General features: G+C 39.1%; 5 protein-coding genes across 20 annotated transcripts in view; 1 reads left to right on the top strand and 4 right to left on the bottom strand.

Annotated features, from left to right (window-relative positions):
• Nucleotides 1-9,077: 9,077 nt before the first annotated feature.
• SLC19A3 (solute carrier family 19 member 3) lies at nt 9,078-18,589 on the top strand. The gene is made up of 5 exons (XM_044432992.1): nt 9,078-9,227; nt 10,467-11,286; nt 11,894-12,086; nt 13,060-13,201; nt 18,196-18,589. The coding sequence occupies exons 1-5, from the start codon at nt 9,078-9,080 to the stop codon at nt 18,358-18,360; spliced, it is 1,470 nt and encodes a 489-aa protein (XP_044288927.1). The 3' UTR covers nt 18,361-18,589.
• Nucleotides 18,590-25,375: 6,786 nt separating this feature from the next.
• AGFG1 (ArfGAP with FG repeats 1) lies at nt 25,376-58,016 on the bottom strand. Of its 9 annotated transcripts, none has more exons than XM_044432862.1 (14): nt 57,417-57,930; nt 51,294-51,387; nt 44,161-44,276; nt 41,728-41,890; nt 41,034-41,187; nt 36,628-36,747; nt 35,959-36,033; nt 34,626-34,829; nt 31,854-32,034; nt 30,997-31,076; nt 30,348-30,440; nt 28,010-28,162; nt 27,117-27,208; nt 25,376-26,245 (listed from the first exon to the last, which is right to left on the bottom strand). In XM_044432862.1, the coding sequence occupies exons 1-14, from the start codon at nt 57,581-57,583 to the stop codon at nt 26,186-26,188; spliced, it is 1,752 nt and encodes a 583-aa protein (XP_044288797.1). In that variant the 5' UTR covers nt 57,584-57,930; the 3' UTR covers nt 25,376-26,185. The 9 variants fall into 9 exon arrangements, with proteins under 9 accessions (XP_044288797.1, XP_044288796.1, XP_044288802.1 ...); XM_044432861.1 differs by having other exon boundaries at nt 28,010-28,165; nt 57,417-57,913; XM_044432867.1 differs by having other exon boundaries at nt 28,010-28,165; nt 57,455-57,587.
• Nucleotides 58,017-62,521: 4,505 nt separating this feature from the next.
• Nucleotides 62,522-70,824, bottom strand: MRPL44 (mitochondrial ribosomal protein L44). 2 transcript variants are annotated; one of them, XM_044432711.1, is made up of 4 exons: nt 70,631-70,824; nt 66,115-66,583; nt 64,159-64,337; nt 62,522-62,826 (listed from the first exon to the last, which is right to left on the bottom strand). In XM_044432711.1, exons 1-4 carry the CDS (start codon nt 70,792-70,794, stop codon nt 62,655-62,657), a joined length of 984 nt encoding a protein of 327 aa, XP_044288646.1. In that variant the 5' UTR covers nt 70,795-70,824; the 3' UTR covers nt 62,522-62,654. The 2 variants fall into 2 exon arrangements, with proteins under 2 accessions (XP_044288646.1, XP_044288647.1); XM_044432712.1 differs by lacking the exon at nt 70,631-70,824 and adding an exon at nt 70,178-70,586.
• Nucleotides 70,825-75,547: 4,723 nt separating this feature from the next.
• Nucleotides 75,548-118,730, bottom strand: MFF (mitochondrial fission factor). 7 transcript variants are annotated; one of them, XM_044432713.1, is made up of 10 exons: nt 118,533-118,727; nt 117,363-117,458; nt 115,794-115,951; nt 110,130-110,350; nt 107,973-108,136; nt 104,237-104,325; nt 99,096-99,254; nt 83,908-83,967; nt 79,805-79,889; nt 75,548-76,713 (listed from the first exon to the last, which is right to left on the bottom strand). In XM_044432713.1, the coding sequence occupies exons 3-10, from the start codon at nt 115,829-115,831 to the stop codon at nt 76,582-76,584; spliced, it is 948 nt and encodes a 315-aa protein (XP_044288648.1). In that variant the 5' UTR covers nt 115,832-115,951; nt 117,363-117,458; nt 118,533-118,727; the 3' UTR covers nt 75,548-76,581. The 7 variants fall into 7 exon arrangements, with proteins under 7 accessions (XP_044288648.1, XP_044288649.1, XP_044288652.1 ...); XM_044432714.1 differs by lacking the exon at nt 117,363-117,458; XM_044432717.1 differs by lacking the exon at nt 83,908-83,967 and having other exon boundaries at nt 118,533-118,726.
• A 5,866-nt stretch (nt 118,731-124,596) lies between these two features.
• Nucleotides 124,597-144,179, bottom strand: part of COL4A3 (collagen type IV alpha 3 chain) — a 62,620-nt gene continuing 43,037 nt past the window's right edge. Inside the window, exons 36-51 of the mRNA XM_044432744.1 lie at nt 139,359-139,498; nt 139,135-139,261; nt 138,377-138,457; nt 136,475-136,573; nt 135,179-135,229; nt 134,086-134,271; nt 133,093-133,223; nt 131,916-131,988; nt 130,947-131,018; nt 130,743-130,862; nt 128,967-129,065; nt 128,176-128,388; nt 127,169-127,346; nt 126,073-126,187; nt 125,405-125,577; nt 124,597-124,681 (exon numbers count right to left, since the gene is read on the bottom strand). Coding sequence (XP_044288679.1) covers nt 124,597-124,681; nt 125,405-125,577; nt 126,073-126,187; nt 127,169-127,346; nt 128,176-128,388; nt 128,967-129,065; nt 130,743-130,862; nt 130,947-131,018; nt 131,916-131,988; nt 133,093-133,223; nt 134,086-134,271; nt 135,179-135,229; nt 136,475-136,573; nt 138,377-138,457; nt 139,135-139,261; nt 139,359-139,498 — 1,943 coding nt within the window. The remainder of the gene's footprint in view (nt 124,682-125,404; nt 125,578-126,072; nt 126,188-127,168; nt 127,347-128,175; nt 128,389-128,966; nt 129,066-130,742; nt 130,863-130,946; nt 131,019-131,915; nt 131,989-133,092; nt 133,224-134,085; nt 134,272-135,178; nt 135,230-136,474; nt 136,574-138,376; nt 138,458-139,134; nt 139,262-139,358; nt 139,499-144,179) is intronic.

The raw sequence follows: 144,179 nt of genomic DNA, 5'->3' as shown, positions 1-144,179 counted from the left end.
TCCTGCCTTTGCACGGTTGGTGAGAAATGGACTTTGACCTACAGAAACTGAATGTCTCAATGATATATTTATTTAATTTGGCAGTTTCACATCCTTTGTGTTGCTATCAGTGAATTTGTACAATTGATTACACAGGATTGCAAAACACCCGCAGGTATAGACAATCAATATAACAATGGTGTAAATTTGTGACCAGCCTTAACTGTGTGAGTTATCCAAAACTTATTAATATAGCAAACCTTAGATTGTATGTTCCCTGGAAATTTTTAAAAATCCCAGTTTAAAGATGATAAGCTCATAATACTTAGCTAGTTCTTCTTCTAATTGGCTTTCAAAACAACTGATTCAGTATGGTAGAACTAGATGATGACAGTTTTAATATCAAATCAGTGCATTTTTAAAACAGAGAGAGTCTGGGACAAATACTTAATTCTCTCAGTTGTCTGTCTGGTCCAAGGTAGACCTCATATTCATTTGGACTGATTGTATTAATTACATAAATAAATTATATTGCACGTTTGCTGAGGACTTTCCCCTTCCAGGAATTTCTAAGAAGACAAAGTGCATTTGTCACCCACAAGGCTACCTTGAAGCTTACTGATTTACTTTCTTTGTCATTTGCAAGGCAGCTTTGTGGATCCACTTGAGCCCTTGAGAGCTGGAAATCTGCTTAGACATGCATCATCCTCCTGTGGCGATACAAGCTGCACACAAATGAAGGTGGGTAAAATGGTATGGCTGGATTTTCACCGTTGGAGTGGGGAGGGCAGCCAGGAAGCCAAATGCACTGAATCTGACAATGATCCAGAAACAGAGAAGTTTAAAATTGCATAATACAAGCATGCAAAATCACTGTTACCCTTCCATTGTATCCGGACATCCAAGAATCTTTGCCTAAACAAGGCCTGCTTTGTATTAAAGCCTCTAAATTCTAGAAACATTATTTTTAAGTGAGAAAAATCTGAATCAGAAAAATCTGATTAGTGTGCTTCATGCTGGTTAGAAAATATCAATTGCTTTGTGAAGTAAACAAATTAACTAAGAAATATTGGGCAAACCCAAGCAAAATACTGAACCAGAATATTTGATACGCACTATGACATGGCTGGTTTTCAGGTGGATTCCTTCTAGCATTCTATAGTCAGAAAACCTGAAAAAATAAACACCTAATATTTTACACAGGGCTGGAAAACCCTTGGGCGAACCCATGCTGTTGGACTCCAGCTTCCATCAGCCCCAGTGAGCATGAGCAATGATGAGAAATGATTTAGAGGGCAATCTAATGCATGTCTACTCAGAATAAACTCGCTGACTTGAGTTGGAAGTCACCCCCATGCAAGTTACAGGAGGTTGGCTAGGTTTTCTTTATATATTGAGAAGAGGGGCTGTCTTGAACTCCTCCAGGAGCAAAGTGTCTCAGGTGAGCCTTGCTTCTTTGAAGGTGGAATTGCATGCCATACTGGCTCCAAACCTGAAGGTTGCATTTAGCCCTCAGGAACTGCACTCATGGACAATTCATCCTCTTAAAGCAATCTAACTAGCAGCCGTCATCACCGTCTCTAGTCTGGGGTTCTGTAAATCAATTAAGCACTCCATGAAGAAGTTACCCCTTCTGTCTGAATCACCTGTCAAACAGAGCCCCAGAGTCTGACTGTCAAGAAGTGCTGGCTTCAGATTTTGGAAGGGCCACGCACTCAGGTGTCTGCTGTAGCATCTGGCCCCTTAGACACTGTTGAAGCACCAGAGAGTCAGTGCTGTTTTCAGGGCCCTGGGGCAAGACACCCAGTGAGCCCGGTCCCTCAGGAGGTTGGTGCTCTCCTTGCCATGGTCACCAGCTGCTGCTGCTCCTCTTCGTTCTCTGCACTGCTACCCGTTGCTTGCTTGAGAGGCGGTGGCCTCCGCTGCTCTTCCTTCTCACCACCACTGTTGTCTGGGCCAGAGTGCAAGGAAGGTGTAGAAGCAGCTAGAAATTGTGAGACGAGGAGCAAGACGAGTGGTTTGCCAAACACCACAGCAAGGTCCCGGCCATGTGTGCCCTTCACACCAGCTGGACACGAGGGAGAAAAACACCACCATCCATTTTCTAACTACATATGTATATTTTTATTAACCTTTATCACGCCCCCACCCCCACGCACAGAGTTGCCTTTTCCTGAACCAAGCAGCCCCAAACTTTGTAGTCTTTTTTCATGGGAAGGTACACTACTCCTTTCTGCAACTTTGTCATTCAGCCTTTTCATCTTGCCATTGTCACAGGGGGCTATATTTGCAGTTCTATTTTTTAAGTAAAAAATGTTTACAGCTTACCTTCTTTAGGACCAGATGGACAAAGATCACTTACATTTAAATTTGTATCTTTTATCTGCACTGACTATCTGGTGAGCAATGGGAAAAGGGATATTTGGAAACAAAATTACATGCATTGCCTGTTTATAATACTAGGTAAGTGGGGTGTGGAAGCAACCTGGATTGGACATTCTCTCCACTGAATCTTGCTATGTTGCCTTTCAAATACTGTGAGGGTATGGACCATCTCAAGCTAAGGATCCACTCAAATAAAAAGAAACTGTTCATAGTTACTGTTTATAGTTATCTGCTATTAGTTGTTAATAGGGTACCTGTAAACATCCACAAGATTAGGCTGCAAAGGACTGTTTTCAAAACTGCCTAATATGCTAATTGATATTTAATATGGATCTTCCAAAGGTATTGGAGTTGCTTCAGAGAAAGACTTGAAAGAGCTACCTGGAACAAGACTGTGAATAGTTCTCCATTTAAACCTCTTTCTCCCAAAATAAATGATTATTTTGTTAAATTACTGCATTGATGGTACCTTACTTCAGTGAAATTAAGCAATCACTTCAACATCTCCAAAATACTATAGAGATTGTAATGATTTGTTTTTTGGTTGAGTAGTTCTGGAATAACATCTTTGAAAAGGCTAAAACAATTACTCAACAAAAATGACTAATAGAGTTCTCAATTAGCTCAGCCATTTTTGAAGAGAAAAACCCAAAAGCCTTGCACATAAGGAACTTCCTACTTTCATGTGGGTGACTGGTAGAACATTAGCATCTTCATGGAAAAAGAGCAATCAGCATTCTTTATTGAACTGCAAAATATAATCTAGTCTGTTGCACTGATGGAAAAGACAAGCAGTTATAGATTGATATTTTTATGTAGAAAGGGTGGCATTTATTAACTATGTTAATCACAATAAAGACATGACTGCATCTCCATCAATTCAAGAAGTTTGCTGGAGGGACTGTTAGAATTAGACTTCAGGAAAAATGTTTTAAAACATTTTCTCAACTTTGGATATACAATTACAACCAGCCTACTGAATTTCTTTATTAATTTGGACTGATATTGCTTACTTGTATCAAGTGTATGCCACGTTTAGTTATTGTGTTGTGTTTGACATGATTGAATGTCACATCCCTTTGTTATTAATGTAAAAATCAATAACATATTTCTAATATTTTCAGTCCAATGCAGATAGTAAATCCGCTATAGCAGTTCTGTCATCAGCAATACTACCATACATGCCTTCTGTGGTTGAAGGTATGGCGTGATCTTTCAAAAGAAAGAAGTAAGATCTTTTCCTTAATGCCATATTTTGAATCTGGAAGGAAGGACCTGCAGCAGTGCTGCCTGGCCATCAACACTACCACTTTCAGTAGGTCGATTCTCATTGGCTTACTATTTTGATCGCTTGTCATCACAGTCAGCATCCTCCATGATGTTTACAGGCATTTTAGATGCAGTAAAATAATTTTGTCTAACTGTTTTCAATTAGTTCTCCATCTGCCTTAAAAAGTTCTGAAATTTTACTTTCACTACTTCACTGGAAATGCTTTGCAGAAAGTTACTCTTCCTGAAGAGCTGGTCTGATCTATTGAAACAGACATCCTTTCCATAGTTTGAGTCAATCACATGTTGTGATTGGTCTGTTGGGGTTCTTTGGGTTTCTTCAGAAACTAGAGTCTTTAATTATCTCTCTGAATTACAACAGCAATCCCCAGCCTTGTAACCTCCAGATGTGTTGGACTACAACTCATATCATCCCTGGATTGATGGGATCTATAGTCCAAGACATTCAGATGATACCAGGCTTGGAAAGGCTGCTTTATAATCTAGTTCCCCTTCAGCTACACAATCTTACTGGTGGAAAACCTTGTATTTCCATAGTCCCAGTTTAATGAGCCAAATTAGATCACACAATATAAATAACTAGCTTTTAAAAATGGCCAACAGTCCTATTGTAGGAAAAGATATACAATCTCTCCTGTGCAAGCTATTTTATTGCCTAGCCAGCTAACGGAGGAAGTAATTTGTAAACAGTGTGACCAATTTTTTAAAAAAATCCTTTACAGATTTTTTGCTTCACTTAAGAGGAGAATGCTGAAACAGAGCCAGTCTCATAAGAAGGTGGCATCTTTAGAAGTTGAAATTCTGGAATAACAGGAATGACACCAAGATCACACAGCAAACTTAGCTGAAGAAAATGATCGACAAGATTTAAACTACAAGATTTCTCTTGAAAAGGCATCCTTTCACATGAAAAACAACAGGTGGAGAGCTAGTGCAAGGTGGGCATGGGATTTGAAGAGATTTGCCTCTAACTAGAATTTTAAAATCCTGAAACCCAGCATGTGCCCTGACCGGAAGCAAGAAGAAGAAAAGGAGAAGCGAGTTGCATATCATCTGAAGAAAGAGGAGGCAGCCAGAGCTGTGTGGTCAGCCAAGGAACTTAAGATGACAGATGAGTAACTAGATGAGAAAAGGTGTTGCAGTCTGTAGAATCTTTGAAAGGGATCCAGATCTTAAGAGGCAATAAAATAACTGGTGCTACTAATGTCCAAATGAGCTCTAGAGTAACGTGGAGGGAGTTGGTTTTCTACCTAAGGAAAAGCCTCCAGGCATTTCGAGGAAAGTCAAAGGAATTTAGAGATGTTTGTTATAGTTTGGTCTGTATTTACAGGAGGAATATGACCTCGCGTGCCTAATAAGCACGATACCTCATCCAGATGAACGCGTCCTGGACAAAAAGCAAACAAGCCAGAGTCAAGTGGCTTTTTACGCAGAGAGAGGGGGTGGGAAGGAGGGAGGAGGCAAGTGCAAGCACAGAACAGTCCTTTTCGCCTCAACTCAGAAGTAAAGGAATCCAAACTTAGTTTGCTTTAAGCAATGCCAGGTGTCCTTTGGTTTTCCTTGGTGTGGGTGGCATACACATCTGCCATGGTTTGCTTTTGTGTCAGGGCTTCCTTTTTATTCTGATGGTGTGCCAAGTTAAACGATGGAGGGAGCTACCAGCAAGAACACTTTGCAATTTTCTTTTTGCAATTTTCCTGACTTTGTACTGCTGTCACTTCTAGACAATTTATCGCTGTTTATTTCTTGAAAATAATCCATTTTTGGTTGCTAAAATACGTGTAAATTATTCACCTTGTTAACAGTGCAGCCTGGTAGTGGCATGTATTCTTCTTTAATTGCAGGTCAAAGTTTAGAGTGCCATACAATGAAAGGGTGTTGAAGTGTTTAGCTGGACAGAAGCCAGGTAGAACAGTGGCGGGTGCTAGCATTCATTACTGTGAGTCCTGTAGTGGTGCCTTAGTTTGTAGTCAGCAGGCTTTGTTTTCATTTCCATTTGTAAGGAAATAGGGCAGAGGCTCCGCATTTTTTTCAAACATTTAAGAAAAACTTGGAGAAACTGGATTTTAAAAAATCACTAGAGGTTTCAGAAGGGCAGAGAAAGTCAAATTGGCTAACAAATAAGAGGAATTTCATCCAAGTTTCTTTGAAAGGTCATGCAGGCTTCTACCTTTGCATCACCAGCAAGAACTGTGATTTTAGAAATGACATTTATGAGTACATGTCTAGAAAGGTACAATTATTTCAGCACCCATTAGGTTGTTTTTTGTTGTCTTTTGACTCTTGACTCTGTCAGGCCCCACATGATGATAACTACCAGGGCTTTTTTTGTCATCGAACCAGAAAGGCTTCGGGCACCTTTTTTTCCATTGAATCGTAGGAGATTAGCAGCAACATCCTTAACATAGTGCCTGCAGGCTGCTTTTGTGTCTGCTATCTGACAGTACTTTTTTTTTTTTTTTTACAAAAAAAGCACTGATAACTCCTATACAAGGCTGCTAGAAGGATTATATACACCTCCCTGGGAAGACTCTAAACCAGGCATAGGCAAACATCTGGTGGCCCCCAGATGTTTTTGCCTACAACTCCCATCAGCCCTAGCCAACATGGCTAATGATGAAGGAATCAGGCCAGAAAAGCTGGAGTTTTGCCAAAGAGAAAGTTCAGGCCAGGCTTCTCAACCTGACACATGGGTTGGGCTATAATTCCCATAACTCCTAACTAGGAACTATAGCAATTGTAGTTCATTGTACTGGAAGGCACCAGATTGGGGAAGGTTGCTCTGGGCTCTACACACTGGACAATATGGAAATAACTCATTGTGCCTGGATGCAAAACTGTGGATAGGCTCCTGCCCATTCCCAACAGATGTATTTTTCCAGATCTTCAGACATGATTTCCGATTCAGGCAGCTCAGGAAAAAAAAAGGCTGTGTGTGTGTGTTGACAGGCACATGCCGTGCATACAAACTTGATGGAGACTGTAGTTCTTGGCATGCCTGTACACACAGGTTAAAAAACCCTTGCTTATTAACTTGCTCTTGGCGGTAGTGCGCTAATTTAATTGGGAACCAGTGCTGGGGGTGGGTGGGACAGATGGTCAATGTGTCCTGTTACAGAAGGCAGCCCTCTCTTTGCAGGCATCCTGTATCTGAAGGATTGTCTGGTCCAAGTCTAGAGGAAAAGCTACAGAATTTCCAGAAGGGTAAGTAGCCAGGGCCTCAACATTGCTCTTCAGTGGTAGTAAGCCGCCCCGAGGCTTTGGCGAATGGGGCGGCATAAAAATGTTTTAATAAATAAATAATAAATAATAGTACCTAGGTAGCAGACTGAGCCAGCGTACAAGTGACCTGGTCACAGGCTTCCACATTGTGAGGACCTGTACCAGAATCCCATCTAAATTCTGGCAATCATGTCTACTTCTGCAGCTCATGCATGTTTTATACAAGTCAATATCCAATTTTGTCTTTTTTAGCAATGCATAATGGGCACCCTGTAAGGTGTCACTTCCCTTCTGCCACGCTACTCTAGTTCCATTGAGGAAAAGCCGCACGGGCAGCTACAGTGTTATTCATTGCTGTCTGGCAGCTTGTTCTGAAGGCATGGAGGCTGGCTTGCAGCAGTGAAATTCAGGTTGTGTAACATAAATCTTCAGGATCTTATTTCCAAAACTGGGAGCTATGGTAGAAAAACCATTGCGACTTGAGCAAATACATGATACTTTTGTGGGCCCATTATTTTGTTCAGTTCTTTCAATAATAAGTTCTATGAATATCTTCCCTGGTAGGTCATTTGCTTCCTAGTTTGAGGATAAACAAATTGGCCACCAAAATTAAAAGTTAATATGTGGAATGACAAGTCTAGAGTCCTTTAGCCTGAAATGTCTTTCAATATATTTACAGATACACCTCCTGCTGCATAATTTACTGCCCAGTTCTAAATACTGAGGGGAAGTTGTGCTGATTTTTTTCTAAAACACAGAACATTTTTCTCAAGGTAATTTACAGTTCTTTGTTAGACACAACATTGCATGGCATTGTGCACCACTGAGATTGTTTTGATTGCAGTGTATCAAGGCAGGCTAGATAAGCGCTACAATGTAGTCTGCTTTGGATCCGAGCTAAAAAGCCGAGAACCAATGATGTGGAGTGTGTGCAGAACTTTATCTGAAATCCAGACTTTATTGAAGTTCTAAATGTGGACTCGGGAGTGCAGTAACATTGTAAATGTAGGCTAAGAGCCTGAGTTACTGTGGCCCAACGCATCTGGATATTACTCCATTTGGCACCGTCGTTACTGGTTTTTCGGCACCAGGTAAAGACCTTTTTATTTAAACATCATTTGAATGGTTAAAACATATGATCTGGCCAGGGCAACTTCTTCTTCCTTCTCTTTCTCCTCCTATATTTTTATTTACTTAAGTTATACTGATAATTTTAATCTTATATTTGTAAACCAATGTATTTTTTGTATTTTGTATTTAATGGTAATTTATTATGTGCCATTGTATTTCATTGTATTTTATCGTGTTGTAAGCCGCCCCGAGGTTTCGGCAAGGGGCGGCATAGAAATGTTTAATAATAATAATAATAATAATAATAATAATAATAATAATAATACAAAAGCACAAGGAAAAGAGTTAGCTGCTGTAAGGAGTAATCCACACACTCATGCTTGATAAAGGCCCAATTATGTCTCCATCATCCAGTTGTCCTGCCTCCTTTATGGGACTGTACAGGGACTCCAGATGACAACTTCCACTGAGACTCCCCCTTTCCACATATTGCGTGCAAGTGCCTCGTTCCACACACAACTTCTTGCCATCCTCATTGATACCCAAGCATTAAACATGGATGGCTGCATTGCAGTGGCTATGCATGAGCACATGTTCACCTACAACTTCACCCGCATGACTGCAGCTGCTGGAGAAGCCATTGTTCAGTTGTGACTGGATATGGTGGAAAAATTCCTGCTTTTCCAAAGGTTGCAGAGGAATGTTCCAATACAAAAATATTATTATTAATGATTTCATTTCTATCTGCCCATAGCCCAAATGCTCTGGGTAGTTTACAACATAGAAAAATGTATTCATAAGGAGGAGCTGTTTATTGTAAGCTATCCTGAGATGTTTGTAGGGGACGTGCTAGAAAGGCTTTTAATGAATGAATGAATGAAAATAAGCTCCACACAAAAATGAATGTATTAGCAAAAATAGAATTGAAATATGAATTGCATTGGGAAAATTGCTTATATATAATGCATATGTTAATCAAACTTGCAATTAAAATTCATGTATTATGAGAAATGTACACAAAAATTGTCACAAGTTTTCATGCAAACTACAAAGTTCAGGACAAGCCAAACTTAAAACTGGGTTCTTCCATTTTTGTACACTTTTTACTTTACTCACTTTTAGCTGCAGCCATGGATTGTTGGGGGAAAATGAAAAGCAGTGGATGGATTTTTCCTACCTTCCTCCTTTGCATATATGGCTTCTTCTCCATGATGAGACCATCTGAGCCTTTCCTCACACCTTACCTCACAGGACCTGATAAAAACCTGACCATTGACGAGGTACCATAAAACATACTTCAATAATACAATGTCTGCTCTGGGACATAAATAACAGGCACCTTTGAATGGAGCACCCAGATCAGGGATACTGGAGATAGATGGAGATCTTGTCAAGATCCAGTAGAAGCTGAGGCAAAGAGCAGAGTCAAGAACAGAAGAGGGCCAGATAACTACAAGGAGTGGAAGAACCAAAGGTGAAGGCAAGCTCAGGAGCAGGCAGGATCAGATACTTGATAAGGCAAGATAGGATCAGAGACAGAAGTGAAGTCAAGGAGAAGAGTCAAGGAAGAGAGGCATGCACTGCAAAACTGGAACTAAACACCAAATTGAGAATAGGAAGACTCATGTTGTTGTGATGAAGCCAGGCAGGGCTGAGCAGCTTTTTATAGCCCTTCCTGTGGCTTCCACCTGTTTTCTGTGATTGCAGAAGCTTTAAACCCTGCAAGCACCCACAGGCCTGACACCAGTTCTGCAAGTACTTTCAAGGTGAACCAGGTTGCCTGCTCTAGCAAGCCACCAGGGGGAGCAGCAGTGCAAATCCTGATGTACCATGAAATAAAAGGCTGGATGTGAAGAAGCTGTTATTGTAGTTTTCCACACCCTACACTTTTTCCAGCTGGATTGAACTGCCAGTCCAGCAAACAGTGTTGTAGCTACATATTTTTCAACTCTAGGCTCAAGGCTGGTGCCAAAGCTAGGGGAGGTTGAGCACCTGCCAAGGGCTCACACCCCATTGCCAGCCCCCTAGCAGTAGCCCTCTGGATGTGTTCTTCTTCATGCCAATTTGTGTTCAGTGTTCTCGCTTTGTACAATGGTAATTGTCAGGAGGTAATTGTCAAGCACTGCCTACATGCTCAGTGGCTCCCTGTCTCAAGCTTGCAAGTTATAGCAATGATCTTGGGAGGTGCAGTAGAAGAATGTCTGGAGGGCTACAATCTCCTAACCCTGAATTATAAATGTTGCTGGCCAGTGCGGTGTAGCAGTTAGAGTGCTGGACTGGGGGTCTGGGAGCTCTGGGTTGTAGTCCCTCCTTGGCCATAGGCCATAGTCTCAGCCTAACGTACCTCATAGGGGAAGAGGTTGTAAGGATAACATGGAAAGGAGAACCTTGTAAGCTGTCTTGGCTTCTTTGTGAGAGGAAGAAAGGCAGGGCAGGGCGTGCTTTTAATATAACAACGATGAGGACACTTCCTAATTTCATTCTCTTGGGGTTACGGAACTCCATCTTGTTTCTTCCAGGTAACACAGCATGTGTTCCCAGTTTGGACATACTCCTATCTTGCTCTGCTGTTCCCTGTGTTCCTCATTACAGACTACGTCCGCTATAAGCCTGTTATTATTCTCCAGGGAATTAGCTTTATTGTTACCTGGCTGTTGCTGCTGTTTGCCCATGGGCTGCTGTCCATGCAACTGGTGGAGTTTTTCTACGGACTCGTGACAGCCACAGAGGTTGCCTATTATGCCTACATATACAGTGTGGTCACTGCTGACCATTACCAGAAGGCGACAGGTTACTGCAGAAGCATCACGCTAGTGGCATCCACCATGGGTTCCCTCCTGGGGCAACTCTTAGTTTCTTTAGCTCACGTGTCTTATTTTTATCTCAATGCCATATCTTTGGCTTCTGTCTCGGTGGCATTTCTATCTTCATTTTTTCTGCCCATGCCTCAAAAAAGCATGTTCTTTCATAGAAAGCCTTCCCCCGAAGCCTCCACTGGGCCAGCAAATAAGGATGCACCAAATGCATCACAGCAGTCACACTACCAAGAGGACAAAGACGTTAGGATGTCAACAGCCTGCTCCCAGAACTTACCTGAACACGTGGGACCCAGAATTCAAAGCCAGCACCACTTTTTGGCGGTGCTCTGGCAACTGTGTAAGGACTTGAAGGAATGCTACACCACAAAGAAGCTTCTTTATTGGTCAATATGGTGGGCATTAGCCACTGCAGGCTTTAACCAGATTTTGAATTATGTCCAAGTACTGTGGGATAACAAAGCTCCTTCCCATAGTTCTGATGTTTACAATGGAGCTGTTGAAGCCATAGCAACATTTTTGAGTAAGTATGAGATTTAAACTTAGTCTTCCCCACCAGGGTGAGATGTACTCTATTTCTAAAGTGCAGTAATTTGTAAATGTGCCTGGATATATGTGCCTTATATTAATGCATTTTTATGCAACTCTATGCCTTTTTTTAGTGATTGGGGGTTTTTTTGGGAGGGGAGCATTAGTGACCACCCTACTTATCAGGGATGCTATGGTGGAAGATTACCTGTTGTACTAGCAATCAGGGAGTTGTACCTGTTGTACCTGTCTAGTACCTGTTGTACCAGAAAGCAGGGAGTTGTACTAGAAATCACCAAGACTTTTTCCAAATCTAGCTATATATAAAACCTCTGTTCATGAGTTAGAGCATGGACAGTCAGGAGTGGACCCTTTTCTGTTATGGCACCTAGGCTTTGGTTTGAATTGTGTCTGCATGCTGTAAGAGTTGCATGGCATCTGCTTAGTATTTTTATCCTGTATTTTCACTGGAAGATATACAGTCATACTGTATATTTCCGTATCTATATTTTTAAAGGAATATTGTGCATGTGTTTGTAAAAGTGTTAGTGGAGCTTGTGGTTCTGCACTGTATAACACATCTTATGCATCTTTATTTCCAGGCTCACTGGCATCATTAGTGGTGGGATATCTGAAAGTGAACTGGGATCTAACAGGAGAGCTGGCACTGGGGGTTTTCTCTGCACTGGATGCTGGTTCACTCTTTCTGATGTGTTTCACCAAGAGCATCTGGGTCTGTTATGCTGGCTATCTAGTTTTCAAAGCCTGTTACATGTTCCTTATAACTATAGCCACGTAAGTATATGCATTCCATCTGTGCCAATCTGCTGTGGAATCTTTCGGAGCAGGGGAGTGGGAAAGGCTAGAACACCAGCAAAGTTGGAAGAGGGGATCATGGGAAAGCAGGCTCAGGCCATGGCACAACTCCCTCCCTCGATGAACCTACCTCCTCGCCCCACAAGAACCAACTGCTCTGGTTCCTCCTCCTCCTCGCTGCTTCCTTTTACCATGGTGCCTGTTGCCCTTCCTTCTCAAATACCCCCTCTAGCTAGAACATGAGAAGGGGAGCAAGCAGGCTGCCCTGGTAAAGTGGGGGAGTGAGTCCAGGGTCTCTTTTCAACAGGCCCTTCCTGGGATGGAGGTCTCAGCAGGTGCTCCACCATGCCTATCCTTGACAGCAGCATGGACAGAAAACCAGTTTGTTCATTTGGCAACTGCCATTCCAGCCAGAGCCACACAACAGTGCTGCCAAAGAGGCTTCTTCCTTTCCTCCAAAGTCCTATTATAATTCACCCAAAGGCAATTAAAAAACCCTAGTACTTATCTGCAAATTTAAGTGAAATATAGAACTCCCCTACATCCTAATAAGCTTTGCACATCCCTTTCTAGTCATTCACTAATGACCCTCCTATCCTTAAATTTCATTGTAAGAATCTTGTGAACAAACTGTGTGTGCATGTGAAACTTTCTCACCCTGAAGTTCTACCTCCATTTCACCCAAGTGGGCTTGGAAAAAAAATATCTGGGGCACCAGCTGAATAGTTTGCAAGCACCAGGTTGGAGAGGGCTGAACTATGCCATCCTAATGAGAAGATTAAGGCTACAGAGTTAGGCTGACATAATGAAGCCATTTCGTTCCTGTCAAAAATAGCCTTTTACAACTCTTTGGCAAAGCACTTTCTTCTATGAATCCCCAGTAAGTTAGGTAGTTTTGTTTCTTCAGCTGTAGCATGCAACTGTCAATACTTTAACAAAGGTTTTCCTTTAGTTTCCAGATTGCTGTCAGCCTCAGCATGGAACGTTATGCCTTGATGTTTGGATTCAACAACTTTGTTGCGCTGCTAATTCAAACTATTGTGACCTTTATAGTGGTGGATTCCAAAGGGCTGGGACTGAATATTGGGACTCAGGTAAACTGGATTATTTATCTCACATCAGGTTACTTAGTAAATGTGTCAGCACCCTGACTTTTCAAAGGTCAAATTCCTATGAAATCAGTGTGCTTATGGATGCCAAGCCTCAAGATAAGCATCTCCACCAGACATGTCCACCAGCATGGGGACAAGGGTTATAGTCTAATACATCTGTGGGACAACAGATTGGGGAAGGCTGGGCTCAATTATTTACTATAGTTCTACTCTGCCTATGAGGCAGCTTACAATAGAAATGTTAAAAGAAAACTGATCATGGATGTTGCTTTCAAACTACATTTCTGATATTCAAGAAGTCATTGACTGCCAATTAATTATCAGTACTGATTTAAACACTTCAAAGGACACACCCAAAAATGCTGTAGATTGGGCTCAATTTTGGTTTTGTAGTAACTATAATGAATAAGGAAGACATCTTTAGCTTCATTTGCAGTTTTATTAAATCATCTAATATTTCTAAGAAAACATCAAATTTCAACCATGTAGGCTAAAACCTGCACTATGAAAAATAAAAAAACATGCACCAGTTTCCCAGATCTGAATAGTTTAAACAAGGAAGCATTTTTTTAAACATTTCTAGGTATGCAAGATGTCAGTTTAAAAGAGTTCTATAAAACTCAGGTTCTTACCTAGTTCTGAATAAGCTGTCCTGCTGACAGGCAAACTGGATTCAGATTAAGTCTGAGCAGAAGCAAAACACTTTTCTTCTTTGGTTCTCTTGGGCATGGGATGAAGCAGCCTCTCCCAAACAGAACTGAAGCCGTTCTGGAACAAGGCCTCATTCATGACTTGTGTTTTGGACGGAATACACACATAAATACCTTTTGTTGAGAAATAACCTCTTTTGACTTTCTCTGCATGCTGCAGAGCAAGGGAAGAAAAAGTGCGAGTGATGGACAAGTCCATTCTAACCCTAGGGCATGTTTGACCAGGAACTACAATCACAGTGCTTTGGGAAGGGCAAAGGAGGACATTCCTCCAATGCCAGCAGGTTTCCTGATTTTTTTTAAAGTCTTCATTTTTTCAAAGCATTGTAATGTATTGAACCTATCCTTTTATATCTTTGTAGGTTTCTTGCTAGGGAACACCTCTAGGATGTGTGCCATTTTCATACAAATTGACTTAACCACCCACAGAAGTGAGGATGAAGGAAAGCAAAAGAAAAGTACAGAACTTAGGGCATCATCCATGACTGCCTGTAACTCTCTGAATTTGAGAATTATAGGTATTGAGTCAAGTGCATGAGTGTGGTGGGAAGGTCGCCCTCCATGCTTCTCAGCAGAAAGCCAATGTCTTTTGCCCCTGCTCATGAAGAGCAGGGACTGAGGCACCGCTGCAGTTCTTTGTAACCTGGTGGAGACTGACTCCCTTTCACCCCCACCTGACCCTGGCTTTGAAGTCACCCTTGTGACTCTGGAGCCACTCCCAGCACAGAAAGAACTGGTCTGCCTGCAAGAGCAGAGGGAGGGCACTCAGCAGTTGGAATCCCAGCTCTGACCCAAGAACACATGTCCAAGGCTGGAGGTGGGATTCTCACTTATCCTGTGACTGTCTAGGCAGCATCAAGGAGGCAAAGGATAGCACCCTTATTTTACTTTCCCCAAAAAGCATGAATGGCTATGCTTCTCCTTCTGAAATGTTGCAGGTTTATTTTCTGATCTGTTAGAACACTGATGCATGAAGACTATCAGCGGATCAATACATCCTTTTTCGGAGTTCCTCAAATGTCTAGGTTTCTCTTGCACTGGAATTTGGTGGGCTTGTTCCCCTCTGCAGGGACAATCATCTGCAGTTTTTGGGTTACTTGCATGAGGAGAAAAGGTAGCAATAGATGGAAAAAGAAATGTAACCAATGACTAAGTCAGCCTTTCCCAATGTAATGTCCTCCAAATGTTTTTAGACTACAACTCCCATTAAGCACACAAAAAGAGGCTTATGCTTTCATATTTCTGGCCAGACAAAACTGTTAATAAAAACTATCTTTGAGGGAAAAATTCCTCCAACCTCAAAATTCAGTACTTAAAATTCACTAATTTTATGTAATTTGCATGTGCACTGTATGCAAATTTACTAATTGCATAAACTTTCTTGGACATCTGTATATCAGATTTATAATACTTATAATCTATAAAATATATATTGTTCATTAATTATTGACCAACTCCTAAGCAAAATTCTTAGTTTGCCTTTGACCACAAGTAATAAAGTAATACTTTTGGCAATTCTTCAGATATACACAGATACCAAACACTGTATTGTAAGTGTTCATAATGAAATGACCTTTAACCCTGAGTGATGGAATTAACATCCTTTCTTCAGTATTATTCATTATTCTTCAGTATTATTACCTCTTCATCAAACTGCTGGTATCAGTTATCCAAAATTCATTTTGCACTTGCTCGTTTGTACTATTTTTAGATATCTGCATTTCCAAATTCTTTATTAGGTATCATTAAGAATATTTGGTCACTCTTTGCTTGGCATTTTATAAAAGACATATTATATTGCTTTGCGGTGTGTTGACAATTTCTCAGCACACTTCCCAGCATTTCCAATCCACCTAAAATATGCATTTATATAAGGGCCCAGAATCTGATCAATAAAAAAGCTTGGTGGGATAAACATAAAAGCAACATTTTTCAGGGAGAGCTTGAAGGCTCTGGGCAAGGGTTGCACATAGTTCTTGGGAGAATATTTCAGTGTTCTTGATACATGTGGCTTTGCTGGATTTTGGCTTCTGTTTACAGATAGCAATGTCTAATTGAAGGAATAAAAATAATTTCATTATTTAACTAATTAAAAGAGGAATCCCGAGATCCTCTGGATTCCCAGATCCGAGAAGGAAACAGAGCTTTGACCATGGAGCTTCCCGCCCCTGCTCCCAGTGTGAAAAGAATAGTGCTGCTTGCTGCTCTGAGGTCACCTTTGTGAGGGGATAAGGGGAGTGTTCCAGTGGGCAGGGAAGGAAGGGTACTGCAGAGCCCAGGATGTATCCTCTGGAGCCACCTTCTTTCCTCCTCTGAACTGACCTGGCTAGATGGCCCAAAGCAGCTGTCTAGCAAAAAAAAAGCAGCGCAAGAAGAGCAGTTCCACTCAGATTCTCCCTAATCCTCAAAATTTGCAGGCTTATGGGTATCCCCGTTGGATTGGACTGTGTTGTGCCATACCAAGTAAGCCTTACTTCTGAGTAAACGTGCATAGGATTGTGCAGTCTTGTAGAACAAAGTTGTTTCACAATCTCCTCCTTTCTTTTAACTCCATATTATTGATTCTCCAACAGTCCACCTGCCTCCCTAGCTGGTTTATAAAAGGAATTCTTTATGGTCAGCTTTGAGGTTACCAATGTGCTCCTCAAAATGCTTTTTTGCATCTTGTATTGTCTGTTTGCATCTCCTTTGTATAAGCTTGTGCAGCCTTTGTTTTCCTCCTCTGGTGTTTTTCTAAAGGAGGCCTCTTTTCTGTAATAGCTTCCTTGACATGCTAATTAACCAGGAAAGTAACCTCTTGAACTTGGTACTACTTTTCCTAACCTGTGGTATACATTCTAACTCAGATTCTATTATTGTGGTTTTGAGAAACCTCCAAACATTTTGAGGGACTTTGCCATCTTGGCTTCCCATTTCACCTTCTTTTATGGATTCCCTCATTTTAAAGGTTTCTTGTTCTCCTTCTCATTTTAGATAAAGTCAAACAGAGTCACATTTAACTTATCTGTTTTCTGCTTAAGAGCATATTAAATATCTGTGGTTACCTTTTCCAACTAGTTCAACAACACTGACATCTTGTACTAGATCCCAGGCAGCACGGTTTAGCATCCAATCCAGGGGCCCATGTTAAAGAGGGCATAGAGTCCAGCAGACTTGATAATCTAAAGTGTGAAGACTCCTCCACAGAAGCACTAGGGGTTAAAATTTAGGCATAGGAGTATGCTATCATCCTTCAGACCAGAATGCTGTGGGTGATCTTGAGATGGGAAAGGAAATCAGGGAGGCTTCCAACATAAGAAGTACAGTAATAACGGTGGACTTACTACCCATGCACTGACTGGACAAATGTATGTTCCAGTTCTGACAGAGAGGTTAAATAACTTGATGTAATAAATGACTAGTTGGTCATGGAATCAACCAGAGTGGAGGCAATTCTGGATTTATTCCTAGGTGGGGCTGCCCAGGATGTAAATTTTGTTGAGCCAATAAGAAACAATGACCACAACAGCATCAGATTTAATATAAAGTTAAGCAGAAGATTGCCAAAGAGAAAGCTTCTCAAAAATGAGGAAACTGGTAAAGACGCAGCTGAAGAGTGAAATCAAGAGGTTTAAATCATTCCAAAATACTTGAAGATTATTCAAAGAGGCATTTGAACATACTACAAATGAGGAAAGGTAGCACAAAGTTCAGGAAATCACTAGCACAGTTGACACGTAGAGTCCATAAGGTATTAGGGAGAAGAAAGTTTCCTTCAAAAAACAGAAGTCTTGCCCAAATTGGGGGTGGGTGGATGGAACAGATGGATCCGCAAGCGACATGAAAGGAAATGTAAATTTAAAATGAGCTTTGGTTCAAAGCTACAGAATTAGGTAAACCTGCCTTTACAGGATGAACCGAACTAATTCCTTCTGCATCACTAGCTAGAAGTTGTATTGCCAATATCTGGAATGCTATAGAATGTCATGAATGATGCAAGGTGATTGCACACTTGTAACTTATTTAGAAGTACATAGAGAGCAAGAAAGGGAAAAATGTTGGACTCCCCATTTCTAGAAGTATAAAATCCATTGAAACACTTCTAAGTAACAGATGGATTTTATGTTTTTAAATGGAAGATGAAACATTTTCCTCCTTTCTCCTCCCAGCCATATTGTCCATGAGAACATTAGATGTGAAACTGATGCACAACAGGGTGAACACCATTAAGTATAAAGCCAAATGCTTAGAAAATATGTTTTACTACCTCTGTCTGTTTTCTTACAGTTCCTAATATATGGCAGTTACTTTGCAGTGATAGCTGGAGTTTTCCTAAGCAGAAGCATTTACATTATAATCTCAATCAAGTGCCAAAAGAACCACGTTCTTGAAAATCCTCAGAAGACTGGGGCAAAAGAGCTGGGAACAGAAAGCTGTGGCACGAGACTGTGAAACTTAATGTTAACTAATGCCAACTCAGCCATTTATTTGAGAACTTGCACAAAAGTAGGGCTGAGTTATACCAATATAAATGTATCAAGTCACAACTTAAAATGTGAAGCCAACTTATAATTTATGTGAAGTTATTTTCATCTGACTAAAAACCATAGCATTATGTGGTTTGAAAAAGAGTATGACATTTTTAGCCATATTTATTTCAGAATCAATCTTCCTAGTAGCTCTGAGGAGGTATAGAAATGTATGTTATCTACTTTGCTGTAAATGCAAATTGACTGATGGAAAACAATGCTATTATTTGTACAGATTACTAATATATTTGTATTTTGATTCATTGAAAGCATTTTCTAAAACCAAAGTGAACTTGGAGTCTTAGATGGTTTGAGTGACAATACCAGAACTAGGAAGCAGTTATGAGAAATGTTCATGAAAAAGAAGTTTTCAAAGTTTTCAAAAAATGTGAATTTTTAGTTAATGAAATAGTTAAAATTCAGTGACTTTCAATATTAACATGTTAATAGTTAACTGTTCATACTTTCTACTAGTTAAAAGATGTTGAAAACAGTTGCCCTTATTTAGTATGATTGACTCCACAACTAACATAATCTCTTCAATGGAGCTGTCCAGAACCCAGTTTGGTCCAGTTTTGTTGGATGATTTTCAGTGACTGGAATTTGAATACTTGGTTTTACACAAGACTGTTACCCTTTGTGGCTTCTTAAATCAAGCAGGAAGAGATGTCAATCTGGGCCCAGTGGGTTGCAAATGTAGCATGGTTTATTACTGTCTTTTAGTTTGATCACTAAAGACGCCCTTTAAAACAGGGGTTTCCTACCTGTTTTGAACCTCTGGAACATTTGGGAATATAAGAAATTGGGCACCATCACTAAATTCCTACTCTGTAGATCACTGTATTTGCATCTACCTGTTGTATCCAGGGATCTTAGATTGTGTCTCACTCAGCAAAAAACTCTTGTTTAGAGTCTATTGGATAGCACATCATTCACCTGATTTCAATATTTAAACCCATGGTATATAGATGCCATTTTCGGATGGATAATAGATGTCCGGTCTGTTTTTGTTAAAGCATATGTATAACTGTTGGAAATGTGTATGCATTTCATAGAAATCCATGTCTAAATATATGTAAAAGGTGAAAGGAGCATCAAGTTGGGAAGGTTCCCCATGGAGATTGGTTTTAACTGGGATGGTTTAGCTTAGATAAAAGGCAATTAAAGGAACACATGATAGAGCTTTTTAAAATTAAGCATAGGGTGCAGAAAGTGGACATTTTTCTCCCTCTCTGTTAGAACCTAGGGCCATTCTATGAAACTGATTGGTGGGAGATTCAGAACAGATTAAGAGGAAGTACTTTTTCATCCAAGGCTTAGATACTCTGGAGTTCACTGCCACAGGAAGTATGATGGCCACCAGTTTGGATGGCTTTAAAAATTAATGGAGAGGACTGTCAATGGCCACTAACTTTGTTGGATATGTGTTACCTCCATTATCACAGGTGGTACACCTGCATACACCAGTTGCTGAAGAGTTTGGTGAGGTGGGAGTTTTGCACCCATCCTGATCGAGGAATCCTGTGGACAGCTGGTTTGCCACCATGTGAAGAGGGCTAGACTGGATGGACCACTGGTCTGACCAACACAGCCTTATGTTCTTACAGAAACACTTTGTGGGTGCCACATTACAAATCCCTGCCTTAAAGGATCATATTTGTAATCTGTGGCTCATTACTGATCCAGGACTGTCTTTAAAGTTTGAAGTGACCCCTGAAGTTTAGCACACTTTTATCAGCTTTGACCACTATGCCAGCATACTTGGATGGAGATAAGAAAGCTACAGCCATACATGCTTTAGTAACCTATTTATGCAAGTACACTGCATTTTATGTGAGGAAGTTTTTAAAGATGTCTCAGGAACTATGGCTGGCCTAAATTGTTGGAAATGGACCCAATGATCCAAGGTTGATATTGGCAATAGAACAGGTAGGGATACCGTCTTTCTTTGCGCTTTTCCTCTACTTCCTGTGGCTCTTATTCTGCAGGCTTATACTCTTAAGTACCTATCTTTTGTTTTGCAGTCACTCTGACTACCTGTTTCCTACCTGAGCAGTCATGCTACTGTTCATCCTGAAAATACATGGCTTTCTAGATAGAAATGTTAGACTTTTCTCTCCAAATATGTTTAATAAATCTTGCTTTCCTTGTTTATATTAAGCTATAGCCTTCATTCCATTTGTCCCATGACATACTAATGTGGGATTAAAAGCCCACAGGGTAATCCAGAGTACTCACTTCACCAACAGGAAATGCCTAACAGGGTTCTTCCAAGCATTCATCCAAAAAATAAGGCCACCAGATTAACTGAATTTCAGTGATTTGATTGTATTACACTTATGCTTTGTCAGCTGCATGGATCTGTTTGGGAATGCACTAACAAGTGGATTAAACATTTAAAGCCCTCGCTTAGGAGCAGGTTATCGAAAAAAAATAAAAACTTCTCCCATGTTCTTTCATCTAATTTATTTTTAAATAAATAAATTGCTCACTGTAAGCAGCCCAGAAAATCACTTTTGATGAAGCACAATATCACAGTAGTACTATTGCCCTAAACATTTACTTAAAGATGCAATCCTATGCATGGTTAGACATAAAAATAGCTAATAATGCATTCCCTGGTCAGCAAATATGAATATGTCCTAAATTGTTTAAATTGATTTAGCTTGCTAGATCAAAGTCATTAACATTTTTGAAACCCAGTCAAGCCCAATCAGTTAAGATAAAGTCCCATGCCTGTTCAGGAGTTGCAGGGCTCTTTTCTGTCTAGACAGCCATAAGACTGTGCCCTAAACCAGCTAATAAAGATGCAGAAAAACATATTAACCATTTGAATTTAAACATCATCATACTGCCTGGGTGTCCACACAACAATTCAGCATGGGTAATTGTACTATGTGATTCCAGATCTTTTTTCCCAGGGTTGCTCATTCTTGGGCAGCACATGAGTCATGTCATTTGAATTACATGACAGACCCCTTTGTAGATACAGGAAATTGGCTACTGAACTCCTAGACAAGACTAGCAAAAACCCCTTGCTCCTTGTCAAACAGCTAGATGAAGCCACTCTAAGAATTCCCTAGCATCATTTGGGGGCAGCTGGCATTGGCTTCCCTCACCTCCCAAGTGCAAATGTTGGCTGAATGCTGAAGATAGCATGTTGTAGAAATGAAAGAAATGAAGTAGGCGGTACAGAAACTTTACAGTCAATATGGCAGTTTTGTTTAGTGAAATACAAGTTATCTTTATACTGAATTGTGAATATTTATCTTCAAAATAAATACTGCCTAGTTATTCTTCTATAAAACATTAATGCACCTCTGCACGAGAATTTTGAGTTTCCTTAAATGAGTTGACTCAACCAAGGTTTTATCACATCTATGGAATAATCTCAGACCCATATAAGTTTCTCACAAAAATCAAATAGTAACTGTGGAAATATGGCTAACAAAGTATTTAAATAATGTAGAAGAATAAAATGACAGTAGACACTACTGAATTTTTTGATGAAAATTGTTATTTTATATTAAGGCTAATTAGCAGGAAGCCTGGATTAGCACTAGTTCTCTCTCATTTCATTCAAGGATGAGAAGAAAAACAATAATGTTACTTCAACAGGACTCCAGTATTGCGGACCAGGAGGTAAGTGACTTCTCATAAGACTTCATGGGTGACAACCAAGATACATGCTAACTGGGTGGGTTTGTATAACATGCTAAGCCACCCTGAGAATCAGATACACAAATGTTTGGGCTGACCATGGCTTGATATATTATTCAATGTTCTGGCTAGTAGACATTTGATAGTCTGAAAAGTGCTGGACTTCCTGCAAAACAGAGTATCCTAATCAATGGAAGGTTTTTTCCCCTTTGCTCAAAGGATCTACACTTCTATCTGACATTTAACATATTCTTCTTGCCCTCAGTTTTAAACTCTACCTCAATCATTAAAGTACATTGCAAAATCTATCATGGAACAAGTTACTCAGAACTGGTACAATTTACTTGTTAATAAACAGATCTGAGAAATGATATTCAATTTTCAGTGGAAAGTTCTAGTTAGTCAAAAGTGAAATACTTGACAATCATTACATGATGTCTTCTCCTTTGTGTACCCTCTAGTTTTCAACATTTACCATTTGACTATATCGGCAATAGTGTTAATCAGAGGTGCTCAGCAAATCATGTGATAGTTTTACTGAATTGGATCACCCTTAAGACTGTCTACTGTATTTGCAAATGGCACAAATGTACAAATATTTATACAAAAACTTGTGTTAGATTAATATTCTGTCAACATACTAAGATTCTTCTGAAGTAGTTTGATGCTTTGCATCTCTGCTTTATAAAGCCAGTTGACCTCAACGGATACAAAACTTGCCTTTGATCAGGCACAGCCCTCCCTCGCTCCTCTAGTTCAAATATTTGTTCAGTGATAAAAAATTACTAGGTTTTTTTTTTTTTTTTTTTGGGCCCATCACTGGTTGGCGCAAACAACCATGCAATCAGTTCTGCACACCCCCTTTGGTTTTGTCACGTAAGCAGCATGCACCTAATTAAATAAGATCAAAAGGAGAATAAAAATGACAACAATGAAAAGATCTGAAGTTAAGTTAATCTCAGGTACTATGGGCAGAAGCGTGATAAAAGTCAAACCATGTTTAGACAGAAGAGATTTCCACAGCTTCATGCATTACCCCAACCAGCCATATTATGTATTTTTTTCTCTATAAAGATGCAGAGAACTGCACCTTAAGGTGTTGCGTCATTTCAGTTTTTCATCTCAAGCATGTTGATTTATTTACTGTGATCTCAGAAAAGCATTCTCATGCCTCAAAAATAGCCTACAAACAGCAGAACAGTTCAATGAGTAATTCATGAGACTCATTTTTATCATTCACATTAGACAACAGAATCCCTCTGAGGGGGACAAATGATTCTTAAGTGCCTGGCAAAGTTTGGTGACACTAAAAATGATCTATTATCCACTGCAGAAGACTATGAGAAAATCTATACTAATGACCAACTGGGAGACCATTTTTGTACTGGAATCAAAAGGAGTCTGAGACCCAAGCTGCATTCTGCCCTGGCTCTTACAGAGAAAACCCAGCAGAATGTGGCTCATCTCATCCTCAAATGCACCCCATTCATGCCTGACAGCTGCTCAGCAGTCACTGCACCAAATGAGAACAGGATGACCCACATTCTGCTGGGAGACCCAATATGACTTGTCCTCTCACCTAGCCCAGCAGAACACACCTACAGAGGGCAAACTGCAACACAGTGGGCTACACTAAATTGATTTTTTTAACAGCAAGCCTGACACCTAGATTTGTTCAAAGTCATTGCCCTTGGAAAATCATTTTGTTAAGTCATTGCCCCTGGAAAGAGGACATATTAAACAAGTGTAACCAATAGGCAATATCCTATCAGTCCCAGGAAGAAATTGAAATTATATTACATCAAGCTGGAAAGGGTTCAAAGGAGGGCAACAAGGATGATCCAGGGACTGGAAACAAAGCCCAGCGAGCAGAGATTGAAAGGACTGGGCATGTTAGCCTCAAGAAGGGAATACTGAGAGGGGATAAGACAGCAGTCTATGAGGACTTGAAAGATTGCCAGAGAGAGGAAGGACAGGATTTCTTCTCAATCATCCCAGACTGCAGGTCATGGAATAACAGACTCAAGTTATAGGAAGCTAGATTTCAGCGATAGAACCTAGGGAGGCTGTGGGCTCTCCCACACTAGAGGCATTCAAAGATCAAATGGACAGCCATCTGAGAGGGATGGTTTAACTTGGTGTCCTGCACTTAGCAGAGGATTGGACCCGATGGCCTTCTGGCCCATTCCAACTCAACCAATCACCAGTTCTTTGGAAATAAACTTATATCTAACATAGAAACAGAGCGAGTCAGAAGGGGCCTCCCAGGCCATCTAGTCTGACCTCCAGCACTAGCCGGCTCCGCTCATGACATGCCCAGGTCCAGCCTATCCTTGAACACCCGCACCGATGGGGCCTCAACGACCCCTCATGGAAGCCCATTCCACACCTATGGTGGTTAGTGAACAGACACCCATTAAAAAGATAGAGTCTCGGCAAAAATCTCAGCCTCTCATCACCTACAAACCATACAGGTTGTACTGAGGTAAAGAATGTTTATGTTTCAAATAGCTACAAACTATTACAACAGGTTCTCAGCCTATTGTAATAGGTATATTACATATTTTCATACCTCAAGCCCTGTAATTTCTATCACAAAATAATTTCAATAGAAATATAAAAACAAGATGTGGCTTGAAGAGGATAATAATCCATGAATCCTATGCTTAAACTCCAATGACACCACAACTTTTATATTCATTCCCTTCAAGTAACATATGCAATGTGAGGCAGACCTTCGCACATATCCTTAATTCATGTATTTTATATAATCAAGTGCTTGTGTTTTTACTTTATATAAAAATATTTATATTTGTCATTGATGATCCTGTTAAGTGCAGAATGTGCATTTCTACTAAATAACCCTATGTCAATGTATAAAATATTATAATTAAAGGTGATCAGAAAACAAAAACATATTCATGAAAATGGCTAATCATCTTTCACCAAGTAATGCTAAGAAAACTAGCACTGGCATTTATTTTGCAAAGAACTTATACTGAATAACACTCCCGCAGAAAAGGAACACAGAACTGATTAACTCAACAGGGAAAAATATTGTAAATGAAGAACCAATTCCAGGTTAAGGTTGAGGTAGTATGTACTGGCTGATGGATCTGCAAGCAACAAACACTGCAGGAACAATCTTTCAGACTTTCTTCAGTTAACTAGGATGTATAAGGTAGCAACTTGTAGTCTGATAAAACGTTTAAGTCTAAAAAAGAATTATGTTCTCCCCAGTGCATTTGTAATCAAATTAAATACAGTGTTCAGAATAATAAAATTGATATTTTATTGACTGATCATTTGGAGTATTCCTATTTTGTAAATAGATGCCAGTTCACAACATTACTAAAGCAGTCAGGAAAGTATTGTATTTATCTTGGGAATGATCCTGAAGATTCAACAAAATTGGTTAGTGCAAGTGCTGACAAAGACATACATGCTTTTTCTAATGTTTATTTTTTTCCACCTGCAAACTGTAGCAAAACATGATCAGCTTTATTATGCAGACAGGTATCCCTCTACATTATAGAGAATTTAGGCATGTATAAATAGAAAAGCTCTTTAGGAAAGAAAAAAAAAACACACCAAGAAATGAATAAAACCTTCAATTTTGAACTCATAACTCCCAACAGCAATGGTTAAAATGATGTAGGTTATTCATTCCAAGAGATACAACAGCACCTGAAAGTGGCTGATCTATTTCCCCCAGTAACATTTTTCACATAACAATGTGTTAAAAGTTACAAATACTGATATGCACAAATAACTAATTCCTAAGAAAAAATATGTACAGTACTGCAGCATAATGAATGTGATATCTGCAATAACTTAACATTAGCCAATTTTAATATACATGATACCACTAACATTCTCCTGCCAATGCACAAAAAGGATGTTACCACAGCCCTCTGTTTTGCACATTACCTGGTATTCCTTGGTCTTAATACACAATGCAGGCTTTTTTTTTTTTTTTAAAGACTTCCCATGTGTTTAAAGCTAAGGTCAGTGAAACAAGACAACAGTGCAAGAGGCGCAGAGATGTTATGTGATCACATAAGAGTTCTTTTAAAGTGTCTGTAAGGCTATAAGAAAGGATTGGTTGATGAGCTTCCTGTTGGAAATTGCCCTGCTGGTGCACCGGCCTAGAAGAAAAAAAAAAATTCTCACAGAAAAATAATTACAGCTCTGTGCAAAGCCTACTACCTAAGCAGACTGATTTCAAATATAAATTGAGTTGATGCCTTCATGTCAGAAGTATTAATTCAGGAAACAAAAAGAATCACTAGCAATGCTTTTTTTTTTTAACTCCAATGTTTGGAGAAGTATTCAAGCTGTGTTAAACTTTCCTGTTTGTTTTTAAATACAAAGACTGCTTATTACACAGGGAGAGGTATAGAGAGAAAACAGGCTGGATCCAGATGCTATAGGCTGGCTGAAGCTGTTTTCCTAGACCAGCCCCTTCCATGTAATTGGCCCAAGGAGGTTGAGAGACCTTGTTGATGGCTAGGAGAAGTACAGAATCTTTTGAAAATTTCACTATGACTTAACAGGGCTTTACTCACATAATCATCCCTCACACAGGTAATAAGGGATCAAGAATGTTAACATTTTATTTAACCTACTGCAGAAACACACAGCAATTACAGCATCAATTGCATATTTCCCCTATGTTTGAAGTCATTTATACAGATACAATCGTAGATGTATTCAGTTCTCTTTAATTGGGGGCCTAATTGTTCATAACATAGTTCTGGTCAAGGATAAAAGAACAAAATGGTACAATTGTTCTTTTAATGTAAACAATGTGCATGTTGTGAAATGGCATAGGGAATTTATTTACTGGGGCACTGTGAACCTCCAGATACATTAAAATATTAATAATTTAAGCTTCAAGAGTATAATTCAGAAGTGGTCCTCCCATCTCTCTTAATGGTTTTATTAATCCAAGTCAATATTGTAGTAACAATAAATTACTATCTGTGAAAGACTACCAAATCATCAGGGTTTACTTACCATAAAAGGATTACTAGATACTCCAACACCTGTAACTTGACCAAATGGAGTTACTACTGGTTTTGCCTGTCCAAATGGAGCAAAGCCTGCACCTTTGTAATAAAATCACAAATCAGTTTTAGTGTGGTAGTAAAGTATTGCACTATGAATTTAGCCTATTTCTAGCAATGAACCCTTTGCTCATTAGGTCAATAAAATATTTTATCTGAATCGAAACAGAATCTGTTTCCGTAGCACTGTGAACAACATTAACATTTTTCGTTTTGTTTACTTGTTTCCCTTTTCCAGACTTTCAGCAAAATAATTTAAATTATAGACACCAAATTTACTAACCAGATTCTTCAGGGATATATATAAGTAAAAAATCCAATGGTCTCCCGATCCCACTTTAATGCTGGAATCCAATAAAAATCTAAATCTTATCAATTTTTTAGGAAACATCAGCTTCTTAGTTTAACATAATTTAAAACATTTTGATAAACTTCATGCTATAAAATTATGCAGCAACTAAAGTCTTATTGAATCATCTGGTAATGCAATTGTTAAATTTAGAACAAAGATACAGTATATTATCCCAGATTGCTCCCTGCATGTGCTATGTAGCAACTCAGCAGGGATTACTAAGTTTTCCTAGGACCAAACAGAATTTATCATAATTTTTCTGTAATTAAAGGCAGGGAATGTGAGATAATAAAATATACAATAGTCTGATCAGGAGAACTCCCTTAGTATACATCACTACTATCCTGAGGTAACAGTGTAATATTCAAGTGATCAGCTGATGAAAGCATGGCACAGAACAGGCAAGACTCTCAAGATAAACAGATGAATAACTAAAATGTCCTGAAATTGCTTGCAATCTGTGAAACAAAATGTAACATGCAAACATTTACCATTAGGTTGCTGGGTGAAAGCAGCCTGAGGAAAGGCTGCCTGTCCTGGAAATGCAGGCTGTTGGAAGTTACCACTAAAGCTAGTAGGAAGACTGTATGAGGCAGTTGTTCCAAATCCTGCAGGCATGCTCATGGATGCTGTGCCAAATGTTGCTGCTGATAAGGGAAACATTGCATTCAATTACTTTTTAATTGTGAGCTATGTTACACTAAGCAGCATTTCCACAGAATCCCTTATGAAGCAACCAGTCACATGGCTAGCCTTAAAACCATTAAGCATCTGGATTTTTTGGGAACACAGACAAAATTTGTTTGGTATGCTCCCTTTGGTCAACATAGCATGTGCCAGTATCTCTTCTTAGATATTTCAAAATGTTTTTATTAAAACATAATATGGAGATTTTCACAGGCAATAGATAACTACCAATACTTTTTAATGGACAAAAATGTAAGAGAAGAAAAAGCCTGCAACTTGCTAAACACCATGGATTCAACTTTATTCCCTAGTTCTAGAAATAGGTGAACAGAAAACATTTAGAACCCTGTAGGAACTCTTACTGACCACTTTAAGTGCAAAGCACCATTAAGTTCTACCCGATACACAGCAGCAGTCAAGATCTAAGAACTATTTTGTTGTGCTATGCCAACTGAATTTTTATTCAGACAATTACCCACACATCATATCAAACTTATTTTTTAAATGAGGCTGTAGTTGAAGAAGAACTATTAATGCTTTCTTTGTTTCATGTAACTAGTTTCATTCTTGCATCCTGGCTGGATTGCAAAAGAAGTATTGTACGATGACAACACTGCAAATGAAGCAGTTTATTAATTTTTTAAATTTTCGTTTATTATTAGATGTTGTTAAAGTTTCCTGACCAGAAAAAGCATGTTATTTTACTGAACTCACTAGTTTTACTTTGTTTATAGAAATTGAAGTGGTATCCAATGGTGTCATTCTGCAAGCTGAAATAGCACTAAAAAATCTTCTGCTGAATCTTTCTGTTGCACAACCGGCTATGCAAACTTAATACACAGCTAGCTTTATGCAACTTAAATTTAGTTAGTCTGACAGTATGCATTTGCACTAATGTCACAGTTGTACACTGTCGCTCATCTCCATGTTGTTGTAGAGAACTGGCACAACTTTTAATACTAAGTCATCACATCCACCAATCAATAGTTACGACTAGCCAGGAAAGACAGATCATAAGAGTTTATTAAAGTAATTAGGATAAAGAGGCACCCATGAATATAAAATAGACAAGATACAGATAGAGCACCAACAGAACTTACACAAGCTACTATTAGCAGGGAGGATACTTAACAGTGAAACTTGCTAGAACAGCAAATCAAAACACATTGTGACAATACACAATGGTTTGACATTATTAGTTTCACTTGAGCTACTATGAACACAAGCTTCAAAATTCATTCACTTTTTAAGCATCTACTAGCGTGACCATGGAGGTAAGATATAATAGTTTTAGCTTACAATCCTAAGCACACTTACATGTCAGTAATTCCAAATGATCTTTTCAATGTGTGTGTTTAGGACTGAAGTTTAAGTCTTAAAATTATATCAAGTAATGTCAATGTATTTGAGGTGAATCACCATCCATGTCCACTACATTACAAAATATGGAAGGAAGGTTGAAAAAAGTTGTACATGCAGAAGGAACCAGTCACTGGCAGTAAGCTTTCACAAGCAAATGAACAGTTAGCCACATGAAACTTATATAAAGTGTGGCTACCTACCAAAATGAGCCTGAGGAAATATGTGAGAGGGCATTGCTCCTGAGAGGCCTTATGAGAAGTCACAAAGAGACCAGACAGTGTCAAATTATTTATAAACAATATTGTGTAGAAATATTTTGCATAGTAAAAAAAATCAGTATCTGAACACCCTTTTAAAACCTCAGAATATTTCCTAGATAGGTTTGGAAGTTTTCTTTTTAAAAAAAATGGTCAGAAATTGACACTCTCTTAATACAGACACACCTTAAAATCTGCTACGATACAGAGCGGTCAAACACTTGAACATTAGAAGAGCTATCAGCTTTATTACATTCATTAAATTTATCAAAGGAAAATACGTATGTTCTAAAAGCATGTTCTAAAATACCTTACTGGATAAATGTATCCTTCAAAAATCAGGAAGGGGAACATTTTTATTTGAACCTATGTACATTTCCTGGTCCAACTGTTTGATCCGGACACAATGAAATTAAGCATTTGAAACCATAACACCACTGAGTACTCAAAGTTACGGGCCTATAATTGAAGTTAAAAAACATAAATTGTTATCACACATAATTCCATGCTTTCTTTTTCTAACCTGTTGCTCCTCTGTTAGTGGTTTGGAATGGGTTTGTTGAAGGTGCTACTGCTGCTACAGGGGCAGCCACAAATGGATTTGTGGAGGGTGGTGCTGAAAAATGAAGCAACAATAGTATGAAAACATTATATATGCCTCAAACTACCTATCAAAAAGAAGACAGTTCTTTTGATAGAACTACATAGTCTAAGATATATTTTCATCAATGTGCTGATCCAGATTATTGCATTTTGGCTTAGCATCCACTGTTATTTATTAAGCCAAGGTATGAATGACCCTTATGCTTGTGCATTCAGCTTCTTCACAACTTCCCTTTGTGTAAACTGCAATTAAACTAGGAAGCCTTCGATTAATAACAGTTACCCATTTAAGCCAAACAGAGAAACTATAACTACAGATGCAAAACAAGCTAGGATATAAACCAGTTTCAAAACATATTTTAGTATCTGGCTTGTTCTGAAACTGTAAACCACAGTTTTTTTGGTTTAGAAAGAATGATAAAACCTGATTTTCTTACACTGAGCTGACATATAATCACCATATGGTGCTGCATGAATTGCCTTCATGGGTAAGGCATAACTATAGATAGATTAAAAAACAGGATCTTGTAACATGCATTAGTAGAAAAGTGTAATAATGGTTACAGTACCTCCAAACTGAGCAGATACACTTGATGATGCAGGCTGTGTCTGTGTATTAGTACCCACTGGTACTGTTCCAAAAGCATTACTGAAAATAATTTGTATTCATCAATATGAGAGCCAGTTACTTAGACAGCTGCAACTAATATGTGTATATGAAAGCACAAATACCTGTTGTACCACATTTTAAGGAAAACAACTGGTTTAATTTAGATGCAACCATTCTTAAAGCACAAGTCAAAACCAGCCATATTCCCTTCTAGCCAGTGGTTTGCATAATAATCCAAAGCAGTAAGACAAAGGGAACTTAGATAAGGTACCAAACAGAATCCAGCACCTCCAGATAGTTACAAGATTGTATTCAATTTGACACTGCTAATATCAAACTTTACACGCATTGCACTATCAACAGGTTTAATGCAGTTATAGAATTAATACTGATATAACTACTCATACACAGATGACTTATCACTGAAGATAATTTAGGCAGTAAGAATACTGAAGGCCCCATTCTCCACTTGCCAGTATATTTGCTTTTAATTTCATGATACTAACATCTACTTGGTGATTTTTGTAGTAGGCTTTAAGCTTCAGGAAACCTCCACATCCACTTAATCCATGGCTGAACTCAGGGTTGAGAAGTCAATGGCTCCTCAGATGTTGCTGCATTATTTTGTCCCTGGCCATTAGCCATGAAGGTTAAGACTGATGGGAAATAGAGTCCAATTATTATCTGGAAGGCCATAGGCTTAAAAACATTGCTGGAACAGAATCTGCAGTTTTTAAATTATGGATTTTCAGAAATTTGTGCATTTTTATTGGCAAATATAATAGGTTTACATTAACTTTTATTAAGAAAGAGTACCTGCTAACATTACTGGTGGAAGTATATGCATTACTAGAGGTTGCTGTGGAGCTGAATACACTGTCTAATTCTGCTAAAGCTGCATATTTGTCTGAAGATGTACTTGGCTGGTTTGGAGCAGACACAACAGGACCTGCTGGTGCTGTACTGGCAGCAAATCCACTTCCTTGATCACTACTACCTACAAACAAAACAAAACAAAACCACATGCCAGATTAAAAATTCACATTAAAATTCTTTAGACCATAAGTTAGCCATGATAATTATTTATTTGGTAATCTAACTGTTAAGGAATTAAAAACATATTTTCCTAGTTTTCAGTTATTTAAGATGCTCAAAGCCATATTCCCAATAAGTTCAATGTATCTTTAGGGAAGAATGGGAGTAGTTCTTCCAACTTTCTATCAAACTCAAGAATGTGTTCATCTTCCATTTTTCAAAAATATGAATGCTTAGATTCTTTTCTCAGAGCTTTCTAGCTTTTATATTTATGTATTAACTCTATTATATATCTATATACTTTATCAATATCACAAAACCATGGGTAGATGGATTATGATGCCTAAATAAATAGGCATCATAGGCCTAGGCTGAACACTTACATGCAGTATGATCAGCTTAATGAAGGTCTGGAAGACCTATTAAGACTGACATGTAAATGCTTGCTTTAACCAAGCAGATAAAACAGTAGTGTCCACACCACTGTAAATATTTTTTCTTTAACTGTCTGGGGCAGACTGAAATGGGCAAAAGCAAATATAGAGTTGATTTGTGTGAAGGGCTTGTCACATGACAATGGCCATTTGAAGCAAGCCTCACTCATGTGGTTAATGTGCCAACAAGTCTGGTACTGAATGTACAGAAATGAAAGATATGGGTCACTTGAACACTGGCAATAAAGTGGACCAAGTGATGGGACATCAGAGTAAAGTACTTGGTTTCCATTTGTATCATTTTCAAATAAATACTTATGTTTTATTTCAGTGAATGAGAAGATAGATTGTAAGTTTAATGCAAGATGTTAAGATAATAAGATTTGGGCCATACATTAAGTGCCTAGGCTTACCATAAACGAATAAATAAATAAAATAAAAGGCAAAATAAGCAATGCAATTGCTTCAATTCCAAAAAGCTCAAGTGAAACATGTGACAGCATCAACACCTTAAAATTAAAAGGACAATAACAGCAGCCAGTTTTGGCTTAATATTATTTGTTCTATAAATGACAGTTACATATTTGACAATCATGACCCTTAAGAGCCTTAAATTTAGGAGGGAGAGGCTGGAAATTACTGCTTGAGTACTATCAGGATGAATGTTCAATGAATTTGTGAGGGCTATTTGCCCCACAGTAAAGGTCCTTTTCCCAACTTAGCTGCAGATATTAAGCCCTCCCCCCTTTTTTTTTTGGTACAGAAGGTTCTTTTTCTAACTGAATTCAGATTTTTAATGAAATAGGCTGAAACTGGTTTGCACTGCTATACATATTATCCATTTATATAATTTTAATTTTTTTGGTGGTTGCTCTCAGGCTATGTATCTCCTTCCCAAGGGAATCTAGGTTTGCTCCTTGTTTTCCTTCCACCAGCAGCCAAAGACTGCTTTATTTAAGGTTTGTAGCCTGTACATGGGTGTGTAAGATTAAGTGCTATGTTTAATAATTTTCCTTCCTGTAATTGTTTTGCTTTAAATTGTATTTTAATGTATTGTTTTAATTGTACCTCTAAGTTACCCTTTTGATGTTAGAAAGCTAAATAAATAGCAAGGCTTTTATCCCTCTCTCTGCCAGGATGCTGTGTGTTCATTGGCCCATTATTTATTTTTGCCCACCATTCAACAAGTTCTCATTACAATTTAAAAAAGTTATACATTGCAACCAATCAATCCACTTCACAAGATTACAATGGAGGGTTGACTCAGAGAAAAGAACCACATGGCACCCTGCATCTCTTGGAGGAAGACTGAAATATAAAAAGTAACAACTTCCAAGATAATCAAAAGCTATATTGAGCCAAGACATTATCCTATTCTTTACTGCAAACTGACACAGTCACTCTCAAAATATTCATTATAGACAGTGCTTCAGAAAAGACACTAGTATCCTGTATTTGTAAAAATGATAGCTTTGGTACATTTGTAGCTTTTGCAAACAGAGGCTTCAGGGACATGGCTGGATGAGTAATTGTAAACGTTCAGACAATTTCGCTTTTCTAAAGTGTGAAATATGGCTGACTACATCACTTCTATATCAATGTGAAGGGGTTTCTTTTGGTACTATGGGTGTACACATTCACACATTGTGAAATAGATTAAAAATAGGCAGAACAACATAGAAACAAAGTCTGAAGAATTATCCAGATGCAAAGGGTTACCATTATTGCCATCTACTGAATTCTGTAATAGCATTAGGTATATTGAAAAAGATAAATTTCTTTGAAAGCTTCATCACCTCACATAGATTGGTTGAGTCATCACCCCCACACACATACTGACTTGATTTGACCCAATAACCAAGAATTGGAGCTTGATATGAAGCAGAGAACTAAACACACTGGGGCTTAACGCTTTTCCTGTACTACCTTTCCTTTTACCAGGTTCCCTGTGCTCACATGACTGCCCTGATATTAAATTTGCAAGTAATGTGCTACTGGTATTGATAGTTCATACAACAGGAAGTATTAAGAACTTCCCTGTCAACTAGAACATCACAGAACACCACTACTGCCATGATAAATAGTGTAAGAGAACAGGTCAAAGAATAAGAATTAGTACCTTGCCCTGTGCTGAAGATATTATCTAAATTAGCAAGAGCTGCGTATTTATCTGCTGACTGGAGATTCGATTTATTCACTGCAGCTTTACTGGCTGCAGTTGTGTTGCTCTGAGAAGCACTGAAGGCTCCAAAATCAGCACTGGAGGATTTGGGGAAGTTATCAAAGTGTGCAAAGTTAGCATTCACTGATCCAGCGCTCCCACCTGTAACAAGATAAGTTAAACATGATAGATACTTCCAAGCTCAATAATTGTCTTTTCAAATGCTACTGGTGCCTATGTGTGTGGGTAGGTTTAAGGGACACATGATTTTAGAAGTTTCTACTATGCCCAAGTCTTAGCTAGTTAAGAAGGTGTTTGTACTTCCCAAAAACAAAAGCTCTAGCTTAACAACACCACAGCAGAACACTGCAAGCATAGGTGTTGTAAGAAAATGAATTGTAATGATTTATATGAGTGAAGTTTCAATTTCCTACTCAAGAATTCATTTAATGGAAAAAATTGACTATTTCTAATAGCAGTGAAATGCCCTTTATCAAAAATATCTAGTAAGAGGAGTAACAATGAAGGTTCCTGAGGATTAATGTGACTTTTTACTCAAGGATTACTGCTGTGTGCATCTCATAACTTCAAGAACAGAGTGCAAAGGAGAAACAGAGGAGACTGTCATTACACTTTTGACAGGAACAAGTGTGAGTGGCAGGCAAATATTTAATGTTTTCAAATTTAAACTGAAAACCTTCCACACAATGGCTGCCACCATACACTCCAAAAAATAGAGGGCACACTAGCACATATAACCTGCTGTCCTTCAGATATTTTGGACTATAATGCCCATAGTCCTTGACCACTGGCTATGCTATCTGGGACTTACGGGAATTGTACTTCGAAACACTGACAAAAACCAGGTTACCTACTACGGAATTAGGATATAAAGTCTACATCGCAAATACTGGCATATGTCTTGGGCAATGTGATTCAAGAAAACATTTGAAAGGCTTGTCTGTGTGAAGTCTGTGAAAGAATATCACAGAACTTGCCAGCTCTATCACTGTAAAATCCCAGGCAAGTTCTTTTTAAGTGTTTTAAATTATGAGTTTCTCCTGTTCAGTTACATTTATACTTGATTTGCAGTAAGAAGAAATTATTTTAACTTTAGCTAGCACTCTCTATATATGGGAAGGTTCTTAATAAATGTAATGAAACAAATAACATTACAAGCCAAGATCTGTTAAAGCAAAGACTAATATAAGAAAACCTGGACATGATAATGGAAACAAAAAATGGCACTGTAAATTAAGTGAGCTGAGTTTCCCACCATGGTGGAACTTACTGCGCATAGCCTGGAGAGGGAAAGCAGAAGTAGTAAATTCACCAAAACTGCAGCTAGATGAAAGCGTTCTGAACGCTGGACAGCCAGAAATTGTGTGAGGGGTTAAAGTTAACAAAAGGGAAAAACAAAATTTTAAAATAAAGTCTTAAGACAACACACTTAAAAAAGGAAAAGGAAAAAAGAAAGTAAGTCAGCCATAGATCAAGACAAGCAATGTGTCATTCCAAGCAAGCTTTATTACAGTGTAGCCAAATTAAAGAGCAAAGCAAAAGCCCTTACACATGAGATATTTTGTTAAACAGAATACACTTGTACTACATTAAACAAGCTTTTTCTCCGATTGGAGCACACTGTCTGTCATTTTGGAAGATAGAAAACAAATGATTCCCTTTTAACTTAGATATAATCCAATATTGCCCACAAATATGACAGATTATTTCATGTGTAGGGATAATTAAGAAGCTAGAATGCAAAAATTTCGTGCCAGAAAAAATCAACACAACCCACACCAAATATAGCAAACAAAAGGGAGCATTCATTTCAGGTTTCCCCAGAGCTTCAGAATATGTGTTAAGACAAGTAGGTGCAGGAAGAAGTTAAGAGATATTCTACACTATGTGTCCAGATTAGTTTTTACTGAAGAGGCTAACAATGTTAGAGCATTTCTACCTGTATTTTGGTGCTGAAAAGCAGACTGACTTGCTGTGGGGAAACCACCAAAATTACTCGAACCACTAGACTGTCCAAATGCATCAAAGTTGGCAAAACCTGCATTTGCAGAGTTCTGCGCTGTAAATTGCAAATGAACAAAACATGTTAATGGTATGAAAATAAAAACAGATCATAAACTGAATCAAGCTTTGAGGGTAGGATGTACTTCACACACGCCACTGATATAAATGGCACTCATGAAATAACAGGATATAGTAGAAATGTTATCCTGGTCCTAACCTAATAGTTCTATGTGGGCATGCAAAACATTAGATCCAATGGCTTCCTCTCTCATGTGGAAAAAACTTCTGAGATCACAATACCTCCATTACAGCTTTCAGTTTGGCATGAAGATGCCTACATTCCCTCCCCCCCACAAATTTGCATCTAAAAGAATGACATTTATTTTATATATTAGATTATTAAACTGCACCCAACAGTCCCTGGGCAGTGAACAACTCCATATGACAACTTCCTGCTCACACAATTTAGCTTAGGAAGTTCCTCTAGGATATTGTCTTCTATGTTTTGCACTGCTATATAGCTGGTTATTTTAGAGCACTGAAGCAGCTGTATCTATTAATTATTGCTCTGCATTTGTAAGCATTGCATTTGTTTGCCACCCCATAGCCAGGGGCTCTATGTTCTTTGATAATATAGCATCCATTTAGATAGCCTCAACGTTGCACTGAAAAGCAATTTTAAGTTTTTTAATTTTACATTTTTAAATTTGGCCATCGTGTAGGCTGAAATTGAAAGGAGCTAGCAAGTTCTCAGCATCCTAGTGTTTGGGTGCGTTTCTCAAACTACATTCCTTGATACATGGCAAGTGGCTTTTGGAGCAGAAGTTCATGTGCAATACATCTGGAAAAGTAAGTAAACTCCTCTTTTGATTGTGGCCTTTAAGAAGTCACCATACTTTAAAAGGAGGTAATAGTCAATAGAAAATGTTTTAAAAAATAATGTAGCATATTTTGGTTATGTGCCCAAAACAAATTAAGATCTTAGGAAAACAAATGAGGACAGCAATTTATTTAAAAGACTGGGAACATTAGGTATGTAACAAATTACATGTAACTATAAGGACTTTTCCATTGAAATTACATATATCTTCCTCAACATTCCATGAAGTGCACAGCTGGAGAATTGGCTACAAGAGTTAGTTCAAACCAATGCACAATTTAGCCCATCCCAGTACTCAACTGAGATTGCCAGCTCACGACAGTACAGTAACCGTGGAATCCACAGTTTGTAAGTTCCCTCCATCCCACAGAGTCCAGACTTAGCAAGCATATGCCTCTTGGTACTCTGGACTTTGGTTTGCAGTTCTCCAACCCTTCCTTGTCAGCCTACTTCCTGTCACACATGTACAAGCCAAGCACCATCCCTTTCCTTTGCTGCTGCTTCCTTCAACAGCAGATCTACAATACTCATTATTTCATTTGAATCATGTTTTTCAGGTCACCACCTATGTTATTATCCTCCCTTTATCCAGCTTGTCTCTTGATAAGCCTTTGTTCTACTCCCTTATCCTTTATTAGCATAGCATGTTGACTTCTCCGATATTTCTCCAGAGTCTTTGGTCACCTCAATACCTTTCTTCTCTTGAGAAATAATTCTTTACCTATTCTTCTCTCCAGAAATTTACTCTGCTCCCTACCTTCATGTTCCTTGCTCCTGGGCTCATTGGGCCATAACATCCCAAAACTTTCTTGCAATGTTCAGCCTGCCCTTACTTTAGGTGTAATCCCAGTCAAATTGGCATATTTCCCCTATCTCACAGAAGTGGGAGTGCACACTGCTTTACACCCTAAGCAATTGGGCATTCCATCCTCAGACAGTGTAAAAGTAGAAATTTTACACAGTACCCTGTAAGTGCCACTGACCACAGAATGGTCCATCAATGTTCCTTCTTTAAAAAGCACCCTTCTTGTTTTTTAAACATAAGTCAGAAGATGGTCTGGTATAGTAGGTAATACTGTGAACTCAGGTCTCTACTTCAAACTTTGCCCAAGGCAGTCATTATATTTTTAGCTCTCTGTCCACAAGAATACCAACCTGTCTTACAGGATTGTTGTACAGTTGACTGAAATATTGTATTCAAAAGCCCTATACAGGGGAGTGTGTGTGTGTGTGCGCGTGCACACACACACACGGCTATTGTATAGATTGAATAATATATTTCAAGTACTGTGAACAAATATAATACGTGATATAACTAAGATTATGATCTTTAGTTGGGATTCCACATACAGTACAATGCCCATCCAAAAGTTCAGTTTAAGATACTATGATAACAGAGAAGCAAGTTTATATGTTTAAGCAATAAATAATAAACTGCTCATACTAGCCAGTGGGAGCCATCCTCATCTCCATAATACCTCTAGAATGACAATCATGGTATGACATCAGCCCACAAGCTATTTTACAGCAAACATGGCAGGTTCCCAAGACAAGAGCAACTGCTGTAGCAGCGACTGCCAAAAAGCCACTATGTCCCAGGGAGCCTCTACCCTGGAAAAGTCTAGTATTTCTTCTGTTCCCTGAGGAAAACACTGAATTTTGCAGTCTGTGAATCCGGCCATGAAACTGAGGTGACTTTTTAATGTAGCAGTGTTGTGATTTTAAAATCACAGGGTCTAAGATAATGGGTCAAAATAAGAATGTTGAAGTATTAAATTAACTGTAAACATGTAATTTATCAAATAGATCAAACATGTGATTTATCAAATAGTTCTCAGCATATAGCCATCTAGCCTGATACAACCACCTTTGCTATGAGAGAGACGGGGGAGTACTGTACTTGGGGGCACTGTATTACAGTGGTTCTGGTCCTACCTGGCCAACTGTGTCCTGATGGTGGTGCTGGGAGACAGCTGCTCTTCCCCACAGCAATTATGCTACGGATTCTTCAGCCCCCCATACTGTTCAACACATACATGAAACTGCTGAGATAAGTCATTTGGAGATGGGGGCTGTATATCTCTTTTTTCATCTAATCCAGGTGAGGTGGTTTCTGTTCTGAATCACTGCTTGAGCTTGAAAATGGACTGGATGTGGGCCAACAAATTCAAGCTCAATCCAGATAACATGAAGGTGCTGTTGGTGGACAGTCTGTCTGACTAGATTCTACCAGTCCTGGATGGGGTTGCACTCCTCCTGAAGGACAGAGTTTGTAGCTTGGGGTTCTTCTGAACTCAAAACTATCACTTGAGTCTCAGGTAGACTCAGTGGCCAGGAGTGCCTTCTTTCAGTTGCAACTGATTTATCAACTACAACTCTTACCTGAACAGGCAGAGTCTAGCTATAGTCACCCACACTCTGATAGCTATTGTAACATGTTAGTCTGGAAACAGGTACAGAACAGGGTGACTCGGCTGCTGGTACAAATAGGACCGTGCACCTATGTGACACCAATACTTTACCATCTTCACGGATTACCAGTGGAGCTCCGGAACCAATTCAAAGTGCGTCTTTTAACACATAAAGCAAACAGCTTTGGCCCACATGTTCAGCCTTAAGATCTGTTTTGGAGGCCCTTCTGAATGATCCATCCTCCAAGGAGAATGGCTAATAAAAGAGCAGCCTTCTCAGTAGTTGTGCCCCACTTGTAGAACAGCCTCACAAAAGCAGTTTACCTGGTGCCTTCACTACAGTCTTTTCAGTGCCAGGCAAAAGCATTTTATTCTCTAGGTATTTTAATAATTTAATTAGGAGACTTTTAAAGCTGCTGTTAATATGAATGCTTTTAAATTAATGTGCCCTCAGTTGTGCACTGCTTCATTTTTTTGTATACTGAATTTTTAATCACTGTTTTTATTGTTATTATATGTTTTATGGATTGTAATCTACTTCAAGGGCCTTTGGGTTGATTCAGTGGATAGTAAGTATACGAACAAACAAACAAACAAACAAACAATCTTATGTAAAACAAGACAGTCCAAACTACATGGGCTCTCTCATTGCTGTTTCTTGCCTTAGTTCCACTATATACTTGGTCAACAATTTTCCTAGTATGTTCTGTAAATGTCTAACTACCTCTTGTTACCTCCCTGTCCCTCCTACTCTGAGAGATGTTGACAGCTGTTTAAGAATCAAGGCAGACAATATCTGGTCAGTTTGCATTTTTATAGACCAAATTTCCTGCTTTATGTGTACATACCTTGACACATTCAAATTGTTACAATTTCTTCATTACTAATTGCAGTCCATTAATGGTATAATATAGCCATTCTTATTGAAGCAAATCATTAAAGCAGTAGTCTGATTTTCATTCTTTGCAGAAGTACATTATTTGCATTTCAAGGAGCTGGATTTCACTATTAATTTTCAATACCAAATCTAGAAATAGGAAATACTGTTACCTGCATGACTGTTGAAATGTGCAAAATTAGCAAAATTTGCTGTAGCTGAGGACTGAGGAGCAGGAGCAGCAAATATGTCCGAACCAAGGTCACTGAGAAGATCAAACTGTTTCTTTTCTTGTGACTGTCCTTGAGACCGAATTACAACAGGAGACTGTAAACAACAATTTGTAGTTGGCTAAACAAACATGAGTAGAGAACAATCCAGAGACTTATTCCTGATGTGGAGGGACTCACTACCTTTATAAGCCAATTTACTTTTCATCCAGATCAAGCTATTCTAAATTGTATTGCAACAAGGAGGTTTGTGAGAACAGCAACTGTAGTAAAATCTCTGGCGCTCACTGACTGAAGTGATGCAAAACTGTGCAGAGTATTCAAAGTGAGGAAGGGAAACATTACAGCCCATTCCTATGATTATTGGTGTAGCTGAAAAAACTCTTCACAGCTGAATGGGAAAGGTTGTCTTAGGTGCTGGGAGGCAAAAGACAGGTAGACACAAGGGGAACAAGCACTGAGAGCATTGTAAAATAAAATGACACCTAGACCTCTTGCAGTTGCCTACCACTGGCTTAGAAGCAGGCAGCACTGAGCTGAGCAAAGTACCATACTAATACCAATGGACTAGGCAGTGAGTAATAGATTTTGAACAATGCATGGCAAATTCAGCCAGGTTTTTTGGCACATTACTTACTTGGGTAGGTGTGCCTTTGTTTAAGCACAATGCTGGTGCAGATTCTCCCAGAAGAGATTTAAGTGGCTTTACTTCTGGCGTACTGCTTGTACTACTAGCTGAGGACCCAGATATAGATGCATGGACAGATGCCACAACTTTTGCTTGTTCTGGTGGGACATACCTAAGACAGATAAATGTATCACATATGAAATAAATAGCAGCCCTGAAATTTATTGTTAGCAGATAACTCAATGTTACTGTTCCAAGCACTATACTGTTGGCAACTAACACTGAAAAACAGTCACCATGCAGAAGCCGTTACAAGAAGCACCTATACTATGACAAGAACTCTGGAGTCCAAATGTTCTGCAACAGTTATATAGGTACTTTCATGAGTAATCCATTTCAATTCATTTTCAGCTGGCCTGTAATCAACTGTAAAATCACTGGCAAACTTGTCAATACTGGTTTTAAAGGATACAGTGAATGGAAATAGAGGGTAATGTCATTTTAAGTATAATGTTTGCTATTTCAGTCCTGAATGTTTATGTCAGAAGTTAAGGTACACTACTTCCAAATCGAGAGAAAAGACTATGCTGCATATCTGGAAAGTGTTACAAACATGTATGACATTTTGCAACTAGTAATAATACCAAACATTAAGAACTGAATTAACAGTACACTAAGCTAGAACTCTGAAAGCAAGCTAATGAAACTAAATTACTTCATAGTTAAAGTGGGAACTAGAACCTGGTACCCCTGATTCCCAGTCCAACATTCTAAACCACTACATCACGCTGGCTCTAAATTACGATAGGAAATGCAATGACATTGGGCTTCTTCCTGGAAAAATCTGATTATGGTTTCCTTGCAAATAAAACTGTCCAGGATTTGCATCAATTTCATGCTTATGCTAGGCAACACACAGATTTTAACTTATCTGCTTTCCAGACATACTAAGGAGTAGGGATTCTTGATCCTTTGGAAGAAATGCAAGATTTCTCCCAGCCTAGCATGGACCCTAGGCCTAGGCTAAGGAAACCCCATCATCATAATATGAAGGAAAAGAAGCCCCAGTGCCTGATAGGGGATAAGCATTTAAGCGGACACTTTGAGCTTTTAGGCCTATTTGGAAATCTAAGAAAAGTTATTTATTTATTTATTTATTTATTTATTAAAACATTTCTATGCCGCCCCTTGCCGAGGCCTCAGGGCGGCTTACAACATCAAATAAAATACAAAATACATTAAAACAATAACAATTAAAATATATACAGTAAAATAAAATAAGCCGCCCTGGCTGAATAAAATTCAATAATTCAAAATACTGTGAGCACCTTCACACAACGATAGCAATGGGTGCCAGTTGAGTTACAGAGGATAATGGATGCTGCCAAGAAACTGAGTTTAAGGTAGAGGCTTCCTTGATCTCCAAAGGAATATAAGAATGCACCTTATAGTGAGTAACAATTGGTACATCTAATTCAGTGCCATCAACATTGAACGTCAGGGTTGTTCAAAGTTTTGACAAGATATTTTCCTGTTCAACTGAGAGGTGCTGTGGGAAATAATTTGGGGCCTTCTGTCTGTAATATGTATGATCTATCACTTAGCTATGATCTTCTCTCGCACAAATATTAAACACACATTATTTCGCTTCAAACTGGTGATGCTCAGAGAACCCCTGCCCCCCAAAACCCCAGACAACAAATATACTACAGAAGGGGTAACCCAAATAACCCCCAAGTTCTACCCTCCTCCTCTCCTTAAATTCCCAAAGTTACCAGGCAGTGGTAGGGGGAGGGTAATTTATCATTTTCTTCAAGAACAGTTTTACTGGCTGACTGGCAAATTTATAAAGCAAAGCAGCATGTGAGTCTTCTATTCTTAAGAATGCGTTTGGTCCCACAAGAGCCTGAGAAACATTCTGTGGAAAAGGAACACAGGCAAGACAGCTGTGGACCAGTGCTTTGCTTTCCAGAACACCTATGGTATACTCTCTCTCTACATATATTTAAACAGGAAGGACAGGAAACCTCAGTGGGTGCCTAGGGAAACATCCAGAGATGCTGTGGGAACTGGTACAACACTGGGAATAGCAGAGATAAACAAATAGTAAGAAAGATTTTGCAAAGCACCCACACAGAATCACTAGCAATATAAATAAAAGCCTGTGGATTTTAATTTTATTATGATTATGATTATTATTATAACATTTCTATGCCGCCCCTTGCCGAAGCCTCGGGGCGGCTTACAACACAATAAGATACATTCAAATACAATAGAACATAATAAATTACCACTTAAATACAAAAATACAAAAAATACACTGAGATACAATAATATAAAATTAAAAATTAACAGTATAAAATAAGTAAATAATGGCTTTTCTATTATCTTTTTAAAAGATTAGTAGTTTTAAACTACTAACTAAACAATGTATGTACTGACCATCTTTTCTTTTCATATTTTTCTTGCAGAAATTCCTTGACCTTTTGAGGATCTCTGAAGTCTGGAATTGCTGATGATCTATCATCAAATAATCCTAGCCAAATCTGTTTACATACCTTTTGAAGGAAAAAAAAATCAGTATTAGGTTAAATCAATCGCAGTCTCATTATTTAAGAAAAATAAAGTGTGCATTAAAGATGGTCATCAAATCCCACAAGGCTTTTTCCCCCCACATACCAATTATTTAAACCAAAAAGCAGAACACATAATGGGCTTGTCATGGGCTTAAGGAGGTACTGTTATTGCTTCTCTCAACACATTTAACACTTCTTCTCTGGTACCATGGCAGTAAAAATTTAAAGCTACTAAAACAGCACACTGATATTTTATATATATAAATAAATTTAAATACATTTTGCAACAGTTATTAAGGAACAATATCAGCTTCTTACCAATCATACTATTAATGGGCTTGTTTCAGATGTTCAAATAGACTTTTTTTTTCGGGGGGGAAGAGTTTAGCCTGTTTTTCATTAATCAAGAACATATATGAACTTTATTTAGAAAGTTCACAAAAGATTGCAACTGAAAGATTAATTCTAGCATGGTTCATACTGTCTTTCATGCAGTTAAAACCATCAAAGTGCTGTGGCACCTTAAGGACAGAGGGAACAATCCTAGGGCCCCTAGAAAGCATCTGAGGAGCCAGAGGATATTTTGGATTTCTAGCCCAAAGGCTAGAGACAGAGTTCTAACCTTGGAGTGGGGAAGTGAGTTCTAACTTCCACTCCCTCTTGCAGCCAACATGGTAACAACTTCACCAATTCAGGAAAGCAAACTTGCAGAGGGGATAAAGGGAGAGTTTCAGTTGACAACAAGAAGAAAAGACTAGCAAAGCCAGGGTATCAGGCATCTTGTGTGTTCTACTGGCTCTTTCCAAAATGCAATCACTACATAGGAAGAAAAAAGAAAAATGCAAGGCACGAAGGCAAAGATCACTTTGATTGTTCCTTCTTCTCTGCAAGTATCAGTTGTGTCAGTTATTGGGAAAAACTCTTTTTTCTAAGCTTTCCTTCCTTGCCCCATTTCATAGGGTTTGGTCAATGCATAGTGTTTGTACAGTGCTATCAACCCTGGACACTGACCCAAAGAGATTCCAGATAGGCTTTTTCTTCTCTTTAGTTTTGCTTCACAGCCATGACAAGACAAGCTTTCAAAGGTATGAGAGATCTCTCCTTACAAAAAGGAGTAGTGCACCCCTTCACAGCAATATTATTTTTTTTTACACATTACACTGTCCTAAGAATAATTTTTCTTTTCCATTAGTTCCTGAGACTCCTGCTCCTTTTAAAAGGTTTTCTTCTGGCAAAACTTCCTGTAGTTTCTTTACAAGGACTGTATGTAGGCTGCCGAATCATCAGTTACTTTTAGAAGTGGATGGATCACATTTTTCATATTCCTAAGAACTCAGAATCTTAAGCAGAACTGGAAAGGTGAGCTCATCCTTAGGACAATGTGGTACAAAAAAAAACAAAGCAATAAAACAGCAGGATCTTATTGCAAAGGATTATAAATCCTGTCTGCTCTTTTTTATGAGTAAAGCATGCCTGTGGTCTTGACAGCTCATCTTTTGACATCTGTCAAGAGTAATCAAAGAAAAAGCCTGTTTAGAGCTCTGTACTCTGACTGGAGGTAGCCTCCTCCCAGGATACTGATACAGCTAAGCCTTCCAAATGGTACTATTGTGGAGCTGCACACCTCCACAGCTGCACAAATGTGGCAAACACAAAAATAAAACTTTTTTTAAAGGAAATATTTAACAATTTTTCCCTACTCCTGTCAGACCCTCCAATGTGCCACCTGAGCAATCTGAGGAGCTGTTCAGTGGCTGTCAAAAAGGAAATTGCAAAAAGCATCTGCCAAGCTGGCTTTTGCTAACTCTGGGGGTGGGGTGAAGGGGTGACAAAATAGTGGGTCCTAAATGACTTGTAATCAAAGAAGCAGAGACAAGTCACTCCTGCCATGAAGTCCTTCAGATACCCACAGTAGGATCAAAGAGGAAGGACACAGTGAAGTCAACAAGTTTGCTGATGACATCACACTAGCTTTGTTCTTGCTACATGCCATCAAGTGATCTCCTACATATACCAACTCTATGAATGAATGCCCACCAAATGTTTGTTCCTTGGAAGCCCTGAGCAGCTCTTGTAAACTTAAGGCTTTATGGAATCAAGCCATTTCATATTTCATCTTCTTCTACCTTCAATTTTCCCCAGCATTATTGACTTGTGCAGAACATCACATCAGAAGAGAATGGATATTTCTGATGGTAATGTTCTTCAGGAGTTCCTCCACCTCAACTACTAGGCAACAGCAGCAGTTGAAGATGACACTGGCAGAAGATATTTCACAGACAACAGCAGGCCCCTTACAACTCAACTATTCTATGACACTCAAGCTAACTTTTCTTTGTACTATGCAGAAGGCCATAGTAAACAAGTTCTGGAATTTCTTACCCTGAAAACCCCATAACAAAACAACCCAAAATGAAACCAAATTATTTAGAATGATTAAAGCCTAAAGGGATTTTAAGAGTTGGAACAATTCCCCTATGAGGAAAGGTTACAACAGCTAGGGTTGTTTAGCTTAGGGAAAAAAGCAAGTAGGGAGAAATAGGATTTAAGCGTGCAGAATTGTGCATGGGGTAGAGGAAGTGGAGAAGGAGCAATTTCTCTCTCCCCCCCATAATACTAGAACCTGGAGTTATTCCATAAAGCTGGCTGGTAGGGGATTCAGGGCAGATCAAAGGAAGTATAGACTGCATAGTTACAATATGGAATTCACTTCCATGAGATGTAGTGGTGGACTCCAATTTACTAATTTGGACAACTTTAAAGGAGGACTGGACAAATTCATGGAGAAGGCTATCAATGGCTACTAATCTTGAAGTTTATATGCTACCTCCAATATCAGAGGCAGGATGGCCTTGTAGTTGCTAGCAAACTTGGGCAGGTGAGTGCTGCATTATTAATATCCTGCTTACGGGATTCTGTGGGCTACGGGTTTGCTGCTGTGTGAACAGAATGCTGCACTAGATGGACCACTGGTCTGATCCAGCATGACTCTTCTTAGGTTCTTAATCAGCAAGGAGTTAGATCAACTGCTGAGTGCACTGATAAGAGAACAACCAACACATCATGCTTATTGCCAGAGCGGGTTGTTGTGACATCGGCACAGCTTATTTCTTGGCTGTTACCTTTCTACATACAGAGACTTGTTGTCAGCACTGAACACCAATGAAGCACATGAAGATTCCCCAGGGTTCATCCTGAGTAACACAAATGAGGATGATGACCAAGAATAGCTGGCTGTCATAAACACAGGCAGGAAATAACTATGACTGAATTTTCACTGTTAAAATATTAACATTGAAGAAATATCTAAAGCATAAGAAAGGTCCCTATGGGATCTTTTTCAAGAGAACAAAGATTGCTATTAAGTTATTTTATTATACTCAAATCCTTGTAAAGAGTGAACTAATTTAAATTAAAACTGTTAAATCCTCTGAAAAGTTTGAGTATATAAACTTCCTCACCTGCATTCCAGCTATTACCTAGAAACCCTGTAGCTTATATGATATCTGTAGGATGCCTCAAGTTTTTAAAGTCATCCACACATATCAAGAGATAGGGTCATTCCTGGTTGCATGCTCACAAAGAGAATGTACTAAAGACTTGGGAACTACATTAAGAATATAAGCAACTGCTCTAGATTCCACAACGGCCTACAAACTGACCCTTTAATACTATTTCCTTGAAGAAGCTTGAATTTCTGTATCTTTAAACAACTAATGACTACTGTTCATATTATACTTCCCGAGAAGTATAATATGAACAGTAGTCATTAGTCTCCGCCCCGAGGTTTCAGCAAGGGGCGGCATAGAAATGTTATAATAATAATAATAATAATAATAATAATAATAGAACAATTTTGAGGGGAAAAAAATCTAAGAGCTGCACAGTTCTTGGCTCTTATCAATGATTCATTTGTACAAGGTCAACTTATACATAATGAAGCTGATATTTGTATGTATGTGTATTGTAAAAGAGTTGAAGTTTGGCACAAATAGACCAACCCTTTTTGACTGCAAGAGAATTCTGAGGATGGATCTTGCAAGAAATAGCCATGGACTTGAGGCATTAAGTTTACCATACGGTAGAGGCCAGTACTCAACAGAGAACATGCCAATTTACACATGGGATAGAATGTCAGGCTGTGAGAATCTTATTTCCATGACGACAAAAAGGGTTTAGCACCCAAGAACAAAGTGGGAGAAGCTTTTAGCTCATGTAAGTCTTGTACCTAGCAATTACTTCTGATCTTGGTTTGCAGGCCTCTATTCATTTGTTTGGATCAAATGTAGCTATGGTTTAAGGTATGTGATTATTGGAAATTACTAAAACACTACATACAAGGCAAGAGAAAATATGAGTGCAAGGTTCATTTCTTAATTATAAGCATGGTTGGATGTTATTTCTGAATAGCTCCTCCCATTTATATTTGTAAACATCACCATGGGATTTATACTTCCAGAATATAAACAGAGTATGTGTCTATCTAAACACTTGACAACAATTTACATTCTAAGTTGACACATCATGAATTGCTGGATGAGCCCTTGCACACATACACAAACATCAAACCTGATTCTAAAAGCAGCACTCCTATGAAAACGCTTAGTCCTCATCCTACATCTGAACTGCCCCCTTTACTGGTTACTATATATGTTAATAGCATTTATTTGTTCAGGGAATTGTTGCAATGGGGACAAAATCTGCTCACTACCCCTGAAACTGAACAACCTAGACACCATCAACAGGGATCCCATAGGTAAATGTGACACTTCTCTATATGCAGACCTCTTGGGATTTACAATAGTGACAGCTAGCATGTATGCATGATGAGTTTGTTTGGGAAGGACCAACTGAGGCACTTCTCTGTGTTCCTCCCCAACAGGGAGGTTAAGGAGGAGATTGCAAGGAAGAGGGCTTTTTCTGTGGTGGTACCCCAACTGAGAAATGCACTACCTCTTGTGATTTACCAGTTGCCTACTTTGTTGAGTTTTAGGTGCCTGGCAAAAACCCTTTTTCAGCATATCTATGGTGCAATCCAGACCACTTAATTACTTGCATTGTTTTTTATATCTTTATTTTTATTTATGTATATTATGATTTTATCCTGAATTAGGGAGGATAGGCCAAAATTCTTAGAAATAGGACGATTACAGGGCAATTATCTCAAGGACAGACACATCCCCAAAGCCAAGATGTACTGCCAGTGGAAGGGCTCTCTGAGGATGAGGAATTCTCAGACATGGGACAGGCCACTGTTATCGACCTTGTGAGAAGGTATCACTAGAGATGAGGCGCCCAACTGAATGAGCAGCATGTGGAGAGAAGGCATGCTCACCCTCTGAGAGCCTGTTCCGAAGAGCCAGGGAGCCAAGGCACATTCATAAGGAGAGTTCCTAGAAGTGGGTTAACTACACTGGGTTCAACAACCCACTCTGTGCATGCTCAGAGGTCCATTCTGGGTGATTTGCACTTGAAAGCAATAAAGAATGATTTGCAAGGAAAATGCTTTGTGCCTGGTGTTTGATTGAAGTGGCAACCTCAACTCCATCCTGAGATGCCATGCATAAGGAAGGCATATAAAAGTTTTAAATAAATGAATAAATACACTCATCACATAGATTCCGTCCCACACTCTGTCATACTGGCTTTCAAACATTAAGGGTAACTGCCTAGATTTTTAAATTTTTTTTCTCCTGCACATCTTCCCTTCTTTCATTGATATTGTATCTTTTTGTAGTAAAAGGCTTTAGGCAGGCGCTGTTCTTTTTATTGATCTGTAAGCCACTCTGGGAACCTTTCACCTGAAAAGCAGGGAACAAATGCTTTAAATATCTAGGCAAAATATCTATATATTCAGTCTGTTGGAGTAAAAATAACTGAAGTATCTAGTTAACTCGATTCCTACAACTGTGAACCTCTGTTTGCAAGCCAGCTTTTTTTCTCTAAGTATTTCTGCTAACAGAAGTTCTGTGAAAGATGTAGTTATTATCTGCCTTCTATTTCAAGTGGAATTCTGCTTGCCTGTGCATTTATCAGAAAAAAATGAGGGGGGGAGAGAGTAATCATGTTAAACTAATAGCAGTAAACTTTTACATTCTTAAGGGAGGAATAAAGAACTACTTTCCTCAGCAAGCAAATGATTTTGACTGAATAAAAATAAGGCAGAATTAAGTTTCACATTTAAAAGAATTTCACAGCAAATCATTCTTTTAAGTTTCACAGTTAAAAGAATGATTTGCTATCATTCTTTTAATTAAGAAAAACCTACAACTTGATTGTATTTGGTGACTTAGCTTTGTGACATTGGTAGAGAGGCTGAGATACTTAGTGCCTAAGAGAGGCACTCAGCTCACGAGATACAGTAGTTTCAAGACACCACACATCAGATGTCAAACATAAACATTTCCTCATTTAAGTTAGATTGTTAGTACTATTAGAGATTATTTCTTTAAAAATTCCAGAATCTATACTTTTTATAACATAAAAATTGTATTCATCTTACAAAACAATTACATTTTCTGGTAATTTCAAAGATCTCCCTCAAGCAACTTCCCCATGTCTCTAAGCATAGCAACAGTATGCTACTGTGACAGTATCCAGTCAGGCAACATGAAAGAATGAGCGCTTCTGATAAAATACCACTCATTTTTAGAAAGGAAGTCACACCCACACTGGAAAATTCACTGTAGCAGCATGCTGAATTGTAACAAGTATCAGTGGAAAAAATAAATATATCAGCAGAAACCTAGAAAACATCACTCCTATTCCAAACTCGCAATTCCATCTCACCAGAGCTGAAAACCTTCATATTGCTCACATATACTAATATGCTTTTTCCCCTTCTACAGAAAGCAAGAAAAAACCCAAATTCTCTTGTTTTCAGAATGAACATCTAAATGCTACTGTCTGTTTGATCAAATGTAAACTCTGTTCTTTAAATGACTGTTTATTATTTTAAAATCAATTTAGTTGATTATGTATTCTACAAGAAATACTTACTTCATTCCCATGTTTCTGGAGAAATTCTATTTCTTGCTGTGTGAATGTGGTCATAGAAATGGACTTCACTCTATGAGGTGGATTTAAACCTCGCCTATAAAACATTAAGTATTAGGATAGTCACTGTAAGAATTGTTTAAGAAAATAGAAGATTCCACAACATTTTAATTTTTAAAATTGCCAACAATTTGAGAAAACATGAGGACTGAAAGAAATTTACCCTTTCCTCAATGTTAATGCTTGTGTTGAAGTAGCTGTTCGAGACACTAAAAATTAGGCCTAATAACCTTAGTTTTGAATTCTGCAATTATTAAAAATCACTTCCAGGTATCAGTACACATAGTTAGCCCTATATTTTAAGTGGCACTTACTCTTTTCAAGCCTTGGAGCAATTTTAATACATATAGTGCTTTGAAAACTTCCCAAATATATGGTCTCATTATGTTGCCTTGAATAGTAATTACTTTGCAAAACTTTATCACTGCAAAACACGAAAATTTGGCCAATGGGTTGGAAATGGAAGTGTAAGAGTGGTAGAGAATCTGAAGTAGAGTACCTGAGGTTTAGAGTTTGTGTAGTTACTGAGAATCTTACTAGCCTTGAAGTTTTAGTAATCTATCTTGAAGACATCTTTTTGTTCTCATGTGTGTATATCCAAGGATAGAGATGTAAAATTTCCAGAAATGTTCAATTTCCAAAATTTTGAATTTTTGGAGGTTCTGGGAAAAATAGAAAAATATGAAATGCTTACTTTCATTGTGTTTTTTACAGAGCTTAAGTCATCTTATTACTTTAGAAACATAAAATGCATTACTTGGTTTGTTCATAAAATTATTCAGTATCACCTCAGTAAACATGAAATTATTCTCCCAACTATCCTTGTATTTAATATACCAAATATGACAACTTTATGAAAAAACCAAGCTATAAATAATACATTTTAGGTTTCTATATTATGTATGACCACAGGGAACATCACCATGTAGTCCCTGAAAATATGACTCTCCAAGAAACAGGAAGAACTGGAAGAAAAGGAAGAAATTTTTCCTATTTGAGGATTTGATTGAAAGGGAGTTTAAGGAAATCTAGTCTAAATGAAAAGCTATTAGAGCTTATTAACAGAGCATTTCCCAGATAACCTTTTAGAAATGGTAACCAGATATATTTTGGCAAAGTGGTGGTGGCTGATCTCTAGAAGGGGGGCGTGGCCTTGATGGATCCCATCATTGCTCCATGTTGAGCAGAGCCAAATGGTTTTCCAGGGAGTGAACAAACAAGTAGCCTGCTGGTTCGAGTGAAGTCAGCAAAACAAGGATAAGCATACATGGGCTAGAGCTCCTTTCAGAAGCCTTAATTTAGTGCCATTTCTGGCACAAAGGCAGGGTACAAATAAAATAGGACTCTCGTGGATATAAAACATATGCCCCCTGAATCCTATTGTACTGGATAATTTATGGGTAGTCCATTGTTAAGCAAGGTGCTCCAGCATGTAGCAGGTTCTTAGTTCCTGAAGTTTCTGCATGAGGCAAATCATCTAGATTATTTTCCATCTGGCTTCAGGCCTAAATATGGGAAAGACACTGCCTTAGTTCTTTTGACAGATGACTTATACTAGGCCTTGGCATATGACCTGTGCCAGGAACTGAACAAGAATGTATTCTTATCAATACCATTGATCACTGGGACAGTGCAAATTGGTGATCTGCAACAGCAGGGGGTTGGACTCAATGGCTTCCTTGTTCCCTTCCAGCTATATTATTCTATGATCCTTCTAAGGCTTCTGTTTGGGGTGGAACTTGGAGTCACTGTTCTACGTGAGGTCCAGTACTTCTTGGAGAGGCTATTTCAGAAGACTGCCAAGAATGACAACATGGTCTTTGGCCTAGCATTTCTCACTGGTTTTTATCTTGTTCTCCATGCTATTTAACATACATGAAAACTCAGAAAAAGGTTATTTGATGTTCCAGGGTTCAATGTCACTAGTATACTGATGAAACATAAATCTATTTTTCCTTTTCACCTAAATCCAAGGAGGCTGTTCTAGTTCTGAATCAGTACCTGATGTTACGAAAGACTTGATGAGCACAAAGAAAGTTGAATTTTAATTCAGACATCAGAGATGCACTCCTGGTCAAAAGTAAGAGAACAGGAATTCAACCAGTGCTGCATAAGGTTATACCAACTGAAGACTTGGGTTTGCCATTTTGGTGTACCCTGGATTCAGCCTCAACTTGAATATGCAGGTTTCAGTGGTGGGCAGGAGTCCATCTGCACTGCTGAGGCTAATACTCAATTACATCCATTCTTATTTCTTAACTGGCCACAGTGATGCATGTTTGGACCACTCTAACACACTCTATGTAGGATTACCTTTGAAAATTGTTTGGAAAGTATCTGGAAATTTCACTGTTAACCAGAGTGATTTGTAGGGAGCACATTACTCCCTTGTTAGATCTGCTCTACTCCCTGTCTGTTTCTGGTGATTATTTAAAGTTCTGGCTGTGATATTTCTTCTCCCAGTACAGGTCTGACCTGATTAAGATATTAGGAAGAGGCCTTCTCTTAGTCTCACTGGCACTGGAACTGCATGTGGTTGGTCCACAAGAGTGCCTTTTCAGTGGCTACTTCCAGGTTCTAGAATTCTCTTCCAAAGGAGGACATATGCTCTCTTATCTGCTGTTCTTCCACTTACAAATATGTTTTTATTCAAGCAGAACTTTAGAATGTAAGCTTCACTGCTGCTGAAGTGAAGAAGGTATTCATTGGTTGGATGCTGTTTAACATTTACGGTTTTTACTTTAATATTTCATGTTCAAGTTTTAACTACAGTTTTGTTTTTAATCTAGATTTGATCATTGTTAGCTATCCTGAATTCCACTTTTGGCAGAAAAATGAAATATTCAATAAATAAAGGTAAGTACCTTTGAGCTATAATTCAAAATATTGTATTTCTGTTTTTAAATTGCCATGAATAAGCATCTTAAGTTTTACTCATTAGCATGAACTTCATTTCTACTGCATAGGAATCAGACTCCTGAGTTCTTCTTAGGTATTTTTTATTTTAGGTGCTTTTTAGGTAGCTATTTATTTTGGTGGCAATGGTAAAAGGTTTTACAGCTAAGGCAACATTTCTTAGCAATGTGCTCTACTTGGGAACATTTTTTAAAGTATTGCAGTGAGTTTGATAGACAAAAATCGAGAGAGAGAGAGAGAGAGAGATCTAAAGAAGAATAGATGGGATAACCAACCCATCAATCCATAGGACTTTGTGACAGAAGCAAGTCTCATGATGGGAAATCGAGCAGGATTTGGAACAGTCCTAAATGTCCATCAGTAAAAGACAGATTAGTTTAATAATTCATCAAGAATTTTAACAAATGGAAGAACTGATTATGCTGGGAATTTCACAAAGAAAATACAAAACACCTTCAAAATTTTCAGACATTTTACATCTCTAGTCTTACATTATGTAATTTTTTAAACTTCAGGGTGTAATGATTGGTTAATAACATTTGTACACACTGGACACTATCCTGCAGGGTGCTATGCCCATGCTGTTTCAGTTGTGCAAGCATCTTTCTTTCTGAATCCATTGCACAAGCAAGACCCACTGCTTGCACAACAGATTTCATGTTTCCTTGAAGAAATCCCCAGATAAGTAGAAATACTCTTTTCTGAATCAGGGCAGGCTGGTGAAGCCAATTTCTGTGAGCTTTGCTGACCTGCCCTTTCAGAAGCTTTCTGGAGGCTCTCAGATATACTAAATCTCCATTGTGCAAGTAGGGATGCTACTTGAAGAACAGAATCAGAGGGGATGTAGTGTCCCAATGTATTCTACATATTTTATTCAGCAGTCACTCATGTTTAAACATTCTAATCCCCCCCCCCAATAATCTGTGTTTCCCTTAACTTTTGAAATAAACACTGAAAAGGTCTTTGGGAAAATCCCCCCTTTTCTAAGGGGTTTTTTATGCCTTCATATCTATATCCAAAGAATGAACTAATTTATCCCACTTTCACCAGTATCCATGTATTTACATTTATTAGGATTACAGTTATTCCTTGAATAAGTAGTTTCTCTTTTGGCTACAGAAAAACATTGATTATTACAATGAAGTGCCCTAATGTTATAAGCATTTACTGAGTTATGGGGAAAAAGTGTTTGCCATCTAGAACATTTTACTTGGTTTTATTTACTAGGAATAAGACCTAGTTCTCCTCACAAACATAGGTCATCAGGGTCCTTTTATTTTTTCTTATATTGTGTGGCTTGGCTTCTATTAACAAGAATTCTATTGGGCTTGTTTGTATATGCAAAGGATCTCTACATACCATACAGATACACTGTAAGCAAAAATGGGAACATGCATTATAAGGATTGTAATTCTCCCCACTCCATACATATTCAAATCATGCTTATCATAAGAATTTTACTAGCATCAGAATACTCTGTCTATAGTAGGTTAAGGATCTACTTTTTTCCTCTCCTTTCAGGAAGGTCATATACTTGGCCCAGGTGCCCTGTGCTCCCAATAGAAACTTGCACCACATTTTGCCAATGCCTGTTAAGTTTAACTACAGGTTCAACAGTAACCATGTCACCAGCAACCAGTAATATGTTCAAAAATTGAGGAGAGAAAACTGAGAAGTACAGATGTTTGCAGCTATTAAACAGGAAGCTTAAAAGTACCTTAAGGCACACCTCTATATAAAGATTATAGTTTACTGCAGGAAGGATTAGTGACTCAATGGAAATAGTGATAGGACAGTTACTATGTACATGCAAAGAAGAATTAGAAAAAAAATCAATCTGGTGCATCTTTTAAAGTATAATCAGATGCCACTGAGTACTACTACTAACAAAAATCTTTCCTATTAAGAGTATGTGAATAACTGTATTTACTCATGTAAAATAGGGCTAGATCACAAATAATAGTAGCTGAACATAGGAAACAATGCACCTTTGGTTATTTTAGTTATTCTTTAAGAGCCATTTTTAACAACAGAGGTAATCAAAGTACCAGCAAAAATAAGCAATTCAAACAAATCAAGAGATGGGAGGTTCAACAAATGACTAAACCATGTCCTGTTAACACCATATTCTTGAAGAAAACAAATGGTATAGGAGAGCAGACAAATGTGCTGATATTCTAATAACTGCTGAAATAAACTTACATCGAGAGATTAACAAGTAATTATTCATCTATTTTGTCCTGAAAGCCCTCAGGATAAACATTTAATTTGCTCGGGAAATTCAATTATCATGAAGCAATGAACACTTATGCACCCCAGCAAAAATGTATATGTCATCTCAGCTACAGGCATAACAAAAAATCCTAAAACAATACATGTGCAAAAAGTATCTGACAAACTTTCCCCACCCATTTTACATGCTTTCAGGATTAGTATCGGAGTTGACACATGACCCTTCCATGTGCTCCTGGAGACCTACCATGCACAGCCCACTTAAACAGGGGACTCAATAAATTATGTTTAAAAAATTAAAAGAAAAATATATTTTGCAGTTTCATTATGAATATTCAAACCACAGGAGAGGAAATAAAATCCTTACCCTACTTTGGACAGTTCATCAGAATCCAAGAAATGATGGAAGAATCTACAAACCGAATTCACCTACCAATTTAATCCCATCAGCTTTTGCTTTCAGATGCTTTCTTCTGCCTAGACTATCCTTCCCGTTATCACCCCAACCCCCTTGTTTCATGCCAATTCTTATCAGTTCCCTACAAATATGAGCTCTTCATTCTGTTCAACTCCAGCCAACACTATCGCATTATACTCAATTCTTTCCCATAGTATTAAGGAGCAACTGATAAGGTGCAGGGTGGGAGACGAAGTATCACCCCACCCTTCAGTCAGTCTCCTTGCAGGTCCCCAAAGGCCTCCCGCCCCCCACTGCAACTGAATCCTTTACCAACAACCAACGCCCCCGTCGGATAAGAAAATATGGTATTGGGGAGTGGACCGTCGCCAGCCCCACGGCACGTATGTTCCCTCAACTCCTTCACCCTCCCACCGCCTGCCTGCAGCTCTCGCTTGTTCCCCCCGCCAGGAGGTCACCCCTCCTGCCTTCCCCTCTCTCTCTCTCCCTCCTCAACTCACAGGATGCCGGAGCAGGAGGTACACACGAAGCTGCCCACCGTCATGTCGGTGTAGGTGGGGCCGCGCTGGTCGCAGTCGAAGCATTTGCGGTTGGGCGGGAGGCTGCTCATTTCCCGCAACAGCTTCAGGTGTTTCTCCTCCTGCTTCCGCTTGGCGCTCGCCGCCATGGCCTCCGCCGGTGGAGGAACCCGGTTCCCTGCCCGCTCACGCCAACCGGAGAAGGAGGAAGACGACGACGACGACGCGGGGGAAGCTGGGACTGTCCCGCCTGAGGCGCGGCGGGGGGAAAGGGGAAGGAGAGGGCAAGGCCTGGACTGCGCCCTCCGCGGTGCGCGCGAGCACACGCAGAGCTCAACGGACGAAAAGAAGCGGGAGGAAGAGGAGGAGGAGGAGGAGCAGAGGCAGCGGTGGCGCGCAACAGAGCCGGGCCCGGGGCGGCTGAATGACGAGCTCAGGCGGAACCTGCGCGACACCTTTCCCAGAACGAACAAGGAGGGGAACGCCGCGGGCTCGGCGATAAGCCCTCGCTCGCGCGTCAAGGGCGTCGAACAGTGCCCCCTTCCGTCCGGGAGGATTCACCGAGTGCCTCTCCCTATGGGGGCCAGTTACCTGGCGTGACCTTCCAAAGATAACAGGACGGAGGAAAAAGGGGAGAGAGGGAGCAATAGGGTTGGTTGCAGGCATCGGCGGGATTCCGGTGGGGAAAGGAGAGCAGGTGGAGGTGGAGGTGGAGATGGAGACGGAGAGCCGAGGGAATCAACCGGTGGTGGTCCATGAGCAGTTGGATGGTGGCGCGCGCGCTCTCGCCCTCTTGACTTCGTGTTGAATGCCCCGAACGGCAGCAAGTGGGCCGAGTGGCCCCCACCATCCCAGTGTTGTGTATTCTGGCAAATGGTGGCTCCTGAGGTCTCGTGACAGAAAGACGAGGAGAAGAAAACAGTATTTTTGTGCCGCCTTTCTGGAACCAGTTACAAATAAGCAGTCAAACTTTAAAAGCAACTTTGAAAACGGTAACAGTTTTTTAAGACTAATTTAAAAAGATGCGTCTTGGCCCTCCCGGAAACAGAGAGAGCTTAGAGAAGCCTTTTCTATCACCTGCTACCTGAGATCTTTTTCCCTGGAGATACCAGGGAGTAAACCTCTGTAATCTCCTGCACTCAAAGCAAGTGCTGTATTGCTGAGCTATGGCTTTCCCCCAGTGCATAATTCTTAGACGTTTTGCAGTGTTAAAAACAACATGTGTCCCAGGAAATCAAAGGACCATTCAGTCTCCATAGGATCTTCAAGGGAGTATGTTGATTTCTCATATTCACCTTGTGATAATTGATATTTACATTGTGTTCTTATGTTCTTCTCTCGCTTTCTGGCTTATCATAACTGTTACGGCTATGTAGTTTTGATTTCATTCTAGAATTTGGCCAGCTCAAGATTGTTGGGATTTGCAAGATGGTGGGACACAGTTGCCCCCTGGAGATCTATCATGGGAATATATTGGCTCATGAGAATGCAAAATTGGCCTTTCTTTATATAGCAACTACTGCAAATGAGTTATTGCAGTAGCTAGACGTTTCTGATTAGTAATATGAGAGCAATAGATATTTACTTAAAACATGAGAGATGCCTAATAAAAAGGATGCATCAATCTCAGATTGTGTGGTTCAGCTTCACTGTGGTTCTTCAGTAGTGAGAGGAAGCATTCAGCACATCTTCAGAGGTACTATCATTAGAACTCAGCATGTTCTAAAGCTCAGCTTTGACCTGGAGATTGTACTTTCATTACAATGTGAACAGGTATAATGCAGCAACTAGAAGACTAAAGATGCTTCTGGGAAGGTTTTCATCTTGCCATTGCTTTGCCTCATCCATGGAATTTTATGGGAGGGAAGGAAACTTTCCACTTATAGTCCTGCCATATTTCCCATCATGCCTTTTTTCTTACCAGAAGAACAGAATTCTGTTAAGGAAGAAAGGCAGATTGCCTTTTGGCTGATAGCACTAGGAACCTGGCATTTAGAAATGTCTTGCACTACAAATTGGGAAGCCCACTGAACACTCCAAAGCACTATGCAAATGATGATTAATTTTCCATATTAGTTTTTAAAATGTAAGTCCAATTATCCTTATTTCATTCAACTCACAAGAACTGTATATTGACTTGCTGTTCCTATTGACAGATGGGGCATTTAAACATTCTTGCTTTGTGGTTCCTAAACTTCATGAGCAGTCTAGGCTGTTTTCACTCATACATTACACTGACATGAGATCACATTGTGCCAACTTTCTGTATTCTTTTGTGCTGAGGAGGCAGGTCTGCATAGCCTTAATGCAAGACATGTGGCTCAGAGTTCTCAACTGATTTTTCTTCACCATTTCTCTAGAAGAGGGATGTTTGTAATTTTGCAGGCTAGGAGACAGAGTATAAAAGTGACTCAGGTACCTAAGCAAATTCGCAGCTGAGCTGGGATTTAAAGTCCTTCCAAATCTTAGGTCCAACGATTTGCCCATACTGGCTCCTACTGAAGCTCCAATTTTGATTAATTACTGATTTATAATGGAAATGTGCTGAAGAATATATTTTCCTAAACTGTATCTTAAGAACTTAAGAGGAGCCAAGCTGTATCAGACCGAAGGTCCATCTAATCCAGTGTTCTGTTCACAAGCAGCTGCCTGTGGGGAATCCACAAGCTGGAAAGGAGTGCAGCAGCACCTTTCCACACACGTTACCCAGCAGCTGGCACACATACCCACACTGCCTCCGAGACTGTAGGTAACCTGTAGTTAACAGAACTAGTAGCCATTAATAACCTTATTCTCCATGAATCTAATACCCTTTTGAAGCCACCCCCCACTCCTCATACCATATCCCCACAAACTAACTGTTTCACACCCAGTGACAGGAGCAGCAGCAATTCCAGCTCTGTACCCGATTCTTGACACTTTACAGTACAGGGAACTGGGTGACCAGAAAGGGGGAACCATTGACTGCACTCCCATCATGCTCCTTGTCTTCACTCAGAATCCCATCCTGAAACAAGCAAAGTCAGATCCTGCTCCAATGGGATGGAAGTAATACCAATGTACCACTCTCTAGCAATGGACACACTATATGTTGCAATGTTGAATATTTTACTTAACATTTTCAGGGACAGTGGAGGTTTTGAAAGGAAAAGGCATATGAGTTGACAGCCAGTCACTCCAGCAGGGCTCCTGTGCATTGGATAGCTCAACAGAGTGCTGTGTAGCAGATGCAGTGACCTTCATAGGACCTTGACAGCAGCAGCATATCTTCTCTTCATACCCTGCCAGCATAACTGGTACATGGGGACTGGTCTGTAAAACTGCAGCTTCTAACATTAACATTCATTTCCACTCTAAGAAGCTAATTCAAGGGGTTTTAATGCCACAAATGCATTCCATTTTTAAACAAATAGGAACTGAAAGCATGCTTAGATACAGATGAATGTTTCTAAAAGCTAAGATCAGCTCTCATTTTCATGTCTAAATTTCTATGTGCATTACACTCTGGGGAAAATATTTCATAGTGGAATCTATGGTCTTACACACTCATCCATTCCAGTGAAATTTACATAGGGGAAATTCCTAGTGAATTATGTGATTTTGCAAAACTAAACAGGACCTATCAGGCTAGTGTCAAGTAGGGAGTTTCAATGAAAATGGGTAAAACCTTTGTAAAAATGTGTTACAAACCAACTTGAACCAATGCCTGCAGTGCACATCTTGAACAAAAGAAAGTACAACAAGGCCCAGCCATGGCCTCAACGGATGATAATAAAGATGCTGGAATTTCAATTTGGGAGCGATAGAGATATTCATTTTCCTCCCAGATACAGAAATGCAGTACAAAGGATTAAAAAAATGCTCTTCGCTTCACAATGAAATGAATGCTGCAATCTGTGGAGATAGGGCCCCATGTAAATCCTTGCTCCATATTAGCCACTTTTCTTTAAACAAGTTTAAAAGATCAAATTTATGCGGAAGAAAAATGTAATGCAAAGATACATTTTTGCTGTACCCTTTGATTCAGTTCCATTAATGCTAAACATGCTGGATGAATGTAGCAGAATTTCTGTGGCAGACTTATATTTAGTAAATAATGGAAATAAGTGAAACCAGGCATTGCAATAATCAATCCTTTCAGATATATATATATTTCATTCCTCATTATGAGAAATTATATACAACTATTTTGTTGCTACTGCTTTCATATATTCTGATGATCAAATTCTCTTCCAGCTGACATTATAAATCCTTTTGTAGGTGTATAATAGGACATATATTTGACAGGTGTATAGAAAACCACGCGCACAAACCACAATGGAGCAACAATGAACCACAGCACTCAGTGAGAACAGCTCCTATGTATGTGGAGATGTATACATGTGAAGTTCCTTCTTGGGAATGGAAATAACTGGCGAAAGATTCTGCTTTGTGTGCCGATAGATTTCATGCATGTAACACATACTCATTGAGGCTGAACATACAGGTGCCAAAATTCTACTGGAGTGGTGTTTGTACTCATCAGACAGATTTACCACATTGGGCTTCTTAAAATATAACACAAATAATCCATCTAATTCAGATATAAGGAGATTTAGAAATATGAGTAATTCTACTGGATACCACAAAACAACTGTCACTGCAGGGTTGCCTGCACAGGTAAGGCAGCTAATTACAAAAGATAAATACCCTGCCCAAGAAACTGAATATAGGTCAAAAGTTGGATCTACACTTCAAATAAAAAACTGAATCCCACATAGCGCAACCAAGTATGGTATAGTGGGTAAAGCTGTGGGACTGGGTCTCAGATGATATGGGTTCTAGTTCCCACTCAGCCATGGAGCCAACTGGGTGACTTTGGCCTGGTCACAGACTCTCAGCCAAACTTACCTCATAGGGTTGTTGCTGTGGGGATAAGACTAAGAGCAGGAGGAAGATTATATAAGCTGCTTTGAGTTATTTGTAAGAAAAAAGGATATAAATTTAATAGGTTTCTATTTCACAGAAGGTAAATCAATCCAAGGAGAACCAGTTGCTTGTTCAATCCAACAACTACTTTCCAAAGTGATACTAAGTGGAAAGAAAAATCTTCTATCACCAAATTTATTTACAGGAAGGGAAACTGATATTTTTACAACTCAGTTTTCATAACTGTTGACTCATTACACTTTAAACTTAAAATAAAGCCTCACTGCAGGTAGAAGAAATAACTTTTTCTGCCTAAGTGCTGCTAATGGCACTTTGTGTTCTCTGCTTCTGTTGTGGAGAAGAATAAACCCAGGGTTTCCTATTCTCAGTGAACCCATAAAGTTTTCGCAGAGCCACACGGGCAGCCTCATCTTCAGCAGCTAATATTGTTTCACCAGTACCTTCAGCCAGAAGTTTCTTATCACTGAAAGGAAAACAAATAATTTTATGACTTCTTGATCGTTACCATGCATTCCAACATAAATAAAAGCAACAGCAATTGAGCATCCCTTTAACAACTAAGAGCAATGTAATAAATATTAACAGAATGCTTTCTGTATATTTTAATTGCTTTCTGTAAATCTTTCTGAGAGCATTACACTAATCTGAACAGTATAGAATTACTTTAATCAAATAAATAATACATTTGAGCAGTTCTAAAATAAAAAGGCCATAACATATAGAAATGAGTTCTTTAAAACTTTTTGAATACTATTAGAATTTTGTCCATAATGACTGCAGATGGTGTTAACATGTTTCTGAACTGTACAATATCAAACTGCCTTTGGTAATAAATCTGTATTTCCTGGTGCAAACTCCCTGTATATAGAAAACATTTTTATTTGGAGAATTAATCCTGTAGGACTCAAATAGCACTGTCCAGAGTTACCAATGATTTGCCAACTGTGTAGGTCCAACTTAATATTTTTTCTGGATTTCTATTTTCATGGATCTTATTTGCTGCTCTTATACTTCTTACTGTGTTCTATTGCACTGATTTTATGTTGTACACATATCCAAATCAGAGAAAATGCAACTCTTTTATACGATATACCTCAGACTTTTCAGAAATCATGAGGATAAAAAGCCAGTGCAGATTATTTTACTGGCTGTAAGCCACTGCAAGTGGGATTCCATCTGTGCCACACTAAAGTCCTCTAAAGATCTACTCTTGTGATTCATGCCAATATAAAAAGGTAAAGGTTTCCCCTTGACATTATGTCCAGTCATGCCTGACTCTAGTGGGCAGTGCTCATCTCCGTTTCCTAGCCGAGGGAGCCAGCATTTGTCTGCAGACAGTCTCCGTGGTCATGTGGCTGGCATGACTAAACACCGAAGTGCACGGAACGCTGTTACCCACCCACCAAAGTGGTACCTTTTCATCTACTTGCATCTGGATGCTTTTGAACTGCAAGGTTGGCAGGAGCTGGGACAGAGCAATGGGAACTCACTCCGTTGTGTAGATTCGAACTGGCAACCTTTCGATCAACCAGCCCAGCAGCACAGCAGTTTAAACCACTGCGCCATCTGCAGTCTCTCATGCCAATATATCTAGACCCTAAATGCACAGTCAATTCTCAAAGGATGTTTTGTGCAGTTTGGGCCTATGCATGTTGCATTTTTCATGCAAACAAACATCTACATATACAATCAGTGGGCCTGGAAGAAATATAAGCTGTCCCAGATGGCAGGAAAGGCATGATCCCAACATTCACAGTCAGTAAGCTCATTAGAACCAATCTGAAGCCTTACTAACCAATACAATCCAACAAAGTACAAGGGCAGTGCAGTGGTAGCTCCTGACTGTCTGGTTAGTCTTGATTCTGGAGCAGATATATTCCTCTTTGCCAGTTCCTCCAACAGCAAGCCCATGGGGTTGATAACATTCCACATCTCAAACAGTTCTTTTCCTATCAGTTGAGGAATGAAGAAGTCCTGAATATAAAAAGGGGCAATTTTCGTAAGTCAACTTGCTTTGGTTACCTGGCATGTAAAAACAAGTACAGTAAATTAAGTATTTTAAATTGATAATCAGAATTGCAAAGAATAAAATTGCTCTTGTTAATGTGCAAAAATGCTAAAAAGTGATACTTCGGTGTCAAAATATATGCATTATTTCAATTATAGGTACCAATTCAATCAAGCTGGCTGGCAAGTTGAGACTATTATAGAATCCACAATGTATTAAAAGTCAATCAGAACAATTAATATGTACACAGGTATGTTTTTTGCTACATCACACTGTCTATTCTAAAACAAACACAGTTCACAAGTTCCTCATAGCCAAGGCTATTTCCATTAGTGTGCTAGTACAGAGAAGCCTCATCTAACTTAATGAGACTGAGGCAGGCACATTGCATCCTTCTTTTGAGGGTAGTTAAAAGCCAGTCTGTCAAGGTGATCTGAGCTAGTTCCTACAAACAGGCTGATAGTATGCTGACAGTGACATTAAGCACACAAGAAAATCTATAAAGAAACAACAGTTAAGCTAAAGTTATTTCTGATCTTCAAAGGGAGTACAATGATGCCTCTCCATATACATAAGGATGTAAGAATCAGAAGCTACATCAGGGAAAGGTATATAAGCTTGAATTATGAACACTGGGGGCCAAAAGTTATTAAGCCCACCAGAAGGGTTAGCTTTAAAGATTTAAATCAAGCATCAGCATTTTCTCTTAAGTAAAGCCCTTATATCAGCATGTTTAAAGTTAGCAAAGATGAAGACTGGACATCATCCTAGAAGAAACTAACCATCAGCATGTTCCAACTGATAGATGAAGAGCAGAAAAGGGAAGGAAAGCAATTGTGATTTGTAAGCATGCTGAGCCAGGACTTACCAAGGAACATCATATGGTTAAAACCAGGGCACATGAATGTAGCCAGAGTACAATTCTCTTTAGGTTATTAACAGAAAGGGGTAAAATGATGTAAGGGAAGAAAAGTCTAAAGAGGTGGGTGCAAAGATTATAGTAACTAGCCAGTACAATAACACATCATATCACTTGTCCAAGTGTGAAAATATAAAAGTAAAAAGAAGGTATTAGGTGTGGTTGCCTTTGAGGGTACGTTGCTGTGCTAGCAGAAAGCTAAACTAACTGAGAATTTATGTTCTTATTGGGTAGTAAGTTTGGAAAAACCATCCAAATAATTTATTTTTCCTGCACTAGACTGGTCTACGGAAACTTACTTTATTAAAGACACTGTTGTTTAAATTATAAAAGCTCAAATACATTTGGGGACAAAATTATTTCTCCTAAAGGAAACTTACCCCTAATTCAGTTTAGAGGGTCCCATTTCATGTAGCAGTCACTGACATTTATCAGACCGAACAAATTACTCCAAGACCCACAAGACCAGCTTTTGCCAATCAGGCAAGATCAACTCCCACTAGCCTTATTCAGGATAGCGAATGGACAAGAATGCTAAGACTTCTAGGCCAAAACATATGGAGGGCATTGGGCAGTAACAAAACATAATATTCTACCAACCTAGTATTCTCCCAACCTAGTTGGATGTGCATGCATTAACTGCTTTAATCATTAAATATATCTAATTGTAGAAGCTGTAGAAGATTATGGCCTACTGATGTTTGAGCAACAGGATGGAATTTACTATTCCTATGTTATGTCAGGCAGCATTGTAGCCCTGGATGGGTACAAACAAACAATTAATTCTGCTATACATAATAATGTTATACCAAGCAATAACTTACCCTCACAAAGATCTCTGTCCTCTGAGAGCCACTACTTTGAAGCAGTGCGCCTATTACGGCAAAGAAAGTCTGCCGAAGCACATTAGGCGGCACAGGAAAATCTGCACAAAGGGTCATATCTTGAAGAGACAGATTTCTGGCCAAATAAGACACTAATTCTTCACTGGTGAGATAGTTAACAAGTGCTTCAATACCTGCAGGTGGCATTTTTGGAAATGCCTCTTCAAAGCATTGTTGGAGGTAAGAGCAAACAAAAGATGCTCCTTGCAGAGAAAGTTCCTTATTGTCCTGGAGATTAAGAGCAACTGCTTCCTTCTCTATTCCCAGTGCTTGGCGTTTGGATTCTTCATGTTTAATATAACAACAATTTACAAATGCGGTTTTCAGAAGGTTCAATGAAAACTCCTCATTTATCCGGTGGCCAAAAGCCTCTATTTCTGCATGATAATCCCAGTTAGGCTTCTCAGAGCTAGAAAGAAAAATAAAATATTAAAGAATTAACAGTAAATTTGGTAACATCAGTAATAGCAAAGAACTGGAAGGAGATACAGGATCTTCAGTTAATTTAATGTTATTAAAAAGTTTGGACTATAGCTGTTAATGATAAATTGACATGAGGGATTAGGGTGAAAAAAGGACTGATAAAGAAGAATGATTTTAATAATATGGGGGTTTGTTTTATTGAATATGTATTAATAAAAGGGGAGGGTATTAAACCTTCAATGGATGCAAAGCAATTTTGGATGGAAGGGGGTATTCCTGAAAGATCAGAAAAAAGAAGCCAAAAGGAAAAAGAAAAAAAAAAAAAAAAAAAAAAACCAACCAGCCAACCAAAAACAAACTATATAGCCATGGTCCTGGTGGAGGGGTGCACTAAGTGTGACTTTTTAAAATATATTTTTCTCTTTTTTTTGTTCATTTTTAGTGTTATAAGTGTTTGTGTTTGTACTCTTTCAAAAATAAAATTAAAATAAACAAGGCTTCTCAGAGCTACATATGATCAAAATAAAACAAAAAGAGAAAATGCCAAATGTGGGAATGCAAATCTTTAAAGTGTGTTATGTGCAATAAAACAGTTTTTCTGGAATAAAATAAATAATTGCTACTAGTAAATGCATTTTGAGAACAGAATTCTATCAACATTGTCTTTAATTGCTTTAATTCACCTCATTTCCACAAAAGAATTATTATTTTTGCTCCAGATCATAGAGAATTTCTACAAGGGTAAATTAATGTACCTAATGTTGATCAGGCCAGCAGAAAGCAGGAACAAACCGCAGGTGTGAAATACAAGTACGGAAATGAAAGGCCTCTGCCCCTTTTGCCGTATAGCACACCACAGGCTTCCTTGAAATGAAGATGTTTCCGTTGATTCAAACAAACTAATCCTAACAAGTCTTACACAAAAGGGACACTGAAAACAATGTAGTGGGGCAGAAGAACCAAAACTACTTCATTTCTGCATAATGCATAACCCACATTTCTTGTCCCCACACCTTGTGGAACAAGTACAGCCCATGTCAAATTATGATTAATTTCATTTCTAGCTGAACCACTCTGGACAGTTCACAATGATCTATATAGGAAAAATGACATATAGACATTTATAAATCTAGATCAGTTAATCCAACCCTAACATAACTTGCAGGATATGTTCACTTTCTAACAAGGATGGTTTCTGTCCATCCATTGTGTACCAGACGGGACATTTTGTACCAGATGGGTGTGTCTCTTCTAAAATCTCAGCACCACAGATAGTAAGTCATCAATCAGTTTTGGCAAACATGGTCATGCAATTCATTCAAAAGCATAATTTAATTGTTTTAGGTTTATTAAAGAAAGTATAATTCAGGGTGCAAAATATATGTGAATATCCCTATATAAACTTAATTGCAAGGGTAGTAAATTCATGGATATAACTACCTGACTAGAACTTTAAGAAGGAAATATTATATATATATTTAAACTTAATATAAACAATAAATAGCAGTGTTAATTACAAATAACAGCATGATTATGTTCATATATAGCAGGGGTCCTCAAACTTTTCCAACGGGGGGCCAGTTGAAAGGTGTCAGCAGTGGGCGTGGGCCGCCAAGGCAGTGCTGGCGGGGGGGGGGGGCATGCACGCATGTGCAAGGCGGGAGCGGGGGTCACACGAGGTGGGGGGCGCACGGGGCGAGGCAGCTGCTTGCTCGAGTGGAGATCGTTTTATCCGAGCGAGTAAGCCTCGTGCCCGCACACACGCAAAACCTCTGGGGCAGGCCGGTTAAATGGGCATGGATCCGGATTGGGCCCATGGGCCGTAGTTTGAGGACCTATGATATATAGCATGCCAGAATTTCTTTATGATTCACTAGCTGTGATTTTGCAGAGAAGGATTTTGTAGAGGAGCACCAACTAACACCCCACTTTCAAAATGCTCCTCCATGCACAATATTTAGGGTGAAGAAAATGAGTATAAACTGAAAACATATCCTGAAAATCAGGTTAGGACCAGATTTATCAATGTACAAACATACAAATTTGTACCCCCCTTTTCCTTAAAGCCACTTTTACATTGCCAGCTCCACATGAAAAGCACTTTAAAGTCCTATTCTCTGCATATCTACCCAAGTAGCACTGCCACTGAGTTTAATAGAACATTATCCCAGGTCAATGTGCACAGGATTCCATCCTCAGTGTAGTAAACTAATACAAAGCTGGAGAGATCATCACACATTTTATGTACTGGAAATCAGTAATATCTGGATCCCAGAAACCTAGAGATACACAGTACTTTTAATGGCAACTACTATTCTTCCACACCTTTCATTGCTGATCTCATTCATGAAATACACTAACCCTACCCTGGTGCACACCCCTAACCCTAATATAGGGATAAAATACCACCAAAAGGGGCAATTGTGAAAAAGCCTTCCTTTAGTAGCTTTTTCTGCACAGCTCATCATTTCTGCCCATTCTAAACACATTCCAGCCATCAAAATCATGCCAGGAAACCTCGTTTTTGTAACCCTAACCCTGCCCTGGTGCACACCCCTGACCTTAGTACAGGGCTAAAGATTCATTAAAAAGAGGATGATTTTGAAAAAGTCTTCCTTAAGTAGCCTTTTCTACCCAGCTCATCCTTTCTGCCCATTCCAACCATCAAAATCATGACAGGACACCTCATTTTTCTAACCCTTACCCAGTGATGGTGAACCTTTTAGGTTCGCCACCACTGCACTAGGTTAATGGACAACATTTTGCTTAAAAAAGAAGTCTGAAAAGGTGAAAGCTACCTTTAAACCTTTGCAGGTGTAAAAACATGGAATATGTGTTTCTCTTAGTAAAACCAATATTGATTTACTCTTAATAATAATCTATAATACGGGAGGGTGTGTTTCTGTCCATCTGTCTTCACCATTGGTTCAGGGCCATGAAACCTAGATATCTGAATTGCCATGCATACTATGGGGATCCTAGTAGTGCAAACCTTGTTTTGCTTTGAAAACTTAATGTGTCCATGTGCTTGAAGCCATTCATTAGTTGGTTGCTAAGCTGTTCATAACTTTTTATGACACATGTTGAAGCCGGGGGAGAACAGACAAATGGATAAAGCTGTATTCAACCCCAATGCTGTTCAGCGGTTCACCTGAAGGAAATAGAGCGGACAAACTCCAACTTCAGATAATAGGGATGCACTATTGCACGTGCCATGAAAGCAAGTGAGCTTAGTTTCATTGTAATAGGGTTCTTACTACATATATAAATCTGATAGCTGGTTAAGCTTGCTTGAAGGTGTCAATATATCAAAAGCACTAGTCCTACTTCTGTACAGCTAGTTCTGAGGAATTTAAGGAACAGTTATGCAGTTCCTCCCTGCCCACGGATAGAGCAGCCTTCCTGTAACACAAGTGGAATTAAGTGGGAATATTTCCCCCTCAGGGAGTAAAAGGGATACCACTATGGAGTAGTTAATAGTATTGAACTAGGGCTAAGTTAGTCATAAATCTTACTTGGCTTCTCCCTCTCAGTCTAACTTTACAGGATAATTGAGTGAGAAAATAAAAAGCACACATACCACATTGCGTTCCTTAAAAGGCCCAGTATAAATATAATTAAAAAATCAAAAACAACAACATGCACTATGGCACAATTCCTGTCTGGAAGTGCCAGCAGGCATGACTTCACTGAGATGAGGTACATTAATACTCCCTGCGTTCCTTGTAGGAAAAAAAAAAGACTGGCTGTAAATATACTAAATAAATAATTCTCGCTCTACAGAGGAGCTTGCTTTCGTGGTAAGCCTGAAATCGGCAGTTTTAGATCAGGAAAACAAACGCTTCCTAAGCTCCTCTTCGTTCGAACACCTCCAGTCCAGGAACCTTTCTCCTCTCACGTAGCCATCCTAGTCGAAATGGAACTCCCCTGGCCAGCACCGATCCTTTCAGGCCGTCCCTGAAGAGTTCTGCAGAGAGACAAGATGTGCGGGCCTCCCGAAATCTCCGCTCTTTGTGCCCCCACCCCCTCTCACCGGGGCTTCGGAGGCTCGAGCCGCCGCTGTTGCTCCAAGTAAGCGCGGACCCAGCGCTTGTTTTCTCGACGTGGTTGGACGCGAAGCGCAGCATGTCCAACCGGAGCACCCAGGAAGCCCTTGGTGCCATTCAGAAACACAGACCGAATTAACGCCGTCGCCATTGTCCCGAAAGCGGCAAGGCACAGGAGGACGACCCGTTAAAACAGCCGCCCGGAAACCAACACCACCTCCCTTCATGTTCCGGCTAACTAGGTTCCGCAGCTTGCAGAAATCGGAATTGGTTGAGTGTCGCAAATGGGGTCCAGTTCGAGAAAGGTGGGCTAGGACTCTATAGTGCCTTTTGGCTGAACAGATAACGCAAAAGAAATGCAGTGCATTGGCTGGTATGTTGATCTGAGGAGATCCAGTGTTATAATGCCTACTCAGCAAGGGAGTTTTATTGCAGGATCTCTGGCCAGTCTCTGCCCTCACCCTAACCTACCTCGCTAAATCATTGCGGAGATTAAAAGGAGGCATACATTCATTTCCTGGGGGAGAAGAATTTATGATAACTGTTGATTGATTCAGTTGGAATATTTATGTCTTTAAGGACACGAACATATGTTGCCCCTCCTTGCTTCATTGCAAAGCTCTTTATCTCAATATCTGATGTAGATCTCCAGACAAGAGCAAAATCAGCTTATACTTTTACAGCAGCATGTATTCGGGACATTACACACCCCACTGGCCCTGAGTGTTAGGTTTATTTCTGTAGCACCCAATATCTGAAGCTTGGCACGTAACAACAATTCGTTCAATACAAAAATACGAAATGCAAATACAATAAAAAAGATTTCGATACAATTTTTTTTTAAAAAAGTACAGGCCCCAGGGTTTCAAATATAAGAGGAGTTTCAGCCATGTACGGCAACTTGTATTTCAAATAATGAAGCGCGCACGGGGTGGGGTGGGGTGGGGGAATCCAGAATATTCTTGTAGAGAACAAAGGCCTGTACTCAAAGTGCCTACAAAACTTTGTAAAATAAATTTGTATTTTGAAGTGCTTAATAGTTGAGTCTATGCTACAGTCTTTTAAAGGGGTTACTATTTCTTGCTAGGATTGTAAAATAAAACCACAGGTAATGATCAAAAGTAATGGGAACTGTAGTCATATCAGAAGAGCCATGCTGAATCAGACCAGGAGTGTAGTGTCTAGTCCAGTGTTGTTCATATAGTGGACAAGCTGCCCACTGAAAACCCACAAGCAAGACATGAGTGTAATAGGTTGCAATAGTTGCTCTGTGTACCTAAGCAACTGATGTACATAGGCATACTGCCTCTGATACTTGAGATAGCATATATCCAATCAGGGCTAGTTGCCATAGCCGCCATCTCCAGGAATTGGTCCAATTCGTGCATCTTGAATTTCCCACCAGTCCAGGGGGTGCCAAGTTGGGGAAGATAGGGCTAAGTTATATGATGAAATATTTCTCTCAACACCCTTTTAGTTTAAGGTAAATAGTTAAACAATATGCCAGCAATTAATTTCAGGGAAAAAATCAACTCAGTATATCTAAAAAAAAAAAAATAGCCTATGCTGACTTAAGTAGCATCAGTTACTAAATTCACATACATCATGTACTGATCTCTTCCAAGCTTTGTCAAATGGTTAGTACTTAAGTGCGCTGTTGGTGTTTCTTCTACAGCAAACACAAGATAAAGTTTTGTCCATTATGTCATTCTGAGTATCAGACATCTTCTTGGCACACTCATATTATTTGTCTATACCTTGATCAGTTTTATTGTTAAGCTCCAGAATTTCTTTCCTCGCTGTGACAGAATACTATGGTTACCTTTTGTTAATGATCCACCTAAGTCATTGTATCCACATTCAGCAAAAGAGTGGCCAGTATTCTAACATCCAGCCCTAATATAGTGCAAGACTTCTTGAAGTTCTTTTAAAAATGATGTAATGTATAGCATAACAAATTTAACAAATTCTATCGTTTTTAAAAGAAAAAAAGAATATATGAATACCACTTTTTACAGAAAGATACCCAAATGTTGTCTTTTACATAAATGAAGCTTGCTAGATTGGATTTTACATAATCTCCATAATATTCATATTCATTCCTTAACTGACTGATGTTCTCATCAGTACTATATACAATCATTGCTGCATATATGCAACAATTTTCCTATAAAGAATATTGCCATTTCTAATATAGGTTAGTAAAAATAAAAATATAACAGTTGAATCTCACAAAGTATTATTTCTTTTCACTGATTTGCAGTAGATTACCAATATTGTTTTGCTTTAGGTTTAACTATCATAAATTCATGTACAAATGATATTACCAACACATCATGTTTATCAATTTGTTAGGTTTATTAAGTTGTATATGCCACTCAGTAACTGTTTTCTCTAAAACTGATTTTCAAAGGTCCTGTTACCATAGATATTCTCAGATTATAAAAGATATGTTCATATCCAAAGCCTGTGCTAGCTTTATCATTTAAATTCTGATGTGTTGTGGCTCACAATTTTAGAAATTTTATACAGTATGCCATAATATGTCCCATGCATGAGATTAGGTTTTCAAAATCAATCTCCCTCTTCCAACCCAGTTCTTCCTTTTTGTTAACTGGCTTTGCAAGTATGTTCTCACCACAAAATATTCAAATAGAGGGAATATCACCATGCCCATTCAATTTTAATTACCATACCACTAAACTTCAGAATTTCTAATGATATATATTCCACATTTTACATTTATCAGTATTACCAAGTCTCCTTGTAAAATTGAATTGAGTACCTACTACCAACACCATCAGTTTTAACTAGAGGCAGTATAGATGTGTATTTGCCACATATTCTAAAAGTATTTACCAATATTTATTCATTTTAGTTGGAAATCTGTTTCTTTTCCAAGATCATAATTTGTATTTGCTTGCTCAAAAAGTGCTATAATCCTTAGCACTTTGGTCATATAAACAGTACAAGTGTAGTAATAAATGGACTACCATGAAGATCAGGGTGGGAATATGTGGTCCTCTTGGTGCAGTCCATAATCCCAGCCAGCATGGCCAATGGTCAGGGGTTTGTAGTCCATCTGGAAGATGGCCACAGATTTTCCATCCCATCCCTAGATCTCTTAGATGTCTGTAAGTTATGTAACCATTTTTGTAGTTGTGTGGATGTAATGAAGCCTATTGTGACCTGAATCAAGGCATATTTTTTTAATGGAACATACCCACTGAGCTGAACTTCTTAATGCTTATTAGAAAGTATGGACATAATGGTAGGAACTGTTACAAGATTTTTCCTTTTATCAAAATCACTAAGGATTTAGGTTATGTAAGAAGACTGAAGGATGACAGACTGTAAAGTCTCACATTCCTTCTCAACCTGCACATTATATTTCTCTGCTTTAGTAAAAGTTCTGGTGCATAAATGCAACTGGCATCATCCTGAAGCATACACTGCAGCAGACCATCTAGTCCACAACTGCTTGCATCAGCAATAAACAATATAGCATAAAGCCAGGACTTGCTTATTATTTATCTCATGATTAGATAATGATTGTGAGATAATTAATCTTGTGGAAATTAAAAAATGGCCTTCTACTTCAATGATCATTCTTTGTATTGTGCATAGTTTGACCCGTAGCTGATAGCTAAGGATCAAACTATAGGTGACTTTAAACATGATTCAAAATTATGTGTAGACAGGCTATGTTTCATTGTTTACTAAAAGCAGCCATATCCTTTCCTCTTTTCCATTTTCCCACAAACCCCCACCCAAGCTATTTATGGTTTTAAATTTTAAACCATTCCAAGAGCCAAATTGACTATGCAGGACAGTATATAAAAGCTTGTATAAAAATCCATTTTTTGGACATCAGGGAACATTTTATTTATTATTTATTAACTCTTCCATACTGTATACTGCCCAGTAGCAAAAGATCTCTGGGCTGTTTACAACTATGTGTGGTGGTAGTGGGATATTTAGTGGGGAAATGGAATAGGGTTAATTTCCCATTGTTATTCCTATCTAGCTGGGGAACACTTTTTATAAACAAAAGTGTCCAGCCTTAATATATTTTTTGAACTGTGCTTAAAGTTACCTCTAATTTAAATGCCTTATTTTAAATATTTACTGCACAGGGTTACTCTAGGTGGACAAGCACCTCTACTATGAACGTTATCATGTATTGTGCATTCAAGCTGGAAATATACACTGTTTCAGCAGTAAACTTTTCAAACAACTGCACTCACCTTTCCTGTGGACTTTCTCTTGTTGGTTGCAAAGAATGAAAAGTGAATTAACCCTTTTCAAAATGGATGTTGTCAGCATTTGTAGAATAGATATTACCCTTCCAAGTTACTTTCAAACTGCTGTTACTTTCTGATAGCAGTTTTAACGAACATGGCCAGCCTTGCCAGCTTTAGAAAGATTAACCATTTTCTCTCATTCTAGTACATGGAATTCTGGGCAAAGGGCTGTCTCCTTATCAGCAAACTCAGGTTCAGCTAGTTCATACAGAGCTCCAAAAATGACTTAGCACTTTCTCTAGGTTTTTAAACCTTTTGATAAAAGTAGACCTTTTCATAAAGCCTATTTATATGGGAATGAAGTGTACATCAATTTTGGCTAAGATGAAATTATAGTCATGTTTACAGCTAGCAAAGTTAGGGAACTTAGAAACATTGCTAGGTTTTTTTGCCTTGGCATATCTAATATTGGTGCTCTGCTAACACAATTGACATAGCACTTTAAGTGACTTCAAGCACAATGCCAATAATATGTACTGGTGTGACACATTTCTACCAGCTGGCAACATTATATGACTCTTGGGTGCCTTCAGTATTCAGTCTGAAATCAAGCATCCTAGTGAACTTGAAACATATTTTAGCAAACACCATTCTTAAAGATTTCAGTAAGCAACACAACTCATTTAATTTTTTATATACTGGAAGCATTTAGGGGCAGGCCTTAGTTTTTCACAGTAATCAAATCTATGCAAATCAACTTCCTTGACAGCACATTTTCCAAAACAACAGAATTTTTTAAAGCATGTGTACGTCTGTGCAAATTGTTGGACAATGAAGATCTAAGAGCAAGCAAGGAAGTAACCCCATATTTGAGGAACAGTTGCCATACTGATCGAAAGATAGGGAAATAAATGCAATGTATACCTTCAGATAAAAAGCTTCCAAAGTACAGGTTTCCCACCATATCTGAACATATGGTACAGTTAATTGAAATAAATAGAAATTATACACTGCTTAGGGCTGACTTTTATTAAATACACCATTGGTTCTTTCTTCCATAATCTTTAGATCATTCATGGGCAGAGCTGTTTATGAATGTGTATCTTAGGAAAAATGCAAAATTAATGCTAAAATACATTTTACACACACCTCTGATTTACTGACTTATATTATTGTATTTCTGTCAATATGTACATGTGCATGAATGAGATATAATAATGGATTAGGATGCCTTTGAATCTGCATCAAATCTGCCTAAAAGAGAAAAAGTGTCATAAGGTTAACTATAAAGATGCTGAATGTAATAATGGAATAACAGTGAAAAACCCATACTTTAAGTTATGCTACTTGCAAGTAATTTAAATCCAAGTTTAACATCTTTCTACAATTAGTTGACTGCAGGACACCTTCATCAGGTGTAGACAATTCCTTTTGCAAAATAATTAAATACAAATGAACATCAAGTCATGCAAAAGGAGGATAACAGGATGTTACAACAAACCTGGGAAAAAAATGAATACAATTGTCCAGGCATCCTTCTGAAGCTGTAATTTTATGTTGCAGCTTTTTACTGTGGCAGGAGTTTTCAGTGCATGAATCATAAACCTCCATATAATTCAGAGACAGAAACAAAAGACTTTGCAAATTTTCTATATTTCCCCACCATCATCTCTTTTCATGTGCTGTGGCAATTTCTAGCGTCGAAACCAGAGCCAACTATTTAGTAGCCAAAAAGCTACAGTAATTGAATACACAATCATTTCTCTTTTTGCACGTTCTTTGTTTTCTTCTTCCAGAAGTTGTAGACGGCGATTAAGTTTGATTATCTGACAGAAAGACAGAAAGACAGAAAGAAAGAAAGGGCTTTTATTTTTATTTTTTAGCACAAGTTTGCCAATTACGTCAAAACTTCTCATTCACTCCAGATTTGAGTAATCATAAAGGGGACAAACCTATGTTATAACTCTAGTAATGGATACACACAGCTCTGCAACAATTGTAATAGAAGAGATCTTTTCAACAGACAACTCTTTTGGTCCCATGCTCCTGGGCTTCAAGATCCTCCCTGTTTAATCCTCATCTTCCATACCAATATTGAATTTATATTTATAAATTGTATGTTTATTTCTGGCAAATATTTATTCTAAATACCTGCTGTTCATTTCTCATTTTACTTTTTGCCATGCATCTTTCTGCATTTGAAATACCATAGAATATTGGCACACTACATGGTACTTTGTTTTGTCCTTTAATGCTCCATTTCTATTTGAGCCATCCTGCATAATACAAATAATTATTTCCAGTTGCCTTGAAATTTTTTTAAATTCATGTTCATCCATGCCTTTCATTTTCTGATAATTGTGAAAAGATTCAAATATTCTATTAATGTTCTATTAACTTCATTAGGCCAACTGGAAGGTAAAAAAATGTGCAAGCTTTCAAGATCTGCAGACCTTTTCATTAGGCAAGATGTTACAAAAAGCAGCTGTAGGAAGAATAAAAAGCCAGGCTGACTAGAGTGTCAGACAAAATCAGAAACCACCACACCATGACTGCAAGATTTTATCTCAAGATTGTGATCACATAGACACCATTACTGCAACATCAAATTAACCTTGTGTTTTATTCTCCCTCTTGCCACTCCCAACCCATAGTTTAAAGTTTTGTTTTGATTTGATTTGATTTTGGTAACATCTAGCCTGATTAAGAAATCTCAAAAGCTTGAACATTTTTGTGACCTTTGATTAGCTTGAAAACAGTATTACACTGATAAGGATTTTTTCCATTTTCTCTTATAGACCATATGGCTATTTATGCTTTTTGTGAAAAAATGCAGCTTAGAGTCTACATCTTGTCACACAGCCATACTTTTCCATATACTATGTTTTATTTATAATTTGCTTTCCCATCAAAGTATTCATAGAGCAGATTACAGTACAAAATGAGCCATATAGATATCAAAAGCAGCATGTAATACCATTACATAATCCAATTTGGCTGTTTGAAGCCAATCAGAAGAATTAATGCCTAAACACAGAAATAAAATTCAACACATACAAAACCATTTCCATTTCCAGGCTATTTCTATTCTATCCTAAAAAGGTAGCACAGGCATTTCTAAAACCTTACAGCCACTTTGATTTACAGAACTCACCATGGTTTAATTTACTTGTGGAGGCTGTTACATGGTGCCTGGCTTCTTGTGTTGTATAAACTCAGGGAGGCAAGGGCTATCTGAAGGCTAAACATTTAAGGGTTGTCTAACCTTTAATCCTCTGCTGTCTAGGTTTTCACAGTACAACAAGCCGCAGCAATCTCCATCTGAAGCTTATATATTCAGAACAATGGTCAGGATACATTGTAGCACCCCAAGCATTAATTAACCCACAGTGGCTCATTGTGATACACAAAATGGCACTGTCACATCTTACCCATGGCCATGTTCTACCCAGCTAGGTCTGCTGAATGCTTTTCGAATCAATCACATCTGTGCCCTCAAGTCCCTATATTTATTTTATTTTATTTTATTTATTTATTTATTTAAAACATTTCTATCCCTCCCTCCCTCCCTCCCTCCCTCCAAAACATTTCTATCCCGTCCTTTGCAAAAACACCTTAGGATGGCTTACAAAAGTTAAAATAACAATATAATAATGCCATAACAATAGTTAAAATTCAATAAAAATACAACATAAAACAACACTTTGAAAACTAAAGAAAAAGAGAAAGAGAAGAAAAAGAAGGATAAGAAAGAAAATGTGACTGTGTAAAATCCTTAATTATTAAAATGATGGCTAAATAAAAAAGGTCTTTACCTGGTGCCGGAAAGAGTAGAGAGTCAGCACCTGGCGGACCTCTCTGGGAAGCACATTCCATAGTCTGAGCACCACCGCCGAGAAGGCCCTCCTCCAATCTTAAGGGGCGTGATCTTAAGGGGCATGAGGGCATGTATGGAAGGAGACGTTCTTTCAGGTATCCTGGTCCCAAGCCGTTTAGGGCTTTATAGGTTAGTACCAGCACCTTGAATTAGGTCTGGACTTCAAGTGGGAGCCAGTATAGCTGGTAGAGGGCCAGCGTTATATGAGAATAATGGCTGGCTGCCATCAGTAACCTGGCAGCTCTATTTTGTACCAACTGAAGTATCTGGACCATTTTCAAGGGCAGCCCCACGTAGAGCGCATTACAGTAATCTAATGGGAAGTTAACCAGAGCATATATCACTGTTGCTAGGCAGTGCCCGTCCAGGTAAGGGCGCAGCTGTTGAATCAACCGGAACTAAAGGAAAGCGCTCCTTGCCACCGCTGCCACCTGGGCCTCCGGGGACAGCTGCAGGTCGAGAAGCACCCCTAGGCTGCAGACCCTGTCCTTTAGAGGGAGTGCAACCCTGTCCAGGACAGGACCAAGATCACTTACCTGAAAACCCGAACCGCCCACCAAAAGGACCTCCGACTTATCTGGACTGAGTTTCAGTTTATTAGCCCTCATCCAGCCCATTATCTCAGCCAGGCACTGGTTCAATACAGCTACTGCCTCACTTGGATTAGATGTGAATGAGAGGTAGAGCTGGGTATCATCAGCGTACTGATGAGTCCACAGCCCAAACCTCCTGGTGACCTCTCCCAGTGGTTTCATGTAGACGTTAAACAGCATGGGGGGCAGAATAGAGTATTAGTGTACTTTAGAAATTGAGATAGCACAAGGTGCTGTTTGATAGTCTAGGTGAGCGAGTACCAAGTGAAAAAATTGTAAAGTAACGTCACTGGAGAAATGTTGTATATCCACTTTCAAATATTAGTGCAAAGTTAAATTTTGTTCCCCTCATATTGTCCGCTCATTATTTGAATAGGTATAGCATTAACTGCATTACTAGAAAGACAAGTAAAACCAGAACTACAATAGTTGAAGTGCTTTAGATACCTGTCGTCTTAAAGAAGCAACATCTACAACTGTCAAATCTTCTGGCGTTCCATCAAATGATGTATCCACATTTGAAAGCACATATCTATGAGATGAAAGAAATAAATGTGTTTCAGTGACACAGATGTACAAAGGATTCCAAAAATTGGCCTTTGTCCCAGAAGATGAGACAGTGACCAAAGGAATGTTATTTTCTTAATGTTAACAGAGATTTAGGAAGATCCTGAAAATTACAGACCAATTACCTTAACACAGTGGTCTCCAATTTTTTTCTGACTGCTGACCCCTTTGCTCTTGGGTGACAACCATAGCGCCTCCATGCCTGTTTCTTTGTATTAGGTCTATTGCTCTAATTCAAATTTAACAAATCATCGCCCCCCCCCCACATCTTTCCACTGCCCCCAGAGGAACAGTACCACCCCACTTCGGAAATTATTACCTTAACATCTATTCTGGGTAAATTAGTAGAAAACATTTTAAGATACAATTACCATGCTTATAGAGGAACAAATGTTGTTGGAGATTTAACATGGCTTCTGCAATGGTAGGTCCTGTCTCCCTACCTTTAAGAGTTCTTTGAGAGTACCAACAAATACACAGATGGGAGATTTGATATAAACTATCTGCATAATTATATAGCTATACAGGATCCTAACCCAAATGATCTCTCACAATTGGGGAAACAAGAGCATTAGCTGTGTTCAATATAGGAAGTGTAAGCTGATGAGCACTGGACAGAAAATCCTAATTTCATATGTATGCTAAGGGATCCGAGCTGGTGGCAACAGATCTGAAAAGTAATCTTGAAATTGTGGTGGATTATGTAATGAGAATGTCAACTAAGTGTGCAAGGACTTTGAAAAAATGTTGGGCTTCATCAGGAAAGAAATTTTATAAAATCCTAATATAACAACAACCTTGTTCAAGTCTTTGAAAATGATCAAGGGGCTGCAGCATCTCCTCTATGATGAAAAGTTACAAGATTTGGAACTGTTGCACTTTTAAAAATGGTGAGAGGACATAGTATACATTTACACATGGTGTAGAGAAAGTAGATAGGAGAAGTTTTCCTCTAAAAATCAGGTCATGTAATGAAGCTGGATGGAGATTCAGGACAGACAAAGGGAAAAACTTTACTAACGCACAGTTAAACTGTAGAATTCACTACTACAAGATGTAGTGATGACTGCTCATTTGGACAGTTTTACATAGGGATTAGACATATTTTTTGAGCATAAGATCATTAGTGGCTACTAGTCATGGAGTATCAGTAGTAGTATACTGCTCAATACCAGTTACAGGGGAACATAAGCAGAACATGTTAGTACATTCACTAGTATTACTATTTATTAGATTCTATAGATGCTTCATCCTTTATGTGGGATTCCCAGAGGGAATTTCACAACTGTGGAACTGCAAGTTTGGACTAGACAAGTCTTCAGTCTGATTGACAAGGAATATTTATATTAGTCATTATTTTTATTATATAGATTTATGTTTTACTTTCCAGTAACAAAACTGATAAAAGCATAGCACATAATAAATGCAGAATAAAATATGCCTTGGTTGACTTTAACAATACTGGCTGGGTATTTCCCATTTCCCAAACTGGTGACTCATTCATCCTTCTCACCAGCAATCATAGACTTGTTCACTGGTTCTTATTCAGGCTAACTCAGGAAAAGCCTCCGTGAGGAAGCAGTCTTGAGAAGACTTCTAATAATCAAAAACCTGGTCCCAACCTGTTTAGGGCTTGGTATGCTACCCGACAAACCTTAAATGTGACCCAGGAGTTTACTGGCAGCCACTGTAGGGATTTGTTTGCTTCTCTGTTTTTTTGTTTCAGCAGTTGTTTAACACGCTGCCAAACTCATGCTGCCAAAGCCCCATTAGAAGCCTTGCAGCTGCAATTTTCACCAGTTTCCAGACCAGGCCTAAGGTTAGCCCCATGTGGGGTACATCACAATAATCCAGCCTTGAGATTACCATTGCCTGAACCACTGTGGCTAAGTGATCACAGTCCAGGACTGGCCACTGCCGATGTACAGTCCAAAGTTGGTAGAAGGCATCCTTAGCCACTGAGGCAACCTAGACCTCTACTGAAAAAGATGGATTTGGGAATGCCCCAAACTTTACAGCTGTTTCTTCAAGGGAATTGCAATCATATCCAGGATATGCAACTCACCTATTTCCCAAACTGGTGATTCATCTATACAGGGCTTTTTTTGTCATAGAACGCACCGGAACAGAGTTCCGGCACCTTTTTTGATGGATTTTTCCAGGTGATTGTGAATCGCCCTGTTGGGTGTAGCAGGTCGGCGGCAAAAATCATTAACATAGTGCCTGCAGGCTGCTTGTGTGTCAGCACTGATTGTGAGAGTGCTGCTCGGCTTGGGACGCTGCTCGGCTTGGGATCGGTCGTGTGTTCGCGCACTGAGTGCTTACTGCTGGTGGCGACCATTATGTTTATGTGTGTGTAGAGTGATTGGCTACGTGCAAAAGGTAAATAAGTTCTTTATTTCAAAAAAAGTTGGTGAACTGGAAATATTTTTCAGTGTAAAAGTGTGACCCCAAGATGTGTGTTCTGGCACCTTTTTTTTTTTTTTTTTTTTTACAAAAAAAGCACTGCATCTATATATCTCACCAGGATTCTTGTTTATTGACAATCATTCAGCCTGCCACTACATTCATGCATCAGTAGAGAGCCTGCACAGCCACACCTGGTTTAAATGTTACAGAGAAATAGAGCTTAGTGTCATTCATATACTGATGGCACCTTACTCCAAATCCCCAAATCATCACTCTCACTGACTTTATATAGGTGCTAAATCATAGTGAGGCCTAGCACATGTGCTAGAAAGCCAACACGTACATTTTAATTGCATAACTTACTGAAATAGTGTCTGATGCACCACTTGTAGCAAGGGCTTCTTGACAAAGCTAATGTTTATGACCTGTCCAGTAAATACCTTATAGTATAAGCCTATGTGTGTCTACTGAATTCTATAGTGTTTCGTCCCATGTAAGTAGCTATATAAGAAGTAGCCAGTTTTTCATCCTCAAATGGGTCTGTGTGTGTGTGGGGGGGGGGGAGAAGCAGCAGTTTCCTGTGGCTGCCACACTTGCTAAACAATCAGCTGCAGAGAATCAAAAGTGCTGAATTTGCTTTGAAAACACTGCAGTCCTACGTAGTCCAGAGGAAATTGTGATACCACAAAAACAGCTGTTTCCAAGTGTCCAAGCAACACTTCCTCATCACAGCTGAACACATATTCACAACTGGTTATTCCTCCAAAGTATTTTTTTCAGACCTAAAATGAGATAGGCATAACAGCCACACACCCCTCCTTTCACCCTTTCCTCACTGCTTTTTCCAATGAAGAATCTTCTAAGTCATCCCATATCGAGTACAGTTTGAAATGTTGTAGGTTTTATTACTCATAAACATATGGTTCCCTGAATGCACAAGTTAGCCCTGGACAATGCTTTACAAAATGGAATAGTGAAAGAATTTGCTTTCAGCAAAACAACACTGAAAATGTTCAAAAACTGTGGCATTATAAGGTAGGTACAACAGACATGTACCAGTTTTTGTACATTACCCTGGTATATTTAAACAGCAATGCCACACCCATTTCCTTGCAGTCATCAGCAGCTGCTAAGGTGAAATAGTAAAAGGGTTATTTCCTTTTTACTATTTCACCTTAGCACAAATTAAACTGTTTTATACTTCTAGGTTCATACTAGAGTTTGGAGAGGGAGAAAGCAAAACCTTTAAAATCTGTAGCGAATAAATCCTTTAGTTTGGTATGATTAAACTCAAAAATAGTCAGTCAATGGAGAGAGCACAGAGAAAGGGCAGGAGGAAAGCACTATCCATATATATAGGCATTATCAAAATACATTTTGATTTATCTGCAAGTGATTTTTCAAATATTAATTTAATTTCCTATGTTAACATATCCAGTCCAAAAATTTAATTTAAGGAAGTAAAATCTGCAGAACTACTACTACACCACTGAGCAAATATATTCAGGAGCAAACCACTTTCAATTCTGTCAAAGCTGAATATGAGATATTATAACTAACGAAGCACAAGTTACCTGGCATCATGATGAGGGTTAGAGGAAGTGGCAGCAGCCGACCCACCACGTAACACTGGCCTAGGGCAAGTTTTGTGGGCAGGACAGAAACAGGAAACAGGAAGAAGACAGAAATAAGAGATAGAACAAAAAAAGTCAAAGATTGTAAAGACATTTCTAGTCTACCATACTGAAACAGCATAAATATAAACCCTAGATATGTTTTCAAGATAAATACTAATGGCTAGTGTGTGAAGAGATCTTAATGATTTGCTTGTTGCTTTTGCCAGATACAGGGCTGATTCCTGTTCTGGTCAAATTTAGAGACAACCTGCTGGAAGCAATAGGACTTGAATGATTACTAACTTCAGTCTGATTCCAATGAACTACTCTTAAGTATGGAGGAGGTGGCTAGATGGAGTCACTGAACTCCGGGGGATGGTGGACAGGAAGGCCTGGAGGAATGTTGTCCATGGGGTCGTGATGGGTCAGACACGACTTCACAATTAACAACTCTTAAGTATATGATCTAGGACCAACCCACTGTTTTTGCTTTTGTGGAGAAATGTTGGAACTGCACTTGCACAAAGACTTATCCCCATAAATTACTATGCAAGTGCTATTTAATATCCAGATGCTTGGATTTGTTAGCCTCTTCCTGCATCACCCTTGATGTATTTCCCCTTCCATTCCTTGCATTTTAAAAACATGTTTTAATATTTTATCTATATCATGTAAGAACACTGAGTTCTACTGGCTATATGTTATAGCATGGTGTGCTAAACAGAAGAGAAAGCAATACGTTAAAATATGTGTACCTCACTTTCTCTTTAGGCATTATACGTGTTTTCATTTTGACACATATTTCTGTTGCTCTCTTTAAAATCCCTTCTGAAGACATAGTTCAATATTGTGTGAGTTTACATAATTTCTGCTCCCACAAGGATGCAATGCAATAGGGTTGATTGTAAGCCTCAGAAGGTGGAGGATTACAGGCATCTTATGGAGAATGGGAGAAGTATGGTGGTAAGAACTTGTCTCCCCACTCCTACCACCCTGCAATTCAGCTTTGTTGTAGATTTTACTTGTCAAGGTGCAGCACTTGGCCTCAGTCTCCTCCCCTCCCCACCTAGAATGTACTCTCATGACCTTACAGATGTAGGCAACACAGTTCTTTCTACACTAGCTGCAAGGGGGTGGGAAGTGGGATCCAAGTGCAGATCTCCAGACCAGTGCTTTTTTTGTCATAGAATGCACCGGAACAGAGTTCCGGCACAGTTTTTTGACAAATTTTCCAAGTTTTAAAAGTAACTTTTGAAAATTTGATGTTTGGTCCACATGGATTTGAATCGAGTGTAGCAGGTCGGCGGCAAAATCATTAAAACGATGCATGTGGGCTGCTTGTGTGTTGAGTTCGATGCATGCGTACTTCGTCTGCACTGGTTGTGATGGAGCTGCTTGGCTTGTGGTGCTGCTCGGCTTGTGATTGGTCGTGTGCTCGTGTGCTGAGTGCTTATTGCGGGTGGTGAATGTTATGTTTCATTACACAACTGACGTGTGTGGGTGTGTGTACAGTGATTGACTACATGCGAAAGGTAAATAATTTCATGAGTTCTGGCACCTTTTTTCTTACAAAAAAAGCACTGCCTCAGACTAATGATGGAGCTGTTTTTTGAACTTCAGAACTGGGATCAGACACATCCATTGACTCTCTAGAAGCTGTCTAGAGGCCTTTGAATACCTTTGCAAATAATCATATAAAGTCTTTTCAAACTCTGGTCCTTTATAAAGTCTTTTCAAACTTTAATTCATATGAAAACAATTTCCAGAGCTTCTACACTTTCAACAATCCAAGGTTTTTATACAAGCACATGTTAATTTATGGGCATCCTCCATGTTTTACTCCCAGACTCAGTTTAATTTTTAAAAGCTAAATCTAATTTTCTTGCCAAAATTCTATGAAACAGTGGCTAGGTTTAGACAACATGAAAAGCCATGGTGTATTTTTTTTTTTTTACCATTGTTGGTCTGTTGTGTTGTTTGTACCCAGTCATGATGTTTCAACATGGCAAGTTTAGTCTTTAGAAACCACAACAGGAAATGATGTCTTGATAAATGGTTTCTCTGAACCATCATGGCTTGTTATATTGTCTGAACTCAGGATCATGGTTTCCACAGTCCTGGTATGCAACTACCAAAGAATCCCCTGCAAAGAGCAGCAAATGCAGGAGCCATTCCAGCCATCCAGCCTCAATGAAGAGATCAATGAGGAAGAATCAGACAACATAAGCAGGAACTGATGACCCTACGGACTGAATTTCAGGTGCAGTGGCTGATGGGATACATTCCAACAGTGGGAGGACTAAGTAGGGAGGATGGAAACCATGACAACATAGAAAACATCTGTTTGTCTGTCGGGTAGATCATGGTAAAAAAAAAGTATGAACTATGGTAACTACATAGGGTTGCTTGTCTTGCTGTGTGAACCCAGCCAGTGTCTCCACTCATCTTAGGAAAAGCAATCAAGGCAAAATACACCAGTGTTGCTACAGGTGCCTTAACATAAACCACCCTCACTAAAGATTTCTGAACACACTTACATAAACTACTATGAAGTCTTCTGACAAGATGCAAAGCAAATAATTGCTATAATACACAAGTCTGATAGGTATCTATTATTACCCAAAGTACTGGTTCCTGAATGGTATGCATGTTATTTAACTTCAATATGAAAATGATATATTACATAATTCCACTGATCAGAAAAGAAGCATAAGACAACTTCACAGCTAATATGGGGACTCATTTTTAATTGGCACTAAACTGTAAACATAAAGCCACAAACATCTACAATCAATTTGAAATCAATATATGTTATAGGCAAAACCAAAGGGGTTTTTTTTGAGGGGGGAGCACAACTGAAGTTTGCCCTCTGACCTTTATAGCAGCACAGGTGTCTTGGGCTGGTCTCTAGCTGTTGGAGACCTGGTGTTTTACATTCCCAGACAAAAGTAAAATAAAAACCAACCCTATAGATAAGCCTAGAAAAATTACTTGCTTAAAATATTTTACTTGGAGTTGGCAAAAAATGATGAAAAACCAGGACTTAAATTTTTCCTTAGTGTTCTTGAACAGCTGCCAGAACTCCAGGGCTCTGGAACAATCTGCCACTGATCTTGCACTGGGTAGATCCCGTTAACTTTTTTCAGTTTACCAGTCTAAACAGCACTGAGTGGCTGAGTCTAACTACCATTTTAATTTCCCATGATGCTCCAACCTAATGTCACATTGGTGCACTGTAGAAAATTTAAATTATTACCTTCCCAGCCACTCAGTTCTGCTGCTGCCTGCCATGTTGCAAGGTACTGTTGACAGCAGACGACACATGAAGAGCACCTTACCGGTATCCCTTCAAACAAGCAGACAGCACTATAGATTTCTGTGTTGAATATGGGGATGGGGTTTTGCTTCTCTAACATTCTGTTTGGAACATAGGAAGAGACACCATTGGCTTGCCAGTATTGTCAACAATGACTGGCAGTGATTCTCCAGATTATTTCTGCATCTTGCTTGGAGAAGCCATGGAATAAAATAGGGACCTTCTGAATGCAAAGCATATGATCTACCACTAAGCTAACATATGATCTACCACTAACCAATCTCTCCATTTCTACCTTGGACATAGAGGAAGAATGGAGCACTTTCTTCTGCCAATCTGCCCACTCATCTGTATAGAATTTCATGCATGCATTTCCAGGTCATACATCCCTATCAGTCTAGCACTTAAATACAAGCCTGCCCCTAAGGCACTAATAAGATGCTTGTAGAGAAACAGGGCTTGTGTTTCTATACTAATTTGCATAAGTTGGAATATTATAAAAATATAGGTTCATTGTTGAAAGCTTTTCTGCCTCTGACTTGTACCATATAGTACAATTTATCCCACATCCTGACTCAGCTGGTCCACTCCTCTTTGGTTCTGGTTATTAAACTGAAGACAATCCTTTGAAGTGCTGTTCTTCTATTGAAGGTATACAGATTACTGAACAGAATGAACTCTAAATAGCCTTCTACCAAAGCTAAGGGAGATGCTTCTGCCCATGCAAAATGTTGAATTCAAAATGAAAACTTTCCTTCCATCCTTCCTTTCAGTAAAGCTTCTGACTCTATGGTGGTTCTCACTGCTTGAGGACAAGATGGCAAGAATGGTGACACCATCCAAATGAGCAGCTCACTTCTCCCTATGCCTTCTCAGTAGGTTAAGAACTGGGACTTGCATATGCTTTCCCTCTCCTCCTGAAAATTCTTCAGTCCCTTCTAAAGTAGGCTGATTTTATGCTAAGCCTGAGAACCTTCACTAGTTAGCCTTTAAATGTCAAAGTCCTCTCCCCAACTTCCTCCTCCTCCTCCTCAGAATCCAATGATGAATCAGTATATAAGGAACAGAGATGGGCCCATTCTCTACAACTCCTTATGCCAGGAATGGGGAATGTGTAGCTTCTCACATGATGTCGAACAGTAACTCCTGTAATCTCTTGGTATTAGCTATGATGACTAGGGATCATGAAAGTTATAGAAGGCCATACATTTTTCACTCCTGCCATATATTGAATGTTTCCTTGTTCCAGCCAACATCTGCCAAAGATAGGACAGGACAGGGCAAGATCTTACAGGATCAGGAAAAGATCTAGAAGGCCATCAGGTCCAACTGCCTGCTTAATGCAAGTCTCAAGTCTCCCATCCAAATACTAACCAGGCCTGACCCTACTTAGCTTCTGAAATTCGGTTGATGGAGTCTAGAAAAATGCATGTTTTAAGACAGAAGGACAAGAATAGGTTGAATTACGAGTTATAAAGGAAAAGAGGGACTCCACATGAGGTTGTTCTTCCACACCCAAGAGAAAATTGATATTCTAGTGGTATTCTAAAATACATTTGCTAAAAGTATATATTCCAGGTTTAATAGCTTCCAGTCTTAGAACAAGACTAAACATACATATCCATCACTCACCAGTTACAACATCTAATCATTACTTTCTTGTGTTCAATAGTTATCCTAGTTCAAACACTGCAGACAAAAATATCATATAATATAGCATTGTCCCCCACACAGCACCATTTGTGGGAAATCCACAGTCAGCTGCAAGTCAGCCCAAGTAATTTCCAGAGACATGCATGGTCCATGTAGCAAAGACAGTTTAATTACATGTAACTGTATGTCTCTGTATGGTCATTTGTGTAGTCACTTATACAAGCTCTGTCACTCAATTCTAAAACTTCTATAACCGAGGAATTTGGGTGGACCCCCTCTCCCATCCTAGTGTGCATTTCCTTAGTGGGTTCCCACCTATTCCTTCATGTCCCTGAGCCCACCTTTTGGAAGGAAAATTCTCAGTATTAAGTTAGACACCAACATCAATACTACAGATGACTCTGGTGACAATATTGAACTTGACTTTGACACAAAAATGGGATGGTGAATAGGTTGTGTAAATGTACAGAGGACCACTCAGAGAACTACAGTTATAGGGAGGCAACCTGTCTGTCTGGTCTCTGCACATCACACATAAGACAAGTAGCAAGCTAACTTTCTGGAGGTGAGTTGGGGGTATTGCAATACCAGGTCTGCTAGAGCTCAGATATCCAAACAACAATGCTACATAAACATTTAGTTGTCTACTGTTTACCAGGGAGCAACACAGAACAAGTAGCAGAAGGGATGCTGTATTCAAAGGCAACTGAAGTGGCAATCCCCAAAGCAAATGTACCTTAAACTCACCAGAATTCAAAGCCAATGATTTGGTCAGCTAACACTATGTTCTGGATCACCCAAGTGGCAAATCTGTGGTGGAAGACAGAAGCCCTTTGCATTCAGTGCCATAACTCAGACACAACTCCACCTGACCTTTGTAAAACCCAAGAGCCTGATGGACATCCAGGATATGGAGCACAGATTCCAAATGTGATGACGGGGAAGGAAAGAAATGTGGTGGTGGAAGTTGGAAGAAAGAAATTAGGTGGAAGTTGGAAATAATTTTGACAAGAAGGAGATATGTGAGTAAAGAACAGCCTTATCCTTACAGAGGATTTTACATGGAGGGTTGATCCTTAAGGTGCACTTGATTGAGGAAAGAAATGACAACTGCTAAAAGTGCACCTTCCGGGAGAGAAGATTTGCAAGAATTTCAAATGACTTGGACATTATTGCTTTAAAGATGACCAACAAACTCCACTGTAGTATAAGAGAACAGATAGGAGATACAAGATTACAAATTCTTCAAAGAAACTGCTTCAGCAGTGAGTGAAAATATAGAAGAACCATTCACCTGGGCTACAGAACAGCTGGTCTTCACCCACTCTTTCTAAGCAGATCAAGACAACATCTTTATTACATTAAAGCTGATCATCTAGCTGCTAGACTGTGATACAAAAGAAGCTTACTACAGAAGCCAGTAACAGAAGCCAAGCAATGTTAAAATACTGGCCATTAGGGAAATGTAGCTAAATGATACCAAGTTGCTTCCAAACTGAATACCTCTCCTCCCTGCCAAACCAAATACAGATGACTGCTTTCAAGGTGGATCATGTTGCTTAAAGCCTAATGACCTGGAACATTTGACATGCCTCAGCTGGTCTGCCCTCTTAAGCTGATGTCATATAATTGGATTACTGATGTTAAGTCTGCCCTGACCCATCTCAGTTTTCTCCCCAGAATTTTTCTCCAAACTTGGAATTGTCTGGTTGGTTCTCAAGGACTGCCTGGGTTATCTCTGGGTCCATTGGTCCAGGCATTGCAGATGCCAATGTCAAACCTGTGTCTTCTTCCACTTCTGATTTAGAATTTGAGTCAATAACCTTTGAAGACTTTGTTATAGGAGGAATGGGCCCAATTCCTACACACAGAAAGAATACTTCAGACCATCAGCACCAAAACAGAGATTATTGTGAATTCCAGGAGCAAGTGGTGGCAATGCCCAATGACAGAGTGGTTGGGTGGAGAGGCAAAAATACTTCATTATCCCATGGAGGCTGATTGATCATAGTTGAAGGAACGACATGCTAGGTAAGATGCCACCAAGATATCAATTGCTTACAATGAGCCTGCTGATTCTTTCTGGCATACTGCTCATCCCAATAATTGGAATGTTGGAATGGTAGGGAACACTGAGCTTCTCAATCTCAGTCCAGTTACAGAGAATGAGACCTATAATTTTGCCTGCAAGATCCACAGTTCCATTTTCCCTGCATGTCTGGAGAGCTATCTTGAGATTACCCTGGGGGGATAGGGTCCAAAATGGAAAGGGATCTTCTCAGAGGCTGAAGCAATCATCAGATCCTAAGCATACTGAGATCAGAACTGAAGAATTTAATATTAGCGGTGATGAAGGTATTGGAAGCAAGACTTTGTGCACAAGGTCACAAGACTGAGATTTCCTTTTTCTGGAGCTCCAACTTTAGAGTCCTTACCTTTTTTGAATTTTTCTTGGTGGCGCAATCTTCAAGAATGTGGAGCATTGACTGGACCTGGGGTTAACACCTGGAGAGGGACAGCTGCAGTCCTGAAGAGGCTTAGAGTATGAGAATCTGAAGGATATGATGATGAAGAACACAAGTGGTCCATCACCTTATTCACAGCTGCTACTGCTTTCTCTATGCATTGCCACAGAATTGTTTGGAGTCCGTATGCCATATTTATATAAGCCTGTTTAGTGATGGTTTGGCAATGGGCAGAAACCTCAGCAACTTAGCCTTCTCCAAGACAGATTAAACAGAATGCCTGGTTAGGCAGGAGTTTGCTCCCATACAGCACACACTTACAAAAGGAAGGGCCTTAAGTTATTATGCCTGACAAAGCACAAAATATTGTAAAATAATCAAAAAGAAACAAGGCATGGCATGACAAAAGGGCATCAATGAGGTAAGAGAGAAGAATGATAGCAGAAAGATCAGACAAAAAAATTCTGCTCAGCAACAAACACAGTGCCAGTGAGATGACAGAAGCTCTCCATGAGGCAACTACAATGGTAGTCAAACAGAAACTGCGGAAATAGGGGAATCTGCTATGGACACGCATACTGGGATGCCCAAATTCGTCAGCTTCTGAATTTACTCAAATTGAGGCTAAACACAGGTGCAGATGTACTGGTGTGCAATGTACCAAGACTGTGAAGCATCTGATATCTTTATTTTACATATCAAAATAATATCTAAAATTATTTTGATATGTAAAGCTTAAAGCTCAGGATAACTACTGGAAGATGAAGTATAGCTCCAGTTGTAAAACATAATAAAAAGTTGGTATGCATACACCTTTTTAACACTTCTTGCCAATCCAGGGTCAAAGGTAAGACACAGGCCAGGTTTGCATGCCATGACAACCCATCATGCAAATACGTTATGCAGGGTGGATCCTTTGAGAAACAATCCATGATGGATCTCACAGAAATTAAGTTCACTATGGAATCCTTCCATTCCCACCTGGTCCTCCCATGTGTATCCCAGGAAATTCTGCCATGGGACTTATCTGGTCTGCCCTCCCCAATGTGATTGTCAGCCCTTTTAAACACACAGCAGCTCCCCCCTTTATACATTTTTCATACATATTTATTATTATTTTCAGTTAGACTTGTACAAATGCACAGGTGTGCACTTATACAGGTCTGAACCAGCAAACCTCACCTAGATAATGTCCTCAAGGGTGTCTGCTGTCCAAGCAGAGCAAGCACACCCCTCTGTGCTGATGCAGGAAGGCTGCCAAAAGCTCTTATTTTCCTTTTGCTTCTTTTGACAGCTGACAAAGCAGAACTGCCAAGAGAAACCAAAGCCACAAGAAATCAAACCCATAAAAGTTCCAACAACTCTTGGGGCATGTCATGGTATCTGAAAGGTGGCTTGCTGCCCATGAATAAGCCATGCTGTGGGAAGCAACCTGGATTCACATGTCATGACAACCCACCATGACTTGACAGGCATGATGAATTGTCATGTCCTAGGAATCCAGTCACAGTGTTAGTAAAAGAAGAAAAAGAGATAAAGAAGAAAAAGGTAAAAGGTGGGGGTTGTTTCAAATAGAGGGAGGGAGGAGTATGGCAGAGAGGGCAAGGTCATGAATATATGATGCTGTCTGCCAGATGTCACTCCTGAGAACATTTAAACTGCAGATGCTACGAACTGAACCAGAGCTGACCTTCATTCAGAAGCTATGGTCTACCATGGCATAGTCCCATCCAGTTTGATTTGGTTTTGGCGCACAGGGATAACTTTAAGTCCCTGTATGAAAGTTCAAATTTCTTCTAGGTCCATCCATCCATCCATCCATCCATCCATCCATCCATCCATCCAGTGTTTGTTAAAACCAGCACTTCTTTCCAAAAGAAAGGCATATACCTACCCCTTCAAGGCCATATCTATGCTTCTATCAAATCTAATCCACAATGCATTTACTGGTTATTTTGGTATTTAATCTTAAATAAGTATGTTAGGACTGAAATCTGCATGTATTAATGCCTTATTTTGTTGCTGACAGTACCAAGTTTGAACATTTCCCTACAAAATAATAATTCAATGTAATTTAGTAGTCTGATAAAGAGTTTGTCAGCTATGAAAACATGGCTATAATTTTTAATTATGAGTCCATCAAACTGAAAGCATAACAAGGCTTTATTCTAGTATATTTTGATGGCCACCTAATGTCTTATTTTTCCCAGGTGACTTAAAACCATGATGCTTACTTTAGGGATTAAAAGGAGTCATATGTTCAGGGCATATTATTTAGAAGGAGGTACAATAAAAGTTTCCCTCTTTTACATTGAAACATACATTAAATACCATTAAAGAATCAATAATGTAAAATGTAAGCACCCCAAAATAGCTAGACATTGTACACCTTTAACTGTTTTATGTACTAAAAAAGATTATTAAAAAAGAAAGTTGATATGACATACTTTCATTGTCCAACTTAGATGTTGTGTTTTTTAAAAGCATTATATACCAAATAATTTTGTTATGCTATGCAGCCCAGTGAACATTTGTTCATTAACTCCCAGGCATATTTACTGAAGTTCCTATGATAATGTACTTGTGTGGTAATACAAGTATCCAGGTTATAGATGCTATCATGGAGGAAAAAAATACATTTTGTTCACTTGGGTTTCTTGAGCCTATCCCAAGTTTACTCTGAACATCTCTGTTGACCTATATCAATCTGCCCCAACCTAATGCCCTCCAGGTGAGTTGGACTACAACTTGCATCATGCCCTGCCAACATAGCTTCCAAAGTGACATTTTTAAGGGAGGAGAACTTGTGAAGCAAGGGAGTGTTAGTTTACCATAACAATAAGTTATCAATGATATATTTTAAACATTTCAATTCATAATAATACAACATACAATAGCTGTGTAAAGCAGGGGAGAGGGAAGAGGAATAAACCAGAAAATAGCTTGAAAGAAAAGAATAAAAACAGAATTAAAACCAGACGCTTTAGGAAAAAGAAGAAAGCCAAAAATTCAGTCACTGAAATTAATATCTTGCCTTACACATACATTTAAGCAGTGAAAATATGCTCTCAAGCCAAAAAGAACAATAGTATAGTTTGAAATCAAATTAAAAAAATTGTAGCCATGCAAGTGGTAAATTTTCCAAATTTCACATTCCTACATAAAGATTAGAAAAGTTTCACCTAACACAGAAATGGATGTTAGGAACAAAAATGATTTCTTAGCCTAGATTTTATTTTATATTAATCTAACCAAGAACTTATGAGAAACCATTGTATGAGTTTCCAATTTGACTCAGAGGCTATTAATATCTCAACTAAAAAACTTTGCCTACTCCATTTACAGAATTTGAAAACATAGATGAGGAAAAATTATCTGTAGCTTTAATTTTTACTAAGAATATTAATTAAAAAATCTGCTGTTCTGCATTTTAAGACCTGCTGCCGCTGCAACTGCCCCCTCCCACCTTCCAGCATTCTGACTGGCCCAAGCACATACTGCCTGCACTGGGCCTGGTGATTCAGCAGCCACGTCCTAGACAAAACGCAGGCTTTTGCTGGATGATGGGTGTGTGCCTTTGGGATGCCACAAGGGTGAAAGTGCATCTGTATTTCTTCCTCACCTTCCCCTGTTAATGTTGGCCTATACCTGGAACAAGCCTAGAGGGAAATAAGGAACTGGGAAGAGAGCTGGCCAAGTAAAGGGAATGCAGCCCAGATAGTTAACATCTATGCCATGTTCCAGTCTTCCCCTCTTTAGTGGGTTTGACAGCTGCCATGTCAGTCTGACCTGCTTTTCTGGCTCACATGGCTGGCACTTTTGTTGAAGCCCTGGTCATGCTGTTGAATGCAGAAATGACCTGGGCAGTTGATATGATTGCTCCTAAGGACCCTCTCTGTTGTAGAGTTCATATGCTTTGTGGTACACCCAGGAACTGAGAGCAATTAAACAATTTAGGAGATTATTTGAGTGCAGATGAATGAAAACTCCCAGTGAATGCAACAGAAACCTGATATACTTAAAAATCGAGTATATTTTGAGGCAGTAAGGGTGGCAAAGAAACAATATCTCACTGCCTCAATTCAATCTTCTCTCTGCCATTCAGTGAAGTTCTTCAAGGTTGTCCAGAACGTTTTATATTCTAACCCCAGGGATATCTTGGGACCATTTCGGACCTCCTGTAATTTACTTGCTTGTCACTTCAGTTCCAAGAAAAAAAATCTCTTGACTCTGTAGGGACTTGGACTCCAGAGTTAACACAGATGAATCTGTGCAGATATCCAGAGCACAGCCTGGTCCAGTTTTATTGGATGAGTTTCAGTTGATAAAGCTCAAGAATGTGGACAAGGTGCTTGGCCAGTTCATGCAACCACCTCTATACTGAATCCTTGGCTCTCCTGGATTATAAAAGCTAATAAGAAAAGGACAACCAAGAGTTGATTAATGCCTCCTAGATAGAGGGAGTAACCCCATGCCTCCTGAAAGAGGTGGCAGTGAGACCACTTCTGAAAAAGTTCTCCCTTGACCCAGAAGACCTTAATAATTCAAGGCAGGTAGTAAACATTCCTCCCCTGGGCAAGGTTCTAGAAAAAGTGGTTGCCAATCAGTTCCCAGCACTCAGTTCCCTCATTTCATTTGGGGATCAGGCCTGGTTTTAGTATGGAAACAGCTTTGGTCACCCTATATTATGACCTATGCTGGGAGGGAGACAGGAGAAATGTGACCCTGTTGATTCTCCTGGGCCTCTCAGCAGCTTTAGATACAATCAACCACGGAATCTCTGGGGCAGCTGTCTAAGCTGGATACCGCATTGCAGCGGTTTCAGTTCTTTGGAAGGCCGTCTCCAGAAGGTGCTTAGGGAATACTGTTCAACCCTGAGGATTCTTCAGCATGGCATTCTTTTGGGGTCTTTTCTAACCCTCATGCTGTTTAACATCTACAAGAAACCAATCAGTGGGGTCATCCAAAGTTTTGGAGGGTGCTGACATCAGCATGATAGTGTTTTACAGCTCTATTTCTCCTTTTTATCAACAGCATGTGACGCTGTGAATGTGCTAAACCAGTGTCTGGCTACAAAAGTAGACTCGATGAGTGCTAACAAAAGGAAACTCAATCCAGACAAGACTGAGAAGCTGTTGGTGGGTGGTTATCCTGACTGCATGGGGGTGGGATGTTCAACCAGTTCTAGATGGGGTTGCATTCACCCTGAAGAAGCAGATTTGTAGATTGGGGGTGCTCCTTGAGCCATCCTTTTCAATCGAGGCTCAGATAATCTCAGTGGGTCAGAGTGCCCAGCTACACCTCTACCTGTACATTCTAATATTAATCTCCAAGTTAGATTGCTATAATGTACTCTATGTCGAGCTGCCCTTGAAGATGGCTTAGAAGCTGCAGCTAGTGCAGAACACAGCAGCCAGATTAATATCTGGGACTCACAGACCTAAACACATAAGACCGGTTCTGGCCCACTTGCATTAGGTGCCTGTATGCTTCCAAACCCAATTCAAACTGCTGATTTGAACCTATAAAACCTTACAGGCCTGCAATACCTGTTGGAGCACCTCTCCCAACTGCAATCTACCTGGACAGTACACTCAACCTCTGGGGCCTTCCTCTGAGTGGTGGCTCCAAAGAAATTCAGGGGGTGGCTTCAAGGGGGAGTGTTTACTCTGTGGTGGCTCCTGGCTTATGGAATAACCTTCCCACCTAATGTGTTATCATTTTGGCACCAGGTTAAGACAGCCCTCTATGCTGCGGCTTTTGAAGACATATCTTTGTACCCAGGGGCATGAGAGGATTGCCCATTCTAGGTGTTTTATTGAGTCTCTCTTTGCTATTGTTTCACCTGTTTTAACTTTTTAAACTTTTAATGTATTTTTCATTTTATATATTTTATTGTATCGTAATAGCTGTATGTATTTTCATATTTGAAATGTACACATATTGTATTTTAATATCTGATTTTGGACTGTTGAAACCTGTCCAGAGAGCTTCAACTAAGGGGAGGTATAAAAACAAAACAAACAAAATACTGAGAAAATATTTTAAATCTATTTTCATTTTGGAACAATTGATGTGAATATACCCATGGTGCACTGCAGACAATTGTTTTAGTTTGTGCAAGCCATTCTGAGGGTTTTAAAAGCAGAAAGCAAATATAAATCAAAAGCAAACAAAATTATTCCCAAGAATGACAGGAAACAAGCAGCCTCTGATTGTGCATATATAAAAGCCTGAAAAACCTCCTGATCATAATTAAGGAACGTTACTCTGGAACAGTGTGTTCTAGTGGAATCAAAGACAATTTTTCATAGGTAGTCTGTTTAGGTATGAAGTGCCAGAACATCAAATAGTTAAAGAAAAAATGTAGTTCAGAAGATTTGTTCTGTCAATTAGTAACTTTTTTAAAAACAGAGACAAGAACAAAAAGGGAAGAAGGAAAAAAGACAATGGAACCAGGAAACAGAAGCCTATGCTTGTTCACCTTTTGGTTACACAGGGCCAAAAGGAGGAAGGGATGAGCATGTATTTCTTTACTGTAAATTTGTTCCACTGACCTGGATGACATACAAACAGAATTGTGTACAGAGCTTCTGAACTCCAACTCAGAGATTTGGCATTATAAGGAGTAAGGACAAAAAGCAAGACTTTCATCTACACAGGTATCCTTGTGCAAACACTCCAAGGATCAGAGAATCACAGGGGGACTGTATGGTTGCTAAACAGAAGTTTATCTGGATAAAATCCTCTAGTGTAGCTGGGCTTCTTGAGTCATCTCACAGGTCTTCCAGTAACAGAAGGCAACAGAATAGATACATTTCTGATCTGCAATCTGACAAGATAGTTAAACACATGACAGGGGCTTCCAAGCACAACTGGATTCAAAAACTAATGCAATTTTGAAAGAAAACCACAGACTTCTAGGTATTTTGTTGTGGAAAGATAATTTTAAAACTTTCCTAACTCACATCTGGGTAGGAGGTCTTATTATGTAATCTACTACAGCCTTAAATCACAAGTTAATAATATTATCTGATTTGATTAACTGGTGGACTAACAGGAAAAGCCTATGGAACTTATGTGTGTAGAGGGGGGTTGACCTGTATGATGGACCTTCATACAGACTGCGCTTGATCTCTTTTTCATGCAGCAGGTTTTATGGACCCTATTTTCCAATTGCCATGATTTGCCTTTCAAAGTGAAATTGCCGTAGTCATTTTATTTAGCAAGAATACAGCAACCAGTATCAGCTAGATCTCTAATACTAATGGACCTTGAAAATTTAGTTTTTGAAACCCTTTTGGCACTGACAGATTATTATAAGATGGTGCCTTGTGTACTTCTAAGTGTAACCAAGACTGATAGTACATATCTCACTAAAATCAGTAGGGAATGAAATCTTGGTTTGTCAGGACTGTGCAACTTAGATTACCACTGTTGCTTGTTGCCTTTCTGTTCTTCCTTCCTACTGTGAATCACTGGAATTTGAATTGACTACTTAGATATTCACTCTGACCAAAGACACAAGACTATTAAGAACTCCATGAAATGTGAATTTTGGAAACTTGTCATCTCACAAACAGCAAAAGCAAAAGAAAGCAAAGTATGTTAATTTTGATCAATGTTATCTAAACAAACCAAAACCAGTTAATTAGGAAATGAAAGGGAAGCAAGAAGCAGTAAACTGGGTGTAATCAGTGATGGCCAATCACCTGCAATTTTCATCCAGCACATCCAAGACTTGCTGGTAAGCCCTACGGGTAGAAGACTGGATGAGCGACAAAATGCCCCGGGCAGAGTAAAGATTAGCTCCATCTTCAGTGAACATTTGGGGAGGACAAACACGAACCTGCTGAGGTGATGGTGTCGCACTGCTTGTGCCAAGCATAGCAAATGGAGAGAGAAACACTTGTGTCAAGTTTCAGATAAAAAATGTTTCATCCATCAACCAAATCCTTATTTTTTGCTAAAATTAAACTGGTTCTGTTTTTTGTGAATTTCTTGAGTTAGTGGTTAGGATATCTTTTGAACTGCATTTCAAAACCTCTTGTATGAGACAAAACTTAAAGCTGTTTTAAGATAATCATTCCCATCCAATGTCATCAGGAGATAATAAACTCTTACAATAAAAACCCAACAGGAATAGTCAATGCAAACCTGTTTACCGAACACGAAATCACTGTTAACTAAAGACAGATTCTGACACACTGGATTGGATCCAGACTTTCTCTTACTCAAAAGTAAACCCATTGAAATCCATAATTTTGTCATGACTAACCTAAGTCCCATTGACTTCAATAGACTTACTCTAAGAATGGGATCAACCAACCTTATGCCAAGATTGAAGAGCATCAAATATCAGAGCATCAAATATGCAAGTTACTTAGTAAGTGGTGGAGGACACTATGTTGAAAAAAATCTGGAAAATGTAAGTTTACATAAAACAAAAGTGATACTGATGTACTGGACTGGATCTGGTCTTGGTCATACTTAGAGCAGATCCACTGAAATAATGGACCTTAAGCTAATTGTGACTAATTTAACAATCAAGTGGGAATAACTGATTTCAATTAGGTGTCTTCTAAGTATGACTAAATCTGAATCCAACCCACTGTTTTTATAAATACAGAGCTAAGTGAAGAACATGTAAGTAAACAAATAAAAAAGAAACACAGAAGCCAGCAACAACAATGAAGACTTCTACACATATTCCAGAAATTCTGACAGGCAGTAAGCCTTTAGGTAGCAATACCACAGTCTCCAACAAGAGTCTGAGAGATCACAGGATACTTCAGATTCTCGTATCTGAGGTCCCAACCACATTCTAACCTTGGTGGGGCGAGGGGAGCTGCAATGTGCCCATCCCCCATAGCTGACATAAAAAGAATGGTTCTAACTGCCTTTCTGTGGCTGGGAACATGACCTTAGGAGGGGGAGGAGTGTTTCAGTGGGAAGGGAGCAGAAGAAACAAGAGGTAGCAAGATATGAGCTCTTCTAGGTCTCTCCAACTTTCTTTTCTCCCCTTTTGAAATTCTGTTGATAGAATGGCAAAACAGTCTGTCTATCAAAAAAATGCATGGTGGGCAGATGGGGAAGTGAAGATATTCTCAATGTCTCCTCTTTCCCTACACAGGTTGACTGAAAATCTCCAGGTTCAGGGGCATACAATCACTGCAACAGAATTGTGTCCTTAAAACCCTTGTTCTGAAAGCAGAAGGCTACAGCACTATATCAGAAGGCCTTCTTGCCTGTAAAACAAATTAAGAGTAGTCTAGCAGTGAGAACATAAATATGAATTTTAGAGTTCAGTTCAATGGATACTGATTAAATCATTCTTCAAAGGTTGATTTCCAAAGAGCTATTATCTCAACAAGATTTCAGAAAAGAATACAACTGAAGATGCAAAATATAAAAAAATACAAAGCAAAATCTTGTGCTAGCTTTAAAGCTTGTAGTGTCATCTTCTTTCTTTCAAAAATCTTTCTTCTTTTCTGTATTTTACAATTGCTCTTGAATTTTGAAATTAGCAACATTAACCAAGATTTTATAACTGATTCCTACCCCAAACTGTGCAATGGGCAAGGAAGTATTTTAAATTATTCTAAATAATTTTTCCCCCTTCCCACATATAGTTTACTTATCGTCCATAATAAAGAGTTTGGGAAAATGCAAAAGTCTGACATTTTATGACATTTTGCTTAGTTTTTTGTTTCTCTAATTACAGAAATAGCCTGGCTTCAGTGATACATATCCTGGGAATCACACACTGAGGTGACTACAATATACTAAAAATGGTGATGCCCTTAAAAATGGTCTACAAAATTTATTTGTTCAGAATATATATTAAAAACTGTGACTATACACATTATATCATCACTTCATCATCTCCACAGGTTCTCAGCCTATTTCTGGGTTCAATTTAAAGTGCTTGTTTTGAGCATAAAAGCCTTTCCCTGCTTGCTATCTGAGGGGCTGTCATCTCCCACATGTACCTACTCAAAATCTGAGGGCATGATCTGAGGTCTTTTTATGAACTGATCTGCTACCCTGAACCCATTGGTAAATGGATTCTAAAGTGCCCTGTAACATCAACAATAACCCAGGCTTCCCAGGTTCACATGTCACATTAATTCACAGTGACTGCCTGCCACAGCTTGAATATTCACAGTGCTGTGTACTGCAATCCATTATGGTTTATTTAAGCCACAGTGGGCTCTGGTGATTATACAAACCAGCCCTATGAATGCTCCAACCAAGTAAGAGTCAGGAGGTGGCAGTGACCTGGTTCACATGATCACAGGGTGGTTAATAAAGTTGAGTTGTTGAGATGGGTAACAAATCATCAGGCAAGCCTAGAACAGGCAAGCCTCGAACAGGCCACATCAACAAGGCATCCTTGCTGGGTTCAGACATCACAATGAGCTGTTCTGGCTTGTGCAATCAGTACCTAAAGTAGGAAAACAGCCAAAATATTTCCCCAAATTCATTACTGGAGAAATTAAGAATTTTCATACCTTATAAAGCCTAAGCATGGATTATAGATAGAACATATAATACATAATAAAAATAATTTCATATGATACATTCCAGAATTTTACTCAGGAATGCAGTAAATACACCAATGAATTTTTAAAAGTGAATAGTTAATAATTAGTGGTCAAGCTTACATGTCCACTTTAGGTGTGAATGGTGACTGGTACCACGGCATTTTATTCTGAGAACAGTTTAAGGACAGTGCCACCGTGAGTAAGAATTGTGACAATTTTAAAGAAGGTACTCTCTAAATGAATGGAAGGCATCATTCTTCCTCATGACTTCTTGTACTTAGGTTACTAGTTACAGAAAGTATCTGAGAATCTGAGCATATTCCAAAAGTTGCCAGGACAGTGGTGATGCCAATATAAAAAGCACTATTGTTTCAAGAAGCCAGAGGGAAAAAAAAAGGAACAAGCAAATTCTTCTAGGCCTGGGAAAGTTTGTTCACAGAATTTTATCATTGTTACATCTAACATACTAGAATGTCATGTCACAGTTCGTATTACACTAGAATGCAGAAGCATTCCTATGTTTACGCTTACCAAGCATGACAGCAGTTCCAACTACAAACATGCACACCAAACAAGAGAAAAGTATGGATGTTTGTCAAAATGTTGAACAATATACAGTACTTGAATGGATTTATGTATTTATTACTTAGTAATGAGTATTATTTAGTACTGAGAGCCATGTCAGGCAAAAATTGTTTTTGCGAAAAAGCAGAATACAAACTACAAATAAAAACTAAAAGTAGCAGTCTGGGAACTCAGGCCCAAGAAGAAAAGGCAATCAATCTACATGAAACTTGCTACTGAAGTGCTAGATTGGCAGCCTATCCCTTTCAAGTATTAGCAAAGTTTCTGAGGTGCCAAAATGATTTAGAAAATATAATATACTTCTACGGTTGCCAATTACATATCACCAAACCAAAGCACTGATATGCATAACATTTAATGTGCTTATATGAGCACATTCAAAAATAATTACTAGAATTTCAAAAGAAATATAGTACACCACAGTATATGAGGAGTGACCAAGTGCCCTGTGTGTTCAGGTTGCTGTCCAATTGAGAACTGTTGACAGGCAACTTCAAAGCCCTTGCTCTCCCTTCTTATGGTTCTTCATTTTTAAACCAGCCCTTTAAAAAAGGACCATTTGACATAGAAGTCACAAGCCTGTTTGTGTAGACTTGGACATGAACCTAGTTAGACAGAAGCATCAGACCATCTGAAATGCCTGCCAGCTCCAAGAGCCACTACAAACAGCAAGTGAACCCTGCCTTGCCCTGTATTCCCCATCAGTCCTGCCTTATGCCCATCCTTCCTGGAGGGCAGATAAGGAATTACTTCATGTCTTTTCTTCTTCCTGCTTTCCCTTCCACTGAACTGTGGACAAAACAGAAACACAAACGAAACCAGTGGGGCAAGTGGGCAATTTCTTTCTTCAGTTTATTCGACAGGAAACCAAATTATTTATCTTGCTAAAAGAAGACCTAATGAAAATAAAATGATCACCCAAGTCTTGTTAGGTCAGAATGTATATCATAGGTAAAGTCCAAGATGGTTTGTATTAATTACATTGGTACTATAACACAAGATGCAATTCCAACTATGTATACTATAAACAGAGGATCTAAGTAGTTCCAATAACATTAAATCATATAAAATCTTATTCTAAATGTATTTTTCAAATGAAAATCATGTAACATTAAGGCAGAAAAACAAGATGAGACAACTACAAGCCATAGTATACACTATTATTGAGCAATGGTTTTCACTGATCAGTCAGCACTACACCAATAAAAAACTGCTAACTAATCCAAACCAATGTATATGTCTGATGAGGATATACTAGGTAATCTGTTACATATCTCATCATGTACAGCTCTATAGTTTTTTCATAAATATAATTTGAAAATTAAACATTCTACATTGATATAAATCAAAGGATTTCAGATTCGTTTCATCATTATAACTCAGAAGCAACATAAATGTCTTTATGTTATGAAAACATTGGAAGGTATATTTCAGGGAGTTTTTTGGTTTTAAGTGAAGCACAGTTAAGGACAAGGATTTGGCAAAATGTATACGCTTCAAGTTACTGAATTCTTCTGTATACATATTTTAGCAACTGTCTAATGCCTTTCCTTTAGCTGAGTAAGTTGAACAAGTTGAGGATAATGAAATAATGTATTTGAATACAAGCAAATTTATTAGTATTTCAATTAGCCAATCAGCAATTGAAGTGTTTCTTAACCATGAACTGAAAAAAAGCTTTTTCTGCAAAGCTGTCCTATGTCAAGAAATTCTCTACTCACATAGAATCATTTTTTATCAGTTGACCATTCTGACGAGTTGCATTCTCACTCACTGAACGTTCTCTTCTCAGTCTTCCTACTGAGCGAACCTAAAAATACAGGGTGAAAATTTAAAAAATATAGCAAGCCTTTCAACCTAACTATGGCATCAAATCCAAGATTATGATTGGATTGATTATCACGTTATGTCAATCAATAAATTTCCTTCAAATTATGAGTAATACATCAAATGAATAATATGGCTGCCTTTTGCAGGGTAACCTTTTATCATTTGCAGATAGATTGCACAAACTCCTTCCCTTCAATTTTCCCACTATCTAACATTAAAGATTAAATCTTGGAAAGTAAGATTTATTTTTTAAGGAAGTTAAAAATTTCTAAATGGATTACACAAAAAGAAAATACAAAAAAATTAAGGTAGAGATAATATGTGATCAATCTTAATGTATAGATCTTAGAAACCAGATAAAACCAACTGAAAGGACTTCACTTATGTCTTAAAGGGCTAGGAATTTTTAAAAAACCTTTGCGCCAAAAGGTCAACATATAGGCACCAGCAATCCTCTCAGGGGCGAACTTTCTATATTTGAGGCACCATCACCAAATGACTCTGGTAGCTACCCTCCTAATCACAGGGGCAGTAATTTGTTATTACAAAAGAAAACTAGATTAATATACAAATTTACATATGGAAAAAGGTTTACAATGAATTTTGTCAGAGAGTGATTGAACCATATCAACTAATATGGACTCATTCTTTTTAGACTGTATAACCCTATAAGAAATTAATTTATACAGACAATCTTATTTACTTACAGCATTTTTACCATGTTCTTCAGCTGCTTCAGGTGTACAATTCAAAAAACACATGACAGAAAAGGGCATAGCATTAGGAGGAAAAAAGCAAACTCAGACACTTGTGCTTGGAGTTAGAGGTATTCAACGTCAAACAATTTGCAAGAGATTTCTACCAATAAAAAAATGATCAGAATTGGAGATGCACGCATATTAAATTCAGAATATGTATGTGTGCATTCTGGAAGTATAGCAGAATTGAAACATCCCAGAAAGTTGTACTTGAGTCCATGTCAGTCATTTGATACATATAGGATATATTAATATAATAATTCACCCTTGGCCAAAATAGGTGGCATCAAATGTACACTAACAGCACTGAAGAAAGTAATTTTAAAACTGGTGTGTCAAGTCTTCTATATCCCCATGCTTCCAATATTTCTCAGTCCCAATGAGATGTGCATTTCCATATTCTGTTTCCAATGAAAACTGATGCTTTTATTCTTCTAAGTTTTGGGTCCATTGTATCCCCACTGGAATGAATGAGGAAACTGAAAAACCATGAACCTAAAGTGCCAGAAGTTAAAGTGCTTCCACAAAATATTGTTCCATTATTCTTCTTGTCTACAGATACTTGGATCAGAACCTGTTCATTTCTTTTGAGAAAAAACCATAAAGGGTAAAAATGCAACTGTTTTCTATTTACAAAAGAAAAACTATTCACTTCTTAAATTCACTACATAGTTTCAGGAGTCATAGGCACCCCATAAGTGTATGAAAGTTTATTTTGTTAAAAATGTTTTCAATTTTTTTATTAGAACAATTGTGAACAGTAACACTAAAATTGTGACTAACTGGAAAAAATTGGGTAGTGGATGGATTCCCCGAAGCAACCCCTTCCCCTGCAAGAACCTTGGAGGGTTCCAGCCCTGAAAGACAACCTATAAATATTATAAATAAATGGCATCATAACATGAAGAAAATGACCATTTTTTACAGTTTTGAATTTGTTCTGTTTCTGGGCTTGTTGTGGTATAAGATACTATAGCAAACCAACATGTGTGAAAAATAAGTTATCTTCCAGTGCCATCACATGTGACCAAATAATATATGGATTATCCTACTTATTTTTTGGTTATTTGATGTTTGTTTTTAAACATGGGGGGTTTGGTCTATGAAATGAACTGCCAACATTTTTCATTACGTTTAGGCTTTAATGTTACAGAATGCTGCTTCTGCTATGAAAACTTTAACAGCTTCATTTTGAACCAAAAATGTTTACTAAGGGGTTTTTTTTAAGGGGAATGAAAAAATGCGGACACTTATTAAATAATAAACTGAGCTTGCTCAAAGGATATTGCATTGATTATGTTTGGTCACTATTCCTAATATGACGGCGTCTTTCCCAGCTAACACGATCTCAATAGCTTTTCCTTCAGATCAGATTTTCCTAAACTTCATCCCAACCAGAGAGACAGTCTTTCATCCTCCTGCTTTTTTGGCTCTAGGGAGATTCAGATTTTTCAAGAACTGAAGCTGAGTGCTTGGGAAGGCTCCTGTTTTATATACTGAACTACAAGTATAGTTTAGTCAGAAAATAATTTTAAATCTACTCAGAAGTTTAATTGTGAATGTTTTTAATTCTAAAGAAAATTTTAAGAGTGAATCAAGCTACACATATTTAATATTGCTAAAGTACCACATCCAGTTTAGATCTGGACAGCACACTCCTAAAGAAAAATATTTTTTATTTTACTCCCCCAAAATATGCACGTATGTATTCATCCATTTTTTCTCCTTCAGAAAATTACTTTTTTCCCCATGATTTCAACATTGCATTAATCTAAAGTCTCTATGTTGTACCCAGGAGCATTCTTTTCTTTTTCATTATACGTATTTAGATACGTCATGCTACCCCAAAAGGCAACAGATTATAGCCTCATGTCTATTTAGATTTATAAAATTAGCCCTGTACTCTCTAACAGAACTTTTGCAATTTTTAAAATAATTTAAAATGAGTAAAAAAAACCACCCCTATTTTTCTAAATGGGACAGGCTGACATAGTTCACAGAATGGAGCTCTGCTTACTCACTCCAATCAGTAAATCAGCTTTTCCTCAGTTATTTTTAGATGTATAAAATTCCCGTTCCTATAGTAAACAACAAATTACCCCTGACTTCAAGCAAAAGTGTACTCTAGCTGTTGACAGAATCTGGTCCACCTTATTAACCATCAAATGTATTGCAAGCAATTATGCTTCTAAGAATATATACAAATAGGATTTGAAAAAAGTGCGAAGCAATGTGAAAGTATTTCTGAAAGTATTTTCTGAAACTGAAAGTATTTTCAGTCTGCATTTTAACTATACAGTCTTCAAGGTAACTAACATCAGTGTCCCAGCTTTGGAACATGCTTCCCGGAGAGGTGTGCCTGGCACCAGGCCAAAACTTTATTTTCTACCATCCTGAGATCCAGGTGAAGGATGGGATAGAAATGCTTATATATATAGTAAGTAAGTAAGTAAGTAAGTAAGTGATTTTGAAAATGCAAGAAAAACAAATCCAAGCTAGTTCTGTCATAGCTCATGTAAACAAGCACATATGACTTATGTTGCTACTCCATGGAAAAAGAGGTATGTGCCAAGAGAATCTCTGCAACAGGCATTCTGGGTACTATTACAGTAGAAACTCTATCTCTAGTATCCACTTGCCTATGTCTAGAAGGGCAAAACACCTGGAGCAGCACTGTAAGATGATGACCACAGAAAACAGACAGGCTTATATACAGGAAGTGATTCCTCAGTTATTCAGATCATATTTAAACCAACACTATACTGACCTGGAGTATAGTGCAGAAGATACTCATCTTCCTTTCTTACTTCTTTATTAAATATAAAACTGATACAAATGTGATGGAACCAAAGACAGAAAGAATACTAGCCTCTTCCGTCTGAGGAGTGGCTCTTTCTAGGTCCAGAAAATCTAGTGGCCGTTCACTGAGTGAAATAACACGGGGTGGTGTTTTCAGTGACAGAGGATTGAACGGCGTCGACTGGAGAAGATCTAGATCTGGTGGCCTGGAAAGTGGAATGTCTTCACTATTGCCTGAAACAAAGTTATTTAAAATCAATGTTTGATTTATACTTTTTTGGTGAGATTCAAGCAGCAGAGTTTTGGAATAAGAGAGCCATGTATAAATTCCACCTCAGATATAAATGCACTGAGCAGTGTTAAACAAATCACACTCAACTTCATCTGTAAAAACAACCAGGTTGTTCTAGGAAAGAAGGATTTTGTAGGAAAGAAGTGCAGAGTGTAAAGCATTTCACAATTAAAAGAAATATAAATATAAAAATATTTTAGGGATATCCTTTTTCTAAGTACTTCAATTATTTCAGTAGTACATATAGACATATTATTTCTACATGCATTAGTATTCAGCTACCTCAGTACCACACGAGAGCAAAGACATAAGCTAATCTTTTTCTTTAACACCATTCATTAAGCATTTCAGCATCTGGGAGGCCATAGGATTATTTAGCATCCTACCTACAAGATTCTGTGTACTTAAGGGCTGAACCCTTGCCCCACTCTCTTGCAGCCACTTTCTTAAAGAACCATACCAGCTGCCAGCTCCCATAAAGTTGCAACTGTGCCTTGGAGAAGGAAAAAGGGGACATGTGAGGGATAGGGAGGGAAGGTGACTGGAACCATGGAGCTATGCCAGTTGTAACGGATGTCCCAGCCTCCTTCCTTCTTTCCTGGCACTAAATCTTAGACAGCCAGAAACAGTTGTCTCGAGAAAATGCTGGGTACTAGGTGAGGTAAAGCTACCAATGCACCTTGCTGCTGTTACTGGATGTCAGCAGGTTTTGTGCATCTTCCAGAGGGACAATGGGACTGCACTTGCTGGATTGCTTGACAGTGTTCTGTAGTGGTCAGAGTGCTGGACTGGGGACCTGGGAGATCACTAAAAAAACCACATCATTCCCCACAATATATAATGGATGTTATATATGAGCAATTTAAAGTCTTAAAATGCTACCTATATTCAAACAGATATAATTTGGAAGAAAAATATGTTTTTAAAAAACACAAATATTTTTTATGCTGATGCGGACAATGACTATGTCAGTAAAAACACAAATGGGCATATTATGTACCTTGATCCTGTCTCTACTGGCAAAGAAAAGTTATCAGAATTTTAAAAACGGTTAGAATAAGTGAATTTTAATACAAGCTAATCATCACATATGGCTGTATCAAGTCAATCCTGCAAGAATGTCTATGTAATAAAGCAGTATATTATAACAAAAGAAACTAGAAAAATCCTAGAACACTCTAATTTTAGGTAGACACAACTTGAAGTAACAGATATGATCTGATTACTTTTTTACCAAATCTTCCCAGTAGCATTTACACTGGTCACTGTTATTTTTAAGTTGCTTATTTGTTTTTATTTATTTTGTTTTTATAATCTACCTGGCATCAGATGAAAATATATAACAAATCAGCAGTAAAATTGCTAAAATTCATAGAGCAATAAGGAGGGATTATGGTCAATTTGATGGCCAAAAGGTGAGAGAAGTTCTCAGGAGGGTATTTGACAGAAAACATTGCATATTAATGATTATTTATTACATTTTTATTCTACCCTTGCTCCAGGTAGCTCATGGCAACACATATAATCTTTTCCTCATTGCTTTATCCTGAGAACAATTAGTTACAGCAGGCTTAAATGGTGTGACTGGTCAAAGTTTATTGAGTGAGCTTAATTGAGTGAGGATTTTGAGCCCATCTCTTTCCAGACAAAGTCTAATACTCAAGCTACTTTGTTTTAAGAAGGCATATATAATCATGAAATGTTTTTTTAATTGTTGTATTATTATTATTTATGTATGTTTTTATGTATTCTTTGTGAGCCGCCCCGAGGCTTTGTTGCGATGGGGGCGGCATAGAAATGTTTTAAATAAATAATAAACTACAAATATCAACTGCAAATGGCCATCTTTGTTACAGTGAATATGCATGGACAGTTAGATGTAGAGTGTGACAGAATAATGCTTTAACACCTCCTCCCACCCAAAGGTAAACATACCTGCCACTACAATGCGCTCCGGCACTTGCATTGTTACACTGGCATTTGGAAGTCCTCCTTCAGGAGCTGTCTGTTCAAGGTCAGCGTTTGGTGGAGCTACCTTAAGTTTTTCTGGAACCCTCATTCTCTGGTTGATCCCTTCAGTATACTCAATTTCATATTGAATGCGATTCATTTCTGCCATTTCGGCAGCTGGAGATGGGAATGCTGCTGAACTCATCCTAACAGAGGGGGGAGGGAGGGAAGGGGGGAGGGAGGAAGAAAAAGAGAGAGAGGGAGAGAGACTTACCCTTGAATTAGATGTTACCTAGCATGGGTTTTAGCGCATAGTGCTATACATTAATTCATTAACTTGGTAAGGAATACAGACTTTTTTCCCTTTACAGTCAATGCTATTGGATTATCCTTGGAGTTCAAATTTGGCAAGACTTCTTCCTTCACAGTTGCAGTGGAACAGTTCTTAAATCACCTCTCTTTAGATACCTAGCACAAAATATTACTAAGGAACTGGCAGGTTGTGATTATATTGTATGGCAAGCTAGGGTAACCATGCTTGAAATAAATGGCAGAGAGGGCAAGTTCTCATATTTTTGGCAAGCAAAGGGACTTCAGTGGACATGGGTTTGATGCAGCCCCACATTCTGACCTCATAAAGGGCTAAAACTGATAAGACATTTTGTTTTGTTTTGTTCTTAATTGCAAAATGGAGAGCCTGTTCTAGCCAAGAGATTGAAAAAATTCAGCCTGAAAATGAAGAAATTTTGGATGGGCTTGAGGGAGAAAACAAGTTATGATAGGAAATATACACTTAAAATTCCTCCTGTCTTTCTGAGGTTGGGAAGGAGAATTAAAAATGTGTATGAGAGAAGCAGGCAAAGTTGTTACACTGGTGGAGAGATCAGAAGAACCCAAAGTGAAGAGTGCTGCAGAAGAGCCAGAAGCTGAGCTGAAAGCAAGATGGGTTGAAGCTGCGCTGTCAATGGACAAGAACTAGCAATATTTGCTTTGTTGTTAGATCATAAACTAGAAAGGCAGTCTAGATAAGGTATAGATAGATGTGTTTTTCCCAGGTTATATTCCTATCTTAACTGCTCTTATGGCCAACTGCTAAAATCATTTTAAAAACTGTCCCCCTCAGTAACTACGTACTTCAGTAAATATAACATAGTGCCTTTTGATGCCAAGGTGCTCTGTGCCCCTCACAGTCTGTTCTTTTTAAATCATGGGCTGCCAATGCACTGCAAAAGGAAGTGCATCCTCCCACCTTATTCCTTCCTGTCCCCTCCCCAAAATGTTTCTGGGCTCCATGTAGGCCCAGACAAAAAGAAGGTGGGGCTGCTGGATAAAACCTTTTTGAAAAGTAGGAAAGGATCCTGCTACTACCTAGGGAGCTGCATAGGAGTTGTTTTATTGAAGCAAGTCAGAAAATAAAGATTTTACTTTATGACAGCAGTGAGAACCACAGGAGGAATTATGTTTAAATATTTGTTTGCCTCTGGTCTTTCATATGGTACTGCAGTCCCTACTGTCATAGACCTGTATTATTATAAAAATATATATCCATAACTTACATTCTTTCTGCAACAGGTTCAGAAAGCAGATGCATGAATCAGTCAGAGATAGAGTAAAACAAAATTAATTTACAGTATCTATATTAATTAGATAGTACACATCACACAGAAAATGAATCCCTCTAATTCTGTGCAATTTTTAAAAAAATAAAAACTCTCCTTAATGAAGAAAACTGTTTTTTGAAGATTTGCATATATTTTACACTTCCTGTCTCAGAAAGAGCACCACTCTTGCTTAATGAACCTCTTCAAAGAATAAACCAAGTAAAACAGAGTTAGCTGTCGCCATCCAGACAGCTAAATATTCTGATATGTGAGCAGAACATACATACAGGATTCTGTATCAAACTGCACTCATCATAGTTCACCTATGACATTAGTCTGTTGTTGCCCATGGCAGGTTGGCTAACATTGCAAGATGTTTCTCTTTTTACACTAAAATCCTTATTTATTTATGGTATTTGTTAAACACCTCATAAATAGATTTCTCTAAACACTGTATCCCCATTCTGAGATGCACACCTTAATATGATGAGGGAGTTTCAAAGTGTCAGAGAAGCAGAGTAATGCCACCAAGACACCAGGCTGACTCACGGAGCTAGTCTCCTATCAGGGTCACTCAAGGTGGAATGTTCAGAATGGAGACACCAGACTAAGATGCATCCATTAGAGATAATGGATATCTCTAATGAAGATGGGGTGGAGAAACTCCTGAAAGGCAGATACTGGGCAGCAGTGGCAGCTGAAGAGACACTGGCAGAGGGTATTTGCAGGTCACAAGGCTCAAGCCAACACTGATTCGTACTGCCCAGAAGAAGGCAATTCATACTTCTGAATCTTATTACCTGAAAAACCCCTGTGTTGAAACAATACAAAATGAAACAAATGATAGTGACAGAAGATGAGACCTCCGGGTTGGAAAGCACTCAACAAGCTACAGGGAAGGGCAAGACACAAGTATGGATAGTGCTGCAGCTAATGACCCAACTAGAGCAAAGCTGAAAGAAAGTCTAGGAGCTGATAGCCACAGAGGTTAAAAGAAAGTTTTGCACAACATATACAACTGGAATATGAAACATGAGAAGTATGAATCAAGGCAAACTGGAAATCATAAAGCAGGAAAATGAATGGTTAACTATCCCAATATTTGGTGTGAGTGAGCTAAAGTGGACAGGTATGGGATATTTTCAATCAGACAAAGTGTTTTACTCTAGAGATGACGAATTCAAAAGAAATGGAATAGCTCTAATACAGAGATAAGATGTGGCACAGGCAGTATGGGACTATAATGCAAAGTCCGACTGAATAATATCAATCAAAATTAGTGGAAAACCTATCAACATAGCCATCATTCAAGTCTATGCTCCAACAACAGATGGTGAAGAGGAAGATACTGAAAACTTTAATGCAGGTGTTCAAGAGGAAATTGGTAACACACCAAAATAAGTTATGTTGCCAATCTTAGGTGACTGGACCCCAAAGTAGGAAACAAAGCAGAATCAAATATTGCAGAGCAATTTGGCCTAGGGATCAGTAATGAAGCAGAAGAATGACTCATAGAATTCTCTGAAACCAGCAATCTGTTTAACTCAAATATATACTTCAACCAACCAGTTAAGCGATTATATATACAGCTATCATCAAATGGATAATACAGAAATCAAATACACTATGTCCCTGGAAGCAGAGGGTGGAGAAGCTGTATTTTGCTGCTAAAATATGACTAGGAGCAGAATGCAAGGTGACCATAAACTCTTATTATCAAAATTCAGAGTCAAGTTGAAAAAGATCAGCAACAAAAACAATGTACCAAAATACAACTTCAATAAAATACTTCAATAAAAGTATTTTAGAGCAGTGAGCTACCGTTGAAAAAAATCCCCCTCCTGTAATCAACCTCCAAGCTACAGAATGAGAGCATACCTGAAGTGCTTCCAATTGGCAAGTTCATATAGCAGAAGGCATTCCATTACCTACTGAGTTATTAATTTGTACAGATCTTTACAAGTCAAAATTATTGGGCCAAGGAGCTCATGTAGCTATTAAACAGTGTGATACGGAAGCTGCCAGAAGATGAAGAAGAATCAACAAGACTGCATTCTCACCTCCAGTTTCCTCCAAAAGGAGAAGAAATAAGTACTATTTCAGAGTCACAAGCATCCTGAAATAGCACTGAAACTGACTCAAAGGACTCCATCTCATCCAAGAAAGTCTAGATCAGGTTACCCAAATGATAGGAAAAGAGCATTTACCGCTGGCCTATAATTATTTAGATTTTCTGTGTATCCCCAGGGCCCGTGGAATGAAATTTATCCACAGGACCAAGGAGTTCTTAACAGCTCCATGGACTGACCAATACCAATTCAGCAATATCATTCATCCGTGCACCTGCAGGATCATATCAAGTTCCATCTTCTAATACAGCCTTGCCCAACCTAGGCTACAGTGTCCAATATTCATAACCATAAACATGGTTGAGACAGTTAGGACTGATGCAAGTTGACATCTGGTTGGCATAAGACTGAGAAAGGTTGTGCTAATCCATCCCAGCATGGATCCCAGCACTAGCTAGCCAATCAAAAATTGTGTAATGTTCTACCCATAAATTGCATCTTCTTCCGATTAACGCCAAGGCCACAGACAAACAAATCTCCACAGTAAGGTTAGCCAGTTTGTAACTCACACACTGCATATTACATCAGAAGCAATTTGTTCTGCTATTGAAAACTTGTTTGTACCAGTATTGATATTGAAGTTCAGGACACATCCGAATGGCATATGCTATGTCTATGTTCCAAAATATACATGCTAGAAAAGTAGTTTCTATATTGTGTGTGTGTGTCTTTGTGTACTTAAACATATCTGGATGATCAAGTTTTGGAAAATATTTTAAACCAGCGAATCACTATGTGAGGAACTAGACAGCACACAGATAAGACTCACATATTCCAAGGTTGCAGTACATTTCTAGATACAATGCACCTCTTTAAGGGCATGCTGTACTCCACAACATTATCACCAAAAAGAATGGTGATCATTCCACCTATGGTGAAAAGATACAGAGATACTGGATGCTCTACAGGGGAGCTAAATGGGTAGTCTGAGCCACTGATGTCTGTAGCCACAGAGGAGCAAACTACATGAGATGCCTTTCATACAAACAGCAATTGAGCGAAGAGCTTATTTTTTAAAAAATAGTAGCATTCAGCCCTTGGCATGGAGAAAGCCTTTTTCCACCACATCTAGGACCCTGATACAGATCTATTCCCCTGCAAGTTCCCATTTGCACTAAATGAACCATTGTTCCCAATGCAAACACCAGTCATCTGTGGGAAGGGAATCCAGTTTGGGGCTGCAATAGTGGAATAAGACATAAACTCTGCCCTTCATCATGTAAGATTTCAACTGAATTCTGTGCATATACCATTTAATTTTTAAAAGTCATTCTTGTTTAGCTTGGCCTAGAGAATAATGTTGGCTTGCATACAACGCCACCACTTCACCTGTCTCCCCCACCAAGATGACTAGGTTTTGATTTTTTGGTTATATCACAATATGCTAGAATGGGTTACCAGCCTCCTGATGTTATCTAGTGCTGGTTTCACAGAAAGGCCCAGTTTATATGACACAACCTGTGGTTTCCTGTTGGGTTATTTCTCTGGCTTAACTGGGGGAAAGACAAGCCAGAGTTCCTGGTGTGGGGTTGTTAGGATATGCAAACCTGGGGGCAATCTCTCTCAATTTTAGATTCAGAACAAAAAACGTCCTGTAGACACTTGAGGTAGAAAGACTGTTGAGGGATTAAGGAGCTAAGCAAATTGTTGAGGTTAAGCAAATCTAGGCCTGCTCAGTGCTCAAACAGGAAACTACTTGGAATATTAGGTATGCTTCCTGGAAGAAAAGTGTTACACGTTATATAAATGCTGCATTTCATAAACAAAAAGCATTTTAATTAGGAAGAAAAATAATGAAGCATGTCGGGCCAAAGAATAATTTATATAATACATTAATATCATAATCAACCAAGTTAAAATGCCTACAATTCAGCCACTACCACTACAAGCACAAGTTTAATTCTATAACTTGCACTAACCTTCCTAATGGAATGTCACTGCTTGTTCTCTTGCTCATTTTGTTGTTTGCTTGCAACGTTTTAACATTACTACACTGCAGCACTCTTTAATTTACATAACAGTATCCCTAAACAGTGGAACTTTTGTACATATGACAGCATGACAACTGCTTTTCGAGCTGTAAGGGGAAAAAGAAAAGAACAGAAAGCATAATTAGGCATATCACTTAAATAGTTATTACCTATGGCATTTTAACCTCTATATTAAACTGTTCCCTAAAGTGAACTTGATAATAAAAACTAAAATAACTTCCAAATGTCTAAACGCTGATTGGGATTCAGAAATGCTATTTCTTCTGAATTGCCCATTTCTTACTTTCTAATAACTATATTCTCAGTGGTGTTCTTGAAGAAGCAAAACTTGCAGCTAGATGAAAGCTATTAAATCTGAAAAATAATTACAGTCCTTCACAAAAATAGAATTTTTGCCTATGACAAAGCAAAGACTGCTTGATTTGCAGAAGGTCCTGTAAGAGAAGCAGTCTAGATAAGACAGAGGGCACAGCCACTTGAGCATTTAGTGCACTATATTTGGTATACTGTAAATAGCACAGGCTTGAGTGGGTGTGCATAGTGGCAGCTGAGATCACAGAATACAGCCAGCTGCACTACTTTTGTTGCACTGGACAAAGAGAGATTATATAGCCCAACTCAGTATTCTACTACTATATTCAAATAGGAGCAATGAAGGCATTGGTATGTACCTACTTCCCTAAGGAGATTAAGCCCATGTTGAGATTCCTAGAGATAGAATGGAATGGGTAAAGAAGAGAATGTGTAGGGAGGATGGACACCAGGTGAGAGTAAGTATGTTAAATCCAGGGCCACCCTGGCAGTCACTGAAGGAAACCCACACAATCCGCATTGTGTAAGCCTTGTACTGAAGTCACTGAAGGAAACCCACACAATCTGCATTGTGTAAGCCTTGTATATCAATTTGTGTATTAGGCAGAAATGCTTCTAGGCTATATTTGCAAAAAAACACCGTGCCACCTTTCTGGAAATTTCTGGACTACTGTTCACAAGTAGGACATGGATTATGTCGCTGAAGCCCTCTATCTGGCTCCTCCCAGCATTGGGCATGAACAAGCAAACCCTATGTTTTCTTTTGCTGGCATGTTCATTATTTGTTTAATTCCTACCACTGGAAGAAGGAGTCAAACAGAAGTATTCAAGCAATTTGCATGAGCACGCAAATTATGAATGAGAAATCCATCTTCTCCAGAATTCTGGTGTATTGTTTTATGTAAACGTGGCTTGCACTGTCGGGACTTGACATGTTGAAGAAGCACCTCATCCCCCAAACCAAAGCTGATTGGATAAACCCAATGAAATAATGCCCAAATAGAGAAGCAGGGGTGGTCTGGATGCAATAATAAAAGTTGGCACAATAGGAAATGTGAGGAATGTCAGCCCTGTAAAAAATGGTTTAAGTAAAAGCTAATGAAGTATCAGGAACTGGACATATTGGATCAGAAGAGCCAATCTGATGGCAATAAGTAAGGGAGAAAACAGTGACAATCTACTCACGGGACTGTTTCAGCACATGCAATAACTCTTGTCCACACAGACCCACAAATGCTTCTGCCGAGTCAATGCAACTTCTGGCAAATATGCAGAATTCAGCTTTGGGCAAAGAAGATTCCAAATGTTGTTAACCAAGCATTAAAGCAGTGGAGTGTCTGACTCTCAAACTGGCATGGCAATATATTCACTATCTCAACTCCATTTGGACACACTTTGAAATGACTGTGTGACTCAGGGCACAATCAAAACTTGGCATGTTTGGGCACCTGTGGCAGCCTCATACCCCAGCAGTGACAAAAGCATCATATATTTCTTCTCTTGTTTACCATCATGACCTGCCTATTTCCCTGCCTATTGCTTTGACTCAAGCAACAGTAGTGGTTGGTGAGAAGGGGACACCACCTTCTTGTTGACAGGCTCACCTCTTGTAAAGCAAGCAAGCAGCTGCAGTGAGAGGAAAGGGGTTAAAGAACAATAGCAGTGGATGACAATACTGGAGAAGGTAGAGTCTCTGAAATATGGGGCTGGTTGAGGAAGTCCAGCCCAAAGGAGCTCAAACACCTGGATCTAGCATAGGAAACAGATCTTAAGTAAAGAAAGGAGGCACAAGAGGTAGCAAGGCAATCATAAAAGCCCTGATGGACCATGCCAGTCCATCTAGCCCTGCATCTTGCTTTGCTCAGAAGCGCCATGAGAACTCAGGCAACTCTTGCCACCGACTGGCAACCGATGTTCAGTGACACACTGTCCCTAAACATGGAAGCTCCACTCATAGCAAAACTGAAGCGGAGAGGAAAGAATTATGGACCAAATAAATAAATAAATAAATTTTTAAAAAAGTTGGGGGGGAAGGTGCGATAAGTCAGTGGGGAAATCGGGAGGGGATGATCCGGTCATGACTGTGAGGACAACTCACAGGGTAATAACGATGGCAGTGGGGGTAGGGAGGTGAGGCAATAGGGTAAAAGGAACTCGGCAGCAGCGTCTGTGGGGGATGGGGTCAAAGGACAGGGAAAAGAAACCCCTAAAACCTCAGCGCACATTTAGCTGGATTCAGGCACTTGGGGCAGGATAAAGCCAGTGTGGGGGCTGCTAGGAGATCTCCAGTTCCGCCCCTCTGCAAGTGCTGAGAGGAGGAGAAGGCCCCAAACCAACGCTCTCTACAGTTCTCACCCTGAGGCCAGCGAAGAAACGACTGCCTGGTCCCGCGTATCCGCTCCGTTGCTCCTGCAGGGCCGTTAGAGGCGGGGCATCAAAGCAGCTCGGAGCACCTTTAGCTACACAGTCCGGAACGGAAGGGAAAAAGCAAAAACAAAAGGACAAACGACCGTAGTTGTCCCATTGCGCCGCCGTACTCGGCGGCGAGGAACGCAACGCGATACGTCGCGTAACCGAAGAAGGGCGGAAAGGGGGAATTGAATGTGTTGCGGCCATCATTACCATGGGCAACGCTCTCTTCTGGTTGGGGGAACGTCAGCCCATGTCTTCCCTTCTGCGCACAACGATGTGCGAGCTTGGTCTGCCGGAGGAGCCCGCCTGCTGTCTTGGAAGGAGGGAGCGTTGGTTCATTGTTGCTTGCATAATGGTTAGGTTCAGCTTGCTCCAATAAATAAATAAATGAAAAGACAAAAATAAATTGCCTTAGCTACGGACGCTGGGGAGAGTCAGGACCTAGAACAGTCAGGCTGAAAAAGGTAAAAGCCGTGCTGGCCATGAGAAAATGTCCCAGACTCAGTTGTTACCTTTATTCAGATTAAACAAACAGGCAGAAAATTGTGGGCAAGCTTTCGAAATATTCAGGGTTCTTCATAAGATAGGCTGTTATGATCCTAGCTGATGAAGCGGGCGTGCGGGAGACGGAAGAAGGGTTTAAGTAAGCCTTTTGATCTTACGGTCTTAAACTGTCAAAAAAAGCACTGCCTACGACAGTGGTTCGTGAAACACATGCATGTTTTCCTTCTAGATACTTCTGATGTGCTTGTATAGTCAGTGCTTTTTTTTGTCATAGAACGCACTGGAACGGAGTTCCGGCACCTTTTTTCGACAGATTTTCCCGGTTTTAAAAGTAACTTTTGAAAATTTGATGTTTGGTCCACGTGGATTTGAATCGTCCTGTTGAGCGTAGCAGGTCGGCGGCAAAATCATTAAAACGGTGCGTATGGGCTGCTTGTGTGTCGAATCCGATGCATGAGTACTTTGTCCGCGCTTACTGAGGGCAGCAACTGTTATGTTTCATTACACAACTGACGTGTGTGGGTGTGTGTACAGTGACTACGTGCGAAAGATAAATAATTTCATGAGTTCTGGCATCATTTTTCTTACAAAAAAAGCACTGTGTATATTTATAGATTTTCTGTCTTTTTTTTAATTCCTTATCAGATAATGCTAGACACTGCAGTATTCCTCGGGGAGACTGGGGACATCTTGCATATGTTTGCACATGCCTGTTTTAGGATTGTTGTTACATGCCCTCCAAAATACATCCCTGTATTAGCCTGCTGAGGCTTGTTCCCCCACTGTACCACCAAGTGAGATACAAGAAATGAAGGCTGGGGAGAGACACTTTTTGGCACTGTAGTGGTAAAGTTGAAATAACTTAAGATTCTGGACAAAAGTCTTACAGTCACACTATTATCATCATTAGATGGTACTTTGAAGTAGTCCACTTCAAAACTTATAGTAAGACAACTCTGCTGTTTTTGGTGCCATCCTGTTCATTCAGCTGAGCTTGGCCTTGAACTTCTGCCCCAAAGGCCTCCCCTGACAGTTTTACTGAGTGTTATTGTCCTATTTGTGGAATACACCCCCCACCTGCCCCCAGCCCATTTAAGACCTTTCAACACTTAGGCAATTGGTTTCTTACCCTGCTTTACCTGCTGTTTTTTGTTTGCTATATTGTTTTGACATGATTTCATTTCTATACTGCCAAACAGCTGAAGTTCTCTCCATGGTTTACAATGGTTGTAAATGTATCTTCATTACACATAAAATGTCTTGGTCAATTTTGCTTGAAGGGTAGGATAAAAGCTATTAAACTTGAAACTTTTACTAAGCCAGAATAGTTAAATGTTCAGATGTATGTCTGAGCCCCAGAAATGTCACCAAATTTCTCTGCCTCCTCCCCATGTGCTAATAAAAAGTCAGTATAGCAGACATTACATTAGTTCACACCCACATATCAATAGCATGCATAAACAAAGAAGAATATGAAGTGCTGTTATATGCCTTCAACATGTCTCTGACTTATGGTTCCCTATAAATGAATGCCTTCCATACTGTCCTGTCCTTGACAGCCCTGCTCAGCTCTTGTAAATTCAAGCCTGTGGCTTCCTTTGTGGAATTGATTCACCTCATGGAAATATGAAGTACAGTTGGCATTATTGTAACATATGAAAGAAAATAATACAAAGTCCTCTCAGAGGACATTTTATTTACCAATGCAGTTCAAACGTTTGCACTGGTATATGTGCTTGTAGGGCAAATGACATATTTCTGATCTACCAAATAATGTAATGATTGATGATCTTGCAATGATTCTGTATTCAACAATCCTATGGCAAACATTCATTTTCCAGCCCAGTTTCAGTATGGTTTGCAATATTATTAACACATTGGATGCAATCTTATGAGACATTCTTGAGCGTAAGTTCCATGGAATTCAGTGGGACTACCTGAGGAAATATACATAAGATTGTATTTTGAAGTCCACCAAACTCCAGTATTTTAAAAGTCTACTATGAAAGAAAGACATTGGAAACATAGAAATGGAAATTAAATAAAAACATTTACTTGCAAAAATACATATTAGCAATGAGAAGAAAGTGTACTTTAAGGCACAATCCTAGGCAAGTTTAGAGAGAAAAATGGCCTACAACTCCTTTTTTTCCTGTCCAGACTTGCATCAGATTGCTCTCTCAGTAGATCTTGAAGGCTACAATCAAACACACTTGCCTGGGAGTAAGTCTTGGTGAGCACAGTGGAGCTTATTTCTGAGTAAGCATGCACAGGCTTTCATTGTACACCCTGTACTTAGAGTCATACATTTACATAAGTGTGCTCATTATTGAGATGTGATTTTTATGGCTAAGTATTGCAATGGTAATAATTGTACAAGTATCAAAAGTAATGAGCAACCTTATTTTCAATAATTTTTCAAGTGCATTATAAATATAAAACATTCAGACCTACACTTTTATATATTAATTATACATATATTATAATAATATATAAATGCTATGATCCAGATTTACTTTTAATTTATGGCATACTAGTGCAACTGGTAAACCCAGATGGATATTTAGGTACATCCCCCATCAACTTCTTACAAATTAATCAGGAATTGGATGTATTTTGGGGGCAGATGAATATTTGCATCAGCTGTGTACAGGGATCTAGTTAAACCTAGCCTTGAATATTTTATTTATTTATTCATAACATTTTTATGCTGCACCCATCACACAAAGCCTCAGGGCAGCTTACAAGGCTGATAAAATACAGAATACGATAACATTAAAAATTCAGAGTATCTCGGCCGTAATTTAAAATATTGTGTCCTGTTCTGGACACTACACTACTAGAAGAATTCAGATAAACTGGAGCAAGTTCAAAGAAAGGCATTGAAGATAAGGGGACTACAGACTAAATCCTATAAGGAAAGACTGAATTAATTAGGTAGGTTTAACCTTGAGGAAAGGTGACTGAGGTACAACTCATTCCATGTCTTCTAAGATTGTAGGACATGGAATAATGGGCTTATATTTCAAGAAGGCAGATTTTAGTTGAATATCATTAAAACATTCCTAACAGTCAGAAAATGGATCCAATTGCCTGAGGAGGTGGTGGGCTCTTTGTTGCTGGAGGTATTCAAGCAGAGGCTGGACAGCCCTTTGTCAGGGATGCTTTAAACTGGATTCCTGCACTGAGCAAGGGCTGGAAAGGGTGGTCTAAATCATGGTTGTGCAACTCATGGCCCACAGGTGCATGTAGCTGCCGGCCCTGTTCCTTTCCATTTTAAAAAGAGAACTATATAATTAAACAAAGTTGTCTGTAGTGGCTATGGAGTACACAAATGTCCAATTTCATTATGTTTACAGGCTAAATTTCACTCCTGTGGTACTCTGTAGTGTTTTGTTATGCTCTTAAGTTGTCTCTGACTTATGGTTACCCTGTGATTGAAACCCTTTCAAAATGATCTATGTATGACAGGCTTGCTCAACACTTGTAAACTCAAGGCTGTGGCTCATATTTGGTCATCCTTTTCTTCTTCTGCGCTCAACTTTCCCTGCCATCCCAAAAGCTTACATTTAGCTTGAAAACAAGCTAAATTTAGTCACTGCAGATCACCACTGAATTTTGGCAGACAACTGCAATTTTGAGTGCGATATTTGGATTGAGATTTTGTCCCATGGACTGTGTAGCACGCTGTCAATTACGGTGCACACTGAGACCATAAAGGGTGAAAATAAAGCACATAACTCCAGAAGTTGCTCACTCCAGTTCTAAACAGTCCCTTCTAATGCTGTGACTCTTTCTCCTATGCTGATCAGGGTAACTTACTTAAGGCTTGAATTCTAAGCACAGTTATTAGGGACCAAACCTTACAGAACACAGTGGGGCTTATTTCTTAGTCAACATGGTTAGGAATGTATAGTCAATAAAATGAATGATTACTGTAAATCTTTTCTCACATAGTACCACGTGAAACTGCTGAAAGGTTTTTCTGATTAGGTGGTTGGAGTTCACTGAAAGGAAGGTAATTAAATTCATCTGATTTTTTTCAGCAATCAATTTTGTGCATAAGACACTCAACATATAGATTTCACTTTATAATATAAAAGTGAACATGACAGCCTTTTGCATGTACTGCAAAGGCAAAGGAGTGATTAGAAAAGAACGTATTAAATTCCATCTAAATTTGATACATATTTATCACATGGCAATATGTATCTCCTTAAAAAGTTGCTAGACCATACCAGGTTTTACAAACCCAGTGTCTGTGCATACTATCTCATTCATTTGTTTGTAGTTATCTATAATCTGTGTAGCCTGAAAGTAAACCAATTATTTTCCTGTTTAGAAAGCTACATTACCAATTGATAAAGGTTAAGCCTGACATAGGCAGCTTTGCTTGAGCAGTCTGGCTGGATCCATATTAGGTTATTCATTCTTAAGGTAGTCATGATTAATTTCTCCCATTGATTTTAATGGAAGTCAAGCATGAAAAACAGGTTGGATCCAACCAAAAGGCAACAAGTAATAAATTAAGGTTGAACTCTGTACACAGTTTCTTGGGCATAAGAGTGCAACTCAGAGAATTTTTGAGCCAGCATATATAGGACTGTGTATAAGAGCACTGTGGATTCCATAGTGGGCAGTAGTGGCAGCAGCTAAGGAACTGTGACCCATTTGCATTGGCAACAGACAGCTCGCTGCACGATGGATGGAGGAGATCTCAACTTGCCTCACAGAAGAGCAAGCCCTAGCCTTACAACTGTTACGCATCTCAAGATTTGCAGTTTTCAGGACTGGGTCAATAATACTGGACCAAAGACCTATTGCAGTTAGTTACATCTAATAATATGCAAACATACCTCTACTGTACTTGAAAGGTAACTACACAGCAAGTTCACCTTGTAGGTTACCTTTCCAGCTAGTCAAGAAGGTGCTACTGCAGTGCTATAAGCATGTTACAATTCCCCTTTCCTATCCAAAGGAAGGATGACTGATGAAAACACAATGCATTTGGTGAAATTTCAAAAGCTTTGTGCAGAGGGTTTCTATGTTTGGTTGGTTTTTTTTGGTTATGTTCAATTCTTTATAGTGCTGGTGCTTTGGCTTAAATAATGCCTGCTTTTGCAATACTTATGTAAACAAATGCTACCCTGTTTACTCCATTTTGCAGTTTAAAAAGCATAAGGCAGAAGATGAACAAGTGTAGTTTTCCACATTAAAAAAACCTTCATTCATAATTTACATGGACCCAGGAATGGCAGAGTTCAAAAAGTGAAAACCTTGTAGTACAGCAAGTACAGATACTTATCTCAAAAAAGTGCTTTGGATTTTAACATAAACAAAATAGTCAAAATATTGCACTATTTCATTATAATATAGCACTGGTAATATTTTCAAGTTCATGCTATAAATGCAGGCACATTATTACAAGTTCATATGATGTTTTGGTTTAGTTGTTGTTGTTGTGCCACGACACTTCAGCTTAATTCTCTAATGACAGTTTTGCTTAGTTGGGTTTTCTCATACAGACTTGACAGCGACTGATTATTTTTTCCAATTCTCCAGCTTTCAGAGTCTGTGGTAATGGTTTCCTTAAAAAGAAACAAACAATATAATAACCGAAGAGAATGCAAGTTTCTTATTCTGAAAATGAGGCTGATAAGTAGTAATTAAAACAGAGGCAGAAGTCAATAATAACCAAATGGTTGTAACATAATTAACTTGGGCTCATAAGGGCAGACATTTAGCAAAGCATAAATATTTATGGGCTTATATATTAGCAATGTATGAACATGCCCTATCAGTCAAATGGTGGGGGGAACAGGAAAGGGTTATTATAGTTAAGAAATCTGCATCTATGAAATCTGGCTGAAAGACAGTAATATAATCTCTGCATTCTACATCAAAACGTATTGAATTGCCCTACCAATGAGTAGTGCATACTACATGCTAATAAGGGTATAGGCACCAAACAAATGCTCTAATTATGTAAGTTGCTACATTCTAGCACTGACTCACAGGATCCCACATTATTAATCCAAATGCTGTCATAAAGGATCACTTGCTCCCTTTGTGCTAGTGCTGCATGACACAAGTGTCATTTGCGCTCTGGCCCTGCATTTATACAGCTCTGGAAGGACAGAGGGGTCTTGCAGATAGAAATGGATCTATTTTCAGTGTTGATACAAATGGGACAGTTGTTGCTTTTATGGAGTTTCTGGCAGTACTGTAACTTCTTAATGTCAACTTGTCTATTCTGCAGTAACTGAAAGTTGCTATGTGGTTCACAGGCAAAGCAATGCTAATTAGTATACCTGAACATTCTTCTTGGATTCAGTGAAGCCAGCCAGAAGCTGTACGAGTTTGAGTAATAATTGCATGTCCCTCGACCATGACATTCAATAAATGGAATGGCATAAAATTTCTCTAAGCATGACCCTGGAGATGCCAGCATTTGTCCAGAGGCTTCCGAGCCTGCTCCTGTATACTGGAAGAAGAAATGTATTCCATGAAAACCTGCTCAGTATTCATTCTTTGCCTCAAACAAATGCCAATTAAAACACATTTTAAGGTATTCGTATTGGAGTTAATTGTTTCCCAGAGCATGGATGCTGTGAAGAGGTGTCACAAGATCATCATCATCAAATTGCATTTATAGCCAATCTTTGGTCTTCTTGTGAGGTGGTTTACATAACTTCATTTTGCTCTTCAGTAATTGTTCTGAACTTTAAGAACTGATTTTTCCCCTTGCCACCATATTACTACCCCAGTGGTAGAATCCAGTGTGACACCTCTGCTAAAGTAGATTGCACTGTGCTTGCTGGCAGAGTGAATTTTGCAAGGAAACCCTTTACACCAACAGGCCCTATTTTCATTGTGCTAAAAGTTGTTTAGAGTAACACAGCTTAATTTATGTTAGCAGCCCTGTCGCATCGGCTACTTCTCCAAAAGTGCTGTAACAGCTTTTATTTTTCTTTCTTACCATAACAAAAGAAAAACCTTTCCAAAGGGACTGCCATCCTTGAGGGCATGGTGGAACTGAAGCTGTTTGGCTGTGGACTGCTATAATCATGGCAGGACCTTCACAGACAGAACACCTACAAGATCACATATAAAAGTATTAGGTGAAAAATAGCCCTTAAGAAAGGGGCAAACACATCATAGCCTACAAGGTGACTTTAAGGCCCTGAAGAATGTTGCTCATTCACCATCTCTCCTGTATTTGCCTTTAATAATGGCGGGCAGCAGCATCCAGTTGGGCAACTGAATGTCTTTTGGAGTGGAGTGTGCTTCTGCTCTATGAGCATGCTTGTCCCTCAGCCTGGCAAAGGTCACATTTCATAGGTGAAAACAAAGTCCACCATATCAGTCAACTAGAAGGAATTTATAGAGATTACATTTGTACACATACATTTTTAAAGTATCTTTTTCTGGTTTGTTGTTGTTGTTAGTCGCAAAGTCATGTCCAACCCATCGTGACCCCATGTACAACATTCCTCCAGTCCTTCGTGTCCTCCACCATCCCCTGGAATCCATTTAAGCTCACGCTGACTGCTTCAGTGACTCCAACTAGCCACCTCATCCTCTGCCATCCCCTTCTTCTTTTGCCATCTATTGTTCCCAACATTAGGCTCTTCTCCAGCGAGTCCTCATTAGGTGGCCAAAGTATTTGAATTTCATCTTCAGGATCTGGCCTTCTAAAGAGCAGTCAGGGTTGATCTCCTCTAGGACTGACCGGTTTGATTGCCCTGCAATCCAAGGGACTCGCAGGAGTCTCCTCCAGCACCACAAGTATTTAACTGTACAACACCACCACACAACTTTCACTTGCTTTGAGCCAATTTTCAATAATTTGTCTTACTAAATGTAATGTGGAGTTTTCAACATTTCATTTTAAATTCCTATTTTGTTTATCTTTCCCGCAAAACAGTGATAGCTAGAGTTTACAAATCTAAGTTTAGTTTTGTTTTGGAAGACAAATTACAATCCGCTGCATGTGTATCAAAACCATCCAACCATCCTATGCACATCCGTGTGGAAATACGATTAGAAGAAAAATCTAGATATTAAAATATTACCTGCTAATATAAGGTTCCAAAGCTTTCCCAGAAATGGGTGCCATGTCTGAAGGCATTGGTTCTGCTGTTGACAACCAATATGAATAGTCATTGCGAGAAGCAAATCTACAAACATTATTGGGATTGCATAATAAAAAGGGCATGGTGGTAAATCTCTGAAGGCAGCTGCCAGCTGTACCTGGAAGAGTCAAAAGAGAAGCTATGCATAGACAATGCTATAAAATCCAGTGTATAGTACCAATCAATAATAAAGCCATAGGTTGTGGGAAACACTGTGATGGGCAGGCAATGCCAGAGAAACTAGCAAAGAGGAAAAAAGTGGAAAATCTATCAAAATGGAAGCAAAAATGTAATTCATGCCATAAAGAGAATTGCCTTGACTAATGGGTGGTATAGAAAAATCAGTCAATCAAGGATCATAATACATTTTAACTGAAAGTCAAAAGCATTTTAAAGGTGTATCTGGTGTACTGTGAAATCATTCCAGCACTGAAATAAAACAAGTATGGCTGTATTACAGGGAGACCTACAGTAAGACTGAATATGCAGAAAATCACCTGGATGCAAGTATTAGAATTTAAGGCAGCAGTAACTATTTCATAATGTTTCTGAAATAACTAGCACACAGGAGCCTAAAATAGTACACAGAGGTGTAAGATTAGTAACTAAAATGGCTACAGAAAAGAAATGCCTCTGCTAATAGCTCTGGCTAATCCTGTCCAAAGGTTCTCATAAAAAACGAATGGTACCTGAAATGGGGCTCCTTCCACAGGGCTGGCCTTACTTAAAATGCAATCCTATGCACACTTACCTGGGAGTGAGTCCCATTGAAAACAGTGGGGCTTTACAGGGCATATGTATAGGATTGCACTGTTAATTATTTAATCTCACCCAGGCAATGAGATATTTGTTTTTTTGCATAGTAAAGTTGTATGGTAGTTCTGTTGAGTAAAAATGTTCCAGTCATAAGCAATAAAGCTATTTGAAACATATGTTTAAAAGAGTACCAAGGTCTTGTCCATGTGCTTGCTCATTCCCCTGTACGAAAAGGAGAGAATAGCCACTATAGATCTGAGTAGTTCCAGGCGGACATGAAGGAATCTTTGCTGACTGGCTGTGCCGAGAAAAAATAAAGCCACTTTTTGCTGGGCCAGAAAAGCAAGGTCCTGGGAAACCAGGAAGTCCTTTTACACCAGGAAAACCAAGCAATCCAGGTAAACCTATGAACAATACAAATAAAGACATAGAAGTTACCTATATTTATGTGTGTCCCTGCCAATGAGAAGAATTCAGCCTATTGCATGATTATTGTAAGGCTAATATAATATTCAAGAAGAAAAGAACTAACTCAAAAACCAACCAACCAGTTAGATAAGGGAAGAAACAACTGGCACTTCCTTAGGTTTGCTAAATCAAAGCAGGAAAAGTAAATATTACGGAGCAATCTGACATGGAATGTTACTTTTTCATTCTTCAGGCCTTTGCACAGTATATAGAAACAGAGCGAGTCAGAAGGGGTCTCCTGGGCCATCTAGTCTGACCCCCAGGTCCAGCTGGCTCCGCTCACGACATGCCCACCATGTGAATGTCTAGCCTATTTTTGAACACCCTCACCAATGGGGCCTCAAGCACCTCCCGTGGAAGCCCATTCCATGCCCTCGGGATCCCAACTATCAGGAAGTGCTTCCTGGCATCTAAATGGAACCTTGGAATATTTTTCAGATTAGGTTCAGTATATTATAGAACATCAACATATTATTACTTCTGCATAACACTACCTATATAATCTTTACAGTACCTTTTTGTCCTTGGAATCCCTTGTCTCCTTTTAATCCAGGTGGCCCAGGTATACCTGGAATCCCAACATGGCCTGGCTGGCCCATTATACCAGGAGGCCCTGGACAAAACATGTTAACATACAATGTAAACACAGCCTTTAAAAAATGGAAGCCACAGAATGCTAGGCATAAAATAAAGGTTTATATCCATTAACTTTTAAAAATAAACTAGAAATACAGATGGCAGAAGTAATTGTTAAGCTGGAGAGATAATAATAATAATTATTATTTTTTTTATTATTATAACATTTCTATGCTGCCCCTTGCCGAAACCTCGGGGCGGCTTACAACATGATAAAATACATTGAAATACAATAGTACATAATAAATTACCGTTAAATACAAAAATACAAAAAATACATTGATTTACAAATATAAAATTAAAATTATCAGTATAAAATAAAAATATAGGAGGAGAAAGAGAAGGAAGAAGAAGTTGCCCTGGCCAGAACATATGTTTTAACAATTGAAATGATGTTTAAATAAAAAGGTCTTTACCTGGCGCCGAAAAACCCGTAACGACGGTGCCAGGCGGACCTCTTTGGGAAGTGAATTCCATAGGTTGGGCGCCACCGCAGAGAAAGCCCTCCTCCGGGTACTTACTCTCCTAATTTCTTTCATGGAGGGTTCCCGGAGAAGGGACTCTCCCGCAGAATTGAATCTAGATGTGGTACAGGGCAGCTCCCAACCACAGAAACCATTGCAAAAGCTACTCTATCAGGGTTGCCAGTGTAAAAAGGAAGCCACAGGAAAGTTTCTCATTGGTGGCATCATCCTCTCAGGCTTGCCGGATACTTCCAGAATGAAGATCAACAGCATGATGACTATACAGTACAATCCCCAGTTGCTATGTGCCCCAGTTGCTGGGGAACATGAGTAGAAGGGTGCTTGTCAAGATCTGAAGCCATGAAGCTTCTCAGCCCCTGGTAATGAACAGCACAACTCATCTTGCAAATGCCGGCATGACCAGGAGCAGACCTGTAAGTACTAGCAATGATTGGAGTTGTCCGATCATGCAGAATACCTGGGAACTCCACAAGTCTCTATAGAAGAATTCCCTGTGCTGCTTAATTTTCCCATGGCAATACTGGCTTTTGTAGTGGCTTCATCATGGTCCTGCTCTCAGTCTTGCTTTGATTCCAGTCTGCTCCTGACTTTGGCCTTGTCTGAGCCTTGCTGTCTCCTGATCTTGTTCTTGCCTCTGGATCTGTCATGCCTTGTTGGTGTTTGGCACTTGTCTGTTTCTGGCTCCCTTTGCTTCTAGGCCTGCTATGCCTTGCTGGCGCCTGACCCTTGCTTGGTCCTGATTACATACTTGCTCCTGGCCCTACTGTTCCATCCACCCTGAGCCTGGCGCTCCAGCTGGGATCACCTTCCAACTACGTCCCGGACCTGACAATCCTATTGCTGTTGTAACCTGCTTGTGAGCTGTTGAAGGTATCTGGCTGGTCACTGCATAAAGAGAATCCTGGGGCTAGGTTAGGCAGGCTTTTGGTTTGATCCAACATAGTTTTTCTTAAAAGCCTTTCTTTTGATTTTATGTACACATGTATAGCTATGGAAGAGAAAAGACTGCTTGTGTTTAGAGAAAGCTAACTGTGAAAATATGTGTGTTCTAAAACATTTCCAAGACTTTTCTCTGTTTCTCCTGGTAGTATCCATGACTGATGTTCAGAATATATGTCATTCTTTCCTTTTGCAGGAAAGCAAAAAACAAACAAACAAACAATGTGTACCTGGTAGCCCAGGTGGTCCTCTTGGGCCTGGATCTCCTTGTTCTCCTGGGCTTCCAGGCAGCCCTGCAGGTCCTGGGCTTCCTGGGAAGGAGATGGCTTTTGCAGGTGGTCCAGGATGACCTAGTAATGAAGACACAAACAATTGGCTAACTTATTTTAAAATCAAAGGGAAAGGTGAATTGAGAGACCCGATTAATTAATTACCAGGTAAGCCCTTTGGCCCTCCAGGCCCTGCAACTCCTGTAGGCCCAGGTGGTCCCCTGTTGCCCTTTTCACCTGAAAAGGAAAATCCAAGAGATTTAGATATGGGTCTGGTTATACTGAGCAGTATCATTATAAAAGGAAACCCATTAGTAATCCATTTTCGTATGGAAACCTATACTAAAAGGAAACCCATTTAGCTAATCTGCGCAATCCTCCAGTGACTAATAGAAATCTTTTACAGTGCATCCTATGCATGTATACTCAGCAGTAGCTGCTTAGAATTCAGTGGGACTTACTCACAAGTAAGTGTGTAAAGCTTTGCAGCATAAGACTGACCCTTGCACTGAGCATTGGGCACAGAAGGCGAAAGCGAGCAAATCGGCTCCAGTGACAGTGGTGAGGAGAGGTAGGTGCACTTGGGGCATCTCGGTATTAACTTGTCCATCTATGTGCAAGAGAAGCCTGTTTGAGGACATAATTCCTGGTGGAAACCAACTTGGCAGATCTGTATTATGATCAGTTCCCAGATTCTCTCCTTTTAGAAAATGTATCAAGATGCATCTTCTTACCTTGGTCTTCTACATTGTTTTTAGCAAGGTTTTCTTGTTTTTAATGTTTCATTGATGGGATTTTATGGTTTTTTCACTGTTTTGATTTGTTGCTTTTTTAATAAAAAAGGCAGAATAAAAATATGATAAAGGTACTTGGCCAACCCCCGAGGTTTCGGCAAGGGGCGGCATAGAAATGTTATAATAATAATAACAACAACAACAACAACACTACCCTCCCTACTGTAGTTTGATCAAAAACTACAAAACCGTTGCAAGAAAATACAACTCTGTGACTGCATTAACTCAAGTCTCTGTTCTATAGAAGAAATGCCATATCAATAGCACCTCAACTTGTACAGCTTCTTCATGGGCAGCATCATGCAACAGGTGACAACATGAATATTTTGAAATTAAATACCTTTTATGCCTGGGAATCCTGGAAAACCAGGTTCACCTCTAGGACCTTGATACCCAGGGATCCCTTCTGTTCCCTACAAGTTGGACAAAAAAAATGGAGCAGTAAGCTTGTGCCAATTCTCTCTCTCTCTCTCTCACACACACACACACCCACCCACCCACCCACCATGTTGGTTGTTCCTAGCATATTCTGGGAGAGAATAGAGGTAGAGAAAAGCAAATCTGGAAATGATCTCAACTTGGAAAGTAGGGGAAACTGTCAAATGGAAGATTCTGTAGGGGAGGATTGGCAGATATGGGAGGACCCAAGCATCCAAAACTTGCACTTGCTGATCAACCCCATTAGGGCTACTCCTTATCCCATCACAAGCCAAACTGGAATCATTTGTTTGCTGAGATGACTTCTAACACCATTCAAACTCTTGCCACTCCTGAAAGCACTAAAGATGCTGTCAGACAAGGGCTCCTTGCACTTCCAGGTTGGAAACCTATTTTGTCCTTTTCTCAACCTTTCTTGAAAGGAAAGAAGATGGAGATAGTGGAAAAACAAGACAGTGTTACAATTGGAATGCAACATCCGGACCTCTTATAAAATTCCATGGTAAAGGCAGGTTGTTTGCAATATTAAAAGCCTCATCTGGAAGCACTCTATCCCTCCTGTGTTTTTAAAGAGTCTGTATCATATGGGAAAACATTGTTTTACCAATTATGTAGTATGGCAAATATACCCCATTAATTTTTCCAGTTGGCTTAACAGCAGCTCAGAAGAAAGGAGACTGCTGAATGGGTTTTAAATGTTGCTTTATACCTGGTTGCCCATATCTTGCTAGAGAAGGTTCATTCACTTGACTCCTGAGCAAGTAAATGGTGTTTTTTGTGAAGGGTAGAAAGCTGAATATTGCTGTAATAGTTGGTGAACAGCTTGCTATTGATAAAATTAGTATCCATTAGGCTAGAATGTAGAAACACCTTCACCACTCACTGAATTGGTAACTATGGCAACAGCCAAATCAGTGAAATCTCCTACAAGTCATATAACAATTACATGCTAATGCTTGATCTCAAGTTATTTTCTCCTGTCCAGATTCTATTATGATTCTTTGGCTGAACAATTCTGCATCTCCAATACAACCTTTAAAAATATTGAATGAATAACTGAGGATGTATATTTCACTTACTGGTGGGCCAGGTAGACCAATATCTCCTCTAGTTCCTGGTGGACCTGGTAAGCCATCTGTTCCTCGAGAACCTTTACTTCCTTTAATACTGTAGCTAGAGGGCCCGGCAGGCCCTGGAATACCAGGAGCACCTATATTTTTAAAAAATCAATTAGTACATTTAGTTGAGAATAGTATTAAATCAGAAATTCTATTCAAAACATTTTAGGGAAAAAACCTCCAAATTTTCTTTAGCAAACCCCAGTATATTACTTGATTTTCTCTTTGGCTGTTTATTCCATGTACATGCCTTGTTTTGACCTCAGGCCTGGCTAGCAACAATTAAGATTACTATCAGCGTTTACTATGCAGCAGAGGAAGAAGCTGGAGGAGATTGCCTGCATTTCTTCATCAAAAACTGGGCGAGGAAAAACTTGGTTCCCATGCGGCTTTTTAAGCACAGACCTAAGGGCCTGTGTGTGGGGTATTTTGGTTAGGTCTGATGCAGGTGCAGGCTTACCCCAGCATGGGAGACTTGAAGGAGAACACAATAAGGGGATTCACTCTTTGAGAATCACATGCTTGCAACTGATTGTGAGTTGGGGATGGGACAAAGTGTTTTAAAAGCCTGTGGGGTTGTCTTGCTCCAGAAACTTCAGTTACTTTAAAACATGGCTGTAAGAGGAATTGGAATTAGGAAATATGATCATACCACTGCTTTGCCATCTTCACTGACCCCCTGGTCCTATTTTCGAGCAAAATCAAGAAGCAGTGTTGACGTTCAAGACCTTTCATTGATTAGGATCAGATTGAAGACTTCAACATTTTCCTTGGAAGCCCTTCTCTAAGTATCTCTGCCAAAAGTGATGTATAGGAGGTACCAATGTCTTTTCATCGATGGTGCCCAGACTGCAGAATGCCCTCCCCAACAGGTTCAACTAGTGAAGATTCAGAAGTCTCAAATATTATCTGGTTAGGACTATGAATAAGCTTGTACAGTAATGGGTTTCCTACCTGGTTCCCCATCTGGACCTTGGGGGCCTCTATTTCCTTTTGGGCCAGCAATTCCTAAGCCTGGTTCTCCTGGAAGTCCTCGTTGTCCAGGTAAACCAGGAGGTCCACTTGGTCCTTGGTCCCCTATAAAACCTTTAACACCTTGTAGTCCTGGAAAACCAGCCATTCCCATATCTCCTTTGATACCTATGCAATATTTAAACCAAATTTAGCTACATTTCCATCATGTTTAACTACATCCAAGATACTTTTAAAGAAAACATGATAACATACTTTCATAATCCTAATGCAAATTGTAGGTGTTATTAGCTTACTCTGAAACTAAGCTTGTCAACAAAAGATTGCACTGTATCCAACACTATTGTTCTGTTTACAAAAGATAAGTTGCACTCAAGGAAGAACCTCACCTTGCTACAACCTATTATTCATGAGCTACAGGAATCACTGGCTAGTGTTACTATAAAGGAACCACAATGCTCTTCTTGTTGCCAGTCCTCTCCCCCAGGGATTACCATCTCATAATTTATCAGCCTGCCTACTGGTGCTCTGCAAGAGTGCCCTTTCCTTCTTTTTGTAACATCAACTTAATTATTGAGCATCCTTATAAAATTTATGCAAGTTGTGCATTATTTCTATAATGCTACTCTGACCACACAGGTTTTTGGTTTGGATGTTTTGATTAAAAATGTTTAAAGCACAACTTGAAATTGCTTAAGATTAACTTTAACAGGACTTGAGAATATGATTATAAACAAAAGAAATTACTGGTTACTGTCAGAATAATAATTCATATTGTAATGCACTGAGCAATATCACTATCAACTGTGAAAGCCCCTTCCAGTTACAGGAGCCTGACAGCTCAAAATGCAAACAATTAAGCAGTAATATCTTACTTTCATTGAAGTAGGTAGGTGTAAACTTATTTCAAGATTTAAAGTCATGAGTTGAGTCAGTTTATTATACCACAAGAAAAATTCTTCAAAACCATTCTTAGCTTAGTAATCTCAAAGTATGAGACTATTGTAAGGGGACATAAAAGGTCAGAAATTCTGTTTGAAGTGGGGGGAAGCATATCAATACAACATAACTTTACCTTTAGGTCCAGGAAGACCTTGAGGGCCAGGAATCTGATCCCCAGGGTGACCTACATGATAAGACATATATAACATATGCAGAACAAGAAAAGGCAGTAGATTAACAGGAATAAACATATGGCTGACCATCATCCTAAATCATCTTGCTGTAAAAGTTCATAACAGTTGTTGCTTTTCTAAATTTATCCAATAATAATCTTCCTTTGCATCTCTTGTAAAAACATTCACTTAAGGCATGATCAATCCTTTGAATGCCTAGTCAAAGGGAAGTCCTACAACCCTCAGTATTAGCCAGCACAGCTAGTTGGGGAATGCTGGGGATTGTAGGACATTTTCTGTCTTAACATGCATATGATTCTGCCCTTAATAAAATATTTACCCATACTTGTCTATACCATTCTATCATGGCTGCCACCTTTTGGAATTCTACATTGCTGCACTATGCTTCCTAACTCATATTACTAGTACAAGGTGTTTTTTCAAATAGCTTAAAAATGAAATCTTAGGAGTACACAAAATCCCATGCCTAGTCTTGTCCCTTACGTTCGGCAATGTTTTCCTCTAACAAACTTGAAGTGGACATAGTTACAAATGATTTAATTGGGAGAGATGTTCACCTGTTGGAATCAATAGAATCAATGCAGATGATTCATGATTTCAGGACTTTTAAAAGCAGCTAATGAATATCTTAGTACCATAAAGTAGTGATCAGAACACTCAGTGCTTGTACGGAAAGTCAGCCAAAATTTTCATAGCTGAGAGATTAATAAGGCTGCAGTCAATAGATGTCCACTGAGTAAATGCACTGAACGCAATGTCCTTCTATGTAGATATGCATAGGATTGTACCGCCAGAATCCTGAATAATATGGACACGATTAAAGGTGAATCCTGAGCATGTTTAGACAAAAAGGTCCTACAGCTCCAAACATGCCCCAGCCTGCCATGCTGGCTGAGGAATACCAGGAATTGTAGGACTACTTTTGCACCCTTCATCAGCAAATACTGTTCAGTGAAGAGAAGGCTGACAAATATACTCCTAGCAGAAGAATAGGCTAATTCTGCAACTGAAAGAAGTAACCTTATTTTGGACAAGTTGTCTAAACTGTGTGTGTATGTTGCTCTCCATTTAAAAAAAAATGGAAAGACCTCATAAAACTTTATTTTTTCTAAGCAGTTAAGTTAAAAAAAATATTTTTCAGCAATATAATAAAACACAATATAAATTCCAGAACACTCCCAAATTAAGATCACATACTGTGATGGAATAAAATAGATTCAAAATAGAATGAAAACCTTGGCTTCCCTTTTCTCCAGGGGGACCAGGAATACCATCACGCCCTTGATTACCCCTTTCACCAACAGGTCCATCATCACCAGGTTGACCAGCTGGACCTGAGGATTATAAAAGTTAAAACTTGTTTTTGCATAACTTCTGACCATGTGGGGAAAAGGGAAACTGCTCATTTTTAATCAGATGGCCACAAATATAATGAAGTGTAGATAATAAGACTAAGTGTAAGGATGTTGTATTGGAGACCAAGGGCAAGAACATCTGAACTATTGCATCTCCATCACAATCTATGGGTGAGAAAGCTGACAAGAAGAAAAGTGATGCATTCCAACATGGTGTTGAAGGAGTGCTGTGCAACACCTGGACTGACAGAAAGACAAACAATTGGGTCATAGGACCAATCAAGCCAAACTTTTCCTAAAAGAAAACTGAGGTTGTCACACTTTGGACACTTTGGCAAGACTCACTGGAGCACATAATCATGTTAAAGAAAGTCAAAGGCAGAAGATGGAAGAAAAGACCAAATGTGAAATGAACTGAATCCATAAAGAAAGCCACAGCCTTAAACTTGGAAGAGCTAAGCAGGGATGTGGTGGATGGGACATTTTGGGGGGCTTTTATGCATAGAGTCACCATAAATCAGGGACAACTTGCTGCAGTCTTAGACTAGACTCTCCAAGATGCTCTACAGGTTTCAGATTACACTTCAGAGATGACTTGACAGCATGCAACATGCACACAAATATTAATAAGCAGAGATAGTCTACTAGAGACAATAAGCAAACTTTCAGAGTTGTCAACCTACCATGATCTGAACTTGTGTGTGTATCTGTCTCCTTGTTTCCCTAAAAAGGGGTTCAGAAACTAGTCTTCTAATTCCCCACCACAACACAATTCTTTTATATCACTCATGTAAATTGAGAATAACTACACTAAAAATTGGACAACTCCCAGTTGTACATTAGCATGAGCATCATTTGAATATCTGGCACACAAAAAATATATCAATAGAGCTGAAGTATATGTTAGTTTTCAGAGTGATATCGAAAATACTTCCAACAGCTCTTCTTTTAGAGGTACTAAACCAAAGTGCAAAACTTTGCTGCATCTATTAACCAAGTTGTGTCCCTCTATAAAGGACATTCTAGACGTATGCAATGATCAGTGCCAAGTTCAAAGTTCGAGGTCCCTTGGGCACTGTGGAGGTCTTTCAAATATGAACCTTCTAACTCATAGTAATTTATTCCCTTCTCCCATGGCAGCAAGAGAAAGTGAACAAGAAGTGAATGTGACTGCTTTGCTGCTGCTAAATTTTGTCACCATCCTATGATAAATGAGAATGTATAAAAGAGCAGGAAGCAGCAAGAATCCAGAGGGAGAAGGAGTTGAGTGAAAGGTAGCAGCAGGAGGCTCTGGTCAGCAATTAACTCCTTACCATAGCCCTACAGGTGTCCAGTCATGTCAATAACTGGCAATGGGCCTGATAACCAGAGACTTTTCCTAAAAGGAATTACTATGTAAGACATAACATACAGTCCATCAAATCAAACTTGCACAGAGCTTTGACAAGCCTATTAGTTTTTGTCCAGGACTGCAAGAATAAAGAAGTATTTATTAAGCCACTTCTTATTAAATAAGTGTTTATTAAGCCAATATAAGGAAGTGGACTATACTTTGTGGATCTCAATTTGCACAGAGTAGCTTACAGCTTAACTGTATTCTTCAGTTTGTATGAGAAGAATGCCAATTCCAGGAAGGAGGTCCACCAATATGAACAGAGAAAAAAAGGGAGTAAGTAAATGGGAAAACCAGTACATGAAAAAAATGTTTTTTCCCCTAGTGAGAAAACCAAAGGAGGGAATGGGAAGACAAAAAAGGACTACAAAGTATTAAAAGTTACATACCTGGGGAGCCTCTGATGCCATTTAGTCCTGGGAATCCTTTGTTACCTTTAATACCATTACTGCCTGCAGGTCCTGATTCTCCTATAAACAGAAGATCACAGCCATCTTTCAGGTATGTTAAAGTAAGGGTCTTTACTCATCTGTGAACATTTGCTCTTCATGCAGCCCCCACGCCCATTAGGTGGGCAGCGCTGAAGCAGCTGTATTCACATACTTTCACTCAATTTGTACATGCTGTCAGGGTTGCGCTCAAGAGCAAACTTGTGGGTGGGGTGGAGGTCAGTGAAGCCATCAGAATTAATACAACCTACTCTAGATCATTGCATAAACACGTGCACAGCTTTGTATCTCTTTTATGCAATGTTTCCCCCCCTGCCCTTCTAATTGGATACTAAGCTGTATTCAAGAAGCGTCCATGTATATTCAGGGACATTTAATGAAAGAACATAATTTAAAATAACATTGTTTATGTAGCATTATACTGTTGCTGAAAGAGGTATCCATCAGACTCCTTTCAAATGCAGGGCACAGGGACAAGACACAAAGAGCTGCAACTGTTTTTAAGATAGTTACTGCCAGTTCTAATGGCAAATAAAGGTCAAGCAGGGAAACTATTGGCACAGAGTCTGAAATATTGCCTGTAGCGCACAGCCCCCATGCTAACCAATACCTCTTCCGTAGGAGAAGCTACCATCTAGGTGTAGTTTCATACTGCACAAAAACTCTTTACTGTAACAGTATTGCATTGGTCCCTTTACCTGGAATTCCTGGTAATCCATTATTCCCTCTGTTTCCAGGTAGTCCAGGTTCTCCTATGAGCCCTTGTTGGCCTGGTGAACCACGTTCACCTTTCCTTCCTCTTTCTCCTGGCAGACCTGGATCACCCTATTAAGTATCAATGGAACACAGTAATACTGTAAATTACAGACCAACATATTAAGCACCCCTCAGTGCTGCTGATTTGGATGACATTTCTATATACCTTGGGTCCTGGGATTCCTGGAGGCCCAATCCCAGGGCATCCTGGTTCTCCTTTATCCCCTGGAATACCGGGAAAGCCCGACGACCCTGATATACCAGATGATCCAGGCAAACCTGAAGAGCCTTTCTCACCTTTAGGACCTGGAGAAACAAACATTGATCTCAAACTATGTGGTGAACAGGTCACTTTCCTCTTTCCCTCCCTCTCAGTAAACTCAAAATGAAACCTTAGAAGTGCAGTTCTTTTATTGAAATAGAACTGCTTGCAGAGCAATATAAATCTGTAGTGTTATCTCTGAGAGGTGGAAGAAGCATCTACTAGTGTAAAATGCTGAATCCAAGCTGGAACTTCTCTTCCCATCCCTTTCACCAAAGCTTCTGGCTCCACCCTCAAGGTGGCTCTTAATGCTTGCAGGCTATATGGTGGGAGTACTACATACTCCATAATTGGTCCGCTTGTTTCGCCTGCCATCTCCTGACAGAGTCAAGGAGTTCTGTTTCTATCACCTCTCTGTGCAGCTCCGCAATGCCTCCCTCTCTTGCCCAGGCAGGCTGGTTCTCTCACTCTGCCTGAGGAACTTCAGTATGTAATGTTGAAACTGCCAAATTTTCTGCCTTTTCGTTAGAATTGGCCAAATCTGTCTGAACAGAGTATAATGTCTACAAACTGGGTATAATATATTTTTAAAATTTTCCAATAAACTTGAGATTTTAAGACTAAAACTCCAAATCAAAACTCAAACCAAATGCTTTTTAAGCACATATAGTGTAGTTATTTTATCTATCTATCTATCTATCTATCTATCTATCTATATCTATAGCATAGTTTATTTATTGTAAGCTGTCCCAAGACGTTCTGTAGGGGATGGATAGAAAAGCTTTTAATAATTAATTAAATAAATAAATAGTTATATATACTGGTTTTATTTACTGTCCTGTAGGGCTACACGAATCTTATGGTCCTGAGTCATACTAAAAGGAGGGCTTAAATTCCCCACAACACCTATTTTCATTCCACAATTTCACTCCCCCTGCCATGGGGATAGTGCAGAAAAAATTAAGTGTCTATTGGAATCAATGGAGATATTTATTCTTTTTAAACCCCATCCATGGTAGAATTTTGAACACAAATCCATGGGAGGATAACTTAAGCCCTTCTATTCCAAATTGCCACATTCCTGATCTGAATTAGGGCCTTGTGCACATGCAGGAGAGTAATAGTTCATTCAAAGCCACTGTACATGCTGTACATGTTAAAGGAACATTAGTTTGGCCCCATGTCATGCAAACATTAAATGATAGCTATGAATAATGTCTTGCAGTCTGACCTCCTGTGTCCCTTCACTCACATGCACACACTCTGCCTTAACAAAAACAGAATTGATGTGATTATACATGCAGAAATTTCACCTGCCTTGTCAGCTACTGTTTTTACAAGCATAGGTTCTCTAAGCAAGTCTCCTATTTCTCTACTGGTCCAACTATCAGAATTAATGGCCAGATTTATCAGCCCTTATTTGTCAAGTATTACCAACCTCATATTGCATTTAATACAGGTTAAGAAAACATTTCATGGATCACTGCCTTGTCGTGGCGAAGGGGCTTGTGTAGCTCAATGAAGCTATGAGCTATGCCGTGCAGGGCCACCCAAGATGGACAGGTCATAGCAGAGAGCTCTGACAAAACGTGATCCACTGGAGAAGGAAATGGCAACCCACTCCAGTATCTTTGCCACAAAAACCCCATGGACAGTACCAAAAAGCAAAAAGATATGATGCTGGAAGATGAGCCCCTCAGGTCGGAAGGTGGCCAATATGCTACTGGGGAAGAGCGGAGGGCTAGTACTAGTAGTGCCAGAAAGAATGAAGCGACTGGTTCAGAGCCGAAAGGACACTCAGTTGCAGATGTACCTGGTGGTGAAAGGAGAGTCTGATGCTGCAAAGATCTATACTCCATAGGAACCTGGAATGTAAGATCCATGAATCAAGGCAAGCTGGACATGGTCAAACAAGAGATGACAAGACTGAACATCGACATCTTAGGAATCAGTGAACTAAAATGGACAGGAATGGGTGACTTTAATTCAGATGACCATCAGGTATACTACTGTGGGCAAGAATCCCTCAGAAGAAATGGAGTAGCCTTCATAGTCAATAAAAGAGTAGGAAAAGCAGTACTGGGATACAATCTCCAAAATGACAGAATGATCTCAGTTCGAATCCAAGGCAAACCATTCAACATCGCAATAGTCCAAGTCTATGCCCCAACCACTGGTGCTGAAGAGGCTGAAGTTGACCAGTTCCATGAAGCCCAACAACACCTTCTAGAATTAACTCCAAAAAATGATGTCCTGATCATCCTGGGGGATTGAAATGCTAAAGTAGGAAGCCAAAAGATAATGGGAATAACAGGCAAGTTTGGCCTTGGAGTACAAAATGAAGCAGGGTACAGGCTGGTAGAATTTTGTCAAGAGAATATGATGGTCATAGCAAACACTCTTTTCCAACAACCCAAGAGACGACTCTACACATGGACATCACCAGACGGTCAACAGAGAAATCAGATTGACTATGTGCTCTGCATTCAAAGATGGAGAAGCTCTATACAGTCAGTAAAAACTAGAACAGGAGCTGACTGTGGCTCAGATCATGAGCTTCTCGTTGCAAAATTTAGACTGAAATTGAAGAAAGTAGGGAAAAGCACCAGGCCACTCAGGTACGACCTAAATCATATCCCTGATGAATATACAATAGAGGTGACAAATAGATTTAAGGAATTAGATCTGATAGACAGAGTGCCTGAAGAACTATGGATGGAGGTTCGCAACATTGTATAAGAGGCAGCAACTAAAACCATCCCAAAGAAAAAGAAATGCAAGAAAGCAAAATGGCTGTCTGAGGAAGCTTTACAAATAGCTGAGGAAAGAAGGGAAGCGAAAGGCAAGGGAGAAAGAGAAAGATATACCCAACTGAATGCAGAATTCCAGAGAATAGCTAGAAGAGATAAGAATGCCTTCTTAAATGAACAGTGCAAAGAAATAGAAGAAAACAATAGAATAGGGAGGACCAGAGATCTCTTCAAGAAAATTGGAGATAAGAAGGGAACGTTTCATGCAAAGATGGGCATAATAAAGGACCAAAATGGCACGGACCTAACAGAGGCAGAAAAGATTAAGAAGAGGTGACAAGATTACACAGAAGAACTATACGAGAAAGAGCTTGTCCCTGATAACCACGATGGGGTGGTCACTGACCTCGAGCCAGACATCCTGGAATGTGAAGTCAAATGGACCTTAGGAAGTCTAAGCAACAACAAAGCTAGTGGAGGCAACAGTATTCCAGCTGAGCTATTCAAAATCCGAAAAGACGATGCAGTAAAAGTGCTACACTCAATATGCCAGCAAATTTGGAAAACTCAACAGTGGCCACAGGATTGGAAAAGGTCAGTTTACATTCCAATCCCAAAGAAGGGCAATGCCAAAGAATGTTCAAACTACCGCACCTTTGCACTCATTTCACATGCTAGCAAAGTTATGCTCAAAATCCTACAAGCTAGGCTCCAGCAGTATGTGGACCGAGAACTACCAGAAGTACAGGCAGGATTTCGAAGAGGGAGAGGAACTAGAGATCAAATTGCCAACAAACGCTGGATCATGGAGAAAGCTCGGGAGTTCCAGAAAGACATCTACTTCTGCTTCATTGACTATGCTAAAGCCTTTGATTGTGTGGATCACAACAAATTGTGGCAAGTTCTTAAGGAGATGGGAGTACCAGACCATCTTATTTGTCTCTTGAGAAACTTATATGCAGGTCAAGAAGAAAAAGTGAGAACTGGACATGGAACCACTGATTGGTTCAAAATTGAGAAAGGAGTTCACCAAGGGTGTATACTGTTGCCCTGCCTATTTAACTTATATGCAGAGCCCATCATGAGAAAGGTGAGGCTGGATGAATCACCAGTTGGAATTAAGATGGGAGAAATATCAACAAGCTCAGATATGCAGATGATACCACTCTCATGGCAGAAAGTGAAGAGGAAGTAAAGAGCCTCTTGATGCGGGTGAAGGAGGAGAGCGCAAAAGTTGACCTGAAACTCAACATTAAGAAAACTAAGATCGTGGCATCTGGTCCTCTCATTTCCTGGCAAACAGATGGGGAAGAAATGGAGGTAGTGACAGATTGTATTTTCCTGGGCTCCAAGATCACCGCAGACGGGGACTGCAACCAAGAAATTAAAAGACGCTTGCTCCTGGGGAGGAAAGCTATGGCGAATCTAGACAGCATACTAAAAAGCAGGGACATCACCCTGCCAACAAAATGCGTATAGTCAAGGCTATGGTTTTCCCAGTTGCAGTGTATGGCTGTGAAAGTTGGACCATAAGGAAGGCTGAGCGCTGAAGGATTGAGGCCTTTGAATTGTGGTGCTGGAGGAGACTCCTGCGAGTCCCTTGGACCGCAAGGCGATCAAACCGGTCAGTCCTGGAGGAGATCAACCCTGACTGCTCTTTAGAAGGCCAGCTCCTGAAGATGAAACTCAAATACTTTGGCCACCTAATGAGAAGGAAGGACTCCCTGGAGAAGAGCCTAATGCTGGGAACAATAGATGACAAAAGAAGGAGGGGACGGCAGAGGATGAGGCAGCTAGATGGAGTCACTGAAGCAGTCAGCGTGAGCCTAAGTGGACTCGGGGGGGTTGGTGGAGGACAGGAAGGCCTGGAGGAATGTTGTCCATGGGGTCACGACGGGTCGGATACCACTTCACAACTAACAACACCAACAACAAAGAAAACATTTCGATTCACAGTCTAAGCAAGGACACCTCC

This window comes from Varanus komodoensis, unplaced genomic scaffold, assembly GCF_004798865.1.
Source record: "Varanus komodoensis strain SLA01 unplaced genomic scaffold, ASM479886v1 scaffold25, whole genome shotgun sequence".
In the NCBI taxonomy this organism is placed as follows: Eukaryota; Metazoa; Chordata; class Lepidosauria; order Squamata; family Varanidae; genus Varanus; species Varanus komodoensis.
The sequence above is the reverse complement of the archived record's forward strand: the minus strand, read 5'-3'. Positions and strand labels throughout refer to the sequence as shown.

What these genes read in the sequence shown, in the direction of transcription:
- MFF (XM_044432713.1), bottom strand. Translation starts at nt 115,831, where the DNA reads ATGAGCAAGAGAACAAGCAGTGACATTCCATTAGGAAG. An exon ending in GTGCTGGATGAAAATTGCAG is followed by an intron (nt 83,968 to 99,095) that starts GTGATTGGCCAT and finishes AACTTGCCCTAG; the next exon opens with GCCAGTGTTACGTGGTGGGT. An exon ending in AACCCTCATCATGATGCCAG is followed by an intron (nt 79,890 to 83,907) that starts GTAACTTGTGCT and finishes TTCATCTCATAG; the next exon opens with ATATGTGCTTTCAAATGTGG.
- SLC19A3 (XM_044432992.1), top strand. Translation starts at nt 9,078, where the DNA reads ATGGATTGTTGGGGGAAAATGAAAAGCAGTGGATGGATTTTTCCTACC. An exon ending in TTCCTTATAACTATAGCCAC is followed by an intron (nt 12,087 to 13,059) that starts GTAAGTATATGC and finishes GTTTTCCTTTAG; the next exon opens with TTTCCAGATTGCTGTCAGCC. An exon ending in GACTGAATATTGGGACTCAG is followed by an intron (nt 13,202 to 18,195) that starts GTAAACTGGATT and finishes GTTTTCTTACAG; the next exon opens with TTCCTAATATATGGCAGTTA.
- AGFG1 (XM_044432861.1), bottom strand. Translation starts at nt 57,583, where the DNA reads ATGGCGGCGAGCGCCAAGCGGAAGCAGGAGGAGAAACACCTGAAGCTG. An exon ending in ACCTCCTGCTCCGGCATCCT is followed by an intron (nt 51,388 to 57,416) that starts GTGAGTTGAGGA and finishes AATGTTTTATAG; the next exon opens with GCGAGGTTTAAATCCACCTC. An exon ending in ACAAAGGCACACCTACCCAA is followed by an intron (nt 41,188 to 41,727) that starts GTAAGTAATGTG and finishes TGTTGTTTACAG; the next exon opens with TCTCCTGTTGTAATTCGGTC.
- MRPL44 (XM_044432711.1), bottom strand. Translation starts at nt 70,794, where the DNA reads ATGGCGACGGCGTTAATTCGGTCTGTGTTTCTGAATGGCACCAAGGGC. An exon ending in GGACAGAGATCTTTGTGAGG is followed by an intron (nt 64,338 to 66,114) that starts GTAAGTTATTGC and finishes TTTTATATTCAG; the next exon opens with GACTTCTTCATTCCTCAACT. An exon ending in TACTTTGTTGGATTGTATTG is followed by an intron (nt 62,827 to 64,158) that starts GTTAGTAAGGCT and finishes TTTTCCTTTCAG; the next exon opens with TGATAAGAAACTTCTGGCTG.